The sequence below is a fragment of the Uloborus diversus genome, chromosome 7 (assembly GCF_026930045.1).
Source record: "Uloborus diversus isolate 005 chromosome 7, Udiv.v.3.1, whole genome shotgun sequence".
Classification (NCBI taxonomy): domain Eukaryota; kingdom Metazoa; phylum Arthropoda; class Arachnida; order Araneae; family Uloboridae; genus Uloborus; species Uloborus diversus.
The window spans coordinates 100,008,919-100,153,097 of record NC_072737.1 but is presented as its reverse complement, the minus strand read 5'-3'; the positions used below and the strand labels follow the sequence as shown (position 1 = coordinate 100,153,097).

Below are 144,179 nucleotides of genomic sequence, written 5' to 3'. Positions count from 1 at the left end.
TTCTACCTCACAATTTAAAGGGGCGGCTCTGTTTACATTTTACTCGGGGTTGCTTTAATGTATCAGGGTTACCATGCAGTTTAATAGAACGCGCTCGTTTTTATTTCTCATTTCGCCAATGTACTGCAATTGGTTTTGTTCGGCGATCCTAACCGGTCGACCACTGAGTAACCGGTTGCTAACCGCTGCGTTCTATCATCAACCGGTTTCCGTATTAATATGAAGCACGTGATCATTAGATGTCGCGTGATCGATTAACCGGTAGCTACCAGTTGAGCTCGGCGAACGCAAGCATTCCTCAGCGTTCTATGATCAACCGGTTACCATTCTAAGCAGTTGATTGGAGCACGTGATCATTAGCTGTCACGTGGTTAATTAACCGGTAGCTACCGTAACGTAAGCATTGAGAGCGTTTCAAAATTCGCCGCCGTGAACATTGGGCGCCGAGCATTTTAGGCCCCGGGAATACTGGGCACAATATGCTTGGCGCCCAAAGTTCCCGGCGCACAAAATGCTCGGCGCCCAAAAACTTCAGGGGCTCTCTTACATCAATTTTTCAAACTGATAGTCCCAAAATCACAATATTGGGCGATCTTCAAGGGAGCCCATATGGGGAGGGGGCTCAAGCCCTCTCCCTTTGAAATTAGAACATTCTTGCTTTTAGTGCTTTTTCCTTTGCAAAAATGTAAAAACATTTCTTCTCCAGTAATTAATGAATAAGTTATTAAAAATGTCAAATTTTAATTACTCTATTCAGTACTGAAATCGGTTTCTATGAGGAAAATATCTGAGTACCCCCCCCCCCCCTTAAAATTTTGCCTATGGAACTCTTAGCGATCTTCAAAAATATTATAGAAAGGGGAGGGGGCTGGCTCTCCCCGAAATTGAAGCTTTGAAGATTTTGAAATTGAAGTTTTAAAAACGAAATTGTACTCCATCTTTCACAACATTTATACGCTTTTTGAATGCATTATCGAAGGGATGGAGTTCAAGAACTCTCCTTTGGCAAATATTTCGAAATTGAAGCTCCAAAAACGCAATTTTAGATGAAGTTGGATGATGTTAGGGGTCAAAGCGTTCGGGGTTCCAAGTCATTAATTTTTTGCCGATTGTAAACCTTTTTATTGCAGCAATAAAATCGCTTGGGACATAAGATTTTCACTTTTGCAACATAAATCAGTTCTCATCGAAAAGTCTACCCAAGATAGCGCGAACAAACCAAAAAAGAAAGACAGGGTTCGTACTCAATTTCAAAAATTAAATGAAGGAGTTTTGAAGGAGTAAAATGAGGATTTGAAGGAGTGCGTACTAATGGGCTGTCCTTAAATGTTGTCGCATTTTTTTTCAACATCTTTGACCCCCTACCCTCTTTGTCACAAAGTGTCAAACTTTATCTTACTCCTCCTCTAGTCACATGTCATTTTTATAAACATATTGTTATAATAACAGTGTGATGTCACTTCTTGTCACCCTTTCTCTTCCCCTTGTCACAATTTCGTGAAAAAGTCTCTCCCTCAAGGCATGACATCACTTGTAGATGACCAATTTTACAATATTATAACTGCCATTTGCTAAACAATTAACACAATCACTTAATATAGTACATCTGCTTATGTATCTTTAAGTAATAATTAGAGAAATCGATTTTTGCAGCTGAGAGTGTGGTGGAAGGAAATGCAATAATCATAAAACTTGAAAAATAGTCAAGCCCCCATTTAAGCATGGTTTACTTCAATTATGAAATGTCTTAGTCATCAAATAATATTTTCACCCCTTCATCACCCTTATACCTTCGCCCTTGTGACAAAGTTAAGTTGTCGATCAAAGTATGTATTTTAAGTTACTGTCATAGAGGAAGACTATGTAGTCTTCAACTAAAAAAGAAGGAGTTTTGAAGGAGTTCAAATCAAAATGAAGGAGTTTGAAGGGCCCTTCAAAAAAATTTCCCAAATGAAGGAGCATTGGAGGAGTTTTGAAGGAGCGTACGAACCCTGAAAGAAAAGTGGGGGAAGGGTATGGGTGATTAATGAACTGGCACCATCTCCCCCAGTCTTCTCTTGTAAAAGAATTCTTTTATATGATCGCAGGTGGTAGAATTAGCAATAAAAAACAGCTTCAGTGAAGTACATATATTTTTTTAATTAGAAACACTATCCAATATTCATTAATTAAAAAAAGCAACAGGGGAACTGAATCCTCTCCCAAGGGAGGGCCCAAGAATCATGTCCCTCAAAAGGCACTCAAATACAGCCTAAAGTATCGTTTTAAATATTTCAGCATCGAAATATTTTCGAAAGAGAACTCTTAAAACCTCAGAAACGAAAATTTTTCGGGCTGGGCGGCGGAATACCTCTCTCTCTCTCTCTTTTGTGAAGCAGGCACACTAAAGGCAGTGTAAGTTTGTGTTTCAGATTTATTTTTCTATCGAAAGAGCAACATTCCCCACATCGCCAAAGACAACCCAAAAATTTTAAGACTTCAATTTCGAAAATGTTTCGAGAAAGACCCCTGAATTCCCTAACTCTTAACTCATTTAAAAATAGCCAAAATAGCATTTTAATACTTTAGCATAAAAATTTTTTGGGGAGAGAGAGTCCCCCCCCCCCGAATTCTTCCCCTTAAGTTCACTAAATTTGAATTAAATTTGTGGTTCTCCTTTTCATCACCGAAGTTTTTAGAATTTAATTTCTAAAATTTATCGAGAGGAAGCCTTCGAATTCCTTCTTCTTAAATCCCCTAAAGCAGAGTTCTGAATGCTTCATCTTTGAAAGGGGAGGAGACCCCGAACCCCACCCTCTATGCTCACTAAAGATGGTCTAAAGTTGCGCTTTCAAGACTCTAGTTTCGGAATTTCGCCTAAAGAGACCCCCCCCCCCCTCTTGACATTGCCAAAGACAGCCTAAAAGTTTTAAGACTTCAATTACAAACATTTTTCGGGAGAGGGTCCCAAATACCCTTTCGCTTAAGTCATTTTAGTGTAGCCTCAAATAGTTATTAATGCAGCTACAAAACATTTTTAGGTTGGAACACCGAAACCATCTCTCATCAATTCACTAAAGATTGCCCAGATTAGTGTTTTTAAGACTCCAGTTTCCGACTTCGTTTAAAACCTCACCCTCCTCACTTTTACATCATTAAAGACAGCCTAAACATTTTTGACCTTTTTTTTAGAGTTTCCAGAGTAGAAATCCCAAACCACTCCTAGCTTTAAAAATAGCTTAAAAATAAGTTTTTCGATTTTGTATTCTGGAGTCTTTGAGTAGCCCCCCCCCCCTCTTGAGTTCTCTAAAATATAAATGTATTAAGACTTCAGTATCGTGGGTAAATTTGCAGACTCACTCTTTGCAAGACAGCGTTTTTTCGCAAACTCGTGCTGCCGTTATTTTTCGTGTTTCCTTTCTCTCTCTCCCCCCCCATTTCCATTCTAGCGAGTGTTAGATTGAAAGTCATTGGAGTTCAATGATTCTTCAAGTCTAAGAATATTTTACCAGAAACTTGCCAAAGATGCAGGAACAGTTGCACATCGGTGTTTCAAACCAGCTTAGAATTTGCCTCCGATTCTTTCCAGAATTCCTATTTTCATTAAAAATCTTCAAAATCCCTGATAGTTCCCATTTTACGTGATATGGTGGACGCTCTTTGATGTGGCGTGAACATTTCATCCCGCCAGCAATCACACTCAACCGGTGATTCAGATTCAACTCTAAGACAATTTAAGAGCGCACATAATTTTCCATTTATGCGTAAATTTGCAAAAAAAAAAAAAAAAAAACGCTAATGAGAAAAAAAACGAAAGGATGATCGAAAATAGCAAGTAAAAATAAAAGACCATCAATTCGAGAGAATAGCGAACAATTCCGCGGTATGAATGCAGTGAGTTGGAAAAAAAAGAGCTACCTAAAAAAGTCAAACGGCGTGAGTCCAAAAGCACGTTGCAAACAAAACAAGCCCATGGTGGAAAATCGAGAGAATGTCGATGTAAATTCGTGGTTATGGAAAAGATCCAGTAATATTAAAGCATATTTTTCAAACACTCAATTTTTCTTTTTTTAGTAAAAACTGAAGGAAAGTCATGGAATTTCTTTCCGTCCCTACCTCTGTCTCGGAAATTTTGTTCAAGACGGAAATCCTTCCTGAGACGGAAGGTCTTGCACCCATGCACAAAACTGAATTGATAACTCTTTTATGTTTTTAAAAACAGAGTAAGTATGTTTAAGTTGCCTTAAAATTAAAAAAAATATATGAAGTTTTTTTTTTTCACTTTGTGACACTTAAAACGTAAAGTTACACGTAACATCTTCATGACGTTATGTGAAAGTAACTTATATTTTTAAAACAATAATTCCATCAAAAAATTTTAAAAATGAACTAAGTAAATGTTGAAACAAAAGTTAAATCTGAGAAGTTAAATTTTGATTTTCTTGAATTTACTAGATGTTGTTATGTTTTAAGATGTTCTCTTGTCTGGTTGTGCCATGCAATGTAGTTTTTGAGTTAGCAAATTATAAAAAGATTATTGGTAAAAGCAACTTCACAGATTCAAAATGTAACTTAACTGTTCCTCTGAGGAGACTATTTTTTAAATTTCAGGCTATTAAAGCAGCTACAGTAGACCCTCGTTTTACGCGGTTTCGATTAAACGCGGTTTAAGATTTGAAACATCTGTATTTTATTTTATGCGGGTGAGTTTCGGTTTTACGCGGATGTAGTAATGCAAACAGATAAAATTCTAACCTCTTTCAAAGTCGAAACTCGTAAAGATTGCAGATTACGCATAATCAATTGCATTTTGGCTTGCTAATTGAGCTTGGGCCACCACTGGAAACATTTTATGCGATTGGTTCCTGAGCTCTTTCCAGAGGTTAAGTTATTAAACTCACACAGTTCAGAACTCACTGGAAGAATAGCTTTTATGAGTGACAAAGGAAGCCAAAACCAACGTCGGTGACGCACAACCAAAATCGTTCACATTGAAAATTTTGAGCCATTCCTAGACATTAGAAATGATTTTTCTTATTTGTTAGTGAAGGACGATTCTATCATGGAAATGACGCAAGTGATCATGGATGCGTTAATGCTCTGCAAAGAATTACAGAGAAAAATTTTTAATGACTTCCAAAAGACTATCATAGCCAGCTGCCAGCTCCTCTTTATAAAGAGACCACGAAATTAATTTATGTTTTCTTTATACATGTTGTACATAAAAGTCGATATATGTATACACATTAAATTTATTACACAATTAGTCTTCACTAGAATGAAGTATTTTGTTATCTACGGAACCAAACCCATGGGCGGAGTTAGGGGGGGGGACTAAGCCCCCTCCTGACAGCTTATTAGCCCCCCTAAATGAAGAAAAGTACAAACGAGGTTTAAAGGCTTTCTACACTTTTTTTCCCAAAAAATAATACTCTCCTAGCAATTTTAAAGAGAGTAAGATGACTAAAAATTACTTTTGTTAGCATCACCAAAGAGAAAATAACATATGTTATTAGGATTAGTGCTTTTAGAGCTTCAGAATCTGCCACGCCTTTCCTTAGCATAACCAAAAATAGCTTTAGAATTGCGTTTTTTATAGCCTAAAATTTCAAAAAATTCTGAGGAGAGCTCCTGAACTCTCCTAATCTGTGTTCACATGATCCAGCATTCCTTAAAAATAAAGATCTAGTCTAGGAATTCTGAATAGGGGTAGGCTACCTGAGTTATAAAAAATGTTAGCCACTTTTGGCTTAAGTAGCATTTTTTCTTCTTTATATATAAACCTTAAGAGAGGTTTCTTCGAATTACGTTGACAGGGTGGAGTCCACTAACATGCCGAACGTCTCAGCCCCCCTGTGCTCGGCTAGTGGAGTTGAGACGGTCAGTGGAGAAATCAGATTTTTTCTAAAATATAATTTTTTATTATACTATTACATACCATATCAGATTCAATTCTACTATACATAAGAGCAATGAAACAAGCAATTTTAGAATCATTTGTGGATTTTTTTTTTTTTTTTTTTCTGAATTTCTAATGACAAATAGCATGGTTAACAGCATAACATATGCGCAGTTATAAATTTTTTTAAATTTATGAAATAATATAGTAGTTTCATTCTTAATCACAAAATCGTCAGGGGAGGGGAGGGGGGTACTTTCTCAAAAGTGGGATTGCTTGTTAAACAATCTTAAACTTCAGTTTTTCTCTCAATATTTTCAAGACAAGATTATCAACATATTGTATTTTTAATGCAGAACTTAAAAACATATCTTGTATCAAACTTGATAGCTTTTATTTTCGGATAAAATTTGACAGAACTTACCTACCCTTCGCGTTCCGGAATTCGTTCACCTCAAATCAATTTCTCTGACGAACAAAGTGTACCGAAAAGTACCAACAGAGAAATTGGTGAATTTAAATATGACACCAAGTCCTCCTGCTGCTACCGTTCGGGTTGATTCTTCTGTTCTTACCCTTTTCCAGTTCATCACAAATATAAATTTTTAATCAAAATAGGTTACTGATTTTATTTTTCTAATGTGCACAAAATTGATTATTTATTTTATTTATTAAAACAATGAATTCTATTGCATGATTATTCCATTTCATATATACGAGAATCCCCCCCACACACCATAAGAGTGATGGTGCACCCATAAAATGCTATAAAGCGCCCCCCCCCCCTTAAAAAAAGCAACCCCTGAAAATGTCAATGGCAGTCTGCGTTGTGAACGCCCCTCGTATTCTATCTATATGTACATTGTATATTAATAACATAGTATTTAAAAAATGATCACTTTTAAAACAATGACATGAAATAATATTACTTTTATTTCGACATGTAAATGCAACTGTTCTATGTATTTTTGCTATCGTCTCATTCCTCCTGACTGTCCTACATTAAACTAGTATATCCACGAAGAAAATGTTATTTACGGAAAAACTAATGTCAAGGAATTTGTTATTGTCAACCACATTTAACAAAATGAATAAGCACATGAATTAATTGCATAACTATGTTGCTTACTAATAGATAACTGGGTCATTTTCTAATGGTATAAATATTTTTTAATGAATGAATAAATTATAATAAATAAAGATAAATAATACTGGCACATTTTTTGTGAAGCATATTCAATACTAGAAAACATTTGTATTACCATATTTTTAATGAATTAAACAATTGATTTTTTTAAAACCAATGTATGTATATCCAAGTATTTTGAAATAACTTTTCTGTGGTTGTTTTTCAGATATAAATCTTATTTTTTTTACGTAATTAATCAGTTTCAATTGGTTACAACAAATAGTGCACTGCGCACATAGGTATGTAGGATAACTTTCAATTAATTCGACAAACCCAAAAACAGTAACAATTGGAGCCTCATCAAATGCAAATCAACAAAAATATAAATGTATATAACAACATGTTTTAAAATATTGATTAATACTTACAAGTGAACATGAGCGGAAGAAAATCTAAGTACCTCCATTACAACTGGATAAGTAATCCAAATGGTTTCGTTTCATTAAGCATAAACACGGGTGTTGAAACTATTCACGCTTGAACACACAATATATATCTAATCATGGTCGCGATGGAAATTGTAAAGAAGCAAATCGTTATTAACTAACTTAATAGCTGCGTACATCGTCTAAAAAGGGCAGCCCAAAATGCAAAGGCGTAAAATTAGTTTCGACACTATTTACTACTCTCTAGACATGAAATAACAAGCAATCCAATGCTAAACAGTTGCTGACTTCAGCAACTATAGATAAGGAAAAAATAAGTTCTCGTTATTTCCGACTCACTGGCGCCCATTAAGGATAAAATACGTTTCGAAGCATTGCGTCAGCACTCCGCTTCTAGATTTTTTGAAATAACAAAAAGCTTTCTGAATAATGAGGAGATCGCTATTGGATGAAGGATTCTTACTATTTCGGAAACGTTTCCGATATATCCAGAAACATTTCCGAAATTTGTTACAGTGTACTGCCTTGGAGTACACTGTAGTTGAGAGATGGCTTTCTCTATCCCCGTGCAAGTGCTAATGTACTGTTATTAACGACAGGCGCTTGCATCCCCTTGAAAGAATATATAATGTAGCCAACAAATCAAGGCATTTGATTTACGCGACGACACTTCTTTTTCTTAAAATTTAGTTAAATTTTATTTAAGTTTTTGAAATTGAAAAAGTCGTAGATCGATATTTGCGCAGCCAAAGTTAAATGTGTTTATTTTTCAATAGTTACTTGGAACAATAGAAGCTTATTATGGGAAATAAATTCAAATCAATTAATTTCATTTTTATTACAGATTAAAGATTCATCGAATATCATATTTTGCCGAATACCGAATATTCAGTTAAAATTCAAACTGAATATTCGTGTGAATACCGAAAACATGTTTAATATGTTTTTAAATTAATATTAATTAATAATTAACTAGTTTTTCCCAAATGTACAATAGAAAATATTTATTTATTTTAAGAAATATGAATACATTTTTTATTTAACATCATAATTTTACATATATTACGTATAGTTATTATAATAAAACCAAATTTATCCAAAAGCAAAAGTTAATTAATATAGTAAATATAATAACTTGGTTTATGTTTGTCTGAAAATCTGCATAAATAGATAATAGATGAATAATTTCTTTCCTAAGAGATGATTTGATAACTGATAATCATGGTTAAAACATGCTACAAAGCTATATCATTGGTGAAGAACTTTGCATTTACCCTCCATACAAACCAAACCTTCGAATGTACAAGTTGTTCGAAATATTTGTACAAGTTATTTAAATGGTTTTCTGTTATGTTAATCTCTTCGGTAACTGATAAATATTTGTATCATCATTTTAAAAATAAGGAATGAAATTCAAGCATTGCAAAGGATTTTTAAAATTTGATCACAATGATTAATTTTATTTAGGTTGTTTTTAAACAGAAGTTAATACTTCTTAAAACTTAAAGAAAAAAGTGTAAAACTTAAGAAATTAAAGTCATGCAAAATTTAATATTCAAGTGTTTTACTTTTTTCTTAGTTGTGTATTTTATATGAAAAAAAGAGCAGTTAATATTAAGTTAACTTTATATATTTTGTACTACTGAACATCATGAGGTTTTTATTTTTCTGTTTTTCTGATTACTGTGTCATGTTTAAATGAGTTCGTAATATTAAGTCAAATGTGATGTGTCATACGATCTGAGAGAAATGCGAAAGTAACAAATTTTAAAATTAACATCTGAGAGTTTTTTTACATAAAAATTACTTTTAATGAAATAAAAACAATGAGTAACAGTTTGAATTAACTTTGTGCTGTGTACGCTATTGTAACTTTCATACAACGTTTAAAACAAATTGTTTGATTACCAATTATCGAACAATTAAATGTGTTTTCTATTCGGCCCGACTGAATATTCAGTTTTATTGCCGAATATTCGGTGCATCTCTATTACACTTATTTTCAATTAAGTTAACAAAAAGAAAACAAACAGACGAAACTTACCCTCATCCACTAAATGCTCTTTTTACATCCTTTTTTCGCATTTAGTGTGAAGGGTAATGCAGGGGCGGATAAAGAAATAACTTTTAGAGGGGGCCTGGAAATTAAACAGTCCCACCCACCATCCATATACAATGTTTCATACCAAAGATTTCATGATTTTATTTTTATTTATTTATTTATTTATTTATTTTTTTTTTTTTTTTTTGAATCTCTTAATACCGATTAATCTAGTACATAAATATCATGCTTTGAATGTGGACGCAAAATATCTTTAACATTTCAAGGGAATTAAATGCGAAAACCCAATATAATATCACCGATATACTAAAAGATTGAAGGTTTTAATTTGGAACAGTGTCATAACGATTATAACACGAGGGTAAGGTTATTAAGTAAACCCCTAACTCATTTGAGTTTTTATGAATTAATTTATATTTTAATTATGAAATCGAATGTAATTAAGAAAATCATAGTTTGATAGCACATAAGTTTTATTAAAGAATTCAGAAACTACTTTTGTGAATTTCTACTTTTTGCGAATTTTATAAGCTGAAAAAGAAATCTATTATTTCGAATATAGTTCCTGGATCAAAATGCCTCTTTTAGGCACGTCAACGCATTTTTTTTTTAAACTGTGAATTATTGTTTTCTTTAAAGAAGAATAAATGGACAAATCGCGATATTATGTTCCCTTAAATTTGAAACCAGTGAGTTAAATGAATTTCGCAGCTCTGAGTCCGATTCCATTCCTTAGCAAGCAAAAATGCTTTCATTCAAAATATGGTTTGTATGTATTGTGTTCTGTGAAAAGACTTGATTTTTTGATAGCCATTGTCAATGAACTGGCCTTTTTAGGTTTTCGATCCCGAAAAATTTCCAAAAGAGAGTACTGCTGTGGTCTCTCAAAAAAACTCATTTCTCGAGAGTACTGCTGTTGGAATTAAGCGCAGTGTCTGGAGAAATGAGTTTTTTAGTGATTTAAAGAAACGCGTTTTGTATTCCACAACAGTAACAATAGGGGAATGTTTGACGCTTTTTTTCGTACTTTATTTTCAGAGGAATCCAAATGAACGAGTTTATACAATGAAGCAGAAGTGCAACAGTCAACAAAAATGCAAAATAAAATATTTGCAGATACTGCTATTTACCTTCTTGCAGCAGAGCGCCCATTTACTTCCCTAGCGTCTCAAAATATAGACTAAAGTTCCTTTTTGAATTTTCATTATCTAAAAAAGAAATAAGTAAAACAATAAAATAAAAAATATCTGCCCTGAGACCCCTTCTCCAAATATTGTACAGCACAAAATCGATTTTTTGGACTTCTGCTTAAAAACTTAAAGAGGAAGGTCCTCGAATCAGTCTTTACCTAATGTTTTAGTACTAAAGATTACCTCAGTCTTTAAGATTTCAATTTCGAACATTTTACGAAGCTGGTCTCCCACTAGAGATGCAACGGATATTGGGCTTTGGCCCAATAGTACATAGTTTACTATTCACCCTCGGTTGAATACTGTATAAAAAATGGATTTCATTGTCACACACCGAGAAATAAATGTATTTTTATTTATTTTTATCATGTTTAATGGCCAATTTGAATTTAAATGAAATCTTGTTATATTATTCTGCACTGCAGTATTAAGGGTATTCACACATGAATGACTGCCAAACATGTCTGCATTAGAAATATACAAAATTTTCGGTTAAAGTCGGATTTTGTTTTTCCTTTTTTTTCTGACATATTAAAAAAGGTGCTAAAATAATTCTAATTCATCAAGAATTTCAGTAAACCAAAATCATACCATAAGGCAAAGGTTAGTTTTTTGTCTCTCTGACAGTAAAATGTGTATAAAAAATTAATATTATGATAGAAATGTTTTTTTCTTATCCAATCTTTATTTTTTTAAAAATTAAATATGACAATTTAGAACACAAAAATTATCATTAACATTTTGGCTACATGGCATTTTCAAAACTATTCTATGCAATGCTAACAGTTATGTCGCTCATAGAGCAAAGTTTGTTTTGTACAAGCACAGTTTATGACGCAGGGGGAAAAAATTTTGAGCATTTTTGGTAGAAAAGTCTTTTTCTCTCTTTTCTTCCTCTAAAAAAATACTAGATTTTGAGAATGAGTGTTCACTACATCTGATGCACGGAGTGGAAACTTTGTTCTGAAAGGTACTTTCTGTACTCCAATCTGGAGAAGAGTCCGCTCTTGGACATGATACATTTTTAGGAACTACGTCATATGAAAAAATTCTAACTTATGCAGTCACAAAGATGCCTCTTGCTTATACTCAAGGTTTAATTTGAGTAGGATATCACGCAACGTAAATCCTACATTTTTTATCTGTTTTATGGGATTTTTTTACATATTAAACGGAATTCAGACTAAAATAACGCATAGAGAGATATACTTTCAAGACTCAGAAGATTCCCGCACTTGTTTTTTTAGATATTTATAATCATGTACAGAGGCGGATCAAGCGAAGTAGGGGCCATAAGCGGTAAAAATTTTGTAACCCCCCTAACTTAAGTAAAAAAATAGAAGTATAAATAAAAATTAAAAGCATTATTGCGAAAAAATAATTTAAATTTGAGTATCTTATATGATTTTTCGTCATGTTTTATTGGAGACAAAATCTTCAATTATTTTTTTAGTGTCGATGCGGTTTAACACCTCTTGCTCTATACATTAAGAGGACTCATCAGACAGAAAATTTCTAGCTTTCGGAAGAACGTTCGGTTAGAGAGAGAGAGAAAGCTGTAGCGTTTTCCTTCCCCTCTACGTGGAGCGGCTGACAGGTTAGGTTTTGGGGGACGTCTTCCCCTCTATGCTGTCACCGCTCAAAATTTATTGGCAGGGGAAGAGGGTCCGTGTATAGTATTGGATGACCACATACAATTTTTGCGTTGACTCTTTTAGCGCATTTTAGTTTCGACCGAAATCTTCTACACAATCGGTGTTTTGTGCCTAAATTTCCTTTCCTTATGCACTGAAACTTGAAATTTTGTTAATTTTATATTCGTTATTTGTTTTCTAAATTTGATTTATTAAAATGCTTTCACATGCTACTTTTTATGCACAAGAAGGATATGCAGTAGGATCATTAACATTTCGTTTTCCTTCGAAATGCAGCATTATCAATCTGCAAATCAAAAGCCTTTGCAGGATTGATAAAACAAATTATGGATCACGTTGCGATTCGAATTTGCCGCTCTTGTTCATCAAATATTACCGCATCATTACCGCCAGCACCAGGCAAATAGGCGCGAAATTCCTGCAGTCTGACTGAACTCACCAAAATGAAACAATTATTCAAAATTTGAGGAATGTGCCAAAACAAGGCCCCCACCCCCCTCCCAATTTTAAAGAAACGACTTAGACTTGAAATGATATTTTCGAATAAAAGCAAAACTGTTACTTTTGAAAACAAATATATATTCCAGTACTAGCTCTTACCCGCGGCTTCGCTCACGTTGATGTAGTTTTTTTCAATTGATTTAAGTTAATGGTCATTACAGGCAGAGGTCAAATAGTTACCAAAAAATTCTTTGTCTCTAGTTTCGTCGACATTTCAAACTGTCTGTCCCCTTAAATGTATCAAAAGGTGTGATTAAAACTGAAAATTAGGGGGAAGGGGAGTAAATGAAATGTCGGCAAAACTGAGAAGACACCCAAAAATCACAAAAAATAAATCACGAAAACGTTCAGGAGTTGTAAAGAAGTCATGGGTAATTCCCAAAAAAAACCTATTCGAGTGAGGTCAACTATTCTTAAATAAAGTGAAACAGTTCCCTAATAATCCCGATCTCCATCAAATGCATAATATCCAGCGCTACACCGGCAATCTAAATTATTGTATAATGTATAACTTCTTACCGTAGAAATCGTCCCAAAAATGGGATCAACAATGATGCTACCCGAAATGTTTCCAATAAACAGTAAAAATTTGGCAATTGTATGAAATTGTGTGCAAAGACAAAGTAATGGAAGTTTTTGCGCTGTTTATGAATTTGCGAATTAGTTGGCGAATTATTTTACGTGTTAACAAATTTAAAGAAATATTAAAGAAATGGCGATATTTGGTTACATGGTGAAAACCGAGAAACACAGTACTGTGTAGTCTTTAGCTTCAAAAACAGCGACAGTTGAAAAAAATGCCAAATGCCTTAGCTATTGAAATGATTCCACAAAAAAAGTTTGGCTAGATTCCAGCTGATCGATTAAATATACCCAGTCAATACAAATAAATAAAAAAAAAACCACTAATTGCCTCAAAGTTGCATTAAAATGGAAAAAAAAAACAGCCGAATCCATGTATTATTTGCCAATCTTGTGCAAAAATCTTACTTCAAGATTTGACTTGAGAAAAGCCTTGAACAGTCACGAAAAGCAAAGATAGTCAACAATGCAATAGTAGCTATCGACAAGGAGTTGAGATGATACACTAAATATTGTATTGAGTTAAGGAAAGCCTTCGAACATGGAACTAAAAAGCTCATAACTCGTTTTTTATTCTACTTAGAAATTTCGAACAGGTGCCATCTTCAGCAGAAAAATCAGAGCTTTCGATGGACATATAATGTTAGTATGTGCAAGTATTTTTTCATCCCCATATTAGAGAATTTATACTAAAATTGTGTTTTATTGCCCCCCAAAGGGGGTTTTGCCCCCCATAATGGGACGAAAACTACCCTATGTGTTATTCTGATGCATAAGCTATATTATTGTGAAGTTTCATCAAAATCCATTTAGTAGTTTTTGCGTGAAAGAGTAACAAACATCCATACATCCATACAGACAAACTTTCGCATATATAATAGTAGTAAGATTATTTTAATCTTTTGCAATCTATATTCTGTAGCATTTGATCTATTTCAGCCTCTGCTTCACATTTTAAAAGTCGATTATGAAAATTACGTTTAAGAACTTCATTGGTCGCTGCGACACCATCATTAACTTTCTAACCAGAAGTCAGTAAATTTAATAATCAATTAAATTTATCCTGATTTAATTAAACACACTGGTATGATAAATTATAAATTCATTTGTAGAAACGTGAATCGAAATAAAAGTAACGGAAAAAGAATGATTATGAAAATTTTTCCGCATTAATTTCCATATTTGTCAAGCTGTATGGGAATGACAGAATCCTTAACCCCCTCCCACGCCACCTATCGAATTATCAGGGAACGTATTTTTCAGACTAGTTTTAATTCATATGGTAAATTTTAGAATTAGTAAAGCGTTCGAAAAAGAAAATCAAATTTGTTTCTGAAGTTTTTTAATCAAAGATTGCAGTCTTAAATCATTACTTACCTTTTTTTTTTTTTCAATGTCCTTTTTTTCTCTTTTCGAATTTGTGCGTAGTAGTTGATTTATGTATGTTTTTAAAAGCAAGAGTTTTGAAAAAATTTCAGGTTTTCTTTTCAGATTTTTTGTTTACGCTAAATGTTTCACGAAAAGAATACTGTAACGGATTCGGCGCGACTTCCACTTTCTTGAAATGAAGACACAGTTCTTGATAAAACACAGGAAATTTATTTACACTATGTACAGGAAAGATCGTCAACAACTGCTAAATTATTCATCAGCAATTAAGCAATTATCACACAACACCGTAAACTCAACGTTTACACACGTATTTACTTCCAAATACGAAAACAACACAGCGAAATGCCTCGCAATAAACAGAGCAAATACGCTCTCAGTTCGAAATCTCAATCGAAACTAAACTCTTTATCCAGCGTAACCGTTTATGTACACACCGAAAAGAGAGCTCTCAAAGATTCCAGAAAATGCTACAACGTTCTACAACTACACTTTCATTGATAAAATCAGTGAATGAAATAAGAAAAAAAAAGAATAGGGGGTTGTATACTTTAGCCATATGTTAAGGGGTTGTATATTCATTACGGGAAACTATTTACAGGTTACGTTACTACAATAATTACTATTTACAGGATTTGTAACAATACTAATGAATCGGAACAGTGTAAAAGTTATACCATAAGAACAGTGGCACCCAACCTGCGGCTCGAGGGGCACATACGATCTGTGAAGTTGATACGTGTGGCCCGTAGTCTTCTTTAAACTCAACAAATCGAAAAGCACGTTTAATGAGAACGTCAAAAATTGAGCTAAATATTCAGAATTGGTTTCTGATAAACTGATGCAATTAAAAAAAGATGCATCAAGTAATGATTACATCAATTATTGGTTTTTAGTTTTCATTCTTTTTTCCTCGTTTTCACATGTTATTTAAAAAAATGTTGAACATTTTCAAATTTTAGTTATATTCTGAACCGCGAGAACCATTTTAATATGAGATGCGGTCTCAAGTAGAAAAAGGTTTGGCACCACTGCCATAAGAGATTAAAAAATCATCAAAAATATTTTTTATTACAGTATGAAGTATGAGTTTAATAATTTTATTTCTGGAAACACTTCAGAAAACATACGCAAAAAAAATGTCCCCTGTGGCCCAAGCTCGCTTATTATAACCCTAGTTTATTACGTTTTATCTGCATCTTAGAAGTTTGGATTTTGAAAGATTGGAAAGTTTTGTGTATTTGCCATGAAATGAAATTACATACCTTTAATAGCATCCGTTTTATTTCTACCTACATTCGTAGCATAGGATGGAAAAACGCAGAACTTCGAGGCTGTTAAGCTACCTCTCTCTAAATGTTAAAATTATGAGCTCAAACTTCACAATAATTATTTTTTACATAGGTGAAACCAAATGGGAGAGTAAAACCAATAAAATAAAAAATAATAAAAAGGCCTATTTTGGACCACGCTAATTTACCATGCTGTTTCGTATAAGCTGAAAACGGACAGGATACAGAAAAATCTTTTGGAGGAGGCACGGAAAATTGAGCCCCCCCCCCCGCCTATTCGATGTTTAACAACAGAGTTTTAATGACTTTATTTTTAAATGGTTTTGCGGTCAATGAATCTACTTCTAAATATAGGAATATTATGCACTAATATATTTTGAATGTGGACGGAAAACATCTTCAACGTCTCAAGCCAATTAAATACTAAACCCAATTTAATGTCACCGAGATGCTATACAATGAGCGGTTTTAAATAGGAACATTGAGGGCAATGTTATTAAATAAACCCATCCCTCATTTGAGATTTTATATATTAATTTATATTTTAACTACAAAATATTATTTGAGTAAGAAAATCATAACTTCATAAAACATAAGTTTTATTGAAGAATTCAGAAACTATTTCTGCGTGAATTTCAAAGCAGTTGCTGATTTGTTTTTAAAGTCATGACACAGTTGAGATAACATATTGATACTACATGCCGTTTCCATTAATAATCATGATTTTTCCAAGAAACTACCATCACGTGATTTCTATCATTTTGCATTTTTTATGAGCTGAAAAAGAAATCTATTTGGCAAATAGCTGCCTGGATCAAAATGACTTTTTTAGGTGAACCTACACATTTTTTTAGAAATGTTAATTATTGATTCCATAAAAGAAGAATTAGTAGACGAATGGCGATAATACGTTCCCTAGAATTCGAAACCAAATGTATTCTGCCACTCTGTGCCTCTGACTCCAGTATTACTTCTTTAGCAAACAAGAATGCTTTTATTCGAAATATGCTGTGTGTGTTTTGTGTTAATAACCTATATAAAAAATGCAAAAAACAATTCAATTAAAAATAATTAATAAAATAGTTAAATTAATCTATCCCTTTGGGGGGGGGGGCTGCCTCACCCCTAAAATCCGCTACTGATCATAAACTTATGATTTGCTTTCTGACCCGCCATAACTCTTCTAGGTAAGCACATACATATGTATTTTTTTTATGTTAATTACTAATTCAATGAAAAAAGAAGTAATAGACAAATCGCGATAATATATACCCTTGGGTTTAAAACCATTGAGTTACATATCTTTTTTCGCACTGTCCTTCAATTCCAATAATACTCGAAAAGCAAACAAAAGTGATAAGGGGAAGTTCAAATTTTCTTCTAGGTATATTCAAATATTCTTTCCTTTTTATATGATGTAATAATTAAATATATATATATATATAGTTACATTGTGACAAATTTAATTAAAAATTATTTAATGGGTGAGTTCAATTTATTTTATCCCGTCGAGAGAAGCACGTAAACTCTCAATCCCCCCCCCCCCCCCCCCCCCAAAGATTTGCAACTGCATGTAAATCGTGATTTAAATACTTTTAAAGCTTAAATTTTGTGTTTATATACATAATTTTACAAAAAAAAAACGCAATTACTTGTTAAAAATTACTTAAATTAAAATTATTTAAGAGCGTCATTTTTGCCAGGTTTTTTCCTCGCAATTCTCAAGCGAAGAAAAGAACGCTTTCCAGACAGCTATTTCTGTGGACAGCAGGTGGAGAAGAAACCCGCCCACAAGTGGGGTGCTGACCGTTTCCCCGAAAAGGCCATAAATCACTTGCGTAGAGGCGACTCTCGTACCTTCGTAAAGGGGGATGGAAATTTTTAGTTTGTGAATTGGAATAGGCTCACCATTTATTTGATTACTGTTGTTCAATTAAAGCTATCGAAAATATTTTAACATCTTTAGAAAGCTGAGATTAAACGCTATGCTTCTATTTTTTTAAAAATCCGAATACTCCTCCTGGTTCGTCAAAAATTCACCTTTTCTCAAAGTTCAACTTCAAGTTTGTATAAAAAAATTTTGAATTATTTTAATGAAAAACCGCAAAAATAGAAGCACTCTATAGTCGTCACAGATTAAGTCAAAAAAAGAAAAGTTTGAAAATCTCAATTTCCCAATGAGCTATCGTAAGAATGAGAAGACATTCTGCCCCGTAGGTTAACATAGGGATGCGAAAACCGGGAATCTGTCTGATGCGGCCTCTTAAATAGATAAGTTATTAAGTCTCTCTTTTCCCAATTTCTTCCGTAAATGTTTTTTTTTTTTTTTTTTTTTTTTTTTTTTTTGCTATTTTCAAAACTGAAAAGGATCGTTCGCCAGATGTATTCAACAAAGGAATTGATTTAAAAAAATTTCAACTATGTTTCCATGTTCGAAAAAATGTGTGCACGACATTCCTTATTTAGCTGCTTGATAAATGTGATAACGAGAGAATCCTAATGTGTCTGGATTTTATGGTGTTTTAAAGGTATCCTTCTTGGAGAAACATAAAATAAAATGAACAAATTCATCTTTCAAAGTGCAAATATCAATATTATTTCTGTGGGAGAGGGTGGGGCACAGTGTGACGCGAGATACAGTGAGAAAAAGCCATTTTTTGGATTTTTTAGTTATAATCTGGAAATGATGCAAGGTACCCATGAATGTCTCTGCAGCAATGGGGTTGTTTCCTTCAGTCAAACGTATGACTTTTTGTCACCGAAATTGATTGAATAAGCAAAAAAAAAAAAAAAAATACTATGAACCCAGAAAATACTTTCATTTTCCCAACAGTTATTTTTTAATTATTTTTTTTAAATGTCCAATTTTTGAAACAAGGCGTGGCCTTGATGACGTCACAAATGATGCACTTTGCCGCATCTTTCTACCGCGATTCCACGTTATGATAATCAAGAAGCGATTTAAAATGGGGGTGTTTCCTTCAATCAAAAGTAGTATTTTTAGTCACTGATAGAATAAGCCTAAAAAATAACATGGACCTAGAAAATTCTTTCATTTTCCCAAGAGTTATTTTTTAATTGATTTTTAAAAATGTCCGATTTTTCAAACAAGGCGTGGTCTTGATGACCACGCCTTGTTTGAAACCAGAGAAAAGATTTGTTTCAACATGTCAGAGTTTAACTTAACAATTTAATCGTAATATAGTCTGCAAATAAGTCTCAGATAGCCTTTTTTTAAATTTTATTATTGATTAACTGATGCACACATGCTTTACACAATTGGCATTGAGAAAGAGCAAATTTGTACAAAAATGAGGATATTTTCTTAGCATGTAATAACTAACAAGTACTATAATCAACCATGCATGTGTTTGGTTTAAAAAAATATTTAAATATCGCAAGACATTACTATCTTTTACATTATTTCGAAATACTTATGTTATCACGTCACATGTATATTAGTCATTAACAGTTTTTTCTTTTTCTTTTTTTTGGCAATCAGAACAAATGCTCGTAGATTTATTTCCGCAAAGTCAATGTCACACTATGTTAATCTTTTTCCTGAGATGTATTTATGTGCAGCAAAATTGATTAGTGAGGTGTCTTGGAGAAATAAGAGTTCTGTTTTTTTAAATTTCCCCTTTTTTTTCGGCTTCGGATCCTTTTTCTTTCACTGAGTTTTATATTTTGAGCATCAGTTTTTTATTAGCGAGGTTTCTTCTGATTCTAACTCAGAAGAACAATCCTTTTCTGAAAATCTAGGCTTCGAAAAATATTCGCAATAATCTCATGAAAGCATCACCGCTAGAAATATATCTCTTCAGATAAGTCAGACTTCATTTGAACCATAATCTGTTTCAGATAAATCTGCAACAGTTTCAGGTATTAATGCTCCTATAAGTTTTGCTTGTCAACGGTTCTTCTCGGCATCATGAAGATAATTATGTGACTGAGCACTTCATTATCATCGAAGAAAATAAACGTCAATGCTTCAAGCAAAGCACATGTTTTGGTACACAAAAGAATTCCAGCAAATATTTTTGGAATTTACCTGTTTATATTTACTCTTTTTAGACCCAAAATAATTTCACGTGTCCAGTCACATGCTTTTCAAATTTACCTTTCTCAACTTTGCCAATTGTGCAGATAGCAGAAAACTGAAACCATGCAACCAACAGGTGTTTCGCATTTTCCTAACAGTTCAAAGAATTAAACCTGACCAGCAGGTACTACTCAAGCTCAAAAGAAGATTACTCACCCTGACAACTAACAATAGTCCATAGTACACATAACTGATAAGAGAAAAAAAACGGATGCATAAAGAAAGGTTCACTTAGCGGTCAAAATGACCGTAGTCCGTCTTTCTAGGTATAAACATGTATAGCGACTATAATAATACTCCTAAAGAAAAAAAAATACTGTTGTAGGATCTTAATAAATAGTTAGGAAAAGTCAATGAAGGAAAAGGAGTTTGAAAATTAAACGCAGCGAATATGAGCATTTGAAAATCGTTTGCGGTCAAAATGACCGCTTCCGTCTTTCTAGTGTTAAGCATATTATAAATGGCGAGGAAGTTTTGATTCCTCGGGGAAAACCTTTTTTGAAAGGCAATTCCGACAATGATGAGGCAATTCCGACAATTTTCCCAAATCTGTCAACATACTTTACTAAAAAATTACCAAAGAAAAGGTCCATCAGGAATTATGCAGTTAAAAAAAATGTTCCCTGTCTGAAAAAAATAAAACTTGATCCTTCCGCAGATGAAACTGAAATAACCACGTCGCTTTATATTATTAGTAGAGAAATAAGAGACGCGTAGTTATTGAATACTTAGGGGCCATTCATTAATTACGTAAGGATGATTTTGGCAATTTTTGATCCCCCTCCCCCCCATGTAAGGGTACGTAAGATTTTTCACCCCCCCCCCCAATCTTCCGTAAGATTTCATTTCGTTTTTCAAAATGATAAAATAACAAATCTTGGAATCGTTACATCACTGGAATCGTTATTAAATTCACATTATTAAATTTAACTTTTTGCGTAAAGAAATAGTTACTGAAAAGTTAGAATCTAAACTGAATGTTTTTTCGACTTTTTTTTATTTTTTGATGTAATATTAATTAAAAATAAAACATTCCATACATAATGCGACTCTTATTATATTTTACACTATTCATTCTTTGTAAAACAAATAAAAAAACATCTTATCCTAACACGTTTCTTACCTTCCATACGCAAATGGAACATAATCTCTGCCAAATCTCTTGTTGACCGCGCAATTTCTAATGTGAAATACCGACTTGGAAAATATTGCATAAGAATGAGTTTGACCCCGCCCCCGCCCCCCCCCCCCCCGAAGGTACGTAGAGGCTTTTCCAACCCCCCTCCCCTCGGGACCCTTACGTATTTAATGAATGACCCCTTATAGTCTACTATTTTCATTGAAGATAAATTAGCATAAGGTAATTTTATATTCTTCAAAAAAGAAATGAACACCCATGTAACAAATAGCACTTTTTACAGAATTTGTCTTTTGCGCAGAAATAAGTTCAATCCGAAAAACGGGGCTTTTAAACTGCGAAATGAGCATGCAATCGCTGATTTAAAACGAGTCTGATTGAGGAGCATAACGTACACCTCGAGCGCAGCGCCATCTGGTTTTTCCGCAGATCTGACCTCACTTTTTCCCCGTCGATCGGCACACTACTCTTTCTAGGCACTATAGTGATGTCAGCGGACAGAAGCATAAACATTGAAAGCGCGCCGATTTAAGTAATTTGTTAAAAACATTAAACTTAAACAAATTATTTAAAAAATGGTCAGATCCTATGTTTTTAAGCATGCTCTTTCAGAAAAAAATACTTTTAAAATTTTGGAAGCGACTCCATTAACAGGGTGGGTCAGAGCCGTGTCCAAGGGGAGGGTTTTAGGGGTTAAACCCCTCCCATTGGGGAAAAAAATCTATTGTCAAATGAAGAAAATTATTGACTTAAATTAACTTTAATGAGAAAGTCTGCGTTTAGCGTTTCCCCCCCCCCCCTTTTTCTGTGAAGTTTTTCTGTAATTTAACTCAGTAATTCTGTAATTTTTTTTCTCTAATTCAACTTAGTTGGACCTAAACGCTTGCATTTCTTTCTCCTTTTTTAACTTAAAAAGTTTTACATAACATTCAAACGTTATGTAATTTACAATTGTTAAAACTTTACAGACTGAAAAAATAGTTAAAAAAAACTGTAGTGGTAGAACCGCTGAATGATCTACCAATACAAAGCGTTAATATTGCTTTACGGAGGTAATGATAAATTTGGCATCTGTTGCAGCTATGAACATGCATTAGTAATTGTGTTTAGTAATGTAATTTGCATCTACAATAAGCTCGTTCTTATTTAGTTTACGACGAATTAAATATTATCTCTTATATAATTAAAAACTGAGCGTATGTACCTATGTATCTACGTATGTCCAAGCTTCTTCTCTCGAACGACAGTGAACTGGCATCGAACCAGGTATCGATGGATTCGTAATCTTCCCGTCTTCATGTTTGGATGTTTAACATAATCCTCCAATAATAATTAGCGGAGATATCAATTAAAAACTATTCATTATGACACTTAGATTTCGACATAAAATCCCTATTTTTCGAAGGTTTTCCTCCATTCAAATTATTATTCAGTGCTTCATCTCAACTTTCCGCAACAATGCTTTTATTAAAATGTATAGCGTAAAGAAAATCATTGAGATGAAAGATCTGTTGCCATTTTTTTTTCTCGAATATGAACAGGTAAAATTCTTGTTTTTGTTTTGAGGCTTTTCCTGTAATCAGGGGATTTAAAATTTTTACTTTTTGCGTTTTCTTCCGCACTCAAAATTTCACGGACCTTTTTTTTTTAATTATTATTTTGGTTCAAGCCTGAGTGTTGAACTCGCGTCATTTGACATAATATTTTTTTTCGAGGTGGACCGTGCAAAGCCGGGCGACGCAGCTAGTTTCAGAACATAAAATCTGATAAACAGTCTATACATTATAAAAGAATTTGTGGAGAGTTTTTAATACTTGTAGCAATAAACCGCATAGTAAACAGATTTAATAAAAAGAACAAACAAGGTTTGAAAAAGTGAACCTGTGAAATGAAGGAATACTTTGGTCACTTGTGCAGCCAGAATTATCCTACTAGGGGAAGAGGGGGAGGGGTGCAGCAGGACTTACAGGTGTATAAACGCCATACTGGGATCGACAATTTGTCGTAAAGCTAAAGGTTGTGTGAGGTTGGAATCCCCCCCCCCTCACAGGTAAAATTAAGACCCCTCCCTTTATGAAAATCTGGACACGCTCCTGGGGTGGGTTTTGCGACATGAAGTTGTTGCTTGTGTTTGTAATTAAATGATCGTTATTTTTCTGATTTCAGACAAGCAATGTTTCTTTTTCGACTCTCGCATAAATGGATTCATAACATTTTATTTTATGAATAAAAAGTTGCAATTTGGTCAATTTCATTATTCTACTTTTCTAGGTAACTAGTGGTACCCGCACGGCTTTGCCCGTAATAGAAAATTAAAAGATCTTTTGGTTCGCCTGTATATTTACAAATAATGTATGGTGAATTTTCTCGCCAATTGGCTTGTGCCTATGTTACGGTTCCACGTTATAATAATTTCGTAACTTACTCGTCCATCTTATGATAATTTTGGTCAAAGTACGTTGCAAAGATCAGTGCAGTGGAAGATTTTTATCTTCGATGGAAAGAACAAAGTAAGCAATATATGAAGATCATCCAAGTACGCAAGGAAAGATATCAAGGGAGACAAATGCTCAGCCAGAGAGCGGGATTTAAAAGTCTTCGTTCAAAAGATCGGACCGCTAATCGGTCGGAGTTCGCTTCGTTTTATGATCGGCTGGATTACAGTAACGTGGTGGCTTGGCGACTTTGGTCATAAACAATAGAGTTACGTGATTATTTTTTTTACATTTTAAAACTAATGTTAATGCAATGTATTGTATTTTTGTTTTATTTGGCGAAATATTTTTTAATGCAAAGAATTGTTTTTGGTTTTTATAGAGTGTTTAGTCTTTTAGTTGAAGAATGTTTATTTCATACCTGGAGGGGGGGGGGATTTTCGCTAATTCAAGAAACTGTTTTTACTTTTATCATTTTTTAAGTGATATCCTTTCGATTGTTTTATTCGTTTTCATATGGTTGACGTTGCAGCGGGATTTCCCGTTTGTTCTAGATGGGTAATTAGTTTTTTACACTTAATATTTGAGGACGATTTTTATCCTTTAAGTATGGCTGAAGGAACAGATCATACAATCTATGAAGATCTTTCAAGTACGCGAGAAAAAATCTATACTAATATTATAAAGAGAGAGGGCGGATTTTTGTGTGTTTATATGTTCAAGGTAATCTCCGGAACCACTGCACCTATTTGAAAAATTCTTTCACTATATGAAAGGTGATTTCTTACGGACTGACATAGGTTATAATTCGAAAAAATTCAATGAATAGTTCTTTTTTTTAATTCCAATTTAGGCCCAAATTTCACTTAAATTCCCGAATATGGGAGTGAAAATTGAAAAATAACTTGCACATATTAATATTATACATCGTTGAAAAGGCTAGAATTTTCCGCGTTCTAAACAATTTGTTTCAATTCTCTAACTTAATTACGGCGGGAGTAATTTGCGTTTTTAGCTCGAACTTTTTTAGGCTTAGCTGAAATTTAGGCACTACTTTCTTCATTAAATCTATCAATAAAAAGTGAAGGAATTGTTCCACAGTTTTCTTTTTGACACCATTGGAAAAGCGACATTTTTTACTCCAGATCTCTCTCGACCTATGGTCAAAAAACTTAATTTCTATCTTCAAAGGAAAAAAGTTACAAGTAAAGTTTTTTGATGAAGTGCGAAAAATGTCATTTTGATTCAGGTTCTCAACCATTTTATTTTCGCGTTTCCACGGTTACGCTTTTTGAACCCATTGTTTCTTTCCTTATTTTGCATTTAATTTTTTAAACTTATTTTATTTCGTGTTTCCGTGGTTACGCTTTTAAAATCCATCTCTCGCATTTTAATTTCTTAAAAGTATTTTGACATCTGTCGTCATTGTCTGGAAGGGTTTGCATGGCGTTTTTTTTTTCTTTTCTTTTCTTTTATTTAAGCCTGATTGTTGAATATATGTCACTTGAACAATTTTTATGCTCAATGTAGACCAGGTAAAGCCGGGCAACACAGCTCTTAATATATAAAGATTTGAAAGCTACTGTTAATTTGATTTTATACTTTTTTCTTTGTTTGGCGAAACATTTATTATTGCCAAAGAAAAAACATCCGCTTCACTCGCAAAAGGGCTGGGTTCCGGTAGCGTAGTCGCTTGGCACGTTAGGCGCTGAGCAGTTCAATCTAGGATTATTGTGTTTAAGCAACCGTAAATGTAATTAATTCATTGTTTTGGTGATTAGTTTTGAAAGAAAAGAAACTTTTGATTTGTTTTCATCCGAGTGAAATGTACGACATTTTCTTCTCTTTTTCTGAGGATGATTTTTGAATGTTCCACGGGATATTTTTTTTTTCATTAGACGGATGGATTATGATAGCGTGGTTGCTGGGCAAGTTTGGCGATAAACAATAGAGTTGCAGAATTATTTTTACATTTGAAAGATATTATTTGATGTCTCTTTTTGTTTATTTTGCGAAATATTTTAAATTGCAGTAAAAACCGCTTCACTCGCTAAATAAAGTTTTAAAGCAACTGTAAATCTAATTTAATGATTTGACGAAAAGTTTTAAATTCCAAAGAAACTTTAATAGTTTTTTTTTTTTTTTTTTTGAAAAGATGTGTACGCATTTTATATAAAGAAAAATGATCATTTCTCATCAAAAGGGGAGGGGGCGTCAATTTTTTAAAGTCAACATTAAATTTTTAACACGGGCATCGTGTGCCTTATAAATGCGAAATTTTAGATAATCTTTTGTGATATTAAGGGTAGAGGCGGTTCGGGGACCTTCAGAATTTTCCCAAATTGAAGCCCAAAAAAACGGAATTTTAGACGATCTTCAAGGATAGGGTGGGGATCTTTTCGAGGGTTTGAGCAGGGATGCACTCTAGAAGCTTTTTGAAATCGAAGTCCCCTAAATATGTAATTCTAGGAAATTTTTGATGAAGACAGGGGAAACTAGTATGTTGTGGCTGCCATGGCCTAAATGGCATAATTTAATGCTGATTGCTGAATTATGTCAAAAAACTGAACTACTCAACTGTTTTCAAATTTATAATATTTAAAAGCCAATACATCAACAATAAAGAGTTATTAAATTTTGTATCTATACATGAATACACATTAAAAACATTATTCACATTATAATAATCAAGACATAATCATGTTGTATCAACAAACATTATACACCTTGATGAAGTATCTGAAATCTGATGGCAAAATCAAAATATGAGGCAGAATGGGAATACCAGCATTTAACTCATACCGAAGATAGTTGATATTCACTTCATCATTTGGAGGATACAATGGGTAAAAGCTGAAAAAACAAAATTAAAAGTATATTGTAACATTTTCTGCACAAATATTCTCTTTTTTTAAGAACAGTGTTTGTATTATGTTAACTAAGTAATGCGTGATCACATACTTTCTTTGAGTTAATATGTGACTGCACAATCTTCCTAATCTGTCAGGCATCTGTTGACTAAAAGAAAGAAAAAATAATAATCTCAAATAAAGAAATTCTATTTAGTTTAAATAATGGCTTGAATTTTATAATGTATTAGACATTGCTGAAACATAATGCTTAAAACTATTGCAGTGTAATTTCATTACAAGGAGTTTGTTGTTTTACTTCCATGAAAGTTTGTTCATGTGTGGGTCATTGCATATCAAGTCACAAAGATGTGGATGTTCGTCCCTTTTCAATTTTCTACAAATCTCAGGAACATTTTTATAAAGGACGATGCGGTTTAGGCTCTAGGGCCTGTTTTGTGAAAAGTGTTGTACACTGTTGAAAAATAAATTAGTAAAATTTTCACATTTTGTTCTGCATCAAAGGTACTTCACATATCCAAATTTGTTTTTCTAGATCATATTTTTACAAGTAATTTAAAAATAGCATTATAATGAATGAAAATTAAAGGGATTTAAAAAATATTTTTGCTCTAAGTGTCGCATAAATTCTATGAAAAAAAAATGTAAGGCCTACTAAGGCAATCCCTTATTAAATGGCAAAGCCTTTTTATACATTCTTATTTCGCCCATGTGTATACATTTTGGCTAAAGTGGTACGCCAGAGTGCTAATGGCAAAGCTTATTTTTGTAGCCTCTGAGATAATGGTACGGAAAATTGCCTAAAAAGCTCAAAATACTGAATCTGTGCAAATTTTGAGGCAAATATCTTCACATAGGTCATATTTAATTTCAACCACCATTAGAAAACAGTTTTTTCTCCATTAGAATATTACATATTTAGATTGTCGAGATTTTATTTGGATTTTTAACCCCAGATTTGAACCTACTTGTTCTGTCTGTTCTGCGACATGTGTCAGAAATTCAGTGATGCTCTGCTTTCGGAAAAAAAATTTATCAGTTCCTTAAAAAAAAAACACCTAATTAAAAAAAATAAATGAATAACAACTTATAACACCTGCTAATATTTTAAATTTACACTTACATAATATATCTATATCTATATATCTATCTATCTATATATATATATATAAATTTATATATATATATAAGGTAAATGCACCAGTAGTGGCCACTGCTCCAGTAGTGGCCACTTTACGGTTTACATTTGAAAAATAAGGATTCCACGTCTCCCAATGGATTCAAATTTGCAGGAGGTAAAGTTCAGGATATATTGTAGTGAGTAGTTCAAGGAGGGGTAGGTAGAGCATCATGGAAAACTGTTATAAATTATTTAATACGGTCGTCTGGATTGTCCATGTTTTTTCAGCTGTCTTCTAACGCTTCTCCATAACGAGGTATAAAACATTGTGTTGTGTTATGTATAGAACAATGCTCAAAAATAATATTTTTAGAGCTGTAACCATGTTATGAAATGTGAAAGATCATGTTTGGAACGTTTTCAACTCCAAATAGTTGTTTTCTCGGCTGACAGTTTATGTGGCCACTACTGGTACCAAAAATATTAGGAAATTCAAAAGTGGCCATCGAGTGGCCACTACTGAATCAGGAAGGTTTTTCATAAATCATCTCGATTTTCCTTTTAATAGGTTGTAATATCTTAACATAATAACCTGCCTCATTTCTAATGTAAAATTATTGTGTGATCTAGTAGTGGATACCCGGTGACCACTTCTAAACAACAATATATGGATCAAATTTCAGGTTTGGGAAAAAATTGATATGCTGGCATTTAAAAAAATAGGACAATTGAGGAAAAATAGGGCTATAATATGCTCATTGAGTTTCAAATATGGTAATTAATACTGTAGCCTCACAGTTTAATGAAGCCACAAAATATGCTTCACTGTGTCAACTGCTAGGTGCGTTTACCTCTTGTATGAACAGGCCAGGATTACTCATTACGCCATCCCCTAGGCCCCAGCCTAGGGGGCGTATATCACAGAGAAAAAAATTATTAAATAGCTTGTTGGTAAAAAAAAAAAAAAGAAACAGGAGTTTGGCGCGCTAGTATATATAGAGGAGAAAAATTCAACTAGAACCAATTGCAAAACTTGCCTGCTGAGCAGGTAAAAAAATGCAGGGGGAAGGACCTAATATTTGATCAAGGTAATCCCTTTTCTAATCAAAGCGGATAACTTTTAATTTTTTAGATTTAAGAAACCATTTCTTGAAAATAAAGATTTTCTTATTAGAAGTAAGTCACACACCGTAAAATTAGTAAAAGCCATGATATATAAAATTTTCAGTTATGAAGCTTGTTTACGGAACCATTTTTCTCTTGGAAGTCTTTAAATCATGTTAGGAAGCATGTGTTTTGCAATTAATAATCTATTGATTCATATTTATTAATGACTGCTAACAGTCAGGAGCACCCGAAATTCAAAATTTTTGGGAAGGGGGACGAACCGAATATCGAATAACAAAATGCGAGCATTGTGCTACTAATAGTTTTCTAAAAAATCTGTGACTAGCAATAATTTAGTGCTTACTAAAATTATGTTTACAATAAATAACATAAATAATCAGAAAAAAAAAATAAAATATTAAATCAAAGTCCTTAAAAATTAATTTACCAGACAATACCAGATATTTACCGCCAAAGTATTAAGATAGGTTTACAAATATTGTAAAACTTCCGAATATGTGAAACATATAACATTTACGGACTTTTTAAAAAAATTACCTTTGAAAATTCTCTGATTTCTGTATTTTATCGATGTCCAAAACGTCCATAATTAATTCTTCAAACCGATTTTGTTTTTTAAAATCTTCATTAACTCAAGACACAGCTGAGAATTAATGATAATTTTTATGAGTCTCTTGAATCAAAACGGATGAATTAACATTTTCTCATTGAATGCGATCGGCAAAAACTAGAAGTCTAAAAGTCCTCAACTACACAATGAGACATATAAGGAGGGTTAAAAATAATGCTAAATACATAATTATAAATGTCCAAATGGTAAAATCTCGTGAAAAAAAAAACGAGCAATATCAGAAAAGGCAATCGGATTTCGAAATGTGTGAAAAATTGGGATTGACGAGTAACAGCGTAAAAAATAGCTAAGATGTGTATGTTTAATCTAATGTGTAGAGTTCGATAAATGTTCAAAATGTTCTTGAACTCAAAATCCATTACCAATAGACAATTTCCATGATTTTTGAGCACTTTTTCCGAAAATCATGGCTTTCCATGAACATTTTCGATCATAGCCGAATTCCATGACTTTCCAGGTGCGCGGACACCCTGCCTTTAGTAGTATTGAAAACTTATGCTACCAATATCCATTGATATACCTTCGTAAGATGTAGGAAACAAATTGTTCTAGAATTACATTGAATAGTGTGCTTACCTTATTATTAATTATGAATGATTTTGAAGTGATGGTAATTATTCAGTTCATACTTACCAAAGTTTATATGTATAATACTTATATATACATACATTTTCTTTTAATTCATAAGTACATACATTTTCTTTTAATTTATTTTTTAAATTAGCGTACAAAATTACAAATGCAAATTTTCTATTAAAACCTTTTTCTTTTATCCCAAGTACTTATGTACTTTGAACAGAAATGTAGTATAAAAATGTGATTAGTACAGTGAAATCCCGTTATAACGAGCTTCAAGGAACCGCAAAATTTGTTCGTTGTAAAGGGAATTTCGTTGTAATGGAATTCCTGTAGCGCAATAGAAATGAAGTCGGGACTGAAAAGTTCTTTCGCTGAAACGAATATTTCGTTGTGTTGGTATTCGTTGTAATGGGATTTCCCTGTACATTGGTACTTAATGTAACTATCATATTGAATCAATTTTATTCATCAGTTATTTGGATTTAAAGTAAGTAATGTAAATTCTAAGGAAAGGATGTCAGATGGCCACTACACTAAAAAAAATCCGGAAACGTTTTTGAGTATATCGTGCAGCTGCGGTTCATGAAATTTTCAAAAACGTTTCTGAGTATTTCGGAATCCTCTTTCTGTACTATCCAGAAACGTGTCTGAGTATTTCGGAATCCTCTTTCTGTAATTTCCAGAAATGTTTCTGAGTATTTTGGAATACTCTTTCTGTAATTTTCAGAAACGTTTCTGAGTATTTCGGAATCCTCTCTCCGTAATTTCCAGAAATGTTTCTGAGTATTCTGTGCAGCTGTGGTTCATGAAAGTTTCGAAAACGTTTCCGAGTATTTCGGAATTCTCCAAATAATTTTCAAAAACGTTTCCGAGAATTTCGGAATTCTTTTTCCGTGATTTTTTCTAAAATATAATTTTTTATTATACTATTGCATACCATATCAGTTTCAATTCTTCTATACATAAGAGCAATGAAACAAGCAATTTTAGAATCATTCGTGGATTTTTTTTTTTTTTTTTCTGAATTTCTAATGACAAATAGCATGGTTAACAGCATAACATATGCGCAGTTATAAATTTTTTTAAATTTATGAAATAATATAGTAGTTTCATTCTTAATCACAAAATCGTCAGGGGAGGGGAGGGGGGTACTTTCTGAAAAGAGGGATTGTTTGTTAAACAATCTTAAACTTCAGTTTTTCTCTCAATATTTTCAAGACAACATTATCAACATACTGTATTTTTAATGCAGAACTTAAAAACATATCTTGTATCAAACTTGATAGCTTTTATTTTCATATAAAATTTGACAGAACTTACCTACCCTTCGCGTTCCGGAATTCGTTCACCTCAAATCAATTTCCCTGACGAACCAAGTGTACCGAAAAGTACCAACAGAGAAATTGGTGAATTTAAATATGACACCAAGTCCTCCTGCTGCTACCATTCGGGTTGATTCTTCTGTTCTTGCCCTTTTCCAGTTCATCACAAATATAAATTTTTAATCAAAATAGGTTACTGATTTTATTTTTCTAATGTGCGCAAAATGCAATATATATTTTATTTATTAAAACAATGAATTCTATTGCATGATTATTCCATTTCACATATACGAGAATCCCCCCACACACCATAAGAGTGATGGTGCACCCATAAAATGCTATAAAGCGCCCCCCCCCCTTAAAAAAAGCAACCCCTGAAAATGTCAATGGCAGTCTGCGTTGTGAACGCCCCTCGTATTCTATCTATATGTACATTTTTCAGAAACGTTTCTGAGTATTTCGGAATTCTCTTTCTATAATGTCCAGAAACATGTCTGAGTATTTTGGAATACTCTTTCTGTAATTTTCAGAAACGTTTCTGAGTATTTCGGAATCCTCTCTCCGTAATTTCCAGAAATGTTTCTGAGTATTCTGTGCAGCTGTGGTTCATGAAAGTTTCGAAAACGTTTCCGAGTATTTCGGAATTCTCCAAATAATTTTCAAAAACGTTTCCGAGAATTTCGGAACCCTTTTTCCGTGATTTTTTTCTAAAATATCATTCTTTACTATACTATTGCATACTATATCAGTTTCAATTCTTTCATATATAAGAGCAATGAAACAAGCAATTTTAGAATCATTCGTGGATTTTTTTTTTTTTTTTTTCTGAATTTCTAATGACAAATAGCATGGTTAACAGCATAACATATGCGCAGTTATAAATTTTTGAGAATTTATGAAATAATATAGTAGTTTCATTCTTAATCACAAAATCGTCAGCGGAGGGGAGGGGGGTACTTTCTCAAAAGAGGGATTGTTTGTTAAACAATCTTAAACTTCAGTTTTTCTCTCAATATTTTCAAGACAAAATTATCAACATACTGTATTTTTAATGCAGAGCTTAAAAACATATCTTGCATCAAACTTGATAGCTTTTATTTTCTTATAAAATTTGACAGAACTTACCTACCCTTCGCGTTCCGGAATTCGTTCACCTCAACTCAATTTCTCTGGCGAACCAAGTGTACCGAAAAGCACCAACAGAGAAATTGATGAATTTAAATATGACACCAAGTCCTCCTGCTGGAACCATTCGGGTTGATTCTTCTGTTCTTACCCTTTTCCAGTTCATCACAAATATAAATACTTAATCAAAATAGGTTACTGATTTAATTTTTACAATGTGCGCAAAATGCATTATATATTTCATTTATTAAAACATTGAAATCTGTTGTATGATTATATCATTTCATATATACGAGAATCTCCCTCCACACCATAAGAGTGATGGTGCACACATAAAATGCTATAAAGCGCCACCCCCCCCCCCCCCCACTTAAAAAAAACAATCCCTGAAAATGTCAATGGCAGTCTGCGTGGTGAACGCCCCTCGTCTTCTCCCCATATGTACATTGTATATTAATAACATAGTATTTAAAAAATGATCACTTTTAAAACAATGACATGAAATAATATTACTTTTTATTTCGGCATAAATGCAGCTGTTCCATTTTTGCCACTGACTCATTCCTCCTGACTGTCCTACATTAAACTAGTATATCCACGAAGGAAATGTTATTTACCGAACAACTAATGTCAAGGAATTTTTTATTGTCAACCACATTTAACAAAATGAATAAGCACATGAATTAATTGCATAACTATGTTGCTTACTAATAGATAACTGGGTCATTTTCTAATGGTATAAATATTTTTTAAATGAATGAATAAATTATAATAAAAAAAGATAAATAATACTGGCACATTTTTTGTGAAGCATATTACAATACTAGAAAACATTTGCATTACCATATTTTTAATGAATTAAACAATTGATATTTTTTTCTTTTTGAACCAAAATGTATGTACATCCAAGTATTTCGAAATAACTTTTCTGTGATTGATTCTCAAATATAAATCTTATTTCTTTTGCGCAATTAATCAGTTTCAGTTGGTTACAACAAATAGTACACCGCGCACATAGGTATGTAGGATAACTTTAAATTAATTCGATAAACCCAAAAACAGTTACAATTGGAGCCTCATCAAATGCAAATCAACAAAAATATAAATGTATATAACAACATGTTTTAAAATATTCATTAATACTTACAAGTGAACTTGAGCGGAAGAAAATCTTAGTACCTCCATTACAACTGAATAAGTAATCCAAAGGGTTTCGTTTCATTAAGTATAAACACGGGTGTTGAAACTATTCACGCTTGAACACACGATATATATCTAATTATAGTCGCACTGGAAATTGTAAAGAAGCAAATGGTTATTAACTAACTTAATAGCTGCGTACATCGTCTAAAAAATCAAGGGCAGTCCAAAATGCAAAGACGAAAAATTAGTTTCGACACATTTTACTACTCTCTAGACATGAAATAACAAGAAATCCAATGCTAAACAGTTGCTGACTGCAGCAACCATAGAAAAGAAAAAAATAAGTGCTGTTATTTCCGACTCATTGGCGCCCGTGTTGGAAGGATGAAATGTGTTTCGAAGCGTTGCGTCATCACTTCCGCTTCTAGATTTCTTGAAATAACAAAAAGCTTTCTGAATAATGCGGAGTTCGCTATTGGATGAAGGATTCCTACTATTTCGGAAACGTTTCCGATATATCAAGAAACGTTTCTGAAATTTGTTACAGTGTACTGACTCATGCATGTGGACACTACTGAAAATCTCAAATTTAGGAGTGGCCACTAATGGATCAAATTCGAGGTTCAGGAAAAAATTAATAAAAAATTGAACAAATTGAAATTCTGGCATTTTTGTAAAATGGGACGATTAAGGGAGAGTTGGGCTATAATACGCCCATTGAGTTTTGAAATTAGTATTGATATTGCAGATCCACAGTTTAAAAAATATCTTTAACTGTGGCCACTACTGGTGCGTTACCTTATATATATATATATTTTTTTTCCCTTTTCTTTTTCCCCCCAATAAATAAATAAATAAAAAAGGAATAAGTTTAAAACATTTTTCTTACTATGAAATTTCTTCTTTTCCAAGATGGAACAAGATATCAGTAGAAGTTACAGCCACTATAACCCCTTCAATGTCCAGAATACATGGATTTGAAGCAAAGTATAATCTCTAAAATATACAGGAAACCATATTAATATAAACACATGCACATTTACTGCAAGAAAATTTGGAAAATTAGATGATTACTTTGAGGAACAATTGAATTTCAGTACCACACATTTTTGATCATAGGTTGTTCTAGAATAGACTGTTTTACTGAAAGGAAAAAAGTTTTTAAACAAAATTTAAGCGAAGTTAAATATATTATCATATACAGGGGTAATTGTGAGTTTGTTAAAAGTACCTGAAAGTTTTAAACAAAAAATTGGGGGAGGGGAACTCATTTTTTGAACTTAGACCCCTAAAACTTAAGTATACATAATTTTTATACATAGTACATAAATCAATTGCTTTTGATAATCATACAAGACCATTCTTAAATTCAAATAGTTTCCTCAGCTGTGCGGGTACTGCTAGTTATTAGTAAATATTATCATTAACAACGTATAGGATAGGATAGACTCAAGGGCGGATTTACAGTCTATTCAAGGGGATGGTGGTTGAAAACCTTAAGAGTCATCCCCCCCTCCAAACCCGTCATATAAGGGGACAGGGAGTCAATTGCCTCCCCCCTATTCTGTCTTTTAAATACTAATCGCCTCCTATCGCCCCTCACGAACTTATCGCCCCCGTGAAGTGTCAAATCTCCCCTTTGGGACTATCTCCTCCAGGGTTGGAAACCACTGTTCTAAGTCAAAGCAATGTATTATCATACCAGTATAGCGCAGTCCATGGAAGAAAAATTTTGGAAGACAAATATAGAAATACTAAAACTATTAAAGTTAAAAAAAGGGGGGGGGGAGGGGCAAGCTTACGTTCAAACAAAAAAAGGGTAACACTGTCCAACCTCGACTACACTAACTGTCTAAACTTAATTTTAAGTAAATTTGTGGAATGTACTTGATTGAAATTAGCAGCGATTGCTAGTTATTTCTTCAATTCTATATTATTGGTTTTAGAAAATGACGGTCACGGAGGGGGCGGTCGCCCCCTTAGTAAATCCGTCACTGGATAGACTTGAAACGAACTCCTTAAAATATTGAGTTAGAAGAAAAGGGCGGATACAGTGAGACAGTCGTAGTATATGGGCAGAGTGTGACAGTCTCCAAATGCATACAGCAGACAATTTAACTATGACGACGAAAATTAGTCTCTCTGAAGTAATATCAAAATATCAAAAGCACCGAGCTAGATTTATTCTCGCCGTGCTACGGGTTATCTGAAAAATCTAAGAAAATTTAAGGCCGACTATCAGTGAAAGCAATTAGCAATCCTGATTTCCGGATTTCCCCAATAAATAGAAGGGAAGAAAAAGAAGCACCAAAAGTTTTCGCATTTATGATTGCAGTATGAACGAGCCACAGTCGCAGACGATTTTTTCAATTAACATTTTTTTGCAAACAATTTATTTGCCATGTTTGCAGACGATATTTTAATACAAAACCTGAGCAGCGCGAAAATATTTTCCTAGGAGAAACTTTTCAACTTTCAGTTTCTAACTAATCTGGTTTGAATGATGGAAAATCATTACGTTCGTTTCCAGGAAAAACTTTGGCTAGTTGTGAATCGTTGCAAAACCGGCTCTGTTCGGTGGAATGACAAAGGTAATTCTATAGTTTTTAAATTCGAGCAGTTCAAACGTGAATACCTCGATCGAAAAAATGATTTTTCAAAAAGTGATAAAATTACAAGTTTTGTACGACAACTAAATTTGTATGGGTTTAAGAAAATAATAGATCCAAAAGATAAAAGAACCAAAAAAGATCGCCATGAATTTCAAAACTCAAATTTCGTAAGAGACAGAGAAGATTTGTTAATAAATATTTCAAGAAATTCTTCTATGCAATTTGTGGGAGTAAGTATGTTTTCATAATATCGGAGCTTTTCTTTCTCTTGAAATTCTAAAAATGTGATGTAAACCAAGCACTATACTGCTGTGCTAAGCACAAAAGTGGTATCTACACTTTTGTCAAAATTGAGTTATTGTCACGAGGTGGTTCTTTATAACATGTTTTATCCCTATGCAATGTTTTATTGTCATTTGTGAATTGGAACTATTTTTTAAAAAAATCTAAAAAAGTGAAATCTGGATCAAATACACGGAGGCGTAGAACTTTAAATAGCAGTTTTTCGGCTTGACCTCAGCTGCAGATACGACTTTTGCGTTTAGCACGGCAGTATATAGCGCTACCGGATTTTCTCCGGGAGGAGGGGGAGGGTAGTAGGGGTGGCCCTCAAGAGCAGGGGCGCACCCCCCTTGAAATATCGTAAAGCCCCCCCCTCCCAAAAGCAAGAGTCCCCCAAAATACCCTTCAAAACAATCCTTCCTAAAAATTTCAATGGTGCAGTCTGCGCCATAACTCCCTCTTGGTGGGCACCCCGGGGGGAGAGGAGACCATGTTAGCCTAGTCGGAAACTAGAAACTCGGCTCAGAGAATAGAAGCAGTATAAGTTTCGTAAAATTTTTGAATGGCGACTAAATTGACAAGTGCCTTGGGAGAAGGGGTGTTGGTTCATAATAGTCGTTACTTGTAGTGAAAAAGCAAAAATAAAAACTTTTGAGAGAGATGTGATTAAATTTCGGAGGGATCTATGGGTATTGTTAGTCATCTTCTATGGTCAGATAGGAACATTTCTGAGTTTCGAAAGGAGATATAGCGTCAAATCAATCCCCCTTGGATAAGCCAGTGCTTGTATATAATTATGTATTACCACACTTGGATTGGCAGTGGAGTTAAAACCATTGTGGCTCTGAGGCAGGCTCTCCCCCCCCTTTTTTTTCATAGCTCTTCAATGCTGTCATAAAAAAAAGGAAAGAAAGCATAGAAATAAAAACAAAGTTAGGAAATTGTAACGCCTCGTCCACATTCTCCCTCGAGAGCAGGAGAAGTTTATTTTATAAGTGTGAGTAAAAACTGTTTTTACTTCTCTTTCTCTTTTTCATTTTACCTAAATTGAAGTCTAGCGCGAAGAATACAAAAAACTAGCCCTCCTTTTTATGAAATTACTTGAAGAAAGAAGAGTAGATGAAACTTCTATTCTCTGCACTTGCTCCAGTCATTTTCTGTTGTTTAAGAAGCAGTTCGAAAGAATTAAATATTTAGGGTGACCTGGAGCAGCGAGGGGTCTGTTAAGGGTCAATTAAGGCGCTGGACTTGTAATGGGAAGGTCAAAGGTTCGATGCCACATGCCAGCCGGTCAATAATTGCCCGCGTTCGCTCATGGTGACTCGCCAGGGTCGATCCAGACCAGAATTGGGTCCGCTTTGCTGCCCCTTCACAAAAATCGGCACCGGAATAGTGGCCACTTTACAAAATTCCGCATCGTAAAAGCGGCTCATTTACAAAATTTCACGTTATACAATAAATACATAACATAGGGTCAGTCGAGGAAGGTCGTTTTTTTATTTTTTACGGAAAAGCTTTTTAAATACTTCAACATTTCAGCTACGTGTGAAACAAAGTCGTCATACTTGGTCATTTACAAGCTGTAATCGGACAAGATGATTTAGTGCCTAAAGTTTATTAGAGCAAAGCAGAATGAGGTTGTTTCCTTCAGTCAAAAGTACTACTTTTAGTCACTGAAGTTGTTAGAATGAGCAAATAATATTAATAACATGGACCCAGAAAATACTTTCATTTTCCCAGCATTTAATTTTTAATTATTTTTTTTAAAGTGTCCCATTTTTACAACAAGGCGTGGTCTTTATGACGTCACAAATGATGTACTTCGGCGCATAATCCACTGGCGCCTGAATGTTTAAGCTTGCTGTCTACCGCGTTTCCAGGTTATTATAATTCAGAAGCGAATTAAATATTGCGCTCTATGCTTGCTATCAACCATATCGTTAACATTGCATAACAGTATACAGTATATTATTCAGTATATTTACTGAATATACCTGCCTTGCCTTCAGTATTCGAGTTGAACCGAACCAATGCTTCGGTCACTCGTCTGGCCAGTACTAATTCTTGTATTAGCTACCAGTTTGTTTGGCACTCCTGGCTTGCTCTTAAGAAGTTTTCCACCTCCAACTCAGCCACTCCTATGCCGGGCTGATGAGTGCTAATTAATAAGTAACGCGTGCGTGCTCGTATTTTGTCATTCGGTGAGATTTGAAGTTTTATTCGGTTAATTGATAATTTTCTCTCTCCCAAAAATTTTAACTTTGCGCGCCCCCAATGATTATCAGAAGTAGACAAGTATGATTTAATAAATTATTAATTGCAAAGCACATATTTAGTACTGACGTAATTTAAAGACATCAAGAGAAAAATAGTTTCAGTAACAAGTTTTATAACTGAACCTTTTCTAGGTCATGGTTTTACTAGTTTTCCTGTGTGTGTGACTTACTTCCAATAAGTTTTTCCACCTTTGCATTTGGGCAAAGCCCGGGGCGCCCTCCAGTTACAAGCCCATCGGCCTTCGAACCTATGAACTTTCGTTTTTTTTTTTTTTTTTTTTTTTTTTTTTGCGTCTTTGAACCTGTGCCCCCTTCGGGAGTCAAGGTTGACGCACTCTTGGAGGACCCAGTTCGCTCCTGAGAAAGCTACATTTTTAACAATTATTGTTCAAATCAAAGATATTGAAAATTATCTTTTTGACTAAAAAAGGAACTCGAATCGATCATTACGCCCCTTCCATATCCTCCAATTGTTTTTTTTTTTTTTTTTTTTTCTGTCTAAGGGCTGGTTGCGATCTATTCTAGTTTAATTTTGCTTCTTCATACTATATATTAACGTGCCACATTTTTTTTTCCAATAGCAGGTTTTTTTTTTTTCTCCGTGATGTGCGCCCTTTTCGGCTTACGCACCTAGACCAGGGCCTAGGTAGGGTGACCTATTGAGTAATCCGGGCCTGGCGATCCGGGGGGTTCTACCTGGGAATTTTTCGAGTTTGTAGTCATAAAAATGCATTTTTGACAATTTTTGGTAATATTGTGGGGAGAAGAGGTGCTGCCCCGCATATTTTTCGGAATTAAAATTTAGAAAACGCAGTTGTTTTACCTTGATTTTGAAAAGAAATGGGGAAGGGGGTGAGGGTAGAATTTTTGCAATATTGCAGTGTTAAAAGTAGTTTTTGACGACTTTTGGTGATGTTACACGACTGAAAGATTCGGAAGACGACCCCTCGACATTTTTCTAATTTGTGTGATCTTAAAAATGCATTATAGAAAACTTTTGCTGATGTTAGGGAGAAGAGAGGTTCGGGGGCGCTTCGCCGCTCATTTTTCGAAAATGAAACTTAAAAAACGCCATGGTTACATTTTTTTTTTTTGTAATTATGATGAAGAGGGGGAAGGGAGAGCCTCCCCGAATTTTTTTCGAAACGTAATTTCAGACGATCTTTGGAGATTTTACGAAAGGAGAGGTTCGGGGACCACTCCCGGAATTATTTCGAAAATTAAGAATCTAAAATGCGCAATTGTTGGCAATTTTTCGAAATTGAATCTCCAAAACCAATTTTATTCAACTTTCAGTAATGCTACTGGGGGGGGGGGGGAAGCTCTGCCCCAACAATTATTTGAAATTCAAGATCAAAACGAAATTTAAGACTACTTTCAATGATTGAATCAATGAAAGGGTGTGGAGGACCTCCCACTGGCCATGTGCAAGGTCCTGCGGTTCACGACGGCGCCAGAGTCAAAAAGGCGCTGAGCTCTACCAATCAAAAATGCTTCAAATGGGAGAAAAAAATCTTTTAACAAAAAAATAAAATTGAACTTTTCATTATGCGGTCGAGTCCCGACTTACGCGTGGGAAAAATATGTGTATACGAATTTTTTAGAAGCATACCAAATTCTTTTAGACACTTATGAACACTCTCAAACTGCTTTAAAGCATTCCTCAACTATACACTACAGTTTCTTGCATAAAATCCGAACTTTTACTGTATTTAAAAAATAAAAAGCTGTTTTATTCAAGATGAAATACTAAGATGCACAAAATGAATGATCAACGGAAGGGGAAGACATAAATTAAAACAACACGGGTATACACAGTATGTAGCAATAATGAAATGTTGCACTATAAGAGTACTGTATATTATACAGTAACATATATATAACATTTCATCAACTTTAATATTTCCAATGAAAAAAATTAAATAAATGAATGATGCTGAGTGACTAACAACGCGATGCGTAGACTAGTTTGATGTGGAAACTTTCGCTGTAGGTGATGCATAAAGGGATGTAATAGTATTCACGAAATCAATATTTTGTGGCTAATAACGAAGCCGATACTTCCTTCTAAAAAATTCGTATTACAGACGAAAAATTCGCGTTAGCTATAAAATTCGTGACTCGTGAAAAATTCGCGTTATAGCCATTTCGCGTAAGTCGAATCGCGTTGTAGCGGGAGTCGACTGTATCTATAATGGTGGCGATGAAATTATACTACTCATTGAAACAAGCAATTCGTCTCCCTGTCTACCTAAAAGGAAAATGTATTGCCCTTACTGTGTCTAAAACATACTATATTCAAAAGCGCAAAACACTGAAAGCAAAAGCAATGCATGCATCAGCATTTTTCTTCCTAATATGGAGCCGTAAATGCTATTGCAGTAGTATATGATAATGAGCATAGGAGGCAAATTTCTTGAATTTGCTGTTCCCCATTTCGGATCTTGCGGTGAATATGTTGTATTAGAATTTGTGCAAAATGTAGGTCTTTTTGTGATTTTAAACTATTGTTCGTGGAAATTCGACTGCTTCATGTTACTATACATAAAAAAAAAATCAAAAACGGTAAAAGCCTTTGTATATTATTTACTTGTGAGTTCAAATCTTTCAAGGGGTGACCTTGACTTCAGACCTGCTCTCCTCATTAAAAATCGTCTAAAATTTCGTTTTTAAAAACTAAGTTTTGAAATTTTTCCCGCAAAGCGAACCTCAGTCCTCCTCCAACATTATTAAAATAATCTAAAATTTTGTTTTTAGGACTTCAACTTGGAAACATTTACGGAAGAGAGTAACCGAATCCCATCTCTTTTCCTAATGTCATCAAAGATGGTTTCCAATTGTATACATAGATATTCAACTCGAAAAATTTTCTGGGGGAGAATGATTAAAATCATCCATTTCCCTAACGTGATAAAAGGTGTCCAATAGTTTTTTAGACTTCAATTCCGAAAAAACTTCCACGCTACAGTCACTGACCCCCCTCCCCCCAACAAAAAATGATACTCTGAAGTTGCGCTTTAGGACTACAAATTTCGAAAAATTTGCGGTAGAGGGCGATCGATTTTTATTAAAGACATTCAAAAATTTCGTTTTTAAGACTTGAATTTCGAGCGGGGCCTGAGAATCCCTGAACACATCCTTTCCTTTAACATCATCAAAAATTACCTCCGGTCCTGTTCAGGACCACAATTACTGGATCCCCCCCTTTTTCTTTAACTATTTGTGTATTAAATTAAAAAAAGCCCCCTTTTAACTATTCTACATTTTAGAATCATTAGATTCAGATTTTATGGTGGAATATCCTCTACATTATTATACTTCAGTATACATCCGTCAATTAGAGATTAGAGAAATATTTTTGTGAGGCGTTTAATTTTGATATTTAAAATATTTCCTTTTTCCTAAAACTCATTAGCAAATCAGGAAGCAATTGAACTCGAAATAACTTCGAAACATGAAGAAATAACGTACACCGTATTCCAAAATTAAATGTTTTGCACATTGCTTTTTAAAAATTAAATTAAATAATTAATTTTTCCTTTTTTTTGTCTGCAAAACTTCACTCCAGGTGTTAACTATATTTCAATCAAACGTCACTGCATAAAGGCGCTCAAAAAGCATTTACAAGACGGCGCCGATCAGGCTTGGCGCCCCCCCCCCCCCCCCTCAAGCCTTTTAAAGTTAATCGTTTAAACTCAGTTTTAGGCGATCTTTGGTAGTGTTACTGTGCAAAGATTTTCGGGGGTCCATCTTCGGCAATTTTCTGATAATGAAATTTCAGAAACGCAATTTTATATGTTGAAGGATGTTATCAGGGGTCTTTACAGAAATTTTTTTCAGAATTCAGTCAAAAAACTTTAAACACTTTGAACTGATATAATACTTTTCAGAGATACCTTAGTTTTTTTTTCACTTTCTTTGTTTTAAATATCATGTCTTCTGAATATCGTGATGAAAGTTCTGTTTACTTTCGTTTTTTTACATTTAAACACTTTTAGAAAGAATTTTATAATTAATCGACAAGTTTTGAATTTCAAATTTGTTTCTGTTTTTTAAGTTTTAAAAGTAATTGTTTTTGATTCCCTCAGATTCCAATTTAAACGAGCTGATGTGTGCATCACATGACTTCCTTTTACGCCAATTTAATGATAATAGTAGTGCCTTGAAGTAAGCAAAGAAACACTTGAAATATTTTTACCCCAAGTTTGTGCGAACTGAAGCAAAAATACGTTTTATACAGATTAATTTTCCCAATATTGGACAAATTAATGTGATTCAACGGTTAATTCTCAAAATATCGCCAATAGTGGTCAAAATAAAACCAAATTTCCAAAAAAAAAACCGCCAAATTTTTCGCCAAGTTGGTGAAAAAACTTGGCGATATATCGCCAAGTGTTTGCCAAATTGAAACACCACTTGAGTTTGCATTGATATTAACAATGATTTCCCCCAAAAAAGGTGTAAAAGACCGCCTTAGAAACATCCGAGTGCAACCAAAAAGGGAGGTGCACAAATAGACCCCACTAGGAGTCTACGTACCAAATTTCAACTTTCTAGGACATACCGTTCTTGAGTTATGCAAGATACATACGTACATACAGACGTCACGAAAAAATTCGGTGGTCGGGTTGAAAAATAAACTCAACATTCATTCAGGGATGAGAAAATGGAAATTAATGTATATTTTTGGGTGAAATTTTTTCGCGAATACAATACTTCCTTTACTTTGTAAAAGGAAGTAAAAAGAAAATAGTTTCATAAAAAATGTACTTCCGTTTTTGAAAAGAACGTCAATGATCTTAGTTAAGTATAACAGTTCATTTTGTAAAAGAATGGGGGGAAAAACGCAAAAAAAAATTAATTTTATATATTAATTTATTATTATTGTTTGCTTGAAGAAACGTGTAAAAGGAAAGGAAAATGAGAGTTGTGTGTTAAGAGCGATCGACAGTTACTTATGTTCATAGGCGGATTTAGGACTGAGTTCCTGGGGGGGGGGGGGGCAGGACTTTTTTTGGAGCAACATTTTTAATTGCCCCCCCCCCCCCTCTCCCACGTTTCTGTCTGTTTTCTGTGATGCATAAGGCCATTCTTTACTTTTTTATGCGTCATTTTCATTACTGTGTGTAATCATGCTGTCCTTTTTGAATTGACCTCAAAAGAGCTGGTATTAAGAGAGTGACGCAGGGCTCCCTTTTAAGTGGGATATAGAATATCTCCAATTTTCGGGGGCCCGTGGGTTACTCCCCCGGAGGAAATTATATAAAATGGATATAAAATTCTGCATTTTGATGTCTTATAAGGGTTAATTGGAAATAATAGGCAAATATATTTTTTTTTTTAAGTTTTATGCTTTAAAAGTGCTTTGTGATGCAAGTTAATACTTTAAAAGAAATGAGATTTAGAGAATAGGTATCAAGAGAGTAACATACTACCCATTTGAACAATTCTTAATTTATACACTTGATAAGAAATAAAATTGAAGCACACTTTGCTTAGGAGTTTCAAAGACTTGTCTAATTATTTTCAAGGTTTGGTTGGTTAGATTGGGTTTCTGGTTCAAGGGCCCTGGTAGGCTATAATGTGCCAAATCTTTTCAGGGATTTTAGAACCTATCAATAATTTGCACTTTCCAGTCTCTGAAATTGAGTAGTAGATTATACAGTTGTACAGTAATGTTCTTTGTATAGGGCTATTTTAAATTTAAAAGAAAAAATTAATTTTTTTTAAATTTCTCATCATAACTTTTTTTTAATTATAAGTAGTACAGAAAACGAAAAGGAATAGGGGTAATGTATCAAAAGGATTTCCAAAATTCTGCATTCAGGATTAAATAAACAGCAAGATATGAAGCATGTGAGTCACAAAAATTTATTTCAAGTAATATGTTACAAACGCGAGAACCATGATTTTTACATTTTTGATGCAGGATGTAGCAAGGAGCTGAATTTGACACATTTTGGCATTCCTCCCCCTACAATTTGTTAGAAATTTTAAAATTTAAGGTTTGTAGCCACACGTTTCCAAATATTCAAGGTTTTCAAGTACTTGAAAATGAAATTAGTTTTTCAAGCACTTTCCATTTTTTTAAGGAACGAATCCCAATTTTTTGGGAGTTAGGGGCCCACTTCAAAGCAGGGGCCCTAAGTTATAGCTTGTTTATCTTATAGGCAAATCCAGCCCTGCATGTAATTTACTCTTACCTGCAGATTTTTGTTTGATTTTTTGTAACTGTAACGAAAATTCGTCAGTTTTTACAGTTAAAGGATTTTTACGATGTTACCAATCTGTGTAAGGTTTTTATCGCTTTTTATCAAATTTCAGCAAATTTTTCCAAAACTTTTGATGACTGAATTACTCAGCTTTCAATAATGACAATAACTGTCTAATTTAGACTTAAATGATTATGACTTACCTTATTTTTTAAACAGTATTTAGAAAGTAAGGAAAATGGTACTTTCCCTCTAAGTAAAAAGATTCAATTAATCAGAACGTTCAGATAACTGAAGTTTATTCAGTTTGCGATAGTACTTATTTTTCTTTCTCAAAAAAAAAAAAAAAAAAAAGACAAGCCGAAAATTTTCCAAGCGCATGAAGTACAGTTCTAACTATTAGTTTCATATATACAAATTTTTTTCTTTAAAAAGATAAAGAAAACACATTTATAAAAACATTTCATCAGGTAATAATGCGATCTTACAAGAGTTGTGCTATGGTGTTAACTCTTACTTTTGATAGTATTTTGCTGTACAAAAACCTTTTAGCTATGTACTTCTTTTGCAATAGCATACATTTCAAATCAGCCAATTTCATTTGAACGTGTGAATCCAGAAGGTTCTTCAAAATCTTTCGTCTGTAACAACTCAAAACATCTAGTTTTTGAAATCACGCAAATTGAAAATAAACATTCTGAAAAGAGAGAAAACAAATCGTAACGAGTAGATTGTTCTGTTAGCTCAAATTGGGGAGGGGGGAGGGAGGATCCCAAATGTCAATTATAATAAGTGTTGCAGCTGAATGCATAGCTCGTTTAGCCTATATTTTCATTCATACTTGCCCAAATGGTTTTTAGTCCGAAATAGTGAATTTAGACCAATTTTCAGTACCCCAGTGACAGCTGTATTACTTGTATTTAACGTTCGGTTTTTAGCCTACTTTCCCAGTAAAAGACAGAAAAAGAAGAAGAAAGCATGACAGAAGGCTTAATGCATCTTAAAAATATCGCAAAAAAATAAAAAAAGTCAAAAATAAATAAAATAATTGAATAAATATTGAAAAATTAAAAATTGGAAAGTAGGGTATTGAGATGGGGAAAAATGTCTGTCGGTCTGTCTGTCTGTCCCCCCCTAATAACTTTTGAATGAATAGTCCGATTCGAACAAACTTTTTTTTGTTCGAAAGATCTCGGCAAGGACATCTCATTCCCATACTTTGTTTTGAACTATTTTTTGTTCAATTTTTAACAGTTCAAAAAACTTAACATTAACGCCTACGGGGAAATTCAAGGCAATTCCGAAGTGTGAGGCGAATTTGCTTCAAACAAACTTTGTAGGAAAAAGCGTTTGATGAAAAACTTGTATATAAAATATCTTTTTGATTTGAACAATTTTCCGTTCAATTTTGAACAGTTCAAATCCCTTAACATTAGCGCCTATGGGGAAACTGAAAGTCAATGTAGATTCCGTACTTGAAGGCGGATTTACTTCAAACAAATTTTGTTGGAAATAGCTCTTGACGCCAAACTCCAGACTTCGACTCCGAGAATTTAGGGGCACTTGACTCCGACTCCTGTACCGACAATTAATCGGACTCCGACTCCTCCGACTTCGTAGCTTTTGCAAAAATTTATACACGGAGGACAAATGACTGACTCCGATTCTTAGATATTCGACTCCGACTCCTTTACCCCAAAATGAGATTGACTCCGACTCCGACTCCGCAGCTATGGTTTTGACTGTGAAATAATTATTGTGGATCTGACTTGATTTTATTTTTACGCTAAAGTTTTAATTTAGGTATTCAGTTTTCAGTGAATAAACTCGAAGTCATTTATGTTTCTACACAAAGATATGCGCAGACGATTTTTTTTTTTTTTTGACATTAAAAAATTATTTCTTTAAGTTGACATTTTATTGTTTTTATTTATTTTGGTAAGCGCATTAATTCATTTAAAAATTGTTTTTGGCAACAGGGGGAAAAGGAACGATTTTTTTTTTTTTGATATGATGAATTTATTTTAATGAGCTTATTAATTTTAATTATTATTTTTTCGTTTTGAAAGCTGTTAAAGATTTTTTTAATGTAAAAAAGTGTATTAGCTGCTTTGTTTAAAAGTTGCTGCTTTTTTTTTAATTTTTTTACGCATCTAATTTTTTTAGATAATGAGGAATATTTTATTCCTAGAAATCAGCTTAAATTATTTTAAAAATATATTTGAAAAAATTTGCGATTTTAGCTATTTTTGAGAGTATTGATCAGGTAATAGAAAGTAGTATGGGTATACGGGAAAGTAGGCTCGTCTAGTTCTAGACAGAACTTCTTGTTTCTTTTTCTTTTCTCCCTTCAGAAAACGACATTCGCTATTCTCTTCATTTTAATTGAACTATTCAAAAAAAGAAAAAAAACATGATTTGTTTTGTTATAATATTTTGGAAGTATAAGTTGTTACTATATAAAACTCCTACCAAAAACTGGAGGGCATTGCCCCCCCCCCCCGCCTATAAATCCACCCATGCTCTTCTGAACTATTCAAAAACAAAAAAAGAATGATTTTTTTTTTAATTTTTGGAAGATGTGTTGTTACTACATAAAGTCCTTCCAAAACTGGGGGGGGGGGGAACATTGCCCCCCTCTGAGCCCCCATAAATCCGCCCATGCTTATGTCTCATAGGGCAAAAAGTTAAGATCATCAAAAAGGAGCGTGAATGAGAAACATTTGGGCTCTTTTTACTGTACCAAAAATGCATTCAATTAATAATGAAGGAATAAAAATGAATGAAATAATGAATGTTAAATCTGGGTTATGTATATTGTTCAATACATTTATTAGATTGGGTACAGAACGCGAGGCTAAGGATTCGGAGGGGGGGGGGGGGGGTGGGAGGGGGGATTGGAGAATCTTCAAAACAATAACCCTCTGATTTCCCGTACCTATCGTTTATCCTGGCTATGCTCATGCCTATATTTAATTTACATGACCACAAATGTGTTAATGTATGTGTCATTTTATTCAGAAAAGAAGATCAAGCACAAGAAAACGCTGGAGTAGGTCTCAAGATTGTTTAGCTTCAAATGAAAAGACCGTAAAAAAAGCGAGGAAGAAAGGTAATTTCTCTTTAATTCTCGATTTTCAGATAAGAAAAATGCGTTTGATACAATTATAACAATTTATTGAATTGTTTAAAACTGATTTTTACTTTCTGGTAAGAAGTAGCAGAGGTGGAAAATCAAAATTTCATTTCCGTATCAGCTTTGTATGAGCAAAAATGTCAATTTTGTATCAGAACAAACGGTTTTGTATCAGTAAAAACACCGTTTCGTATCAGAATGATCAGTTTTGTATCAGGTGAACTCACGGTTTGGTAACAGAATCTTTAATTTTGTACAAGATCACTACACAGTTTGAAGCAACTACAAAACATTTGAAGCAAAAGTACATAAATAATTTTTAAAACCCAATTTGGAAGCAATATTGTCACTTAAAAAAAAGAGTGTAAAAACTAATTTTGGTAAATGAATGATTAATCATAGTACATACCTAACTAGAATCTTAATTTAGTTGTTTCATAGCATTTGTTGCGAACATTTATATCATTACATGACACAGACTATAGCATTTAAATTTAAAAAATGCCCTTGGTACATTAAATTATTACATTCAAAGCTAAAGAGAGAGAGAGAGAAAAAAAACATTTAAACACATATTTATAAGCAGCTTCTAATAATTACCAAAAAAAAAAAAAAAAACAATGAGGAGAGGGGGGGGGGGGTTAAGAGTTCATTTTTATGAACTCTTAAAACACCTTTTCTGCACATATATTACCAAATTATAAGTGCATCTAAATTTTATTCAAAACATGAAATAATTATTTAAATAAGAAATAAAATAAGCAATTTTAAAGCAACATATAGGTTAAAATAACTTCCATTTTTCAAAATGATTGAAAATTTTATAGGATGCAAAAAGATTGCAACTTAAAGTAGAGTACGCAATTTTCGGCAAATATAAAGAATTCCTTATACCCCTCTTTTACTGATTTTCTCCTTTTCAGTTCAATAACAAAAGATGAATGCAACTGCTTTTTTTTTTCTTGTTGTAAATGTTTTTGGATAATAAAATCACATTTTTGGCGCAAAAATCGCGAATTTGTCCGTTCTGTATCAGAAATTGAAAATTGGCGCAGATTTTCCACCCCTGAAGTATTGTAATCACACAGCTGGGTGGGACACGATGGATACCTTTTCAGAGCAACTAAAATGCAGTTTTGTAGGAGGAAAAGTGGTTTTGGAGCAAGCAGGAGAAAGGCAGTCTTGCATAATGTAGACCAGGGGTTCCCAGCTTGTGGGTCACGAAGCATTTCTTAGGGGGGTCGCGACATTATTCCTAAACTAAAAAATATATCATTGCATAGTTTAAATATTAAAATACACAGGAAAAAAATATATTCTTATTTTGGAATAACTTCAATACTTGAGCGCTGTGGCGAATCAAGGAGAGGAACTATAGGGCTGCCCCCCCCCCCCCCCTGTATACGCCAAAGTCCTCTAAGATTAGCTTAAATTTTGTGGTTTAGGGTCTTCAATATCTACAAATTTCCGCGAAAGAGTACCGAATTTTCTCCCTCCAACATCATCTAAAATCGTCGAAAATTTCGTTTTTGGAACTTCAATTCCAATTTGTTTCTTTGTGAAATTTTCTTCACCCCACCCTTTATCTTGAAAAATGTCCTGTAATTGGGGATTTAGGACTTGATTTTGGAAATATTCCCAAACCCCATCCTGTAACCTCTAACTTCATCACAAATAGCCAAGAAATGGGTTTCTAGGATTTTGATTTTGAAAGGCCAGGGAGTGCCTACTGTCCCTCTTCACATAATTCAACATCGTATAAAATTTCGCTTTTAGGTCTTAAATTTCAAAAAAAAAAAAAAAAATCCGATTGAGGGTCTTCGAACATTTTTTTTTTGTTGTCAAAGATAACCTACAACGTATTCTTAATTAATTTGACTTAAATTTCGAAAAATTTCCGCGGGAGTAACCCCAATCCTGTGAAAAAAATAATGGATTTACAGTGTTCTTCAGTTGGTGAAAAATAAGCACAAACTTTATGTGATTGTAAAACAAAATTGAATGATTTAAAGCACTTTTTTTTTTTGTATCTTTCATATTTGAATGTAAATTTAATTCTTTATTCAAAAGTAAGTAAGGTAAAATAATTATTTGCAGAAAATTTTCCAGATAGGATTTGTGTTCGCAGAAAGCTTTTCATTTTATCTAAGTCTGGAGAAAGGAAAACACCACTTTGGAGCATTCTGAAGCAGGAAAATTACCATTTTGGCACAGGATGAAGTAAAATAAAAAATCAATTTGGAGCAAAACACATCACTCAACTGGCAGAAAACAAAATAATTACGAGAATGGAACAAAACAATTTAAACCAGGGTTGGTCAGTTTTTTGGCAGAAAAGTGTATCTTAATTCAAAAAGTGGTAAAAATGATAGGAACCAAAATTTGCCGAGAATCATAACTGTAAATAAAATTATGTTTTCTTAACGCCCCCTCTTTTTTTCGAAGTCACGATGCTCTTTCAGCATGGCTGAAAGAATGTAAATAATGAACATGTTTCACCTCTATACCATAAAGTAATACACGAAATGATCAGTCCACTTTCCTAGAAACTTATAAACGAAATCATAATTCTGTACGATGGCGAATTTACAAGATTAAAGGCCCCGGCCCCCTTTACCAACTCAAAACACCTACCTGCGCTTTTGGATTCTCTTTGGGGCCTTTATGTCATGGAGGCCCCTTGCAGATGCGACATTTGCCACATGGTATATCCGCCAATGAACTTGTACATAAAAAAATATCAAATAAACATTTGCAGGAAATGGAACAAAACATTTTTGCCTGCATATTTTTTGCAACAAATAAAAGACCCCATGAAGTGATTTAAACCAGTCCCAACAGCATTAGATAGCCTGCCGCCTTGTTTAACAACAACAGTGGCTTGCTATTTGTCGTGAAATTTGCCGAGAGATAATTTGAAATACCACTTGGTAAAAGTTAAAAACTTGCAATATTCTTTACACATCTTGCTTATTTATTACACCCCAAAATATGAGTATGAGCAACCTTTGTTATGAACAAAAAGAGTTTTGGTAGCGCTCCAGTATTGCATACTGCAATGAAAAGAATTTTTTTCTAAATTCTGTATTCCCACTTTAAAGTTCAAAATATAGTCATAAGAAGTAAGGTAAAAACACCAGTGGGCAGTGCTTCAGTAGTGGCCACTTCAAGGTTTACATCTGAAAAAAAAAAAAAGGATTCCAGGTTTCCCAATGTATTCAGAAGTGCATCAAACGTGCAGAAGGTGGTATTACCTCTTGCTTGTTTGAATCCATTGGGAAACCTGGAATCCTATTTTTTCAAATATTAAACCTTGAAGGGGCAACTACTGAAACATTATTAAGCACTGGTCACTACAGGTGTGTGGATGCATTATTTTATTCATATTCCCAATGAATTCAAAAGGGTAGGACATAATACATCCTGCAAGTTTGATGCACTTCTGAATTTGAATCCATTGGAAGACTTGTGTGTGTGGAACCCTATATCTTCAAATATAAACCTTTAAGTGGCCTCTACTGAAGCACTGGCCACAATTGGTCTGTTTACCTTATAGCTTGGTTAAAGCAGAAACTGATAATCAGGGTTTGGATAACTGGGACTCTATTGCAACCCTCAAAATAAATACAATTGCTTGAAATATCTTTAAACAACTATGTTCAAACAAAATTTTAAAGTTAAAACTTTTAAGAGATGAATACTCTCTCTTAAATGTATATAAAGGGTGTCCCAAAATTAACGCAAGATTTGAATTTGCCACAATTTTTGCTGTTAATTGTTGGCAGCCACGGAAAAAAGAACAATTTGACAGCTGGGAGTTTAGGGTTAGTAAAAATGGAGTGTTATGCTATTATACAGCCAGCGAAACAATTCAATCACTGCATGAGGAATTTCCTGTTCGTGTACTCTCTCGTTTTGGTGATATGAATTGTACCCTAGATCGTGTGATTTTACATCATTAGACTTCTCCCTATGGGGTTATTTGAAGTCAAACGTCTATGTCAGCAATCCCACAACCACCTGCGCATTACCTAATTGCGATATCGAGCGCCAATAACAGTAAACTGCTTGACCCGCCCAAACTTTCATTATTTTTCAAATAATTGTTCGATAATGAAAACGCATTATAGAATCGAAAATGCTCCATTTGTAATAACCCTAGACCCTCAGCTGCCAAATTGTCCTTTTTTCACAATTTATTGCAAAAATGGCGGCAAATTCAAATCTTGCGTTAATTTTGGGACATCCTTTATATATACTTTCATCCAGATAGGCGTTATGGATGAAGGTTAGGTTATCATGTCATACGTTTTATTGACACATTGTATGTGAAAATGATTTTTCACATAAATTCAGTTGCTAATGGTAAAAGTGCCCACACCAATGCCTTTTGTAACAAATAAAGTATAACATTTAGAATACCAATAACGGCATTTATTTAACTTTCTGATGCAAGAATGAATCAACAATAAATGAGTTTTTGATCCACAATTCATTTTGATATCTTGTCTGAAAGACTGATCAAAAACTTCTCTCAAAGCATATTTTATTGATTTTTTTAAGTGACTAATTTGAATTCAATGAACAAATACATGTCTCCCAGAGCTCTTGAATGATCTCCTTGGAGTGCAGGAGTTCCGCCGAACGCAATTTAAGAATCTCCGATCTAAGTATTTGTATCAGTTAAGCAAAATGATTTTTCACACCATACTTGCTTCATAAAATGTGTTACTAATCAAGTGCAAGTGGACTCAAGTAAAATTTTCTGAACACTGAAATTATAGGAAGCTCGACCCCCTCCCCCGTAAAATATGCAAACAAAAGTCATTGAAAAAAAAAAACCTTTAAAAGTATTTTTTCTTCTTAATATAGTTTTTCAGCTTTAAAATGTTGCCAGACCAAAATTTTTGGAAACGGCAACCCAAAATTTTCGGAAATGCGGAGATCTTGTATCACAAACACCCCTGTACTAATCCATACTCGCCGATTTTTGGAAATGAGTATCAGAAAAACTTCTGCGAGAGTACCTCTCATCCTATTCAAATTTTCCTTAAATAGAATTAAGATTGCACAAAATTAAGAATCATCTATTAATACTAGTGTTAAAGGTTAGTAAGGGTAAAATATTTAACAATTAAACTTACTGATAGGATTGGCAAAATTTTAAGAAAGACTAAAAATAATGAAAAAAAAAAAAAAAAAAAACTACTGAATTTGAGTAACTCACACCATTTCCTGATTTTTTTAAATTACCGAATTCCCTATTTACGATAAGCTATCACCTTAAATGTCTTCAATTAATTTTCAAATTGATTTATATATCATCATAAAAAGCCCAAGATAAACACTGGTAAAAGTTAAATAAAATTTTAATTGAATGGCTTGAATCAATTCAAATGCAACTGGATTGAAATATTTGAGTAGGTGTGGCAAAATAAAAAACAAAGGACCTCTACTACAAAATACCAAATATATGAGTAAGAATAATGGTAAACACAAAATTAGTGAGTCTAAGCATTGAATCATAGCATACAAAACTTAGCGAGTTCAGGGCTCATAGCAAGTGGGAAAAAATATATAGGAGTTTAAAAGGAAAAATATAGGAGTTTGATAGCAAAATATATAGGAGTTTAAAAGGAAAAATATAGGAGTTTTGTAGAAAAATATATAGGTATTTTGAAAAAGTATAGCATCTAATATGTTTGGAACACTATAAAAAAAGAGAGCGCCAGTATCAATATGATTCTATTTTGCACGAGTCACAGATGTGAGAGCAAATGAATTTTTGTACCTACCGTTGCTAAAATGAATCATGTTTGTTTAAGACAATTTTAATTCAATTAAGAAAAATTGTGCGTGTGTGCGTGTTTTTCTTTTTCTTTTAAACATGGAATTCTGCATACAATTTCAGAGAACTTAATTAAATTTTTGGTCAAACAACAAATCATTAGAAGTATACCTCGCACCCAAAATATCCATTCTCTGATTATTTTAAGAATTTAATCACAAAACAGTATGAAAAAGCAATTACAAAATTTAGATTTTAACTCACATGCTTCGAAAAATGCATCTCTTATTGATTGCTAAAACTAGGTAATAATTAATGTAGACATTCTTTTTTCAATGTCATCAATCTACCCATAGTCCTCGGTATTGGTACCTCATCATTTCAATGCTAACACTAACGATGAAAAGTCCCGTCGACTCCATGTCTGGAGACAATCGTTACAAAAAGGGTGCAACATTCTGCCTCCCATTTGTTTCACTATTTAAAAAAAACTTATTTTACTTAACAAAATCAAAGAAAAAAGACTGTTCTAATGCATCACGTTCGTCGGAGAGAGAGAAAAATGGTCAGTCTCATAAGCTTGATTCATTTAAGCGGTATGTTTGATTCAAATATTCTGCAATTTTTTAATGTTAAAACAGGATTTCGTTTCTTTTTGAGGAATTGATTAATTAAAGTGGCCGATTCAATTACCCGTCGCTCACTCTAATGATATTATCCATATCTTACAGTTAATGTGTGTATCTATATGTATATACAGATGTATCAAGTTTGAATTTGACCTAATCTGCCAAACGAAAGGGGTGTTAGAAGAGCCCAAGTGGAGCATAGAACTATCCATTATCCTCTGCAATTTGTAACCGTAACAGAGTAGATGGAAAAAAATGAGCCAAAAAAAAAAAATTTCTGAGATGAGGACCGATTTCTGAAATTTTTGGAAAATCTACACACAAAATGCAAAAATATAGGAATGTTTCTCTATGGTTAGATTTGAAAAAAGCAGACGAAATCCTACAAAATGACACTTATTTCATCGAGATAGTTACATTTTTCAGTGAGCTACAAGCTTTGAAACATTTGAAGTACTCAAAGTTGAATTGGTACCAAAATGTGTACACGGCATTTTAAAAAAACAATCGTTTGAGCTACAATCGGTCATTTTGAACTACATGTAAGATTATATGTGACAAAATCAAAAGCTTTCAAAATCTTTACAGCAGCACACTTAAAGTTAACACGTTATACTATTAAACTTACAAAGTTAACTCATTAAAAAAAAAAGAAATAATTGAAAACAAGTTAAAAGTGTCAAGTGAAGCCATCTATATTTTGTATGTATCATAAAAATAATCAAATAGAAGTGTAAAACATATGCCAACCTTAAAGATGTAAGGGTGCAAAGTGCAGAGGAGAAAGAAGAAAAAAAAATAGATTAAAGGTTTCTGCATTTTTGGGTAGCATTTAACATCCAACAAAGAAAATATAGGAGTTAGTGAGAAAATATAGGAAATATAGGAGAATATCAGACAAATTGTGAAAATATAGGAAATATAGGAGGACTATGAGCCCTGCGAGTTTTACAGAGATAGATTAAATCGGATTTTAAAATGCATTAGAAATCAGGAATGATGTGTAAAATTCACGCTTAATCCGTAAAAGTTGGCAAATATGCTAAAGGGGCCATTCATTAATTACCTAAGGATGATTTTGCCAATTTTGATCCCCCTTCCCCCCATGTAAGAGTACGTAAGATTATTCAAACCTCCTCCTCCCTATTACGTAAGATTCCATTTTGCTTTTCAAAATAATAAAATAACGAATCTTACATCACTGGAATCATTATTAAATTCACTACTACTAAATTAAACCTTTTTCGTGTAAAGAAATATTTACTAAACAGTTGGAATCGACATTTTTTGTATATGATGCAATACTAATTAAAAATTAAACATGCTATACATAGTGTGATTCTTTTATTATATTTTACACTATTCATTCTTTGTAAAACAAACAAAAAACAGCTCCTATTAGGTTTTTTACTTTCCAGATGAAAATGAAATATGATCCCTGCCAAACCACTTGATTGCGCAATTTCTGACATAAAACATCGACTTCGAAAATATTACGTAAGATTGGGGTTTGACTCCCCTCCCCAAAGTAAGGGAATGTAGAGATTTTTTAATCTCCCCCTCCCCTTTAGGACCCTTACATAATTAATGAATGGCCCCTTATCTGAAAGATTTGTTTAAAAAAAAAATCACTATTGACAGAAAGTAAATGTATTTTAAAATTTCATTCATTGTCATAATTTAATTCATCATAGATTTGTTAACAATGTTCACAAATCTAATAAGTTTTGGACAAGACTAAATCAAGATTGGAATTTAATTACTATTATTGTTTTTTTAACAGAAAAAGTCGCAAAGTGTAAGGCTGCCTTCAAAACGAAGCAAATCAGATGAAATAGATCACAGCTATGGAAAACCAAAACCTCAAAATAACACTCAAAGATCTGCATTGCAGCAAAAGAAGATAGTAGATTCAGCGACACATTCATCAGTGAATGAGTTAGGAGATAAAACAGAGAAAATAGCTCAAAAAATAAAAAGCAGGGAGAAAACAACTTTCATCAGTGGAAGGAGGGTTACACCATTACCAAAGAAGTTCACAGAGTCACATGAAAATATTAACACAGAAAGAGAAACAAGTTCTCAACAAGACATTCTACTCGGAATTTGCACTTCCAGTGAAAATTCTGAATTTCCAGAAAAGTCATCTTCAGTCGAATGTAACCTTTCTTCAGAAAACCGTTCAACAACCAAAAATAATTGTAAAACTGATGAAGATAAAGTTGAAAATAACGTAGAAGAAAGAAACCAAAATTTTATTTTTTCTACAACTGATAACACTTTGGAGATTAGAACTCAAGATCAATGTTTTGTAAAAGAAAATGTGAAAGATTTTACTGCATCTGCTGAGGAGCAAATAGTCCCATCTGTAACCGGTAATGAATCTCTCATGGGAACTGACGATGACAAGTATCAAGAAATGCCATCTAATGATGAAAATATACCTGTAGCGGAAGATGCATACACTGATTCTCATTATTTCTTTGAGCCAAAAAAGCGTACATATTTCCGCACATTAGACGAATATCCAGAAGCAACCATGGAGTGGACCACATCATATGAGGGGACAGATTGTGAAATGACACAAGAATACTTGGAACTTGCAGACTATTTAAATTAAAAACATTAATTTAAGATATATCCAAGAAACAGCTTGATGTTGGAAATTTTTTTTCCTTTAATAAGCAGTTATTTCTATTTTAACTGCTTTTCATAACAATTTTGCATTTTTAAATTAAAATATATGTAGTACAAGCTTGTATGTTGTTATTCATGTCATTTTCTAAAAACATTATTTTAAAATTATAAAATTTCCTAACGCACTGATAAGAAGTGTATATGTGATTTTAATATCAAGGGCATTGCAGAAACTACTGAATTTAAGATATAAATACAAACAGAGACTTAAATTATTACTAATAGCACATTTAATAAAAGTATCTTAATACACAATTCTTTCAATATTTATATTAAAAAAAATAATTTTATTTATTTCTGCTATGAACTCAAAATACATATATACATAATGATACAAATGGAATTAGCAAAATTTTTAAACAGATCTCAGATTTTAAGAATTTCACTCTGCAAAGAGTTGATGATGGATCCAGTATATGTTTTCCCATCAATTGGTTTTATTTTTATTCTAGCAAAGGTACCACCTGTGGTTCTCTTGGTAAGTCTTTCTGGATTAATGCAGCAGCATCCATTGATGTCCTATAAAATAATAGAACAAATGTTCAATTACAAAATTATAGCAAGTCATAAGTCCTTCCCCCCTCCCCCCAAAAAGGGAGGAATGCTTTAGGTAACAGTATCATTTTGTGGCAGCATTGGTAGTCTTGACTCTGTTGAATGACCATGAAAAATTGCAGTGCAGAAACTTGACATGCCTTACATTTTTCTCACAGGGGATTGTTTACAATTAGAAAATATTGTTTGAACTGCCTGACTTCTGTGCTACTGTGAGTGTTGTCTGAAAAATATTGTGCAATTAACTTAGAGAGTTTTTACAAGAGGCGTAGCTAGACCCGACTTTCGGGGGGGGGGGGGGGGGGTACTTCTTTTATTTTATATATATATATATATATATATATATATATATATATATATATATATATATGTGTGTGTGTGTGTGTGCGTGTGTGTGTGAACTTTTACATGCTTTGGAATGGGGTGCCCCAAGTTCGATACTTGTGTCAAACAAAACAAAATCAAAGAATTTTTTTTTTTATTTATTTTTTGTACTGTTTTGGAAAATTTAACTTTTTTCCCCTTTTTCTCCATTTAATTTAAAGTGAAACTTTCTAGCAACAGGTCTAGTCAAAACCAGTCTATCCAAATCAGGGGGGAAAATCAAATATCTGATGAGCGTGTTCCGTTCATTTCACTGTGACTGCTTAATTTAGAGGCCAACACACATCTACAAAAGCTGGCATCCCTGAAAGCTAATAGATGGATCCATTTCCGCCTGTGAACTGGATGTTTGACTTTCAATCTCATCGGTGGTCAGACTATTTTTACTAACTTGGTTCGCACTAAAAGCATGAAATAAAATAAAAAAAGACTTCTTGATTATAACCTGCAAAAAATGAAATGACTTTTCATATCGTTATATTTATATGTTGCTTTTTATATGTATTTACATTTATGCTAGTTCTAAAGCAGTTAATAAAATTTGAATTAAAAAAGAGGGAAGAAATATAGGCGGTAGAAAGCAGTGGCGTAGCTAGACCCGACTTTCGGGGGGGGGGGGGGGTTACTTCTTATATATATATATATATATATATATATAAGAAGAATATGTATATATATATATATATATATAAAGAATATATATATATATATATATATATATATATATATATATATATATATATATATATATATATATATATATATATATATATATATATATATATATATATATATATATATAATCGCTTGGAATTTTTCCCTTTTCTTCTTTTTTTTTTCTTTCTCTTCTCTCTTCTTTTTCTCTTTTTTTTGAGACTAACTTTTTTTTTGGGGGGGGGGGGGTTGTCCCCAAAACCCCCCCTGGTAGAAAGTTATTTGCACAAAGCTGCATACCATCTGTTTTCCTTTCAAGTTTTTATTTTTAATTTTATTACCTGCTTTAGAATTTACATAAATATCTATTTGAGAGAGCAACAGCAATTTTCGAGTGTTATAAACAGAAGTCTTGTTTATTTTCTACTTTTTAATGCGACCCAAGCTAACAGAAATAGTACAGAACAGTCTAGATTCATTTCGTTTTTAAACATTTTATTCCTGTAATGCTATGCAGTTTTTCTTTTAAATTAAAATAAAATTTCCTTCAGAAGGGTTCGATGGAATTAATGCTGCTTCAGCAGACCGTACTTCGTTTTCTTCAGAGGACGTTAACTTTCTCTTTTTAGAGCAACCATTTTCGTCATTTACATTTTTTTGGGGGGGGGGGGGGGTTAAAAAGCTTGTTATCGGTTTTGCTCGCTTCATTATACAACAACATTCACTTAGAATATACTATTCTAAATAGTTCAGACTGCACGTTTTGAAAAGAATATGCAGGAAATATTGACTGACATTTTCGACAAATCGATGTGATTGCGGTGGATTTTCTGCTTAGCAAAGGCCGTTTTGACTATGACAGAACAACGCCAACAAAAACCTTATGTTTCGAATTCCGGCTATGCTATCATTTTCGGATTCGAAGCCCAATGATCTTCAAAGCAGCAAGCAAAAGCATTTTCTTCAACTCGAAACAGAAAGGGCTGAGGGGGCAAAAAAGGAGAAATGCATTCCACGAATAGGTTTTCTATGAAGATTAACGAAAGGACAGTCGTTTCGAGCACTTTCTTGGAAGAAGAGTAAAGGGGTGAAATTCACAGGTTGAGTATTAGTTGCATTATGGATGAGTATTTCAAGTTCATGGTTAAAGGTCATTCAAGTTAAAAGCCATTTTGCTCTGTTATCTGGTTTAGTACTGTTCTGTGATCGCTCTCTTTCTTAAAATTATGATTCCTTAAAGAAAACCAAGATGATAGTAGGAAAAAGAAAGTTAAAGATTTTTTCAAATAAAGAGAAAAGGAAAATCCTAGAACATTGGCCAGGTTAGATTTTCAGCAATTGCTAACCTCAAGAGATAAATAATTAATCAAAAAAACAAGAAAAAGAAAAAATCAGGCACCAAAAAGCAATAAAAGACGTTTTCTTCAAAAAGATATGCTCAAAGTTTCTTTTACTGTCAAAATGTTTCCTTAAACTGGCAATAAAGCACTTAATAATGTAATAATAGAATAAAGACCTAACAAAACTAATGCAGTGGAATTTTGATCAAGAGCCCATGTTGTCTATAGTATCGATTTCAAATTTTCACCATCATATTCCAAATTTCTATAAAGTTTCTTAAAGCCTCCGTATCTTAAAACCTCTTTATCTCGATTTTTTTCCTTCCTGTGAAATTCGAAACATACAGATTCAACTGTATTTAATATTCCCACTGCGCCGCTCATAAAATTAAACATACTTAACAATTTTCAGAATCTATGACAAAAAAAGGCTACATATACGTATAGATTTAACAAATCAATCTCATTTCTAAAGCGAAGTGTGAAATTTCACTCAATTATCAAAAAAAATGTTGTAGCACAGTGAGGAGTGAGGCGTCTTTACGCTTGAGGGTCACTCATTGAGCTGATTTTCAATGGCACTGGGGGGGGGGGGGGGAGCGAAGTGAATTTTTGGCCACTGTTATTCAGAAATTTTTTTTTGATTTTTTTTCTTTTCTTTTTCTTTACTCTTCTCTCTCTTCTCTTTCTTTCTCTCTCTCTCTCTCCTTTTTTTTGGGGACAAACATTTCGGGGGGGGGGGGGGGGGTTTGTCCCCAAACCCCCCCCTTAGCTATGCCCCTGGTTTTTACTAATTATGGTTGTTGCTAAGGGCATCTAGAACTGAAATTTTTTAGGACAGAAGAAATTCTCAATTTATCAAATAAAACACAGAATTTTTTTCAAATAATAAAATACAAGCGTCACATTGCCTACATAACAAGAGTATGCAGTCAAACCTTGATATCTCGTAACCCTTGATTTCAAAACCCCCCAGCTTTTCCATTTTTGCTTGAAAACTGGCAGAAATTCGACTCCCTGTCCTAAAAGTGAAGGGCCATGGTTGCCTGATTGGTAAGGCATCGAACTTGTGATGATAAAAAACTCCTATGTATTTTCCATAGTTATCTTGAAATTTATTTTTCCAAACCCTTGATATGTCGAAATTTTAGTACAGAAGCAAGTTTCTAATGTAATTTTTCTTTGGCAATTTTTGTAGTAAAACCAGTTCCAGAGACAATGGCTTGAACTTTTTCATCCCCTATATTAGAAATTTTGTGAATAGGTGATTGGGGCAAGATAATAGGGGAGGGTGGGGGGTATGAGGGGGGGGGTGTTGTAGTTCTCTTTATCTCAGTGTTTTCGCCAGAGTTTAGAATCTGTGAATTTTTTCAAACATGTTGTCCACATTGAGGAAATTTTTTTTTCATTCCAGGGTCCCCTGTACCTACCACTGTTTGTGGTTTAACCAGTTGGATGGGACCCTGAAGACAGCTCTGATTTTTTGATCCAGATCAGGAGCCGAGTGATCCCTGGTCCAGCACCCCCAGAGGTATCGTTTCACTTGGAGGACTTTGTGACCACGATCATATTTAATGTCCCCCCCCGGTCGCCATTAAAGAAGACGGTGGATCTTCGACCGGCTAGGGTCGAACCCGGAACCCTCCAGTCACAAGTCCGATGTCTTACCAATCAGGCAACCACGGCCCTTCACTTTTAGGACAGGGAGTCGAATTTCCGCCAGTTTTCAAGCAAAAATGGAAAATGCGTTCCTCATTTTCATCATTCTGCTTTTTTAACTAATAAAAAAGGGCTGCAGAAAAGTTTTTGAATGCAGGGAGCTACTGGTTGAAGATAAAACTAGAATTTTTAAATTTTTAGATGAAAAAAAACGAAGTTGAAATTGTTGTTAGTTTCAAAATCTCATTCTTTACACTTTTGACAGTTATAAAATTTCAAACCTAGTAAAATATTGACGACTAACTTAATAATCGTAATTCAAAGTGGTCCCATAGAGCATATATAAATGCGTATGTGTGTGTCATTGTGAGAGTTACTAGTAGGGCTGTGAAGTCTGAGTCCAACTGATTTTGGGATAAAGGAGTCTGAGTCGTTTGAAAATATGCCAACTCCGGGTTTCTTTTTTTTCTTTAATTTTCACTGACTCTCCTTGCATTTTTAAAAAAACTGACTATCAATAAATTTGATTACATGCAGGGGAAGGTTGCCGTCAATAAACCAGTTCCATGACTAGACCGCAAAGATATTTCTCCTACCAGAGTTTGTGCAGACTCCTAATCAGTTTAGTACCTTCTTTTGCCTGAAGACAGTCTACTGCAGAGTCGTCAAGTAGCTAAAATTATTTAATCATATTGTTAAACAGTCAGAAAAGATTTCTAGCATTATCTTACTAATTATTGAGATTTTCATTTAGTTATAACAGGCTTTGAATATCACTGATCATCTAAACGTGATATTCTTATAACGTGACTTGACTTAAAAGAGTGCCTTTTCAAGTACAATTTCCCATACTTCATGTTTCATCATGATTCGTCACAGCAGTAACACCTATAAGAATATTCAAAATGATGCAGTTGCTATCATTGGACCACTAGGTGTTTCCATGAATGGACCACCTGACAAAGTGTTTCATTCATGGAAAATCTCAAATATTACCGTAACTTCAGTTCAATTACATTTAAAAGTTGCTCAGTTATTTTAAAATAAATATGACAATGAAAAAAATAATCTCAGCAATTCATGAAAACTCTTATGCCTTATTATAATTTCAAGGCAAATTTTTTTATAAAATTGATCAAAAATTTAGAACATAATAATACAGTTTCAAATACTTTTGCTGTTCCAAAAAAATGTGAAAAATAGTAAAATATGGCCAGTGGACAAGTGAGAGCATGTAACGTGCTACAGTAGCTTACAGAAATTTTGGCATGGACTTTAACGAAGTCTGCGGACAATATAGTCCTGAAAACAAGTTTAAACAGTCGCATGGAAGATAAAAATCGGTTTGTTGTTACCTTTGTCACTTATTAAAAATTTAGGAGATAAGCCCTCCGAAATAGGAACATGATTAGTGAATCATATTTTGCAACAAGAGAAGTTCTTGGAATTACTTCCGAAAAATCAGTGGAATTTGCCTTTCAAGAGGCTGAGAAAAATAACATGTCCCACAGATTTAATTAAGACGAAAAGTCTGTTAGTACTATAGTCTATGGTAGTTTGAGACTAAACTTCTGGTTTCAGTAATAAAATGGTCAAAAATGTTCTCTGACATTTTAGAGAGCAAGTAGTCAAACCCAAAATTTTTAAAATCGATTTAACAAAATTCTCAACAGTTCAAAAGAGGTTGGAAAGATATTAGCTAAGAACAGTGTTGCACAGGTTGGGAAAATATCAAGAGGTGAATGAGATGTGATGACAATAACTGTGTGTTGTGTGAGTGCTGGTTTTTTTTTTTATGTTCCTTTTATCCGAAAATAAAGCATTTTAGAAAATAAATCTGTTTTTCTATAACTTATAGTCTATACTTTTTACTTTCTATACTTTATAGTGTTTATTGATCAAACTGTTATAAATATTTGCAAGTTACGAAATTGATTTTTTTAATTGAGAATGTAGTCCATCAATGGAAACTCGGTGGTCCACCCATACAGGGTTCATACTCAATTCGGATGAAAAAATTCCATGACTTTTCCAAGACTTTTTCATGACTTCATAAAAATTTTCGTGACCTTGCTACACGAAGAGAATAGTACTAATTAATGTCAAACTTGCCAATTTTTCGGAAATGGGTATTAGAAAAACTTTTACATGAGTGCCATTACCTCATTAGAGCACTTACTTGTGACGGAAAAATATCAGTGCATATTACTGAAAGTAATAAATTATTCTTACTTCTCTTCATCACATAAATTCAAGTAAAATAAAAATATAATGAATGCGATACACTGATGTTTAAATGTCTAATAATTATTTATTAAATAGGGCAGAATAGTAATGAATGGGATAAAAATCAAATAAGTTTAAAATAATAAATTTACTTCATAAAAACATTGACCTTTGATGTCAATGGTGCATCTAATCACTTATATAACTGGACAGCATACTCGTTCATTAAAGCGAAGCTACTTTTTACAGTAAATTCATTTTTCCAAACCAGATATTTCAGCTGGCTAAAAGGATGAGTTTTTGCGAGCTATATATTGGGCACTACTGTTTTAGAGTATTAGAATTTCCCCTATTTTTGTGTTCTATTGCCTGACTAAAGTCTTCATTTTAAAACCTTCAACATATAAAGATAAATTCTGATAAATTTAATAATGAACTTTTTACAAGTGGTTGAAACCAACTCGGATGCAATTGAATTACACTTCTTGAGGGGGCATGGCAAAATCAAGAAAGTGCGAGTCCACTACTACAGAATATAAAATATAAGAAGTACTGAAAATAATGGTGGGTTCAAAATTAGTAATGCCCCAGTAGTAAAATCACATAACAAAAAAAGGTGAGGGGCTGTTACAGAAGCGGATGAAATTGGATTCCGAAACTCGGATTTGTTTTTGAGATCGTTCAATTTATATGCAATATTACTAAATCACTCAATATTTCTAGCGCTCTTTTAGCAATTGTTGCTTTCTTACTACCCAAGACATTTTTCCATGACTTGAAATAAATTTCCATGACTTTTATGAAAATATTAATTTTCCATGACTTTTCCAGGTCTGAAATTTGTTTATATTTTTTCCATGACTTTCCAGGATTTCCATGACCCGTACGAACCCTGCCCATAGCAACTGGCAGCCATGAATGAACCACATGCTAAAATATTTATTTTTAATTTTCATTCTTTATTGCGTATATATTTATCATGAAAGTGAATATTATTATTAAAAGAGAAACTGTTTCTATAATTAACGTGATATTTGAGTTGGATTTCCTTTCTAAAAAAAATCGAAAACTGCTATGTGGATCATTGACAGCAACCTTCCCCTATAAAGGCCTACTAATAAGAAAATAACTGTCATTGTGACTACCAGCTGGCTTCATTGTTTATCGAAATTTCCATAACAGCTACCTATGGCGCCTCCTAGTTTGCTTATTTTCTAACTTTATTTATAACTGATAGCAACTGTCGGCAAACAGTTTTGTTACCTAATCACTTTTTAATAAAAATAATAATATATTTTTTACCTTGATATCAGTTATAAAATAGTAAAATTGCGCTTGAGCTAGTCGAGAAACTTCTGAGGGTGCTTAGTAAATTCAAATAAGTGTTGGCACATAAGCGAGAATCCAAAAGATCCAATAAAACATGAATTTTTTTTTTTTTTTTTTTTTTTAATCTAAAGACTTTATCTAAGAAATCTTGGTTATCAATGAAAAGTACAAAATAAAATAAGTACATTATTTACTGGTCAGAACACTCAATAATTGTAATTAATCCTAAAATCTTCCTATTAAAGTTAATTCTGAAGCTGTCAATAAAATTAAAATTAAAAATTGAGCCAAGAAATGTAGGCATAGTAAAAGCTATTCGTACAAAGCTGTATACCGCGGCATTTTGTGTAAAATTTACTCCAGAGGTACATGTACCTAACCCCTCTCTCCACAATATAGTGCAATATTTTTGTTAAAAATTTTAAGATGAAACTTAAGATTTATTATTGGGGAAGTTTTTCAGAATTAAATTATTTCAATTTTTATAAATTCTGAATTAAGTTGAGGTGCCACACACCAGATGAGCTTCACACGGGAAGGGGGGCGCCCCTTCTCAAGAAATTTTTTTTGACTTAGCAAAAAAATTTTTTTTTTCTTCTCAAAACTCTTTTTCCCACTCTTCTCTGTGCTTTCAAAAATTGAAAGCACAGGATTTGATCAACATCTATTTGTTAAACATTAGAGGGGATCAAATTAATCCGTTGCAATTTTTTTAAAAATGGGATTTTTAAGTAATCTCACTTTAGAAATCGCAACTTTTGGACAATTTGACTTTTAAATTAAATTTCTAATATTGTATGCATCTTAGGATTACAATAAAATACAACGCGAAAATTTCATAAAAAGGAACTAATACTTCAATCTCTGTTTTAGGGGGTTTTCCTCCTTCCCATGAGGGGGTTGGGTTGATTTGAAAAAAAAAAAAAAATTAAAAAAAAAGCCGGAGTAAGAAGTTTCAAAATCCTGGAGTCACAGTCGGCAAGTTTTTTTCCGACTCCGAAGCCCTGTTTACTAGGGTAATTTCCTCAAAACTTTGATAACTTGAAAACTCGATATCTCGATTTTTTTTCCCGTCCAGTGAGATTCAAGATTGTACTGTATATTGAAAAAAGGACGTGTAAAGTATTTTTGAAACAAATCCTGGAAAGGAACATTTTTGGGAGGTCACAGTGACTTTCCATTGCTTCAGGGCATACTGGTTGTTACATACCATTGTGTATATTTTTTGAAATACAATTGGAATTTTTTAAAATAATATGAAAGAATTTCTTACTACCAATCAACAAGTTGAAGAATGAATTCAATAAAAATTCATAGACTGCAAGATGCTGACTAAATTTACCTAATCTCTTAATTTATTATTTGGAGAGGATTTAAACATAATAAAATTTTAACTAATAAAAATATTTTAATGATTATTTGTAATTAACTATTGTCAAATCAACTTTCAGGCATTTGTAATGAAAGAAGTGTTCAAATTAATCAATTTTTTTTTTCAAATTATGCATTTAAATTAAATTTCTACTGACATTTTCCTGCAGCAATTTTTATGAATCTTAACACCTTATTAAAAATAAACTGGTTAATGATTTGTAATATAACATACTACATTTTAAAAGAACATTAGATTTCAAACACTGAATCAAATTTTGCACTGATTTATGGCAGCTAAATAACATGGCATAAATGTTATTTAGCTGCCATGGCCTAAATGGCATAATTTAATGCTGATTGCTGAATTATGTCAAAAAACTAAACTACTCAACTGTTTTCAAATTTATAATATTTAAAAGCCAATACATCACCAATAAAGAGTTATTAAATTTTGTATCTAAACATGAATACACATTAAAAACATTATTCACATTATAATAATCAAGACATAATCATGTTGTATCAACAAACATTACACACCTTGATGAAGTATCTGAAATCTGATGGCAAAATCAAAATATGAGGCAGAATGGGAATACCAGCATTTAACTCATACCGAAGATAGTTGATATTCACTTCATCATTTGGAGGATACAATGGGTAAAAGCTGAAAAAAACAAAATTAAAAGTATATTGTAACATTTTCTGCACAAATATTCTTTTTTTTAAAGAACAGTGTTTGTATTATGTTAACTAAGTAATGCGTGATCACATACTTTCTTTGAGTTAATATGTGACTGCACAATCTTCCTAATCTGTCAGGCATCTGTTGACTAAAAGAAAGAAAAAATAATAAAGAAATTCTATTTAGTTTAAATAATGGCTTGAATTTTATAATGTATTAGACATTGCTGAAACATAATGCTTAAAACTATTGCAGTGTAATTTCATTACAAGGAGTTTGTTGTTTTACTTCCATGAAAGTTTGTTCATGTGTGGGTCATTGCATATCAAGTCACAAAGATGTGGAAGTTTGTCCCTTTTCAATTTTCTACAAATCTCAGGAACATTTTTATAAAGGACGATGCGGGTTAGGCTCTAGGGCCTGTTTTGTGAAAGGTGTTGTTAGAGACGTACCGAGTACTCGGTAACTACTCGGTACTCGGCCAATTTGCCGAGTACTCGGTACTCGGCCTAATTCTGATCAGATACTCGGCCAATACAGAGAGGTTGCAAAAAATTGAATATTGTCCAAGGCAGATAATAAAATTTATAAAAAAAAAGAGCAAGCATTATATTCTGCAATCATTTACAATTAAAATTTATAAATCAAATTTAAAATTTGAGAATAATGAAGTTTGTAATGCTTCAATGGAATAAATCTTTATTTTAATTTCCCCAAAGTTAATAAAACTTATTTATTAAAAATTCTGCAAAAAAGGTAAGTATAGAAAATATGGAATTTTTACATTAAAAATGGATTTTTGCTACAAACAAAAATTAGTTATAAAAAATATAAAAATACCTTTGGTTAAAAATAAAAGGAAATAAAACAACGTTAAAAGCACAGTGCACACTGCAGACACCTGTTTTGGGGTTACAAGGAATTCCTTTTTCACTGCACAAAATGGGAGCTCGTGGATTTAAAGGCATCCGACAAAAGTTGGATTTTTTTGTCGAATGTCTTTACATTCCTTAGCTCACATGTTATGCACTGAAAAAGACGTTCCTTGTAATGGGGGTGAGGGGGGGGGGCAGAAACACGTGTCTGCAGTGTTCCTGCACATTTGTTGTATTAAAATTATTTATGTTTGGCGGACTAAAACTATAATTGATTGGTACACAGTGAAACCCCTCCTAACGGACACCCCTCAAAGGTGGACATTCCTCTTATGCGGACAATTTTTAATTCCCCAGTTCCAATCCAAATAACATTATTAAACCCCTATCCTGTGGACACCTCTCTATTGCAGACAAAAAAAATTGTCCTGTTAGTGTCCGCATTAGAGGGATTTTACTGTAATTTGTTTTAATTCAAACTTGATTAATCATACCTTTTATTTATTTATTTTTTATTTTAAAAATAATTTTTTTGTAAAATTTTTGACACAAACAAAATTGTTTATATAATGCGTAATTGAATTTCAGCAGGAATTTAGTTTTAAAAACTATTATATGGACAAGGAGGTCTATATTACTATTCCAATAAGTTCAAAATTCATCACATGTGTGTCAGTGGTTCTTCTTAAAACATAATTGGTACTTTGTAACTCGGCTGAGTAGTGAAAGGCCGAGTACTCGGTACTCGGCCAAAGTGCTACTCGGTACGTCTCTAGGTGTTGTACACTGTTGAAAAATAAATTAGTAAAATTTTCACATTTTGTTCTGCATCAAAGGTACTTCACATATCCAAATTTGTTTTTCTAGATCATATTTTTACAAGTAATTTAAAAATATTATTATAATGAATGAAAATTAAAGGGATTTAAAAAATATTTTTGCTCTAAGTGTCGCATATTCTATGAAAAAAAAATGTAAGGCCTACTACAGGGATGAGAGTGGTCAAAGAGCAAAAAGGAGGAAATCCAAAAAAATTTCGCAATACGCATGATATCCAAAACTGCATCAAAATAGAATCTAGACGCCATGATATTCAAAAATTCAATAAAAAATGGCTAATTTACCAGTTTTAAAGGTAATACGTATTTAATTAAGTGTAAGTAATAATTTTGAACAGCTACATTGTACCATTTCTTGTAAGAGTGTTTATTAATAAATAAATCAAAATTTAAAAAAAAAGCAACAATTTCTAACCCCTGAGTTACTGAACAAAGGGTTGGGGGAGTCAGAGGTCAATCTTGGCTGCATCACACAATAGTGTCAATTTTTCATATTTTTTAGAGAAAAATACATTTTTTTCATTAAAAACATTTGAGTTTATAGTGTTAAACAAGTGAGAACATAAATTTTAAAATTAGGTCTGTTTGTAAAGTAAAAATTTACAACGGAGAAAAAAATCTAAAATTTCTCTATGTGGTAGGACTAGAACATACTTTTCCTAGTAAGAATTGAAAATACATAAATTTATATGTATATAAATGATTGGTTATCTTTTCCTTGCATTGGAACCCAAAATTTGTCTCTAAAAACTTCCTAATACGATTTCGGAATCAAAAGAACAACTTGCAGCAGCCTCATTTAATCATGAAATCTCAAAACTTTTAACAGGCTGTGAAGCGTAAACGGCTTGAGATTCACCATAAATATTTTTAACTTTCTTAAATACACAAAAAAAATAACCATGCCAAGTTTCAATAAAATTCGAGACTGTGGGTGCTATGCCACATTTTTTACTTGACTTTTGCATGTTTTCCAAAATAAATTAAAGAAATAAAACTATCACTGAAATGATGAATAAAATAAGCAAATATAAGGTAGCATATAATGAAAAAATACCCAATATTAAAAATAATTGAAATACTTGCAGGATGCAAAAAGATTGAAATCTCAAATGAAGCATGCAAATTTCGGCGCAGCACGTGTTTGACATCGTTGGCATGATTCCAAAACATACGCTTTTGGCAGATATCGCGGAGGATGAAGATTCGAAGGAGGAAAATAGAAAAAACAAGAAATCAGAGACCGAAAATTTGAAAAAATCGTATTTTTTTTCCAATTTTTGAGAAAAATAAGGTCTGAAAGAGGCAAAAAAAGGAGGAAAAGGAGGAAAGATTCTATAAGTCAACAGAAAAAGCCGGGAAAATCTCATCCCTGCTACTAAGGCAATCCCTTATTAAATGGCAAAGCCTTTTTATACATTCTTATTTCGCCCATGTGTATACATTTTGGCTAAAGTGGTAAGCCAGAGTGCTAATGGCAAGGCTTATTTTTGTAGCCTCTGAGATAATGGTATGGAAATTTCCCCAAAAAGCTCAAAATACTGAATCTGTGCAAATTTTGAGGCAAATATCTTCACATAGGTCATATTTAATTTCAACCACCATTAGAAAACAGTTTTTTTTCCATTAGAATATTACATATTTAGATTGTCGAGATTTTATTTGGATTTTTAACCCCAGATTTCAACAGACTTGTTCTGTCTGTTCTGCGACATGTGTCAGAAATTCAGTGATGCTCAGCTTTCGGAAAAAACATTTATCAGTTCCTTAAAAAATAAACAACTAATTAAAAAAAATAAATGAATAACAACTTATAACACCTAATATTTTAAATTTACACTTACATAATATATATATATATATATATATATATATATATATATATATATATATATATTTTTTTTTTTTTTTTTTTTTCTTTTTTCCCCCAATAAATAAATAAATAAAAAAGGAATAAGTTTAAAACATTTTTCTTACTATGAAATTTCTTCTTTTCCAAGATGGAACAAGATATCAGTAGAAGTTACAGCCACTATAACCCCTTCAATGTCCAGAATACATGGATCTGAAGCCAAGTATAATCTCTAAAATATACAGGAAACCATATTAATATAAACACATGTACATTTACTGCAAGAAAATTTGGAAAATTAGATGATTACTTTGAGGAACAATTGAATTTCAGTACACCACACATTTTTGAACATAGGTTGTTCTAGAATAGACTGTTTTACTGAAAGGAAAAAGTTTTTAAACAAAATTTAAGCGAAGTTAAATATATTATCATATACAGGGGTAATTGTGAGTTTGTTAAAAATACTTGAAAGTTTTAAACAAAAAATTGGGAGGAGGGGAACCTATTTTTTGAACTTAGACCCCTAAAACTTAAGTATACATAATTTTTATACATACATAAATCAATTGCTTTTGATAATCATACAAGACCATTCTTAAATTCAAATAGTTTCCTCAGTCAAAATATTGTGCAATATGTTTCAAAAAATTGTCAATGAGTTATAAAGCTACAAATGAGCTGTCATTATACTAATTATCTCCTAAATGTTATTTTAAGGTAAAATTAAAAGGATTGCAACAGATTTTCAGTTTGTCTCTGGCAAATATTTTGAAAGTAATGAAATTACGCCTGCAAGTGAATGGATGGAAAATAATTTTAACTAGATACAAAACATAAATCTACTAATCAATTTCATACAAACTGGTTTAAAAATTCCACATACTTATTAGTACAGAAATAAAATATTAACCAGAGAATAAATATGTTAAAAAACTCAAGATAATAAACACGAAAATAAAATACAGCCAGCTATTCAGCATTTTGACACTCTTAAAGAACATGGAATTTTAACTGCTTAAATTTTAACAAGGCGTAGTAAGAATCAAAAATGCGAAAAATCCGATTCTGATAGTGGATGCAAAGCGATTTTTAGAAGGTTATTTCCAAATAAGGGGATGCAAAATATTCTAATATTTAAGTAAACTATTTTTTGGTGGTAAATTCTGTTGCAAGTATACGGTTTATAATGCAGAATTGTTTAGTATTTGCTAGAAAATCAAATTTTGAATCTGGAAATAATTTATTGTTCCATTTTTATATTCATTATCGTCATTTCTTAGTTGGCATCAAGGGTGTGAAGTCGAAGTCGGACTGATTTTGGGGTAAATGAGTCGGAGTTGTTGGAAAACATACTGACTCTGAGCTTCTTTTTTTTTTCCCTAATTTTCATTTACTTTCCTTGCATTTTTTAAGGAACAGATTATATATTGTTTTAATTTATGTAAAAAGATTTACTAATAAGAAAATAACTACATTTGGCAAACAGCTGGCTTCTTTATTTAACGAACTTTCACTTTCTGCTATAGCTACTTCCACCGACCCAGTAGTTTGCTTGTTTTTTAAACTTTTTTTAACTAATAACAACTGTCAGCAAACGATTTGGTTGCATAATATTTACAGAGATCACTTTCTAATAAAAATGTCAATATATTTTTTACTTCAATCTCAGGAAATAGTAAAGCATGTCGGGATCCGTAGCTCAGTAAGAAACTTCAGAAGGTGTTCAGTAAATTCAAATAAGTGTTGGTGCAAAAGCACAAATCTAAAAGATCCAATTGAATACATATATCTGTTTTCTTAAATCTAAGGACTATGTCTATAAGCTTGGTCTTAACTACAAAGTGCATGAAATAAAAAAAAAGTACATGATTTCTTAGTTACAACACTCCATAATTTCAGTTCATCTTAAAATCTTCATGTTAAGGTTAATTCTAAAGCAGCCAATAAAATTAAAATTTGAGTGAAGAAGAAATATAGGTATAGTAAAAGCTATTTGTACAAAGCTGTATACCGCCACATTTTGTGTAAAATTTGGTCAAGACGTACATGTACCTAGCCTCTCTTCGTAATATAATGCCCTATTTATGCGTAAATTTTATAGATGAAATATAATTTTTTATTTATTGGGGGATTTTTTATTTATTTATTGATTTATCGGGGAAATTTTTCTGCATTTATATTTTTTATGAACTCTGAAATTCTTGGAGTGTCATACACCAGATGGGTTTCACCCAGGGTTTACCCTTCCCTCTCAAGAAAGGTTTTTTGATTTTGCAAAAAAGTTTTCTTTTTCTCAAGTTACAGCTTTTAAAAATTGAAAGCACATGATTTGATCAATATCTATTTGTTAAACATTAAAGGGGAGCTCATTAATTCTTCTCATTTTTTTTAAAAGTAGAATTTTTAAGTAATCTCAGTCTATTGTAAAATTTTATTTTCAAATTGAATTTCTAACATTTTATGCATCTTAGGGTTACAATAAAATACAACGTGGAAACTTCATAAAAAGAATTTATTTCAACCTCTGTTTAGAGGTTTTTCTCTCTTCCGATGAGGGAGGGAAATTGAAAAAATAAAATAAAACTAATTAATTTAAAAGTCGGAGTCGGACGTTTCAAAATCCAGGAGTCGGAGCCGGTCATTTTCCTTCCGACTCCACGGCCCTGGTTTGCACATACATTTAAAGGTTACAAATAGACCACTTCATTCCATATATTAATATCAGCTAAATCTTCCCCAAATTTAATTTTTAGTTTTAAAGCATTGACAAATTGTTTTTTCAATAGTTCGAGAACTTGTCACATAAAATACAGATCAATGTAACTTTGTCTTGTTACGTTGAAATAATTTTTAAATATCTTCTAAAATACATCCTACACTTATAGACAATTTAAGGACAGATGTCAGGGGGGGTTTCAACTTTATTTTTTAAAATGTAAAGGTATCTGCAGGCCGAGGACTGCTGATGGCCTTTGAAAAAAGTGAGAAAGGTGACAAATTTGAAAACAAAGGTGACTAAAAGGTGATTAAAAAAGTAACTAAAAGGTGAACAAAAGCAATTTGTTAAGAACTCAAAAAACAGAAAAGTATTATCCCTTTTTACTGACTTTTACCAAAATAGCCTATATGCTTTTTGTAAAGATTTCTACAGTTTCACTTTCAATAGATGTTTTAATTTTTTCCATTTTCTTAGTTTCTTCTTCACAATCCTTTCTTTTTTGTTCTTCTTCTTGCTTCTGTTTCAATTCCAAATCCTTTTTCCTTTTACATTCCTCCATGTATGTTGTGTAATTTGCGTGTGCTTGTTGTGCACATTTAATCATTTCTGGACCAATTGATCTTCTCTTACAGCGTCTTTAACTATAAGTATGCTGTTTAAAAATCTTTCAGTTCTTGCTATCTTATTTTCACCAAAAAGGTGCTTTGAAATGGAAAATAGTCTTTTAATGTCAGCATTACCATGTGATAATGCAAGTGAATCTTTTATCACCTTAGAAACATTAGGAAACTTTAGATCATTGAAAGTTGAGTCCTTTTTTGAAATGTGCTGCTGCCAGTAGATATCAATGGTTTTGTTTTCGGATGCTTCATCATCTTTTTCCAGCTGCAAAAGTTTCCATTCATCTTGCAATCTATCGAGTGGAACATTAAAAGGCATAATTTTGGCAACCTTTATCAAATCCTTACAGCTTCTAGATTTACTTCTCTCTTTTGAATTCAAAAATTTAAAACTTTTCAGCAACCCGTTTGATATACAACTTTGTTTCTATTACATACTTGCATGCAGTCATACAATGCTTTTTAACAGCTCTTAAATACGTAACCTTTTCATTTTCTTTCAGTTTTGACAGTTCATCTGTCGCTTCTCCACTAACAACGAGATCTTCAAGAGGTAGTCTGTTTCCAACTGCAAACAGTTCATCTGTGTCTACGTTTGAAAAATCAACTTTCTTTATGACAGAGGCTTTTATAACCCGAGCCATAAAAGTCTGAACAATGGTCTGTATTTCTTGGTACAATTTATGTATCATAGGCACTTGGCATTGAAAGAGTTTCGTGAACTGCATAAACAAATCAGCAGATGAAAAGATAAAATGCAGCTCAGCTTTTATTGAAGGTCTTTTTAAAACATTTGCAACAGCTTTATATGACCTGCATTGCATAGCTGAATTCTTTTTTAAAGGCACATGTTTAAAAAATAATACTGAAGAGCATCCCACTGTTCCAGTAGTCTGTTTGCTGCAGGTCCAAGGGTAAGCCAATGGGTAGTTGTGTGTTTCAGAAACTTGTGATGAGGTGTATTTAGTTGAGCTCTTGCACTTCTTCGAAGTCCTCATAACGGGAAGGCCAACCATTTAAATAGCTATAAGTACTAAGAAGAAGTTCAGATGCTTCTTCACCTAAATACTGCAATGTTTTGACATACGCATTATGAATTGTATGAATACTGCAAGTACCAATATTTATAAGGCTTTTTTCTCGTGTCTCAAGGATAATAGTGTCAAACAACCTAAAAACCTTTTTATTAACATAAGGACCATCCAAAGGAAAGCATGAGGCATTTATTCATGGATAATTACTCTCGGTAAATGCTTCACATAGCTTCTCAATCGAAATTTCACCAACTGCCTTGCCCAAGAAGAAAGTTTTGAGATGCCTTCTTGTGATGCAGCATTGGCTTTCAGACCAGTATTTTATTAAAGTAAGAAAAACAACATTAAAAATAGCACAAATTTGCCAATTACAGCAGACACGTGTTTCAGCATTACAGGGAACGCCTTCTTCAATGCAAAAGGTAATGAGCTTATGGATGAAAAGACATCCGACTTTTGTCGGATGTCTTTTCATCCATAAGCTCATTATTTTTTTTCATCTATCTTTTTTTCATTCTAAATATGAAAGTTATGCAATATAATGGAACTGTATTTTTATCTAGAAATATATTCGAGTAATAATCTGATTGTACAGCATGAATCTCATCAGCATCTTCATTTTTTAAGGAATAAATATAGTTACTTGCACTGTACAGTAATATTACAGTTCAGTATTTTATTATTACTACATAATGTACGTACGGTACTCTTTTATTTCGTGTCTCTCTTTCTCTCATTGATAACTGATTATGCGTATCGTAAGTTTTTTTTAAGTTGAATGTTACAGCTTTTTAAAAACTACAGTAAGAATTCAGTTCTTTATGTAAGAAACTGTACTATGCAGTTAATGGTTTAAAACAGTTTAAGGGGTGTTTACAAATGTCAAAAATAATTGAGTGTGTTTATAAAAAAACTCATGCACAAACCCCCATAACGCAAAAGTTTGACTTACATGAGGGGTTTTGGAAAGCATCCCTCCCATAAGTTGAGACTCTACTGTATAAAAAGAAACGTAGGAAATATATAGTTCATCTTCAACCCTGTTTCTAGAATAATAACTGGTAAAGTAGTCAATGCTAGTTTTTTAAGTCAAACTCAACAATTTCATCTCCACAGAGAGGAAAAAGCATTTTAATGCCCTTAATTTTACACCCTGATAAATTTGATATGAAAGCTTTTTTTCTTTCTTTCTTTGTTTTTCTGTAGATGCCAGACAGTTTACTTTTTAAAGAGAAAATTAAGGTACAAATTGCCCTTTTTAACTAAATTTGAAAATGAATGAATGTGAGAAATTATTTTTGAGCTGAAACAAATATATTTAACTAAAAAAGAACATTTCACCTTTGATGAATTCTTCACTTTATATGGTGGAGTTGGATAGATGAAATCATGATGAACATCTCTAGTGGATGGGATCAAAATCACCTTTGTACTGATACTAAAAAGAAACTTGAATTAGCACAGCTATAAAAACATATTTATTTGGTGGCATAGCATTATATTACAATCTCTTCTTTCTAAAAGAATTTTAAGTGAAGGAATTATCAAACAATATTTTAGCTAATATTTACTGAAATAAACAAACTAAGGTAAAACACTGTTAGTGGCCATTTCAAGATTTAAAACGCACTAGTAGTGGCCACAGTGAACTATAGTTTCAAACTGTGGAGCTACAATATTAATTTTCCCTCTTAAAACTCAATGAGTGTTATTTGTATATATAACGGCAAATCAAATGACCTTTTAATTTTCTACTACGGGCAAAGCCGTGGGGGTACCCCGAGTTTAGAATGAAATATTGGGAACTTAAAGCTTCAGATTTCACAAACAGTTTTGAAATTCTTTGAAACAGATTCACTGATTAAATTTATTACTATGGTTTAGTGGCAGCTCGTGGCTTAATTTGGTGGGTGGGCCCACTGTTATTAGGGGCGCCCTGATGGAGGTTATTGTGGCCTCCCAAAAGTTTCTTTATTTGGAAAATTTGGAGTTCATATAGCTTTTCAGGCTTAATGTATCTTCTAATTATGTTTTAGTATGTGTGCATGCTTTATTGATAACATTCAGTAAAGTTCAGAGTTTCATTTTGTGAATTGAGAACTCAACCACTCTCTTCCCATCTCAAAAGGTCGGGTTGCCTCTGACTCTATAAAGTTTTGACAAGAAAAAGGAAAACAGATAAAATGAAGAGAACTAAGGTGGGCATGCCAAATAATAAGGCAATGAAGACTAATAATAGCACCCCCCCCCCCCTTTTTCTCATACAGAATAGCAAAAATTAGATTGTGACTGGGATCATGCAGCAGCATTAACTTTCACTTTAACATGTTTCATTATTATATGAGGTAGTGAGAAGCAAAAGGATGTAAGTGGACATATTCAAGTTTTGAGTAAAACGCGTTTGAAAATATTTTCATGCGTAGGCTTTCATAGATTTTTTTTCCTAAATCATGCTGTAGAGCAGCACCTACCAGTGCTACTAGTGCTATCTCTTGCCCTAAGACAGAGGAGAGGTTCACCTACCATTTGTACAGGTTATCTCCAAATTTTTACTTTTGCCACTTACATCCTTTTGCTTCTCACTGCCTCATATATATCAAATTACGAAACTGGTAAATATTTTTTCTACAAACAGTTTACTTAATTACCAATATATTCTGTTCTATAAGAACTTTAAATTACTTTTAATTTTCATTGTGTAATAATTTAGGTTTGCTGAGCGTTAGAATACGCTAGCGTAGAAAAGGCATGATAATAAGGTCAACACGATTAAGACCTATTACTTTAACAAAATATCATAGCTTAGAAGAAAATTGAAAAAATCTCACCCAATGAAGATTACTTTAGGCGCAGCTTTTAATTCAAAAATTTAAAGTCTTATTATATTAGCACGACACTGAAAACCAACTGAACTTAAATGTAAACTGAAACTTAAAAAATGGCAAACGCCTTTTCGAAAATAAAATGTCCATTCAGAAAGTTCGAGAATGCGCTCAAGTTCCATAAAGAAAAATAAATTAAAATGGACATCCCATGCAAAGAAATGAGTGGGAACCCAAAATATTATAAACCCCAGTACCTCATAGTAACAGCTGTTTAAGATTAAAGAAAAGGAAAAAAATGGATTAAATCAAAAGAGAGAGAGAGAAAGCGATGAGAGAACTTTTCCTTTCCCCGTGGGTTGGGCTCCGAAAATTCTGCCCATCGCCTCACTGAAACTTTGCATAAGCGACGCGAGACGAGACACATTTCTCCCATTGCTTCTACTATTGCTATTGGATGAAGATATTTTTCGAGGGGGCAGGAAGGGAACCGGCCCATGGCCCATACGCATCGTTCGGGGTGATGTCGCTTGCCGCTTTCGTTACTTTGATTTAATGCTCGCAGTTGGTAAAGTTGTGGGCCGCTGAAAATAGTCTAAAGAATCATTCTTAAAGCGTTGTCGCTATTTGATAGAAAAGGAACACTTTTTTTATTATATTAGCGATTAGCAGAGTGCTAGAAATTTAAAATCAGTTTCATGTCCTGATTTTATTTAAAACTGAAACACAAAAGACATTTTTAAACAATCTAATTATGCACTATTTTGTCGGGTGGGCCCGGCCCACCCAGCCCATAGTGACGAGCCGCCACTGTTATGGTTATCAAAAACAATAAGAAACTTTTATGAAAATATATTTAATTTTTCCAAAGGATTCATAAAATAAATCAGTTTTTTGAGACAAAGAAAATCATACTCCAACATTCACAAACTGAATAATGAGAAGTTACTCAGAGGAATTAACTTACGGCTCAATCTGAGTGATAATTTCAGCTATTAATTTTTCAAAAAGCTCTTCATGTGTTTCAGTCAAAGTGCCATTCTGAAATTAATAAATAAATAAATAAATAAGGAAAAAAAGAAGAAAGACCTTTTTTTTAAAAATTCAACTAAGATTATGATAACCAATTTATGAGTGTTCATAATTTTTTCTTGACCTCGATTTGTAAAGTTAGAAAATCAATGTAAGACTATTTGCCGTACATTATTTTGGGGGGATTTTTAAAGTTTGTATACAAAGTCCTGTTAAAATATCGTAAAAAAAATGAATGAAAAATTGAAAAAAATGCAACCACATGCATTTTGATGGCATTCAAAAATGTGAAATAATATTAGGCAAATCTCTACACATATGAGATATTGACACTAGAACTCCGTAACAATGAAAAATAAGTGCAAAATATAAATATAAATAACCAAATAAATAATAATCACAGTCAAACTCATTTAAAAAGAGTGCAAAGGGAGTGCAAGCTTTGCTTGTTATGACTGAGACTTGGTAAAAAACAGGTTTGTGAAAACACTCATAAAAAATCATTGATTTTGTGTATTCAACCCAAAATACTGCTAAGGGAATTTTGGGTTGAATAAAACAATTTAAAAAAACAAAAATTCATTTTTTTATGTAAGAAACAGTAATGTATAGCCGAGAAATGGTTTTTAACTGCTTGAGGTGGTGTTTACACGTGTCTATATTTATAAAAGTTTTTACACATACACTTTTCCACAACACGAAATTTCGACTTACGCGATTGATCTTGGAACGCACCCCTCGTGTAAGTCGGGATTCGACTGTAAAGCAATTTCATTTTAATGAGTGTCCTATTTATTTTGGTCTCTCACTTTATTAGAAAATAATTTACAATATATCTCCTAGTTTGTGCATTGCTTTTCGGTTTTCTTACAATTCTAAGCAAAAGACCTGCTATTTTGAAGTTGTTTAACAAAGTAGAATGACAGTTCATTCGCTTGTTGTGCCTCGCCAAACAATATTTGATGCAATATGCAACTTCAAGTGGCTTGGAAATTATGGTCGATGTCAAGAAAGTGTACAAAAACGAACAGTGAACATTTCAATTAATCATCAGGTCATCCAAAAGTGAGTTCAATGAAATCCTTGCAGAGATAGAAGTGACATTTGCCAACAAAAATATAGGAAAATATAGGAATTTTCTGAAAAAAATATAGGAACTCGATGGAAAATATAGGAGTTTTCTGAAAACAATATAGGAATTTTTCGAAATAATATAGGAACGTTTTGAAAAAAAATGATATACAGGAATTTTTATAACAAGGCTAGCCAGTATGACATTTTTTTTCTCAAAATGCAACATTACTATTTGATTAAAAACATGTAATAACACTCCTACCTAACATAAGTGCAATACATACGCATAAATATGTCAAAAAATACACACAAAATCAATTTTACAAAAAGAAAAAGAGCGTAAAACTTTAATTTGTACTAAACATATTAAGGCGTTCTTCTTTAAAAATAAAAAAAATTAGACGAAATTTTTTGTAGGTGTACACAAATCTTTCTTAAAATAATTGTATTACTAATCTAATTCTTGACTGTCTGTTGTGGCATCCATAATCAATCTCTAAACATAAGTTGCTCACTGAAGATTCTTTCTAGTTTTACAAGTTCAAAATAATTTTAAAAAAAACATAAATGAATGGTTTTTTTTTTTTTTTTGAAAACAGCAGCAACAGTAACAATTCTTAAAATATGCAATAAATTAAATTTCAACAAAAAGACTACTACAAATGCCTTCTACTTTCAAATACATTTATTATAAAATCAGTTAATTTGAATCCAAATTAAGAACCTTCATATAATCAAGTTTGGAATTTTAAAACATATTTTCACAAGCAAAACACATGTGACATTGAAGTTACAGCATTTTGCGCAATTAAATTTTTGCATTGCATTTTGTACATTGCTATTCCAGGGTTCCCACTCTCATTCAAGAAAAGAATTCAAATACTTATTTACTATGCTGAAAATCTTGTGACAGCTCTTGAGCAGTGTTCCCTGCTAAGCAGTTTATGATAGCAGTAGTTTCCGTCCGAGCACAACCGTACTTTCTTTGCTACCTACAAGCCCAGGAACATATTTTTAATGAAAGTTTTGCATGATCTGATATTGCGATGGGAAAGCTGTGCTCCAGAATGAAATTGGTGAATAAAAGTTCTGTTCTAATTATGTTATCACTTGACGATGAAGTAAAGCCGAACTTAAAAGTTTTATGAGTTGTTAAAACATGCACATTATCTTTCCATGTGCTATGCTGAAATCAAAGTCACATGTCACACAGTAATATCAGGGGTCAATCACGGTTTTATTTTTTGAGTCCCCATTTTGTGAAAAAGCAAAATATTTCTGAATTTTCTTTATTTTTGTGAAAAAGAAATTATTGTGAATTTCCTTTTCTTTTCCGGAAAAAAAGTTCTTAGGTAAAATTTAAAATCACTTGACGATTTGTAGGTTAAAATTTAAATGTATACGATTTTTTTTTCTCAAAAAAATCTGATATGATACTTTGAGCTTTTTTTTCTGAAAATCCTGACTTTTCAACACCAAATTCGATCATAGTTGAAATCCACGATTTCCCATGACTTTCAAGGGCACCCAGGAAAATATATATTTGATTTAGAAGTATTTGGTCACAGGGTTCAAATACCCTTTAGGGAGAAAAAAAATTCAAGCACTTTTCAAGGCAAAAAATTTTTTTTCAAGTCAATACCATAAATTTGTTCTAAAAATATTGCATGCAGGTTTCCCTTAATGCAAACATATAAATAGGTAATAATGTAAAAAATGTAAAGGAAAACAAAATATCCTTTTCTACAACAAGAGACCTTTGATAAGAAAAAGATATGTGTCGAAAGTTTTTCTGCAAATGTCTGAAAAGCTCGGTCATAAAGAAGAGCAGGTGCCATGAGGTTTAATTTTGCAATCTTCACATTCAAAGAAGTATAATTTATAAAATCTGCAAGCCAAAAATTAAAAAAAAAAATATTAACACTTTTAATGAATGCTTTTAACTTTTGTGGGAAGAAACCATAACACCTAAATTCAATGGAACAGCTAGACAGGAGATTATTTCCAATATTGATAGTGGTTTGTACACATATAAGGGCGGTTAGGATCAAACACAACACCCAGAAGGTAATTTCCGGTGGTACTATTAAGTTCAAAAGTACAAGACGTCCGTTAATTATTTATAAGTATTCAAAGTATAAATCAATTACTCCTATGCATGTATTAGTTGTTCAGGCGTTAAAGCATTTCAACTGTCCTCAAGTAACTTTAAAATTTTGTCAGAAAGAAAACATTTTATGAGTCTCCAATCCAGTATCCATACCTCAAAATTCGCGAAAGCTGCTTAAGAAGTGATAAATATTCTGAATGTAATCTTGAGCCTGCTTTTACTGAATAACCTGTAATAGTCAATAAATGTACAAGTTCAGATTCATAGAGCCATATTTCCTAACTGAAAAGAATCACAAGTTGATATACATAATGACAAAAGTAGTTTTTTTTGGGAACAAATGAATTATTCGTGAAATACACCGCCAGCTCAGTCATTTCCAGCTGAGGACTGCAGTTTCGTGCTTGTTAGCACTCATCAGCCCGGCATAGGAAAGTGACTGAGCTGGAGATGGAAAACCTATTAAGGAAGCCAAGAGTGCGAAACAAACTGGTAGCTAATATAGAATTAGCAGACCAGAAGAGTGACCGAAGCAATGGTTCGGTTCAACTCGAAGATTGAACGCGAGGCAAGGTATATCCAGTAATTTACCGCCCATTAGTCAGGGCTAAAGCAGAAATACAAGGAAATACACCACCAGCTCAGTCATTTCCAGCCAAGGACTGCAGTTTCGTGCTTGTTAGCACTCATCAGCCCGGCATAGGAAAGTGACTTAGCTGGAGATGGAAAACCACTTAAGGAAGCCAAGAGTGCGAAACAAACTGGTAGCTAATATAGAATTAGCAGACCAGACGAGTGACCGAAGCAATGGTTCAATTACTGAATTTACTGAATTTAATTTACTGAATATACCTTGCCTGCGTTCAATCTTCGAGTTGAACCGAACCACTTCCGGAAAAAATCATTTTTTCAATTTTTCAAAGAGAGAGTTTTTTTTTTTTGTTCAATAAACCCCTTCGGAAAAAAAAAACATTTTTTTCCGAAATTTTCTGTTTTTATCTCTAATCCCTACAAAACCACTTGATTGTGTGATTTCTAATATAAAATATCGACTTGGAAAAACATTATGTAAGAATGGGTTTGACTATCTCCCCCGAACTAAGGGTTTGTAGAGATTTTCCAACCCCCCTCTCCCTTGGGACCCTTACATAATTGATGAATGGTCCCTAAGTACTTATGGCTCAAGAAGCGTAGTCACTTCTGTCACTTGCACCCCTGGCTGCAAAAAAAAGTTTTGAATGTCAAAAGCCATTGATTGTGTTCCTTCTGCTTTAGCTTAAATTTGAGTTAAAAGTACAGTGAAGCACCGTTCATACGTTTCTCTTTTATACGTTTTTATCAATTATACGTTTTCAAAATTGTTCCCTGCAAAGTCTAATACACATTAACCTATACCTATGATACATTTTTTCGTTTGTGTTCTTTTTTCATACAGTCCCTTCAAAAATGTATAAACGGTGCTCACTGTATATAACATTTAAAGTAAAAGTATCCATTCTACAAATTTTAAAATAGGGGTCATCATCTCTTGTTCTCATGATTTCCGATTCATCAGCAGTAATTTTCAGCTGACTTAGCAGAGTTTAACAAAAAAAAAAAAAAGTAAGGATAAGCTGTACTGGTAGTCCATAGAAATTTTGTGTCCTGACTTTCCAAATTTTTGCGATAAAATCATAAATTTCTTTGCCTTTTCACTGATATTTCTTAACAATATCATTTTCACTGACTATTTCTAGTTTTTCTGCTTTTCAAGAGGCTTATAAACCTTGAGTATATACCCCCACCCCATAATAAAATAAATAAAACAATATTTATTACATCTGACCAATGGAAACATTTTGAATCTATTTATGAAACATTAAAAAATTTCATTCTACCTCTATTACTTCATTTTTTTCGTCCACAAAAGGTCCTATCTGAAATAATAATTATAAGAAAAACTTAAATACTAATTATTAATTGATCACAATGCTACACAAATACAAGAAAAAAATATTTAAAAATATTTTATGAAGTTGTAAAAAACTGAAAAGCTATAGTTATATAAGAATATGCCATTAGAAAAACTGGTTAGTTTCATGTACTCTGAAGTTGCTATAAATTTTAATATTTTTCAAATGCACTTGATTTTATAATCAATAAATACATTTGTATTTTTTAGCTATATTTCTTTAATGCTTAAATTAAGAAGAAAAAATTAATTTTATTTTTAAAAATAAATGACTCTCATGAACATAACAAGGTTTATTTCCTTGTCTTTTATAATGGGTGTTCCAGTTTAACCTGCAAGATCTTGATATTACAGTGGAGAAGAACTTTACAGAAATACCTGTTTTACTTTTAATTGAATTATAGTTCATTTAAAACGTAGCTCAAAAAGTAATATTTCTTAAATATTTCTAAATAAACTGCAACAAGATAAAAAAAATATTCTGAATTCTGTTATCTTAATTTCAGCCATATTATATTACAAAGAAAGCAAATATTTTTAATACTAAAAACATTAATAATTTGAATGATTAAAAAGTCATATACAAAGATATAATGTGAAATACAACTCACTAGAAGTGCAACATGAGGTTGATGGATTTTTATATATTTCATTAAATCTTGAAAAGGTTCATAAGATAGAGAATCACAAGTTGTATATGGTCCACAAGCAACAACAATGCTTAGAGAATCTGAAATATACAAATGCACATACAAAATTCTTTTTAAAAAACTGATAACTTCATTAACAAAAAATCATCCATAAACAACTCCATTAACAAAATTTTGCACATTTTTTAATTGTGCGTGTTATTATTTTAAGTTTATTAGAAAACAAAAAAGTCATCGAGAACTAAACGGGTCTACTTAGTCGGACATCAAGAGATATAATTAATTATCTTTAGACTTCAGCTGCAAACAATTTTCAAAATGATATACATTTTTACAAAAGGTGAAAATTGATACTTTTTTTTTTTTTTTTTTAAGTTTATGACACTAATTTCGTGATATCTAAATGTATTTTTTATTCTATATCACAGAAATCTTTTATCAGTTTTCATTTCATACTATCTATTGAGAATTTTCTCACATATGACTGACTATCTTGAATATTTACTACAAATTTTTCTGTAATATTGGAAACATTAAAAAAAGAAAATTACCGAAGCAATTGGCCAAATCAGGAACTTTCTCACATGGAGGAGGATAAATACCCTGAAATATGTTAAAAGACAAAACTTGAGTTAGATTTCTCTGCAGTTTCAAACTAAAGTTGAGTGCATTTCAAAAACCACTAATTTTTTTTTAAAGGCATTGCAACTTAAGGCAGAAAAACAAAAACACATTAGAACATTCAATATTGATTCACATTATGAAACATTGCATTTCTACATACAAATACTTGGGGGCTACTACTTTCTAGTGTTTATGTATATAGTAGACTCTTCAAAATAATAATAACAATAACAATAATACTATATAAATATAAGATATAAATAATAAAAAAATAAGATTTTTGGGTTGGAAAGAGAAAAAAGAATAGCAGTTTAAGTAAACTTAACAAGAGCTAATTTTTTCCTAAAAATCTTCCTCAAAATTCCCTGGATGTCTGAATTTGTCCGGATTTTAAGTTTAATCCACAGTGGAACATAGGAAGAAACAGAGCTAACAGAACTCTGTGTTTTATCAACATATCTATTAGAGAAAACTCTAAGGAGGTTCTCCCATCTTTACACCGAAATTGGGTGTAACCTGATTAAGGGTGTGCTGTTCAGTTTAAGGGTCACCTTAAAAAAAGATAACTTATTTGAAAGGCTCAGAGTTACTAGTTTAACAATTGAACTTTCCGATTTATGTAAAGATAGAAGGACTAAACGGCTTAAGATATATAGCCTCAAATAGAGGAGAGTCATAGAAGTTGTGATACAGAAAGCTAATAATCAGAAAAAACTATTGCTTTAATAGGTTGAAGGGTAACTCAAATAGTTTATTCGAGAGGGGGGGGGGGGGTAACTGTTACTTGCAATAGTAATAAGGAGGCTCCTGATTGTCATAGGGGATTGACTAGGACAAGCCTAGCTTGGCCCAGCATCTTTTGCTGTTTGGTACTTTTGTATTTGTAATAAAGAAAATGAATGAATTACCTCAAAAACATTATGCATGACAAATTTTTTCCCAAGGTTATTTATTCCTTTTCCAGCAATTATCTGTAAAAAAAAAAGAAATAGGATTAATTAAGATACATACATACAGAGATAGATAAATCTTATATTTTGCATTAGAAATTTCAATGCAAGCAAGATTTTTGTCTAAATAATAAGTTTGAAAAACAGGGGGAAAAATTGAAGCAAATTTAGCGGTGTCATTCTATTTATTTAAACTAAAATCCGAGCGTTATAAATTAAGTGTTACGTTTTTATGAATATTTATTCATTCATTCTTGATCAATGATATTTATTTCATTCTTAAGCAATGCTGTTCTTGTGATGTGTGGTTAAGCATTCTTTGGCAAGATTATTATTTTAGATTTATAGCCACTATCCTCCTTAACTGAATTTTTGAACTCGTCCATGAGTAAGGAAATTACTTGAACTCAATTATTCATAAAATAATCACAAATCAAACTAATCAATTGAACAGCATGAAATTTACATGTTATTGTGATTATGACATGCTCATAAACTTAAAAAAAAATTAAAAAATTAATTGTTAAAGGTATGCAGACTGTCAAGCTTGGAAGTTTATAAAAGTATGCATTTCATGTTCCACAAGGCACTCATATTCATTGATGTCCTTGTCTCAAAAAGTAAGACTTTTAAAAAGAGTAGAATCCCTCCTTTTCTAAAGCCATGTATTACTCAATATTAAAACAGGTTATATAAAGCATCACAAGCAAGTCTTTTTTTTTTTTAAATTATAGTAAACATACTTGGCCAGGGAAAAAAGAAAAACTTTGAAGTTGAGATACATCAAGGGGCACAGCATGACCTGAACTCATTTCTTGAGATCCTTCAAGTAACAAAGAAGACGCATTCAGCTTTGCAGCATTATCAGAACATATGCGACCAACAACTGGAACAGTTTCCTATAATAAAGCAGCATAGAATAGTTAATATTTTAAACAAATTAAAGATGAATGTTTTCATTTGTACAGACATTCGTTTTCCAAGAAAATCCATGGCAAATATTAATTGCTACTTGCATGAAAAGTTAGGTGTTCATAGTGATGTGGATCGGGTAAATACCCAGCGGGTAGGTAAATATTTTTTGGGTATTTACCCAAGGCAAACCAAAAAAAGAAATAATTGGTTAAACTGAAACATAATTACACAGTTTATAATATTTTTTATTGAAAGACTTGATGAAATTATGAAAGAAACATATCGTAAGCCAAAGAATCTTTCTTTTCAATGTCATAATTGGAGAAGTATAAACAATTCAATGATGAATTTCAGGATTTCAAAATCATAATCTAGGTTTGTCACATCCAAAATGAAAAAAAAAACAAAGCATGAGGAATGTTTTGAAGAATAAATTGAGAAGTTATTATGACACTATGATGTTATTTATTTAATTATTCATTTACTATTCTCAACCTTTATTTGTGGACTTTGTCATGTACAAAGAAGGGAAACACGATGCCTCATATTTGGCAGAGCAAATTAAAAAGGTAAAATGAAGGATCATGATGTTGAAAAGTTTTTTGTAGTAATAGGCGATAACGCTTAAAGTATGAGAGGGGCTTTTACTTATTGAAAAATAAAAAAAACATTGTTCCCATTAGGTTGTCTCTCCCACCTTTTACATTTATTATGCAACAATATTTTCCTATGTAAATCATTTCAAAATCTTCTATCGCATACAATTGAAATTGTGAAAACGATAAAACGAAGCAATGTGTTACAAGCAATGTTTGTCAAAATTCGAAACCAAGAGGTGGCGAAATCTGCTACTTCTTTAAAACTTTCAGTAAAAACCAGATGGGGCAATTATTTGTACTGTTTCCAAAGTTTAAAAGCTAACAAGTTTGCACTTCAAACTCTAGCAGTCAGTGAATCCCAGTTGACTAGTGAATCAAAGAGGCTCCTAGATGATGAAGTTTTTTGGCTTTGGAGGAAATTTCTGCAAAAGATATAGGTGAATAAAGAGTAATAATAAATTGAGCGACATTTCGTTACATTTTTGATGTCATACAGGGACATATTACTGGGTTATAAAAGACTAGGACCTTAAAAAAATTGATGTTTTTTTTTTTGTAACCAGTTAAGCTTTTTACTTTCTGTAGAATGGCTTTTTATATCTGAAGTTTGGCTATAAACATTGATTAGGGGTAATATCCAACACATTTAATATAAATATCAATATCATATTAGATTGCTAAGTTGTTTCACACAAAAATTCTTTAAATATGTGATCAAAATACAATTTTTGGGCAAAAAATTATTGATTTGTATATTGTTGGTTATATATATATATATATATATATATATATATATATATATATATATATATATATATATATATATATATATATATATATATATATATATATTAGGGTGTTCCAAAAAAATGCCTAAAATTTTTTTTTTTTAAATCTGCGGATCTTAACCCTAAATACTTGTACACATGACAAAAGAAGAACCCATATAAAATGTCAGCTCATTTGAAGTACATTTAGAGGTAGCTCAAAAGCTTTGAAGCTTGTGATTTTACATTTAATGTAAATAAATGACAAAAAATCATTGACGCTATGCCTTTATTTATATTCTTCATTGAAAAACTATGAATTGTCTATAATTTATACATATTTCTTATTTGTATCATAAAACACAAGGAAAAAAGCCAACACAAGGCTCTAGGTCTAAAGAGTAAGCATATCTGTAAATACTAATTAAAAAGTTATAAATTTTAAGGAAGTGTTGCTTTTTTAGTGTCCTTAAATTTTTTTCTGTGTGATTCTACAACTTGAAGTAAAAACTGTTTTTGCTCTTCATCTTTAGTGATTAGTTGGTTGTACTCTGAAATGAGAGCCACGCCCCTTTCTGCACAATCATTTACTGTCTTTAAGCATTTCACTTTCTTTTCACCATCGCAGTAAGAATCAAAATTCTTCCACTCCAAAGGTGACGAATGTAAAAAATCGTCTTGTATATGCAATGCTTTAAATATTAGCCAAGAGTTTTCGTTAACAAAATTATGCAATGATTTTTCATGAACTTCTCCAATATCTTTTTCACTTAATCTTTTTGAAGCATCTGTTACATCTTCTATGTTATGTTTATCTATTTTAAACAACTCGTTAACCATTAAAACCTTATCTTCTGTGCTTACATTGCAGCTGAAAAAGCTGAGCATTACTAAGTCACCGTTTAAGTACCACAAGTGCCTCTTCAACCTATTGCTTGCAGCTTTTGAGATTTCTTTGCATTCATTTTTCACCAAATTTAAATGTTTCAAAAATTCTAAGTCGATAAAAGGTGCATCAGCTGCGTTAGAGCAGCAAAACCAGGCTTTCATGTATAAGTGTCTGCTAAAATCATTAAATAGTTTCAACCCATTAGCTTCTTTTGGTGTGAGCTTGAACTGATCACGAAACATGTATATTTTTAAACAGTAAATAACTTTGGCCATCCACCGTGTAGTGCTGGACGATATATCGATATACCGCTGAACACCGGTTTCATAGCCATATCATAAAAACCGGTTTTTTCAAAACCGAACCCATGATATATCACGGCCGGCGGTATATCGTAAACGAAACCGGTGTCTTCGAATTTCGAATTCACCGACGCTGGAATCGGCTGCACGAAACCGGTTGAATTGCGATCTCTCCGACGGAGGTTCGACTTGCCTGAAGATCGGTGATTCCCCTCCGAGACCTGCTGATTCGAAGACTACGCTCCCCCCCCTCTCCACCGCACGATCGGTGCAGCTTCCCGTCGCATCGCGCGAACGGAGGAGTGTTACGTCATCGGTGCATCTGGCACCAGGCACGTAGCTAGAACTTTGTTAAGGGGGGGGTCCAAGGTTGCACGAACTTCAAAAGAGGAGGTATGCTAAAGCAGAATTAGTAGCTGATAATTACACAAGACTAAGATAAATCCTATTAAAACTGATCATTAAAATATGATAATTAATTAAAATTAATTAAATAATTGAAATTAATAGAGTCATTAGTTAAAATTAGTTAACAAAAAGTTTATGTTAAGTGGTAAATTAATTATTGTCAGTTTGTAAATTAACATTAAACTGAAGGTTATCACATACAAAGTTTCCAAATATGGGTGAACCTTTGTCCTCCTGAAAATAAGTGATATATTTTCTATTAATAAAAAGGGCACAATAAAAGAAAAACGGAAAACGAAAACTGTTCTAGAAATTACTTGGAAAATGCATGCGATAATTTAATAAAATATTAAAGCTTTGTAATATATTTCAACAAAATATGTACATTTGTACTTATGCCATTTTATTTGAAAACTAGAAAGTCACCCGTCAAGGCATGACGGGTGAAAATTGCTTCAACTCTTCTTCATTTGAACGAAGCAATTGCCTGTTTGGTGATATTTTGATAGTTGAAATTTTAACTCTAACACCAGTGCATTAACCCTAAACTCCAGTAGATAGCGTTCATTGTTTTCGTTTCTTCATTCCTCTGATATGACACAGTCTTACCAGTAAAACTGTTCAAGTTACCGGATCGAGTTCAGCCTTGTCACAATAAAGCCTTTCCTTGCATGTTAAACATTACCAAAACATATTATCGAATTACATATCATGCCGTGGTGCGAATTCATTGTTGAAACACGCGGGTTACTCGATCATCGGCATTATTTGTATGAGGATAAATAAATCTATATCTATGGAGTTGAATGTATAACTATATGAATGTTACATAACGTAACCCTGTCCGATTTGAACAACATTTCAGGCAAAATCCCACAACTCTCTCAACGAAAATATTAACAAGGTTTCATTTAAAAAGCTTGAATTGGTTTTTATTTATTTACATTTATAATATTCTTTTGATAACACGAAATAGAATGATATTTCCAATCTTATCCGTTTTCTAATTATCATTCCTAATCATCAATTAAAAGTTTGAACAAACTATTAACTCTTTGAGGGACGGAGGCTTCCTTTGTTGCAACCATTTTTTATATATATATATTTTCTTTCTTCAGCCAACTGACACAGTGATTTCAGTTAGCTGGAAAAAAAAAAAAGAGAAGCAAGAAATAAATGGTGTTCTCAAGTGAAGTCGCTATTCCTAAAAAGGGTGAAAGCTGTTCGAAAAAAATTTAAATATCAGAAAAGGCGTATTTTATCATTATTTTTTTCTTTCTAACGGGGCTGTGTTAGAGGCTTTAGCCTTTTGCGGAACAAGTGCGAACCAACGATATGGCATCCAGTCATTCATATGCCACCCTTAAGGCGCGGATGTGAATGTCACAGGAAAATTTGATGCCCAGTTTCCACCAGATGGAAACACCTGAGCTCTCATCGATGCGAAACTGCAAAAGGAATTTAATTTTGTCAAGAGTATTCACAGTCAAACGACCTAAGGGATCTTTTACATGACGATTAATGAAATGTATACCTAATGAATTAAATTAAGCATCTGTGTAATTTTATTTTAACAACATGTTGTTAATTTTAACAACAGTACATATCATATTTTAGGACGCAGGTAATGATTTTTTTTCTTCAATATGATGTTAGCAAAACACTCTATTGCAAGAAATAGTAAATATCTTTAGCTTGAAGAAAATAAGTGTTTAAAAAAAGGCAATATATAAAAGAAAAGCTCAAAAACATTTACCTCGTATTCACCTTTTTTGTTTCTTTGCTTGTAACGCAGTAAATAGCGGTAATTTTCACCTAGTAATTTATAGTTAAATGCACATGCCTGTTTTTTGTTACGTTTAATGCTACCTTCACAATTTACTAAAGATGGATGCATAGATGCTAATAATTAAATAACTCCTTAGTACAAAGTCAGTGAATAACAATCAGAAAATGTGTTCCAATGATGCAAATACAAATATGTTTTATGGAACAACATCGAATAAGATTTTTTTTCGTCAATTAAAAACTAACTTTTTCTTTTGGGATCATAGAATCACAATTCAGTAAGATTTAAAAGTAATAATTTCTAATAAATTACTTATTACATGCCTTAATATGGCCGAACTTGTAATTTCATAAACTGATCACAGTAAAATATTCAAGTAATTTTCAATTTAATTTTTCTATACAATTTTTATGCCGTAAAAAGTTTGCTACATCAACTTCAAGTTTTATTTATTCATTTATTTTATTTATTTTACCTTCAAACACGATTTTTTTTCTTTTTTTTTGGGCATTTAATATGTTCCATGATCATGTTTAAATATTGGGGGGAAAACATCAGTAAAAAATCTACGTAATTTGTTACTCAGAAAGGAGAGAGATGTTAAAAGTAATCTAAAAGTTCAAATAAAATTTTTATCAAAAAATAAAATGAATCTGAAATGAACCATGCCAAAAATATAAGAGTTGAAATGAAAAAAAAAAAAATCAATAATTATTTTTCTCATCCTCAAACACACGAAATGTGTAGAATTTCTCTTTTCGCTGCTGGCTTAGAATCTAAAATTAGTTTTTAAATGGAAAAACACATTAACACGTAAAATTGCTCGTATTATCAAGAAAACTTTAAAAGGGAGCACTAGGACTTACCTAGTTTGGGTAAACTTAATTTTCTTTTGCATACAATTTTTTGTTCAAGATATGTTTCCTATAAGTATGACGTAGATAAAAACTGCGTGTTAAAACAGAAAAGAATCGGAATTCAATTACTGATTCACCAGGAACGCACCTCACTCTGACTGTCTTTCGTACAACATGCGTCTACGAAATCCACGAAAATCCAAAAAGAAAAGAGAAAGAAATAAAGAAAACCACGCCAATGAGAATGTGGGATACGGCGGAAGTGGCAATAAATGCTTGTTTTTACTTTGCCAATGGCAATTTGATGGACCAAGGAGAGGGGCTGAATTTCAAGGTCACAGGACCCAGCTGGTTTGAAAGTCGAAGCGGACATTTCCCCGTTTCGGACGGAGTAGGTGACACAGCAAAAAACGGACGAAAATTGGGAACCTGCAGTTGTTGCACGAGGTTCTCGTGTTCTGAATTGACTCAAGCGCTGAGAAAATTGCCGATTACTGGGAATATTTAAGGGGAGAATGCTGCCTTTTATAAAATTATTGTCTTTCGGAAAATTTTTGTTGATGCGAGATGCAACAACTGAGAAAAAAGGAGAGGAGTCTTTCGGGAAGGGGGGGGGGTCCGGACCCCATGGACCCACCCCTTGGCTACGTCCTTGCGGACCACACGTGCGCTGCTTCGAGGGTGGATGGAGGGTGGGAAGGGGACACGCCTAACGATACCGGTATTTGGTAGCAAGCTTCGTCGTTTCGAATTTCGGAGGATATTCGAAGACTCGAATTTCTCGAAGCTGCTGAAACCGGTTTTTTCACCTTTGCGAGCTTCACCGAATTTATCACTAAGCTTTTATCTGGAACCGTTCATTTGGTTTTCTGGCGCTTTATTAATTTTCTTTTCTCTGTTCTCCTTACTTCGTTGTTATCGTTATTGTTACATATTTTAAAATAATTATCGTTGTTCTTTTTTTAACTTTCTTCTTAGTTTATGCTTTTAGACCATTTGATGCAATTTATATCACTATAAGTTATATATAGTTAAAACTTATTCTGACAGGGGTACTCACTGGGAGGGGAGGGGGGAGTGTATAGCACTATTTGCGCCATCAAAAAAAAAAATTTTTTTTTGGACCGGGGGGGGGGGGATAATTTTTTTATTTATTTAATTTTTTGATTTATTTTTAATTTAAATTATTTATTTTGTTCTGTTTATATTTCATTTCATTTATTTATTTAATTTGTGGGTGTGTGTCATTGGTGTAGCACACAGAACTTTTTTAATAAAAAAATAATAATAAATCAATAATATATATAAAAATATTTAAAAAAATAAATGAAATAAAAAGGAGATCTAAAAAATAAAAAAGGGAGAGGGTTGAGAAAAAGGGGGGGGGGAGCGATTGGCACCCCTGTATTCTGATGTGATTGGCTGATTGGTATCTGAATAGTATTTTATAAATTTTAGAAATTGTCTATATAATGTCAAAATCTTTGATGGAAATGATCCCAAGGTGTGTGTTGTAACGCTCTTGTACTGTACCTATAAAGGTTGGGAAATTCTTCAAAACTCTCGTTTCGAATTGAAAAAAGTAATTATTAGTATGATCCTGTAAAAAATGAGAGCTTGATTTTGATATGTATTTCATAAAGGTGTGGAGAAGGGATGCCATGATAAGTCCCTCTCTATATGTATACAGCTGATTATACCGATATATCGATATATCATGATGTTTACTTTCTGATATATTGCGATATGCAAATCCAGATATCGTCCAGCCCTACCACCGTGCATGACGGAATGCTCCTGATGCTGCAAATTTTACTCCACGTGGACCTCACCAAGATAAATCAAAGTCAGTTCTAAAAATTCCCTGTAGTCATTTCTTGCCAATGTTTTTGTTTCAAATGTAAGAAAATGTTTGGCAAATTTAATAGCATTTTCCTTTAGTACTTTCCAATTTTCTGAAGGTACTATTATTTCTTCTTCTGGACATTTGAAAGAAGATTTATCTATAAAATTCCAATGGCTTTGGAATCTCTTAAACATGAGCACACAAGGTCCACTAGAATGTCCAAATACAACAGAAAACACATCACCAATAATGATTTCATAAATATGGTGCCTGCAAGCCAAACTGGGGGGTTGTTTTCCAATCTTCTGTTCTAATAATTTACATGCTCCTGCATGAATACCAGTGTTACAAGATGTAGTGTCAAAGCACATGCCTTGAATTTTATCTATGATCTCCCAATCATTAAGTGTATCAAATACTGCATTTGCAATTGCCTTGCCTGTACCAACTGGTAGTTTTGGCACACCAAGTAATTTCTCCACATCATTTCCTGAGACAAGAATAGAAATGCGGTCGGCTTTCTCTTTTTCTCCAGAGAAACTGGAGATAAGTTTCCCATCCCAGTGGACGACAAGCGGACCGTCAGGTTTGAAGTTATGCTTTAAATCCTTTGCTAACTGGGCTCGGAATTTTTCTCGGTGCCTGTGAAGAGTACTACGTGAAAGCGTGCTTTCTCTAACATTTATGCCAACTGTTTGGGCTGTTGCTGCGATTACAAATGTAGCACTTCGATCTGAGATTTTTGTCCAATCCAATGCAGACATCAAATTAAGTGAAAGAAGCTTAATTTTTTTCCTCTCTGCTGTCTTTTCTGTAGTACTGGGATATTGAAAAGTGTCATCATCAGTGTCACTTTCTACGGATGTGATAATTGAGCCACAGTCTTCTTCAATTTCAGCACTTGATGAAAGATACATTCATTTTTGTTTTTATCTGTGTCCCCACTATTCGATTGTAGTGTCTCATATCTCCTTCTTTTACATGAGCGTTTCTCTTTGTTTTCAAGTTTTCTGTCGACTGATAACATACAGCCTTCAAGTCCTTCTCGCTGTTTAAGCAGAAACTTTCTTATCTTCTTCAATTTTTATCATCTGTAAAGCATCTTCATGAGCGATATCCCACAACATCTTGCACTCTCTGATAAACTTCTGTTCATTAGCTTCTTGAATGTTTGCAGGGGTCTGGCCAGAGGATATTTGGGTCCGTTAACGGACCCTTCACAAAAATCCGATCAACCAAAACGGACCTTTCACAAAATCCCGATCAAACAAAACGGACCTTTCACAAAATCCCGATCAAACAAAACGGACCTTTCACAAAATCCCGATCAAACAAAACGGACCTTTCACAAAATTCTGATAAACAAGATCGGATGTCAAATTGTTTATTGAAAGAGCAAATCTGAAAGCAAAATAACGCATAATTCTGTGTATAAACCGATAATTTTTGGAACCTTTTTTTAAGTCAAATTAGAAGGATCAGCTTATACAAAATTGGCTAATTTTGAAAAAAAAAAAAAAAAAAATCGGCACTCTTGGGATGCTCCTGCAAGCGATAAATAATTGCTACTGCCAAATAAATATAATGGTTGTTTGTTTTATTACAGCTAATTAGCAGCGGTGTTTTTGTTAACTTTTCTGAAAAGGCATTGGTAAGCACTTTTCTCCGCTCATGATTTAATAAACAATAATAATATATATCTGCGAAATGAACTTAGAACTGCAAAGGGATAGTAAAGGTGAGGAAAAAATATGATCGCTTCAGATAGTGTTACCAACTTCAAAATTATCACCACTTAGCGTCTGGCGTTGAACCTTTATAATGACTTGATTAGAAAATATTCTCATCATTTTGCCAGCTTGTTAATATTTGTGTTTTTACGGTGCGGTGCGATGTTTAATTATTATTTTGGGAGAAAATTATATGGGTTTTGATTTTTCTATGCTAACACAAGGATGATTAACTTTAAGTAAACTCTTTTAATTACCTTTTTTTTTTCTTTAGATGTCTACATTTTGAAAAATGCAATCTTTTAACATCCGATATGAGAATCATATTTTGTTCTTTTTTCAAGTTAACTTAGCTTTATTAGGATTCAAATAAATGAAAAGTCTCTTTATTTCTGTTAGAACTCTCATTTCAAGTTTTTAAAGCAAAATTCCATTTTCTGTTATGAGTCAATAATTAAAATGCTAAGTAGATGGTTTATTTAATTTTATTTTTTGGGTCAACTGTGTCCACAGATATTAATGATATGTTTATCATAGGACTCTAAAATGCAATTTTAAAATAATTTTATCAAAAATATTTCTTTTACAAGCCGTTTTTATACTTTTGATGCCTTCACTTTGAGAATTGCGATCTCTTTGCATCCGCTATGGGAATCCGATTTTTCGAATTTTTAATGATTATTACGCTTTGTTAAGAGGTAAACAATTGAAATATCTTTTTATTTTTGTTTAAATCACGGAATTTATAAGTTTTAAATGAAATTCTGCGCTTTTTAAGAGTGTCTTGGGTCAAAAAGTTGAATGCTGAACCCTATTCTGAATTTTATTTTATTTATTTATATTTTTGTTACAATTATTTTAAGTACTGTACAGAACTATATCTAGTATAATTTAACATAATGTAGAATGGTAGATAAATATTGATACTTGAAAGAGCGATGCCCCCCCCCCCCCCCCCCCGCCAAATATTAGTAAAAAAAAATCCATAATGATTTTCTCGACGTAGAAGAGGAAAACACTCAACTTTAAGTTTAATTGATGCAGTTTGTGCCGTCTCTAAATTCTAAAATTTCGTTTTAACAAAAAGAAAAAAAAAATTTTTTTTTTTTTTTGCAAAATTTTTTGATTTTTCACAAAATTAATTCACTTTTCACAAAATTATTTGATTTTTCAGAAAAAACGGACCCTGTGAAAAATCCTGGACAGACCCCTGGTTTGTACGCCGATTTCTGTTCTTTTTTAGTTTTTGGTACCGCTCGACTAATTTTTCCAACCTTTTTACGGCATTCTGCTTTTCTGTTGTGGGAATTCTAGCCTTATTCCAGAAGGTCAACACACTATCAACAGTTTGTCTTGCACTTTCATGTATTGTTTCTGTCTCATGGTGAAAGAAGAAGTTTCTTAGTACTGCATTGATGGAAGGTAATTTACAACCTTTTATTTCACTTATGGGAAAACCAAGTAACCAAATTTCAGAGTCTTTACGAATTCTGATTCTGTTTGTAGACATTGTTTAGTTTTCACAAGTTTCTAAACTCTTTATTTACATTAAAGAGAAAGCAATTTTAGCATGATTTCAAATGAAAACTCACCAGGTCACACATGTAAACAAACAATATGCTGTTGTCAAATGTAATCAAAGTAATTTGGTGTTGCCAAAATGAGAAGCAAAATGTTAACTGTATGATAGTTATGTTTATAATTATTATATTTTATTATAATATAACCATTGTTTGTAAAAATAAGTAAATAAATAATAAATAGTGACAATATACGGAAATAATTTTTTTCAGATGTCAAAGAGAAAACTTCAAAGCCTTTGAGCTACCTTTCAATGCATTTCAAATGAGCTGAAATTTTTCATGGAGGCTTCTTTAGTTATGTGTACAAGTATTTAAGGATAAGATCATCAAATTTAAAAAGTTTTTTTTTTTTTTTTTTTGGACCATCCTAATATATATATATATATATATTTAGAGTGGAATACATACAGAAAAGTATTTTAGTTGAAAATAAATTTTTGAAATAAATACCAGGATAAATACCCATTTTGGGTTTTTACCCCTAAAAATAAATACCTGGGTATTTTACATCAATAGGTGTTCATTAAGTAAGTACAGTGGAGCACGACAAATCCAACGACATGAAATCCGTGTCGATTTTTTCAAATGTTCAAAACGGGTCAGCAGCAGTGTAAAAATATCGGCCCTGTTGGATTTATTGCATACATGTTTTACAGTAAAAATGTCCCGCTGAATCAAATCACGCCCCCCCAATATAAAGCCATAACCCAATAGCTTCAGTAGACTGTTCCAATGAATGACACAAGGATTGCTCTGTGTTTGATTTAAGATGTTGACCGCATAACAAATGTCCGGTCTTGTTCTGCTCGCAATGATAGAAAGACGGCCTAATAAATTACGATAAAGAATCTTTGACACTTCCACTGACTAGTTTTTATTTTCAAAACTAGGACAATTGTATTTCGAAAAAAAGTACCTTTACAAGTCGGCAATGATGAAACCGGAAAATTAAAATGTTTGAACTTTTCAAAAACTTCAATAATGCATTTAGTTTGAAGAAAAAAGTTTAAACCAATTTTAGTTCTTTTAAATTCAACACCTAACGTATTTTTGTTTTTTCAAGAACTTTGAAATCAAAATCTTTCTCTCGCGCCACGTGCTATGGTTTTACTTTCAGTCTTACTTTATTTCGGTCAACAGAATTTGTATTTCTGCTTAATGTGCTTTATATTGTGTACTACTGAAGAAATAAAAAGAAATATCGTCTCTAAAAGGAAAGCCGAAAGCAGATGCTGAAAGAATGCTGCAGAGTTACAACAAAACACCAATATTTTGCTTGACATACGACATCAAAGAAACACAAAAATAAAACAAAAATACAAAATGATACAAATGAAAAGCCAAATGTCAATGATTTTGACCCTTTTTATTGAAAACGAATGACTTAACTATTGAAAATAAATGCCAAGTATTTTCAAACTGGAGCCAATTATTGGTTTTTGTTTCTTTATGATGGTGGTTACTCCAAGAGCAATTATTACTTTTGGATTTAAAAGTTTTTTAAGTAACAGCAGAAAAAATTAGTAAGCAAAAATTTTTTTTAATGATTGTAAACTATTTAATTGTCCTACGAAGTAATTCATAAATATTTTGAAGTGTTTACTGTTGTTTTTATTTCTTCAATTGTAAAGTATCACTTATAGTTAGTTATTTTATGGCCTGAAATCCACAAAATCCTAAAATCTGCAAAGCCACCTTTCCCAAGTTGCACGGATTTTTGACCCTCCACTGTATTATCATTTGGCAATATTAATTGAACTATCCTCGGCCTCCCCTCCTCCTAAATAGAAAAAAAATAAATAAATAAATGACATGAACTATTCATCATCTACTGGTGTAAAATTACAAGGACTATCCACATGGCATGGCCCCTGGTAATATGAATGAGATTACTCAATGATATATTGTGCATTAGAGAGTTACATTTTACAAAACTTTAAAAAAGAACTTTTTACTATGGACAGCCATATGAGCATCAGCTAATATAGAATTAGCACAGACCAGACGAGTGACTGAAGCAATAATTCGGTTCAACTCGGAGATTGAAGGCAAGGCATGGTATATTCAGTAAATTACCGCCCATTAGCCAGGGCTAAAGCAGAAATACGTGAAATAAACTGCCAGCTCAGTCACTTTCCTATGCCGGGCTGACGAGTGCTAATAAGCACGCAACTGCAGTCCTTGGCTGGAAATGACTGAGCTGGCGGTGTATTTCATGTATCATAACAAGTTGTTCAACATTTTACTAGATTTGAAATTTATTTGTCCGTTTTGAGGTAGCAATTTCTAATATCCATTTTTTGATTGGAGATTATCAACGATCGACTGGTCGATCTCAAACACATTTTCAGTCAATCGCGGCAACATTTTAGACCATGCCTTTTTGTCAAAAATATTATTCATAAACAGTATTTTCTAGAGAAAATAGATTAAATTTCTAAAGCTAAAGTTACATTGAAATTTTTCCACTTTTTTTTATAATGGCCACAATTGTAGGTACCACAATTTTCAATTTAAAAAAAAACTTCAAGTCTTTTGTTCCTGAAAAAAAAAATAGTTCATAAAATTCAAATAAACCTTGATATAAAAGTTAAAAAAAAAAACACATTGTTTTGGAGAAGATATTTAACATGTTATTTTATTATTTTGATGCCAAAAACAAGATGAAATCCAAAACTTATTCTTCTTAGAAAAATCACAATTTACAGCAGAACTTTCAATAATAAGCACTGAAAAATTATTATTTTTTCGCCACAGTAGTGTTAGCCACTGGAAGAAAACCGTTTTTACAAGTCTTCCTCTCTTTCATCATTTGTATAAGATCGCATAATTTGCACTTGGCTAAGCACATACCTTTAAGGCGTTTTCATTTTACATTTAAAGAGTCTACTTCTAGCACTAAATATATTTTATGACATTGTGCTTGGTCTACTTCTAATGCAAAAATATTTCATAACTTACAACAGATGGTACTTGGATATGGCCCCACTCTTCAATTTCACATTTCTTTTGAAAGTTTTCTGCAGCCTCTTGTATCATGTCGTTTAAAATTGAGCCACAATCTCTCAGCTTTTCACACATGAAATTGTAAGACTCTTTCAAAACAGTTTTGTTGCTGTAAGCTTTTACAGAGCATGAATATTCGTCAGAGTGTTTCCACTCAACACCCTGTACATCACCAAAAGTAGCTACAGCCTCACCAGAACCTGTTCTTGAGTTATATTTTCTGGACGGAGTGAAGCTAAAAATAAAAATTCACATCAGGGATGATGCTAGCAATGCATTAAAAACTTATGGTTACATTGAGCTCAATTATGAGAACACGAGGCCTGAGACAAACTCTTCATTGGGGGCCCCCTTATGTATTAAATGATAATCAGAAAAAAATAAAATGCAAGTATCACAAAATTAAATTATGAAAATGCTTTGCGAACATCTGAGCAAATACATGCCTGTATACTAAAGAGTAGTAAAACAACCCAGTTTCCTGCCAATGACTAGAAAATAAATTTCTCCTTTATCTAGTCCAACACTCCAAAAAAAAGGTATCTTGGTATAAATGGTAAAACTAAATATCTTTCAGTTTTTAATTACTAATTAGGGTTATCATTTTTTTAAAACAAATTTAGGGCCCCCTTCTGACAGGGGCCCTTTTGCTACAAAATAAAAACTTTGATAAATCATCTGTGTGGTTACATATAAAAACTTCCATAAATCAGCAGAATAATAGATTAAAAGCTGTTTCTCGGTAATAGATATTGAAATGAAACCATATAATTCATAATAATCATTATGTATAATAAAGTTGTGCAATAAAGTCTCTTTTCATAACAGTTGCTCTTTGTTCTTCAGTAATATTGAATGAAATAGGCATTTATAAGGCCCAAAAATTCAAATATGTTATGCTAAATTTTTTTTAAAAAGTATCAGAAAAAAAAATCATTAAAAAATATTTAATGCATATGCTAAAGACGTGTTGAACCAATTTTCTTAGTCACTAATTTTTATCCAGAAAGTCAGCAAATTTGTTTTCTTTTTTGAAAGAAAATGTGGTTTTAGAACAGCTCAATACGTTACTGGTTGAACTATTGTACTGGTATAATTGTAATGGTATATTGTTGTGGATTGAATAATAGAACACATTAACATTTTTTTCTATTTCATATTTTATTGAAAATACTTCTTCACAATATTACTTTTATGAGTGAATAAATTTAAAGAATATTTTAAATATGGAGCAGTTTTCTGTAACTTTCTGAAAGATCCTCTTCTTTTTACAATTTAAAGTTGCTTTTCTGTCAACAAAAGATTAATTCTGATGGTTATCCAAAAAAAAAAAAAGTAAGGGTTTGAAATGCATCTTTAGAAAACTATTCCGAACCAATAAACAGTTTGAATTGCTATTACTGTTTCAAGAAACTATTTAACTTAAAATCACTCATATCTAACAGGCACCAGTGAAGGGGAGGCTGGGAAAAGAATATATGTCCCTCTGGATTTGTATTACCCTAAACAACAAAAAATTAGAAATTACTAAGTTATAAAAAATGTTATTAAAAAAAATCCTTTAACAATTATGCTTGCTCATTATAAAAGTTTTTCAAGCAAATAAAAAAAAGGAGAAAAAAAAATCTCACCTTGCTGGGGACATAGATGTTGGAGAAAATAAATTAGAAGTTCTGCTTACGAATGACTGAGCTTTGCTTCCTGGCTAAAGAAAAACACGTTATTAGAAACTTATATTGATTTCAAAGTTAAATATAAAACTATTTATATTTTATTTTTCAGTTCATTAAAAAAAATTATCAAATCTAAAAGCTATGACATGGAGTTCTGCGCAGTAGTGGAGAATGACTATGAGCTATGAGTCTAAGAAAAGCAACCTTTAATGTCTTTTCAAATGTAATGACCAGATAAAGATTATTAAAAGCCAGAGCCTATTTCTGGTCATTACATTTATATTTGTAGTTAGTATCCAGTATGTGCAGTGGTGTACAGAAGTGAGAGGTACAGGCAGTCCGGAAGCCCCGCCTCTCTAATCACTTGAAAAAAATTCTGATTAATTATGATCCTAGTACGTAAAATATTTCCAAACTTAAGTAACCTTATTATTAGTTCTAATAAATAAAAGACTTAAATTTCTTTAATATTTTTCTTCCACTTCTAAACTGAACTATATGTGAACATAAAACACCTTTTTATTCTCAGAATCTATTAATTTGCTTCCTATGTTACTCTATAATGTATTTTTTAGGGAACTGATTATCTTTCCCCTATTTTGTTAACGCTAGACCAAAAGTGAACTCACTTTTAAATGTGGAGCTGAAATTTTGGAATTAAAACGATTCCTCGCCATCCAAATTTGAATATTATTTTTCCTGCAATGATGAACATTGTCCTCATATTAAAATTTTTTAAATACTGTGTATTCTTCTTATAATGAGTTGTACAAGCGAGAGATCTTACTCGAATTAGAGAAGGCAATAAAAGCATATTTAAGAAGCATAATGCATTATGAACGTTCAAACGCTCTTACACGGCTGAATTCAATCAGTGTCACCGTAACACCAGGGGAAGTTATAAATGAGAACTCAAAAAAGTAAACCTCAAGAAAAGTAAAGTTGTGGCAAAGCTTTGCTTCAACTATAGATTTTAATCTGTGACTATTTATAGGCATATAGAAGCAGACTGGTGACTATATATGAAAAGACTGTGACCATCAACATCATGCTTTTAGGTTTTTTTTTATTTAATTAAATATGTGATCCTTTTGTACATATTTAACAATGTTAAATTTAACAAATCATGGGATCACGTATGTTAAAATTTACAAACAACCCACATGGGTAAACATTCACTTATGTTTTTTAGTTTTGTAATTAGATTAAAATGAGATATTTTTTCTTCTATGACTCAATGCTTCTATAATGATAAATTCGCTTACGTAAATTTTTGTGCTGCCTGGTACTTTTATGAAGTATTTGTCATTAATAATTTGCTATTAATTATTTACTTAAATAATAATTCATTTTATAGAATCAAAAGAAAACATTTAGTGGCTTATTGGGGAATGATTAGAGACCCTTGACCATCCCCTTGAAAACCCTATGTGTGCCACTGAATAAGTGCAATAAAAAAATTTATAAGACATTTACCTCTTCAAATGTATCATTTGATCTGATAACGTAGTTAAGAAAATGCAAACACAACTTGAAAAAAAAAAAAAATAACTCTAGTACATACACATTAAAGCAAAGTATGTACAGTGAAACCTTGGTTAAGCAAACTCAAAGGTACCTTTAGATCAAATTCGTCATAGGTGTAGTTCTTTTTGTCCAAAAAATAATAAATAGCATTATATGTAAATACAATAGAACAAGGAACACAAATGTAGTTCATCTTAGGTTTTCTTTTAGCGGTTAGTTTCTTTTAAACACGTTCAAAATTAACAAGGTTTGACAGCATACACAGCATATACAATATACATATACATGTAAATGCATAAATCAGAGTTGGGAATTGGTAAGATTCTTTTGGAGCAGTAAATTTAATTTTGGAGCATAAATGCAGAAAACTGTAACAGCAAAACCTGGAGTAGAAATGCAATGTATCATAGCAGAAAACTTGAAGACATAGAAGATTAAACAACAGTTGTTGGGGTTTTCAAACTGTTTGAACTGGAATAGTAGCCAGAATTCACAAGTGTTTTTCATGAATAGTTGTAATAATACCTAGCGGAAAGTCAGGGGAATAGAAGGATGCTGCAGTTAAACTGAAACAAAATGTTGGGAAATTATCTCTTGCTCATCCAGTAGATATAATAACAATAATCTAAAGTTACTGTAGCTAGTGGACAAGCTAGCAATAATATTCCACATTTTATTTTGGTATAAATACCGCACTGTCCTATTCCTCCTGATTCTTCCTAAGTACCACCTTCGTTCAACAAGTTTTTGAAAATCCAAAAATGAGACTATATTATTTTTTCTATTGCAGGAAAGTTGCTAAATGAGTGCTTTTAAAAGGATACACAAGATCAATCGTTGTAGCATCATAAACTGGTGTGGTTGGAGCATATGATTTTCGTTGTTTTAAAGACTTGGATGCTGTTTTCTTCAACTCCTGCAAATAAAAATCAAATAAACGTTAGTAAAACCATTGTTTTTCTAAAACAATGGTTTCATTCATACTAATTTATTACAACTCCTACTTTAATAAACTAATTTTGGATATTTAATACTCATTTAAGTGATAAAGCCAAAGATAGCCTAGAGTTAGAGTTTCAGGGACTTATTTTTCAGAAAATTTGCTCCAGACCATCCGTATATGCCCAAAAAAGATTTACTTATGACCCCCCCCCCCCTTTCGGGAAATAACAACTCCAAAGCCAAATACTGGATTTGCCTTTGGTAAAACTACATGTATTTATCATTATCAAAATACTCTCACAATAATAATTGCATTTTTAATTTAAAAGCTTTGAATTGAGACAAAAAGATGAAATACTATTTTAAATTTACTAAAAGACGCTTTTAATTTTCTATTGCAAATTATAAGGATTTTTTAGTTCTGATTTGATTATTTTTAATGTTTACTTTTGATCAGATGTTTCTTGATTTTAAATTTGAAAAACTTCTAGCTCAAACTAGTAGGAGATTAGACATTTCTTTCAATGTTTCCTTCAACAAATACAATCAACAAGCAATAAGAATTTATAAATTAAAAGTTTCGCTAACCCATTAGAATTCACGTTGCCAGTATTGACCATGTAGATATTATTTTGCCCAACTTGAATAATTTTTTTATCCAAAAAGAAACCATTTTAGCAAAAACAAAATCTTTACTATTTTACAGTTAATAAATCATTCTCAAGTCCATATCATTAATTCATTTTCAAGATTACAACACTATACTTTAGCTCAAACCTGTTTTGCAGCTTATCATGAAATGTTGAGATACATACATCTTTTTCCATTTGATCAAGAAGTGGAAGAGTTGGCTGTATGTCAAATTTCTTCTGGCATGAATAGGCAACCCACTGGGTAACCATGTCTTCTGCTGAAAGCTGATGGATATAGCACAAATCTCTCACTGAAAATAAATAAATAAGTAAGGTGAAAGGGTACTTGAATCAACCAGGGGCATGCAGAGAAATTTTGAGGCCTGTCACAAATGACTTTAACGGTCCCCTCTCCATATTGTTTACTCCCACGTCCCTGCAATAATTCACCCCTTATTTTTAAAATCTTGGGCTCCATTCAGGCTTGGGTCAACAATCCCCCCCCCCCCCCGTGCACGCTCCTGGCATCAACCAGGGCTGTTTTTCTATGTGCACACAAGCAGATGAATAAACAAAGAAAACAAAATAATATTTTGGTTTATATTGAAATAAAATATGATTAAATAATTCTATTTCCAAAAAGAGTCCTCTTTTGCCAAGCCTCCTCTTAATTTTTTTAGTATCCTAATATGCAGAGAAAGTAACGTTGCTTATAAAAAAAAAGCTCGCAATTTGCACATGTGAATCCACAACACTTGAAATATCAGCTTACGGTTGCAAAAGCAGAGGAGAAACACAAGGGGAAAAGAACCACTGTATAATGTTCCAAATGGAAAAATTCAAGGCTCGCTTGAGGAAGGGAGGTTTGCGCTAATTGGCTACTTATCAAAATGTTTTGATATTTGGCATTAATAATATGCACTGCACGATTTATGCATCGTAAATGAATTAGGTTGATACACCAAGCAATTTAGTAGGCATATATTGCCTCATTTTTCACTTATTTTAATTTTCATAAATGAAAATCACTAATACACTTTTTTTAGAAGCACCATTAAAGAAGTGAACATCGACTAAGCACTCTAACCATGCCCTAGATTGAAAAGAGCATGACAAAAGATATACTCAATCAAGTACACAAAATACAATAAAATCTAAAATTAATTTAAAAAAAAAAAACTTGTGCATTGAATTTAGAAAGTTATTTTTTGACATTTAAATGGCCCACAAGCTGCCACTAGAATCAACTGTTAAATCAGTTTCAATGTGCTGTGATACAACCTAAGGTGTTATGAGTTATGCTGCTAAGAGGTAGAGTAAGGTAGAGAAAAGTATCAATCAGCAGTTCATTTATTTCAAATAGCTTTTCCTTAGGAAGAAGAAAAAAAAAAAATTACAATACATTTTTATTTTGTATTTGCAGGGTAAGAAGCTCTCAACTACAAACCAATTAGTGTAAAATAAGTTTTAATATGGGTGGAATGTAGTGTAATTTAAAATGCAAATTAAGTGTATCAAATTAGTGCAAAATATAAGCACGTTAAATGAGAGAAATTAGCGAATATCTCTGTAAACCTCTAAGTTTTGTAAGGAACCAAGAAATACTCAAGCAAAAGCATTATAAAAAAACTAGGAAGAATCACGAATTATTTTTTTTTACAAACGTGATGAAAGAAATAAAACTTCATATTTTAAAAAGTAATGCAAATTCTATAAACTAAATTAGGGCTTTCGATTATTTCTTAACGTTAGTCATATTAAAAGGAAAACAATACATAAGCTATTTCTGAAGGAGGTTTCTATGAAAAATGAGAGAATTGATTATTATGGGAAAAGAATTTTCATTTAACACTAGCGGGACTCAAATGACATTTTAAAAAAAAGCTTTCAAAACGACGGTATCTCTTTTAAAAAAATCTAATCCGCCAGAATCTACGATTTATGTTTTAACAAATTGCTGATCTAAACCCCCCCCCCCCCCTTGTAAAGAAAAGACAACAAATACAAATATAAAAATGATCAATTTTTTAGGAGTTGAAGAATAACATTGTAGTCAAGGAAAATATCTTCCTGATCTCGACTTCAAGTACGTCAACAACAAAAAAAAGTATTTAATATAATGTGTTTCATGCTCACTTTTTTCAATAATTTTGTTGTCAGCAGATAAAGAAAATTCTTCTAGTTGGAATTTAAGATCTTCGTCCGAAACATTCATTTTATAATAATTTTAGCTGAAAAATTGTTAATATACTTGTGATGTTTCAGCTAAATACTGTATGTAAACAAACTTCAAAAGCGCGGGAAAACATGTTGTCGTTGCCATTTTCTACACACTACTTAAAATAAACTTTTCTAGAGACAGTTAAGGGTATGTTTGCATAGAGCTACCGGTTACACCTGTTGATTAAAAAGAGCGGGAGTGTCTGTAGTTCATCGGTTATTTTCATTTGCTTTCCGGTAACTACGGTTAACCGATTCCTCTATTCGAACATACCTTAATGTTAAATTTTAGAACATTGTCAATAAATACTACTACTTTATCTTTTTGTTGAAACTTTTTGCTTTTGATTTGACGGAAACCATCTCCTTAAAGTAAGCACGTACAGTATTTTAAGAAACTACAAATCATGATTGTTCTTTATTTATGTCAAATTTAGCTTTGGAAAGGGTCTACTTGAATTGTTACTTTTTATTGTGCAAAGGGAAAATCGATACAGAGTCAAGTACGAAATCTGCCGAATAAATAAATTGGGCCAACAATGGTTTTTGTTGACCCAACAAAAACCATTAACGTTCTGTTGAAATTTTCAATAATCTGACAAGTAAATAAAGTTTAAAATTTTATTCGAGCATAAAATAGTCCGCTAGCTTAATTAAATGATGTTAAAACCTAGAGACGTACCGAGTATTCGGTAACTACTCGGTGCTCGGCCTACTCGGCCAATTTGCCGAGTACTCGGTACTCGGCCAAATTCTGATCAGATACTCGGCCAATACCGAGTAGTTGCAAAAAATTGAATATTGTCCAAGACAGATACTAAAATGTATAAAAAAAGAGCAAGCATTATATTTTGCAATCATTTACAATTAAAATTTATAAGTCAAATTTAAATTTTGAGAATAATGAAGTTTGTTATGCTTCAATGGAATAAATCTTTATTTTAATGTCCCCAAAGTTAATAAAACTTATTTATTAAAAATTACGCAAAAAATGTAAGTATAGAAAATATGGAATTTTTATATTAAAAATGGATTTTTGCTCCAAACAAAAATTAGTTATGAAAAATGTAAAAATACCTTTGCTTAAAAAATAAAACAACCTTAAAAGCACAGTGCAGGAACTTTGCAGACACGTGTTTTGGCATTACAAGGAATTCCTTTTTCAATGCACAAAATGGGGGCTCGTAGATTTAAAGGCATCAGACAAAAGTCGTATTTTTTTGTTGAATGTCTTTACATCCTTTAGCTCACATGTTATGCACTGAAAAAGACGTTCCTTGTAGGGGGGGGGGGGGCAGAAACACGTGTCTAGAGTGTTCCTGCACATTTGTTTTATCTGCTTTTAAAAATTATTTATGTTTGGCAGATTAGAACTATAATTGATTGGTATACAGTGAAACCCCTCCTAACGGACACCCCTCAAAGGCGGACACCCTTCTTATGCGGACAATTTTTAATTCCCCAATTCCAATGCAAATAACATTATTAAACCCCTGTCCTGCGGACACCTCTATATTGCAGAAAAAAATTTGTCCTGTTAGTGTCCGCATTAGAGGGATTTTACTGTAATTTGTTTTAATTCCAACTTGATTAATCATACCTTTTATTTATTTATTTTTAATTTAAAAAATTATTTTTTTGTAAAATTTTTGACACAAACAAAATTGCATATATATAATGCGTAATTAAATTTCAGCAGGAATTTAGTTTTAAAAACTATTATATGGACAAGGAGGTTTATACTACTATTCCAATAAGTTCAAAATTCATTACAAGTGTGTCGGTGGTTCTTCTTAAAACATAATTAGTACTTGGAACTCGGCCGAGTAGTGAAAGGCCGAGTACTCGGCTACTCGGCCAAAGTGCTACTCGGTACGTCTCTATTAAAACCCCTCCAAGCGAACTCTTACAGAAAATTTTATTTATTGTTAGGGTACCCAGATACTTTTAATCAAACAACAGAACAGTTGTTTAACAAGAAATAGCATTATTCAAGATAATGTTTATGATTTGAAAAAAAACCTACCTATTAGCTACAGGCAATATAACAGCAGCCTGGTTATTCTATGCAGAGACTGCAGTTTCGTGCTTGTTGTTGACTCATAAGTTTAGAATAGTAAGGGTGAACCATTGAAATTTTTTTAAGGTGGGCTAGTTTGATCGGTACTTTCTCTTTTTAGGGTGCGTCTTCCCGATATATGGGGGGGAGGGCATGCCTGGGAATCGAGCTGGAGGCAGATGTCATATGACTTAGCCCTGGCTTAGGTCGCTGTAATTCACTGTTTTCTATCTACACTGACGGGGGAAAAATCCCAACACCAAGAAAAAATTTTGTAGGGTAATGAAATTTGGACAATGCATTTGTCTAGTTAACATGTTTAATTGATTAAACCTTCAAGATCATAGGTTAATTTAAGCTGAAGAAAATGCATTTCAAATGTGAAATTAATTTATAGGGACTAACACCGGCTATTAATGTATATAATTATATACATTAATAGCCGGTGTAACCTCCATAATTTTGAATGTTTGAATGCAAATCTACAAGCATGCATACATTGTGTCATACAAGTACCAAATGTCACTTTTGATATGGAGTTCCATGCTTGTTGCACTTGGTATGTCAATATTGGGAGAGTGAGTGATGGATGGTGGATGAGGATGCTTTAGTTGTCGCCCAATCATATCCCATACGTGCTCAATTCAAGACAGATCCAGGGTGGCGACAGATCAGGGAAAAGTCAAGGAATTTCTTCACTCAGGGAAAAACCAGGAAATTTTGAAAAAATAACAAAAATTCAGGGAAAATTGATCGAATGAAGAAAAAAGAAATTTTTTCCTTGCAAAATGAAGTACTTTGATTCCGTACGAATTTTCCATCAATTATTTGTTTAAAAAAAGTAAAATTAATGAGATGTGATTATAGAGTGCCGCATATTTGTGCATCTTTTTTCCTCAAGGTCAAAGTATTCAATCTTAGGCTGAACTTCCCAAGATTGTTTCTGTGTCTGTAAAGTTGTTTATTTTACCTAGGTTGAATTTTCCTTCCAAGTATTCTAAGCTACATAAAATAAACAACCATACAGGCAAAGAGGAAGCATTCATTAATGACTTTGCTCCCTTGCCTTTACTTATTGTCTTGAAGTAATTAGCATATTGTTATCACAATTTCAAGAAAAAATCTTTGTTTTTTAAATTAATGTTGAAAAAATCTTAAAAGTTATCACTTGGTGTTTTTAATTTAATTGCTAAAATTAAATTTTGACTGAAAATCATTTTTTTTTTTTTTTTTGCCATGGTTATTATTTGCTGTCACTTCAGATTACACAAAAGGCTTTTTTTTTTTCAGACTTTAAAACTCTAATTTTAAAACATACACATTTTGAAATTAATAATTGTTTTTGAGTTTCAATGTTGTTTGTTACTAAAAAGTAATCTAAGGTTTTTTTTTTGACATCTAATGAAATCATTTGAAATTGAGTTGTGTACATAAGTAAATATTTTTATTTATTTTTTAATAGTTAAAATGCTGAATTCATTCATTAAAACCTAAGTTCTTGATTAGAGAATAGCTCAATATGACTGGTTGTTGAAAGGTTTCAATTTGTTTTACATAAATATGTCTATTCTGCCGTTTGCAAGTAAAGGGCAGAAACTGCATTTATTTTTATTATTATTATTATTATTTTTTTTTGCATTTTTGTCATCTATTGTACGTTATCTTAATTGTTCATACTCGCTTATTGGTTTCGCTGAAAAAGGGGCCCAAAAAAAACATCTAATTCCAACATTTTTCCATTGTTAGTATTGAGTCCACCACACATTTCTTCAAATATCTCGAAAACTAATTTCTGCAGATACTGCCGTTTACATGCGCACGGCAGTATTATTTTGGTAAGTAAAACTACATTACTTCTATACTTTATAACTATCACTTGTTATTCTTGCAGCAACAATTATACTGCTTGAAAATTCAGTTCAAGATTATTTCCATTTAGATGATGTAGTTTTATCATGATTAGATATTTCTTTAAGAGTGGTTTTAATAATTTCTTAGAATTCTTATGTTAACTGGTTCCTGGAAGTATAACGTATTTGTTTTAGATTTCCTACAATATTTCTCTGCTAATAATTTTTAATACACTATTTTTACCAAAATATATATATATATATTAAATTAACAGCTTAAACCGTTCTAAACACTGCATTTTATTTAATATGGGACGCTTTTCATGTAGGACAAAGAAAGGAAACCATTATCATTGATAACATAAATCAAGGAAATTTGGTGAACTTAATCAGGGAAAAGTCGGGGAACTTTTTTTTCCAGCTCCTGTCACCACCCTGCAGATCTGGTGATCATGCAGGCCAATGTAACATGTCAACACTCTATAGAGCATGTTACGTTGCAACAGCAGTGTGAGAGTGAGTGTTATCCTGTTAAAGAACTCCCGCTTGAGTGTGTCCCTGAATGGCAATACTACAAGTTGAAATATTACTGACGTACAAATTTGTAATTAGTGAAATGACCAAAAAAGTGCTCTCGCAGTCATATAATACTGCTGCTTTGCATTTTTAAACTAAAGGTCTTTAAAATGTATTTTAGCTTTTTGTTGTTGGTTGTTTATCATAGTATAAATATACATACTTATATATATATATATATATATATATATATATATATATATATATATATATATATATATATATATATATATATATATTAAAGACGTACCGAGTATCACTTTGGCCGAGTACCGAGTTACCAAGTACCAATTATGTTTTAAGAGGAACCAGAAGAACCGCCGACACACATGTGATGAATTTTGAACTTATTGGAATAGTTATATAGACCTCCTTGTCCATATAATAGTTTTTAAAACTAAATTCCTGCTGAAATTTAATTACGCATTATTTAAAAAATTTTGTTTATGTCAAAAATTTTACAAAAAAAATCATTTTTAAAATTAAAAATAAATAAATAAAAGGTATGATTAATCAAGTTGGAATTAAATTCCATATTTTCTACACTTACTTTTTTTGCACAATTTTTAATAAATAAGTTTTATTAACTTTGGGGACATTAAAATAAAGATTAATTCCATTGAAGCATTACAAACTTCATTATTCTCAAAATTTAAATTTGACTTGTAAATGATTGCAGAAAGTTATATATGCTTGCGCTTTCTTATAAATTTTAATATCTGTCTTGGACAATATTCAATTTTTTGCAACTACTCGGTATTGGTCGAGTATCTGATCAAAATTGGGCCGAATACCGAGTACTCGGCAAATTGGCCGAGTACCGAGTAGTTACCGAGTACTCGGTACGTCTCTAATATATATATATATATATATATATATATATATATATATATATATATATATATATATATATATATATATATATGTATGTATATATCAGTGTTGGGCATTAATCAACTAAATCCTCTATCGACTAAAGTAATCTGACTCCCATTTAGTTCAGACTAATATTTTAAAAATTTAATTCAATTGCAGACGAAGATTAACGTTAGTTTAAACTAACTCGTTAGTTGACTAAAAAAACTAATTTAGTTCAGATTGATTTAGTTCAGATTAAAGTAATCAGATTGAATTTAATCAAACTAATTTAATCAGATTGATTTAGTCAACTAAAGTAATCAGATTAAATTTCGTCAGATTAAAATTTATACTAAATCTAATCAGATTGAAATAAATCTACACTGTTAAAACTACAGATTGCGTTTGGATTCTTTAAGGAGTTCCTTTCTCTTCTCCCCCCCCCCAATAAATATTAGAAAGCTCCTAATGTGTTACAGGGGGACATTGGGGGTTGGGGGCTGCCCCCCTTACCGATTTAAGACCTTAAAAAATCAATAATTTTTAAAAACACCCCCTTTGGACTGATGCAGTTTGCGACATGACCCACACTACCCCCCCCCCCCCAATTGGTACACAATACTGCTTTTGGTCTTCCTTATCTTTTATCTTCTTTATCTTTACTAATAATAAAGCTGAAAGTCCCTCTGTCGGGAGGATGTCTGGATCTCTGTGACGCGCATAGCGCCTAGACCGTTCGACCGATTTTCATGAAATTTGGCACGAAGTTAGTTTGTAGCATGGGGGTGTGCACCTCGAAGCGATTTTTCGAAAATTCGATTTTACGAATTTTCTATTAAAATTTTAAGCCCTTTACACATAATCTTTACTAATAATAAAGCTGAAATTCTCTCTGTCCGGAGGATGTCTGGATGTCTGTAGGATGTTTGGATGTCTGGATCTCTGTGACGCGCATAGCGCCTAGACCGTTCGGCCGATTTTCATGAAATTTGGCGCAAAGTTAGTTTGTTGCATAGTGGTGTGCACCTCAAAGCGATTTTTCGAAAATTCGACTTTGTTCTTTTTCTATTCCAATTTTAAGCCCATTTTTCACAGAAATTTAATAAAATGGGAAAGAATTTGTTCTGAAAATTATCTTTCTTTATCTTTCTTTTCTTTTACTTCTTTATCTTTCTCCTTTTCCTTTCTTTTTAAACAACAAACCTGAAAGTCTCTCTGTATGGATGTCTGGATCTCTGTGACGCGCATAGCGCCTAGACCGTTCGGCCGATTTTCATGAAATTTTGCACAAAGTTATTTTGTAGCATGGGGGTGTGCACCTCGAAGCGATTTTTCGAAAATTCGATTTTATGAATATTCTATTAAAATTTTAATCCCTTTACACATAATCTTTATTAATAATAAAGCTGAAATTCTCTCTGTCCGGAGGATGTCTGGATGTCTGTAGGGTGTCTGGATGTCTGGATCTCTGTGACGCGCATAGCGCCTAGACCGTCCGGCCGATTTTCATGAAATTTGGCGCAAAGTTAGTTTGTTGCATAGTGGTGTGCACCTCGAAGCGATTTTTCGAAAATTCGATTTTGTTCTTTTTCTATTCCAATTTTAAGCCCATTTTTCACAGAAATTTAATGAAATGGGAAAGAATTTGTTCTGAAAATTATCTTTCTTTATCTTTCTTTTCTTTACTTCTTTATCTTTCTTTTCTTTACTTCTTTATCTTTCTCCTTTTCCTTTCTTTTTAAACAACAAACCTGAAAGTCTCTCTGTATGGATGTTTGGATCTCTGTGACGCGCATAGCGCCTAGACCGTTCAGCCGATTTTCATGAAATTTGACACACAATTACTTTGAAGCATGGGGGTGTGCACCTCGAAGCGATTTTTCGAAAATTCGGTTTTATTAATTTTCTATTAAAATTTTAAGCCCTTTTTCACATGATCTTTACTAATAATAAAGCTGAAAGTCTCTTTGTCTGGAGGATGTCTGGATGTCTCAATCTCTGTGACGCGCATAGCGCTTAGACTGTTCGGCCGATTTTCATGAAATTTGGCAAAGTTAGTTTGTATCATGGGGGTGTGCACCTCGAAGCGATTTTTCGAAAATTCGATGTGGATCTTTTTCTATTCCGATTTTAGGAACAAAATTATCATAAGATGGACGAGATTACCATAATGTGGAACCATAACATGGGCATAAGCCAACTGGCGATAAAATTCACCATACATTATTTGTAAATATACAGGCCGACCAAAAGACCTTTTACTGGCAAAGCCGTGCGGGTACCACTAGTACTGGAATAAAGGCTTGATTTTTTTCATATCCAGATAGCCGATGCCTATTCCCTATTGCAGTTACTTATATGAGGGGATGCCCCCCTCTCAAAAAGAAATTCACTCCACTCAAATTATGGGGGCTGGTTAAAAACGCGAAAATTTTCCAAAAACAAACCTTAAAATTTTGAAGTCTGCGCCACCCGCCCCACTACCCCCCCCCCGCCCCCCCTTGAGGGCAAACCGCTTCTGATCTTATTCGAATAAAATGCTTGAATTTTTTTATCCAGATGGCCGATGCTTGTTCTGTTTCAAAGTAACTCATTTAAGGGGATACCCCCCTTAGATTGAACTCCCCTCAAATTACGGGGGAAGGGTCTCCCCCAAAAAAACATAAGTACAATTTTTTTTCAAAAACAAGCGCTAAAAATTTTAAGTTTGAACCAACCTCTCCACTGACCACGCCCCCCCCCCCCCTCCCATAGACCACACTGCTTCTGATCTTATTGGAATAAAGTGCTTGAATTTTTTTTATCCAGACGGCTTATGCATGTTCTCTTTCAGAGTAACTTGCGTAAGGGGATACACCCTTTTAAATAGAAACCCCCGCAAATTACGGGGGGGTTCCCCCACCCCCAAAAAACTCATTAAAACACGAAAATTTTTAAAAAACAAACCTTAAAAATTCGAAGTTTGCGCATCCCGCCTCACTACCCCCCCCCCCCCCCGGAGGTCACACTGCTTCTGATCTTATTAGAATAAAATGTTTGAATTTTTTTTTATCCAGATGGCCAATGCCTGTTCTGTTTCAGAGTAACTTAAGGGGTCTAAAGTCTCTTAACCTTCAAAATTTTCAATTTTCTGGAAAAAATATATGTTATGCATAATTTAATTCTGAACTATTTGATACCTTATTTATAACCATACGCAAAAAACTTTTAAAGTTATCGTGAAAATGCGTAAACTTTCCCCATTGTGATTTATGTTTACAGCAGTTGTTTAAGCCTCTTTTTCTCAAGTGCCGGTTTCTCGTTTTGCGCGCATGATATCTTCGAAAGTTTCTTATGTATTTCCGTAAAACTTTTCATGCGTGTTTGTCTGGCTTATTTTTGTGATCTGAACCTAAATTTTAACTAAAAATAAAAGTTAATATTAAAAAATAATAAATATTTTCCCCCAAAATTTTGGAAAATTTTGACATTAACTTATAAAATTTCAAAAAAGATTTAAATCATTTTAAAAAAACCAAATAAATTTAGGTTCAGATCATAAAAATAAACCAGAAAAGCATGCACAAAAAGTTTTACGGAAATATATAAGAAATTTTTTGAGATATCATGCGCGCAAAATGAGAAACCCGAGAAAACGCAACCCGAGAAAAAGAGGCTTAAACAGCTGCTGTTAACATAAATCTCTATGGGGAAAGTATACGCATTTTCACGATAACTTGAAAAGTGTTTTGCGTATGGTAATCAATAAGGTATCAAATTGTTCAGAATCAAATTATGCATAACATATATTTTTTCCAGAAAACTGAAAATTTTGAAGGTTAAGAGACCTTAGACCCCTTAAGTAAGGAGATACCTCCCTTAAATAGAAACTGCCCTCAAGTTATGGGGGGTGGGGGATTCTCCCCCCCCCCCAAAACATTGTAAACGCTAAAATTTTTCAAAAACAAGCCCTAAATATTTTACGCCACCCGCTATACTGACCCCCCCCCCCCCGTAGACCACACTGCTTCTGGTTTTATTGGAATAAAATGCTTGATTTTTTAAAATCCAGATGGCTGATTCATGGTCTGTTTCTGAGTAACTTACGTAAGGGGATACCCCTTCTTAAATAAGAAAGTCCCTCATATTCTGGGGGGCTCCCCCACCTTCAAAAACCTATTAAAAACACGAAAATTTTTCAAAAACAAACCTTTCAAATTTGAAGTCGGCGCCACGGACCCCATTAGTCTGGATCACCGGATAATCCGGCTCGATCGACTTGACCGATTTCCCTTTACATTTAAAGAGCGATCGTCAAAATTCCATAATAATTATTTATTTAACGCTCTCACGGGCAAGACCGTGTTATGTCGTTGATTGAGTTCCCTTTTCTTCGCAATGCAACTTTGAATCAATTTGTTTTACTCGATAGGGAAAAAATTGAACTGTCACAGGAGAAGATTACAGACTTTGTAGACATGTTTACTGTTTATTTGTAATTCTATGTGTTTCCTTTTAAGGTGATTTTCAGTGAGTATGTTTTATTTTGTTTTGTTTTTTTCATTCTCCGGATTTTCGATATTCCGGAATGGGTCGGATTCCATTTAATTCGAATTGTCGAGGTTCTACTGTAATGCTCCCCCCCCCCCCCCTCAAAAAAAAAAAATTCAAAAAGATTATTACATTTTCTCATGGTTTCGATACTTTTTTTTGTATTTTTCAAGCAAACGTTCAAAATATTCCCCGCGGTGTGGGGGGGGGGGGGAGCGGGTCCTGACCTTCATGACCGCTCTTTATATCTGCAATTGACATACACTTGGACATAAAAATATACATCTGTACACCCATATACTCGGGGTAACAAGTTACACTTATATACTCGTATATAAACGTATTTACTTGTGTTTGCACGTACTTTGATGTACATACACGTGGCAAATACAAAATTAGTGTGTAAACGTATATACTCCGATTAACACATTTACACACATACTCGTATATACAAGTACTTACTCGTATATACACGCATTAACTCGTGTATGCATCATAAATATGTATTTTAACTTACAAATACAAATGTATGTCTGTACACGAGTATACTCGGGTTAAACATGTATCTACACGCATATTCTCGTCTGTACACGTACATATTCGAAAATACAAGTATTTTTTCTTATATGCACGCAAGAACATATATATACACGTTTAAAAGCTAATTTACCTCTGTACACGAGTACACTTGGGGTAACACGTATCTATACGCATATTCTCGTGTGTACAAGTACACACTCGTATATACACGTATTTACTCGTGCAAAAATGCATAAATATGCATATACGCGTAGAAATACAAATGTACCATTGAACACGAGTATACTCAGATTAAACACGTATCTATACGTCTTTTCTCGTGTGGAATCGCACTTACTCGTTTGTACACGTATTTTCTCGTATATGCATGCATAAATATGTATATAAACGTTTAAATACAAATTTACCTTTGTACGCGAGTTTAGTCGGGTTAACACGTATCCATACACAAATTCTAGTATGTACACGAACATACTCGTATATACAAGTATTTACTCGTGTTTGCACACATAAATAAGTATACAGGATGTATCAGTACAGCGTTTACATACTTTCAGGGCAGATACAGTGCACCTAGACGCGATAGTGACGACACAAAGCGTAAGACAGGGCACGATTAAGAGGAGAAAACATGTTTATTATTTTTAATACAGCAAAAATACTGGTAAGATTTGTCTGGTGCTTACAACAGATGTTGCTACGTAAACCGAAGCATCAGATGACGGTGCATGCGCACACGTGGTTTTTGTTCCACCAGGAAGTCCGGGACCCGCCCGGTATTTTTGCTAAATTTCGATATTACGGGCGGGGTCGTAATTTCGAACACCTTCTTTGATGATGATCGTTGGCCCCTTAATGTTCTTTTTCCTTAGTTTATTGCTGTACTAAAGATTCTGAACATGTTCTCTTCTCTTATTCGTGTTTTGTCTTTTTGGTGATTGGTGTTGTCACTACCGCGCCAGGAAAGTGTTTCCGACCATGCATTGCTATGTGTTTCCCCTCGTCTAGGTGTACTCTATCTGCCCTGAAAGTCTGTAAACGCTGTACTGATAAACATTGTGTACACTTAGAAGTTTGAATATAAATCCGGGCACTAATAGACTCGGGAAATACGTATTTATACGTAAAATTTCGTGTTTACACTTACGAACTCGTATATACACGTATTTACTTCTGTTTGCACGTAGAGATACAAAATTACTGTAGACGCGAATATACTCAGGTTAACACGTACAGCACCGTATATACACGTACACACTCGTATATACACGTACTTACTCGTATATACACGTACTTACTCGTATATACACGTACTTACTCGTATATACACGTACTAACTCGTGTATGCACGCATAAATATGTGTTTTAACCAAAAATACAAATGTACCTCTTTACTCGAGTATACTCGGGTTAAACACGTATCTATACGCATATTCTTGTGTGTGCACGTACATACTCGTATATACTTGTATTTTCTCATGTATGCATGCATAAAAATGTATATGCAATCTTAAATACAAATGTACCTCTACACACGAGTATACTCGGTGTAACATTTATCTATACGCATATACTCGTGTGAATACTTACATACTCGTATTCTCTTATATGCACGCATAAATATGTATATACAAAGCAAATTTCTCTGTACACGAGTATATTCGGGGTAACAAGTATCTATACACATATTCTCTCGTGTGTTCACGTACATACTCGTTTATACACGCATTTATTTATGTATAAACGCACAAATATGCATATACACATAGAAATACAAATGTACCATTGTACACGAGTATACTCGGGCTAAAAAAAAACCTAGACATCTATTCTTGCTTGTACACGAACCTACTCGAATATACACGTATTTTCTCGTATATGCATGCATAAATATGTATATATACGTTTAAATACAAATTTACCTCTGTTCACGAGTATACTCGGATTAACACGTATCCATACGTATATTCCTTCGTGTACACGTATATACTCGTGTATACATGTATTTACTCGTGTATGCACAAATAAATTTGTACATACACTTAGAAATTAAACATATCTCCGTGCACGAATATACTCGGGATAACACGTATTTATACGTATAAACTCGTGTTTACAAATATGTATCGTATATACACATATTTACTTGTGTTCACACGTACTTGTAGGTATATACACGTAGAAATACAAAATTACATGTATACACGAATATCGTCGAGTCAACACGTATATACACGTATATGCACAAAAATACTCGTATATACACGTACTTACTCGTATATACACGTATAACTCGTGTATGCACGCATAAATATGTATTTTAACGTACAAGTACAAATTTACCTCTGTACACGAGTATACTCGGGTTAAACACGTATCTATACGCATATTCTCGTGCGTACATGAACTTACTCGTATATACTTGTCTTTTCTCGTATATGCACGCATAAAAGTGCATGTACTAGATTAAATACGAATTCACCTCTGTGCACGAGTATACTCGGGTTAACACGTATCTATATGCATATTCTCGTGTGTACTCGAACATACTTGTATATACACGTACTTTCTCGTATATGCACGCTTAAATATGTATATAAACGTAGAAATACAAATGTACCTCTTTACACGAGTATACTCGGGATAACACATATCTATACGCATATTCTCATGTATACACGTATCTTCGCTTGTGTGCACGCATAAATATGTATATACACAATTAAAAGCAAATTTACCTCTGTACACGAGTATACTCGGGGTAACACGTATCTCTACGCATAATCGTGTGTACACGTACATACTCGTATATACACAAATTTACTCGTTTATAAACGCATAAATATGCACATACACGTAGAAATACAAATGTGCCATGTTACACGAGTATACTCGGGTTAAACACGTATCTATAAGCCTATTATCATGTGTGCACGTACTTACTCGTATATACACGTATTTTCTCGTATATGCCTGCATAAATATGTATATACACGTTTAAATAGAAATTTACCTCTGTACACGAGTATACTCGGGTTAACACGTATCTATATGCATATTCTCGTGTGTACTCGAACATACTTGTATATACACGTACTTTCTCGTATATGCACGCTTAAATATGTATATAAACGTAGAAATACAAATGTACCTCTTTACACGAGTATACTCGGGGTAACACATATCTATACGCATATTCTCATGTATACACGTATATACACGTATCTTCGCTTGTGTGCACGCATAAATATGTATATACACAATTAAAAGCAAATTTACCTCTGTACACGAGTATACTCGGGGTAACACGTATCTCTACGCATAATCGTGTGTACACGTACATACTCGTATATACACAAATTTACTCGTTTATAAACGCATAAATATGCACATACACGTAGAAATACAAATGTGCCATGTTACACGAGTATACTCGGGTTAAACACGTATCTATAAGCCTATTATCATGTGTGCACGTACTTACTCGTATATACATGTATTTTCTCGTATATGCCTGCATAAATATGTATGTACACGTTTAAATAGAAATTTACCTCTGTACACGAGTATACTCGGGTTAACAGGTATCTATATGCATATTCTCGTGTGTACTCGAACATACTCGTATATACACGTACTTTCTCGTATATGCACGCTTAAATATGTATATAAACGTAGAAATACAAATGTACCTCTTTACACGAGTATACTCGGGGTAACACATATCTGTACGTATATTCTCATGTGTACACGTATATACACGTATCTTCGCTTGTGTGCACGCATAAATATGTATATACACAATTAAAAGCAAATTTACCTCTGTACACGAGTATACTCGGGGTAACACGTATCTATACGCATAATCGTGTGTACACGTACATACTCGTATATACACGTATTTACTCGCTTATAAACGCATAAATATGCATACACGTAGAAATACAAATGTGCCATCTAACACGAGTATACTCGGGTTAAACACGTATCTATAAGCCTATTGTCGTGTGTGCACGTACTTACTCGTATATACGCGTATTTTCTCGTATATGCCTGCATAAATATGTATATACACGTTTAAATAGAAATGTACCTCTTTACACGAGTAAATTCGGGGTAACACATATCTATAAGCATATTCTCGTGTGTGCACGAACATACATGTATATACACGTACTTTCTCGTATACGCACACTGGAATATGACGTAGAAATACAAATGTACCATTTTACATGAGTATACTCGGGGTAACACGTATCTAGACGCATATTCTTATGTGTACACGTACATACTCTTATATACACGTACATACTCGTATATACACGTATTTACTGGTGTATGCACACATAAATATGTATATTTACTTAAAATTTCAAATATACCTCCGAACACGAACATACACGAACATACGCGGGATAACACGTTTATATACGTATATACCCGCACGTAGTCGTATGTACACGCATTAACTCGTGTATGCTTGCATAAATATATATATACACGTAGAAATACAAAAGTGCCTCTGTTCATGTGATATTTATATTTTACGAATGTAATCTGAATTAAAAAAGTAATCAAATCAATTTGATTACTTTTAATCTGATTACTTTTAGTCTGACTAAATTCAATCTGATTAATTTAATCTGAACTAAATCAATCTGAACTAAATTAGTTTTTTTAGTCAACTAACGAGTTAGTTTAAACTAACGTTAATCTTCGTCTGCAATTGAATTAAATTTTTAAAATATTAGTCTGAACTAAATGGGAGTCAGATTACTTTAGTCAACTAATTAATCAATTACAAATTTAGTTGATTTTTTTAGTTGATGCCCAACACTGGTATATATTTATATATATATATGTGTGTGTTGTTTTTAGCCATGGCACTGTACAAGGGTGCAGCTAGTGAAGCTGGTAGAGCATTGCAGTTGAAGAAAAAACGAGAGAAGGCTTTGGAAGAATTAGAGCACAGGAAAAGAAAAATTGAAGAAGAAATGAAGTTGTCAGACATTGAAAATAAGTTTGCTGCACACTATGATGCAGTAGAGCAGCAACTCAAGTCAAGTACGATAGGATTGGTTACTTTGGATGAAATGAAGGTAAAACATATATCAGTTTTCAAGAGTATATACAGGGTATAATTTGGGAACTCGGAATGCCCTTTCACAAAAATCATGTTTTCAAAAACAATTCTTTTATATGATTATCAGCAATACTTAGAATTTCATATTGCTCAATACCTTTTTTTATCAGTTTATACAATCTTACATTTGTATTTAATTAAGTCATCTTTTATTATTTTCAAATATGTGAAATATAACATACTCATAAGCTTTTCTGCGTCAGCAATTTTTTTTTCCAATGGGTTTGTGTAAGGCCATTTGGCTTTTACCAGACCTCGTGCACTTCCCGGCAAGGCATGAGTCTTTGATGTGCCACCATTAAGGCGCTGATGCATGACATAAGTAGTTTTGACACCCAGTTTACACCAGAAGGAGGCATATGGGATATCTTCGATTCAAAATTGCACTAGGACTTAAATTTTGCTGAAGAAACTCAAAGCCAAACATTTTAAAGCCTTTTACATGCTGCATAATCATACAACATGGGCGCTGATGATTTTCTGCATCTCGAAAATCCACCTACTGACCACCTCAGGTCAGAACCCGGGTTCAAGGCGTAGAAGACCAGTGCCTTATCCCCAGGCCACCAGCTGGTTATGTATGTCAACAATTAGTTAGCTTTATCCTTACACTTAGACACACACACACTGTACAGTTTTAAAAAGTTCCCTTCAGTTTTTATGCTACTTTGCGAATCATTTTCTCCATTTTTAACTACCTGATGCCTATTTTAATGGGATAGTTGCACTTATTGGCATTAAACAAAAGAAAAACTCCTAAAGTATTGTGTAGTTATGCAAAATTAAGAAATAATAATTATTATAACCAGTCAAAATCAATGTTAACCTGGCTCAAAGTTAGCCTGATTCTCAGGGTAACTTTTAACCATGTGAAAGTATATTATTTAAAATAGTTTGTTATGCCATGAAAAGTTTACTGAATTAAATTGTACACTTAAGGTATACAGCTGTACTAAACAATATATTCAAATATTTACTAAAAGAGCTTTCATTTTTCAATTGTAGTTTTAAATTTTTCCTTTTTTCAAATCTCACTTTAGACCTTCACCTCAAAAGCTGTTTGGACTATCCAGAATTTTGGATCTTTGGGGTTTGGATTTCTGAAGCTCCACTATAGTTTCTTCTGGCAAAAACAATAGACATTGCACAAAAAAAGGCAACCTTAATAAAAAAAGATGCTAGATTCTTTTCTAGTGTTATTGAAATAAAGATTGTAGTATCTATATTGAGACATTAAGTAATAAAGGAATTACTTTTTTTTAGCAATTTCCTAAAAGTTTTTAAACCTATATTCAAAAACCTGTAGTATTATTTTTCTATATTACATTTTAATTTTAGTTTTAAGCATCCCAAAATACGTATCTTTGTAAAAATTAGTGTAATGAACATATTATTAAAACTTTGCATTTGAAGTACAGTGTAACTTCAATTTAACGATGTCGGATTTAACGATTTCCTCAATTTAATGATCCATTTCACTGGTCCGGATTTGACTACATTCAAAGTTTATACTTTTCGACTTAACGTCCTAGGATTTAACGATAACATTTTCTAGTCACTTGACAATCATTAAATCGGGACTATACTCAGGACCGGCTCTAGTAGTTTTGCCACCCTAGGCGAGGTTGATAAGTGCCACCCCCTCCCCCCCCCCTCCATTGCTCTTTCTAAAGTAAGTTATTCAAATACAAATCGGTAATAAACAAAGAAATAAAATCCTGACTTATATCCCAGCCGTAACACTGCTTTCCGGTATCAAATACTCCAGATAGACTGGTAGATTAAAAGTTATCTTGTAACATAGCTTTTCTCCCAATCGTAATTTAAAACTAAATAAATAAGAACCTACCATTTTTTAAAACAATGTTGGGAGGGGTTTGGAATCTCTAATAATTGGGAATTATTAGATTGGAAATTAGATTGGGAATTATTATTTACTCTCTTTGGAATCTCTTCTCGCCAATGAGTCGATAACTTTTTAAGCATGGTATCCCTGGCTAAACTAACCTGTGTTTGGCAACCCGAAGGCAATCTTATATCTGTTCAAACTTGTTTACTTGTTTGCGGTCACCGTTGGATAGATCTTCGTTTTTTCGTGCAATATACCTTATAGGAGAGCTTATTTTGTGTTGGTTTAGATTCAGTAGTTGTGTTTTGATGAATACATATTAGAAAATGCCAGTTTCTTTAAACTTGACCGTTAATTAAGAGTAAAACCCAACTTTGGGCGTGTCTTGATAAGGCGCATTGTTTCATATGTTGTGTTTCAGACTTAGGGTGAGGATTTATACAACAAAAACGTAAGTTTTTAATTTAGAATTTAAAAAACAAAAACTCACACTTCCGAAATTCTTTGTTTTTACAAAATCTTGAGGGTTTCTTGTAGTTTTTAACTTTATATTTACTGCATATAAATTTATTTTACAAAAAGAGTACACTTATTTTATTCTAAAAGTTAATTCTTATCGATGCCAAGAACTATTCAAGCATATTCTGTAAGCGTGCCTCCTTTAGGTACCAAATTTCTGAAAATAAGTTGAATCTACGATTTTATAAAAATATGAAGGTGTTATTTTATGTAAAATATAGTAGATATTTTTAGTAGGTATTTTGAAAGCATTTTTGGATAGCAAATAAATGTATGGTATTTTTGTATTGTTTATGTTTGGGATGGTCTGTCGAGACATTTTTACTTTTCATACATCAAAATTTGAATAACTAAGCATTTTTTTGACTGAAATAGTTATATTTTGGGGATGTTTTCTGCTTTAAACATCGCATATTGAATCGCTTTGCTTTTTTTTAGTAGAGTATGCGAATTGTTTTTGTTTGAGGAAATGCATGTTGGAAAATAGCTTTTGTTTCTATTGGTACATATTTCTTTGGTGAGCTGTGATAATAATTTGTTAATTTAAGCGTTTTAAATACCTACTTGTAATTTCTCTTTGTGTTCAAAAACTTTCTAGTTTCTGGTGTTTTTGAATATTTGCGATGTTATTTTGCTGTGGTTTTATGTTTTTGTATATATTGTCTTCTGAAGTGCTTTGATCATGTTCTTTTATCTGAATTTTTCTTGTTGGCGCTAAAAAAGCATCACTAAGAACGATGTATGACATATGTCGTCATACATTGTTTTCTTGGCGCCAACAGTAAAAAGTCGCCAAGGGTGGGGTACATGACATTAGTTCCTCCAACTCTCTTTACATAGGTCTCATTCAAAAGCCCCCGAAAAATATCCCTCAAATTGATTTACTTCCTTCCAATTTCAAAAAAAAAAAAAAAAAAAGAACAAAGCTGTATATCACAAGGGAAAGAGTTATAAGCGTTTTTAAGCCTAATGGAACATCCATATCAAGTCAGAAATTTTTTGTTTGCCAACGAGCTCAGTTTGATTTAACGTGAATAAAATCATTTTGGATCTGCTGCCATTTTTTTCTCGAATGTGAACAAACGAAATTCTTGCTTTTGTTTTGTGGTAAAAATTCTCCCTTTTGCATATTTTGGGCTCTTTTTTTTTTTGTACTGCCAGCATAAAATAATCAAGGATTTTAGTTGTATTATTGTAGGGTTGTGTTTAATTTATTCAGAACTTAAAGATTAACCGTTAACAAAATTTAAGAATGATTTTTTTACTGGAAATTTTACAGTATATTTTTTCTTCTATTATTTAAGCCCAGTTGTTGAACATGCCTCACTTGACATAATTTTTATTTTCGAGGTAAACCGTGCAAAGCTGCTGAACAAATAGCTGATAAACAAATCAAGTAATTTGCCGCCCTTAAAATTAAAATAAGTTTCTAGTTAAATTCCAAACTAATTTTTGCATATCCAAAGTCCAAACATTGGTACTCATTTTTTGGCACTGAAACATGTATTAATGTTTTCCAAAGCCTTTTAAATCGCATAATTTGCTGTCTCTCAAATTAAACTGAATTTCTAGTTGAATTCCAAACTATGTTTTGCATATTCAAACACTGGTACAAACTCTAAATTATTATTTTTTTAAACATTGAAGCTACATATCTCATGGCACTGAAACGTATATTAGAACTTTTTTTTAAAAGTTTCAATTTTGAAATTTGCCGCCCCTAAAATCTGCCACGCTAGGCGGTCGCTTACCCCAGGAGCCAGGCCTGAATATACTGCATTTCACTTGATATAGATGAGTTTATGTTGTGCCTGTCAGGCAAGTAACAGTTTAAAGTATATTGTAACTTTAGAAAATGTTTATTGATGTATTTATTTGCTTAGTTTAACTTGTTAATGATTTATTATAGGCCAAGCAAGAAGATGTGGTTAAAGAAAGAGAAAGGCAGCTGGCCCAAAAGCAACATGAGAAGGAATTACAAAGGCAGAAAGAGATAAGAGAGAAACAGGAGGCAAAAGAAAGGCAAAAACGGCAGGTGGCTTAGCAGTTCTGTACTCTTTTTGATTTAGCAACGCTGTTTGCTACAATAGTACCTTTATTTTTATTGTGATTTGAAGAATTTAAATCAGGTCTTGTAGAGTGCTCAAAATCAGGGGCCGATTAACCTCTGAAATTAGGAAATTAGGGGAAGCTGGGCCTCAAAATGAAGCCCCTTTTTGTTTGGGGAAATTTTTCTAAACATTCTATGCACATTGATACGACACTAACTAATGCTAAGAGGCCCAGCAGAATTCAGAGTTATGTTTATTCCACTTTATCGACTGACAGAAATTTTGTTTATTACATATGTTGCACTTGAATGCTCAGCAAATTTGGGTTGTAACATTTTGAATCATATATAACACTTCACAAAGGAAATTAAATGTCTTAAAAGTACATTGTAACAGAGTTGAATCAAATCCCACATTTGAAGATCTAGTTTGTAGATACATTTTATCAAATGTGTCCTCACTTTCAATAATTTCAGGGCTCCCAAATGGTCCGCTTTTCCCGCCAAAGTCCGTTTTTTAGGTTAAAGTCCGCTTTAGACCGCTTTTTAACATTTTGGTCCGTTTAGTCCGTTTTTATATTATTTTTATTTAAAAATCAGATTTTAAAAATTTTCATTATATTAAAAGATACTGTGTGCTGACGTTTGTTACGCCCTATTTCTATTGAACCTGACTTTCTGGTATTATTTCGCTTCAGATTGACGTCATTACTCCTCCTTCAATTGCTGTAACATGTAAATCTAGCAAATGGAGAGGTTTGGGGGAGGAGTTATGGCGTCAAATCAAAGCATTTTGCTACCGAAATTTCTCACAAGTTCGTACGCCCTTGAAAAACCTTGAAAAAAATCTAGAATGTTTCATCGGTGCAATTTTCTGAACTTGTGTTCGATATGTAGCATCGCCAAAAATTACTTCCTGCGTTTGCAAGTTCAATCTTTTTGCATCTTGTTAATATTTTGATGTTTTTAAAATCAGAAGTTATTTTAACATTAACTTAGATTAGCTTATTTTATGTTTAATTCCGATAGATAATAAACTACTTTTTTTTTCGGAACCATGGTAACATCAAACTTTCTTGGATTTCGCCGAAAATTGATTGCTGGGTTTTGAGATTTCAATCTTTTTGCATCTTGTAAATATTTTGATATTTTTGGCAATCGGAAGTTATTTTGACATAACACCTCCTTAGATTAGCTTATTTTTTGGTTAATTTTAATAGACAATTAACTTTTTTATTTTTGGAACCATAGTAACATTGAACTTTCTCGCACTTCGCGGAAAGTGCTTGTCGTGTTTGAGATTTCAATCTTTTTGCATCTTGTACATATTTTGATATTTTTGGCAATCGGAAGTTATTTTGACACACTCCACCATAGATTAGCTTATTTTTTGTTTAATTTTAATAGATAATAAACTACTTTTTTTTCGAAACCATGGCGACATTGAACTTACTCGCACTTCGCGGAAAATTGTTTGTCGTGTTTGAGATTTCAATCCTTTTGCATCTTGTTAATGTTTTGATATTTTTGGCAATCGGAAGTTATTTTGACACACTCCACCATAGATTAGCTTATTTTTTGTTTAATTTTAATAAATAATAAACTACTTTTTTTTCGAAACCATGGCAACATTTAACTAACTTGCACTTTGCCGAAAATTGCTTCTTGTGTTTGAGATTTCAATCTTTTTGCATCTTGTACATATTTTGACATTTTTGGCATTCGGAAGTTATTTTGACACACTCCACCATAGATTAGCTTTTTTTTGTTTAATTTTAATAGATAATAAACTACTTTTTTTTCGAAACCATGGCGACATTGAACTTACTCGCACTTCGCGGAAAATTGCTTGTCGTGTTTGAGATTTCAATCCTTTTGCATCTTGTTTATGTTTTGATATTTTTGGCAATCGGAAGTTATTTTGACATCCCTACCACAGATTAGCTTATTTTTTGTTTAATTTTAATAGATTAGACTTACTCCAACTTCGCGAAGAATTGCTTCTTGTGCTTGAGATTTCAATCTTTTTGCATCTTGTACATATTTTGATATTTTGCGCAATCGAATGTTATTTTCACATATTCTATCTCAGACTAGTATTTTATGTTCAATTTTAATCCTGTTTAATTTTAGAGAATTTTTTTTTTTTTTTTTTTGGAAATTATACCAACAGTGAACATACTTTGCGAAAATTTGATTCTCGTGTTCAAGATTTCAATCCTTTTTATTCTTGTAATTATTTTTATATTTTTGAAAATTGGAAGCTGTTTTGAAATGTGCTACCTCAAATTATATTATTTAATTTTATTTTTAAAAACTAAAACTTGGTATCCTTATTTTTTATAAAATATTCATAATGAGTATTTTCAAATTGAAAATATAGCCCTATGAATTTGAAATTACACATTTATTTATTACATTAATTTATCCAGTAAAAGCAGGCTCAAATTTACATTCAGTGTATTTATCGCTTGAGCAGCATTTGTATATTTTTGGGTGTAGTGATATTAATAAAAAATTTTCTTTCTCACTAATTTTTATATATACATGAAGACAGTTACAATATTTTTTGGTGCGCGAACGACTAATACATACATATGAAGAAATGATTTGGACGCTTAGCATACTAATAAATGATTTGCAATCCTCTAATATTTTTGAGCTTAATCAGTCAGTAGTGTAGCCAGAAATTACCTCCTGCTTTGGTGTTTGGTCATAAACTCTCATATATATATAAACTTACCATATATTTAGGCTGGAAATATGTGTAAAAACCAAGGGCTGTGGAGGGGGAGGGGACCTCCTTGCCTCTAAACTATATTTTCTTGTTTTGCGGTACCTTATATCAAAATGAATTCTCTTTAAACTGGTTATGTGAAAAATTTTGTAAACTACTGTCTGCTAAGGTGTTTACTAATAACTGTATCTAAAAAGTCTTTATTAGGTATATGCACTAATTCATCGGTCACTTAGGTGATTATTTTTAATTAGCCAGTTTTTACCTGTTAATTAGTAGAAAATTTATTTTACAATTAATTTATTGCTGTACCTTATATCAAAATGAATGGGGTCATTTCCAAAATTTTAAAAGTATTTTTTTTTCTGAAAGAGCATGCTTAAAAACATAGGATCTGACCATTTTTTAAATAATTTCTTTAAGCTTAATATTTTTAAAAAATTACTTAAATCGGTGCGCTTTCATTGTTTACACTTCTGTCGCGTGAAATCAAATGATGAAATGCCATTCAGTGTTGCCATTCACAGTACAAAACATTTAATTCGCATCTTTACTCACGTGCATTGGCAACGATATGGTTGATAGCAAACGTAGAGCGCAATTTTAATTCGCTGCTTGATTATCATAACGTGGAAACGCGGTAGAAAGATAAGCCAAAGTGCATCATTTGTGACGTCATAAAGGCCACGCCTTGTTTGAAAAATCGGACATTTAAAAAAATTAATTAAAAAAAAAACTGTTGGAAAAATGAAAGTATTTTCTGGGTCCATGTTATTTTTTTCCTCATTCTATCCATTTCAATGACTAAAAGTAGTAGTTTGAATGAATTAAATCACCCCATTCCCTTTAAACTGGTTATGTGAAAAATTTTGTAAACTACTATGTGCTAAGGTGTTTACTGTAATAACTGTATCTAAAAGGTCTTTATTAGGTATGCACTGATTCATCGGTCACTTAGGTGATTATTTTTAATTAGTCAATTTTTACCTGTTAATTAGTAGAAAATTTATTTTACAATTAAAGTTACTCTGTAAGATAGTTAGTTACATGCTTGCTTATACCCCCCCCCCCCATCCAAATGTTTGTAAATAATATACTTCAATGTATAAAAAAGTCAGTTGTGCAGAAGGTGATAAGGATTTATCATTAAAAATCATTATTATGATTAATTAACGAAGTATCTTCACGTATTTGGTGCCAGGCAGCTAATTTGCCTTTAGTTCTTCCCTGGGTTTAATTATGAGCGGTCCTCCCAAGGTCCTCTTTTTAATCCTAACTGGTCCTCTTTGGACCCCTTTTTGATTCAAATTGGTCCTCTTTTACCCTTTTCTATGGCTAAAATGTGTTGGGAGCCCTGTAATTTAATTATTTCAAACATTTTCGTTTAGCAAGTTCATATGTTTGCTATATCTTTAAGAAACACAGTCAAAAGCAGAAACTGGACTTGTTAAACCCAGTTTTAGAGTGAAATTTAGGCTCCCTAAAGTTCTGAGAGGAAGCTCAAGCTTCTTTTCAATACTCAGACCCTGCTCAAAATTGCTTAATTTTTGCTTTTAGATTTCAAAGACTTTCAAAGATGCTTAATATTTCCTAAAGGAGTATAACACTGCTGATTTCTTTTTATCATGCCTTTTAGATATCCAGATGAATCATAATTCATTCAGATGAACGGTGGGAGGCTTAAGAATTTGGAGCTGTTCTCATTAACTCCCAAAATAAATGGGAAAATCTCCTAAATTCTCTCAACTTTCCTAAAAGATCTTGAAAAGTTTTTCTCTCTAAAAAAAATCTAAAGTTAAAAACCGAGATAATTTGTAAATAATAATTAAAACCAAAAATTGAAATTTGTTTTTTATACTGTAAAATCACTTATTTTTGCAAAAATGAAGATATTGGTGATTTTTTGAGGTGCAAATATCGCCAATTTTACATGTTCAGTGTGGAAGTTGGTAGATTATATAAATAAAGTAGAAATATTTTGCGAGGCTTAATTTTTTGCAACTATGACGGGCTCATGAAAACCACAAAAAATAATGCCTTGCAAAAAAGAGTGCTTTTTCAGTACAATTATATTCATATAAATTTAAATGGAATTGCAAACATATTAACATTTTTGTTAGCATTTAAAATTATTAATATTTCGATTTATAGATTTGTCAAACGATGCAGTAAACCAATTTAATCACTGTTAGAAAAGGTCGATTTAAAGTAATGAACCATAAATATTGTAAATGGCTGCAGAACACACCTTAATAAAAATCTTAATTTCAAAAATGACTCACTCAAAAATTATCAGCATTCATTTTTATAAAGAAAAGATAGTCTTAAGTTACTTAATTTATTTTTTATTGTATTTATTTATTTATTTTTCAGAAATTAAATTCATGCTATGCCAACAGTATTAATTAATGCCCCCATATGTTCCCATTTTTTAAAATTATTTTTTCATAAGAAAGTAACTTAATAGATAATCAGTTTAATTTTAAAAACTAATTATAATTTCACAAAAAATGAATTGGAAACTTAAAGTACAAGTATTGGGGAAAAAGACAGGCCTCTGCTAAAAAAAACTGTAGATATTAATACAGTGTTACACTCTTACTAATTAAATAAAATATTTAATCAGTATTATTAAAGTGCCAATATCTGCTAGATTGCAGCGTTGTCATTCCGGTTTGATGATGAGGAGGAAGAAGAGGAAGAACAAGACAAGGAGTTGGAAGATAAGGAGGACCATGACCATTTTACAAATGATGACCAAGACAGTAGAGACTCGGAAACAGATTCTAATCAACCTGTTGTAAAGAAAAAGAAAATTTCTAAGAATCCTGATGTCGACACAAGCTTCTTGCCTGACAGAGAAAGGGAGGAGGAGGAAAGAAGATTACGAGAAGAATTACGTCAAGTAAAATCTTTTACATAAATTGTACAAACTGAAAATGTTATTGTTTACTGCGAAAATTTCTTTTTAATTTTTTATATCATTTACTATTAATTTTGTAAAAAAAAAAGAATCTTGTCCTTGCAGTACAAATGTTGTTTAGTTTACATTAGTTTGTTGTTAAAATGTAGGGAGCAGTCTTCTAATTGGTCTCTCTTTTTTTTTTTTTTTTTTTTTTTTTTTTTTTTTTTTAAACACACCTGTGTTTAAAAAAAAATGTATATCTTAGCTCCTTGAAAGCTTCTTTTTCAAATAAAGGTCCGTTTTGTCCCTTTTTCTGTGAAAAAAGGTTTGCAAGATGTTTTTCAACTGTGATCATAAGTTAGGGGTGCTCACCTGGGGGGGGGGGGGCGTCTTACTTTTGGGGGTGTTTTGGTATTTGGGAGTGCCCTTGCTCTTGGGGGGGGGGCACCCCTGCATAAGTGGTGCAAAAAAGTCTTGCATTTTGTCTGAACAACAGGTTTCTTTCTTTGGTTTCACTGCTAGTATTATTGGAAGATTTGACTCTGGTTTCTTTTCATGCATTTGCATTTCCCATGAGTACTTTAATGGCATACTTGTTCCTATAAGGTCCATAGAACATATATTAAATCAAAAATGAGCAAATATTCGTGCTGCAATGAGATTAAAGTGAAAAACCAACACAAATAAAGCAAAAATTCTCACGAAAAGGCAACATATAGCCATTCCAATAGCTGTGTGCAGGGGCTGTCACAAATGACTTTTCCGGGCAGTCCTCCATATTGTTTACCCCTATATTTTACTCCTAATGTTAAAAATATTGGGGAACCTTCAGGCTCGAGCCCGAGCCAACAGATATTTCTTCTCCCCCCCCCCCCTGTGCACGCCCCTGGCTATATGCTGTATTTTCATGATAACTTGTGCTTTATTTACATTGGTTTTTCACTTGGGAGGGAGCATATGTATCCCTTAAGTTCAAAATTTATTTTATAAATTATTGATCACAAATAGTTTATTAGTTATATTTTTTCTATGTTATTGAGACATCATAATCTCCATATATTAGCAAAAGAAGTATGCTTATAATTTTATTTTGAAAACTTCTCAAATGAAATACATCAGTTGAAAGCATCACATTTGTACTGTCATGCTTCTACTTTTAGTCAAGATTACTTTTTAATTGAAGATTAAATATAATGTTTGTAGTTTGGCTCCTGTTATGGATCACATAGGCGCATATGTCCCATCATTTTGCACGAAAATCTACTAAACCATTTGTCACAAAACTTGACATTCATGTTATTCATGTCACCATTTAATAATTTTATTTATATACCCACACTCTGCTTCAAAGCTTATTTACTTTTATGTTCTACGATAAAGTGGTTTTTTTTCTTCCAGTAATTAATAAATTTGTCTCATTTTCAAAATATTTTATGTCATTTAAAAATCAGTACAGATGACGACTACGCTAAAAAGAAAAAATCCTACTGTATGTGCATATTTACTTATTTAACTTGCATTTCATGATGAAGAAATTAAGGATTAAAAATTTAATATTATAAGTAAGTAATAAATATATAGCAGAAATAATTCCTGGAAAGTACATTGGGGAGTAAAAATCTTTTTTAATTTATACCTTTTTTTGGTGTATGTGTAATAACACTTTTCCAAAAATAGGAACATTTTTTTGCGGGGAGTTTGTGAAAAACAAGTTTTTTTCATGCTGTATTATCTTGCGTTATCTTCATTGATATATTAACATGGAAGCCCGTATAGGGGGTTAAGTGGGGGCTCAAGCCCCCCCCCCCCTAGAAATTAGAATTTCCTTGCCTTTAGTACTTTTTTCTTTTTGAAAATGTAAAAACATTTCTTCTCCAGTCATTAATGAATAAGTTATTAAAAATTTCAAATTTTAACGACTAATCTGTCCTGAGATCGGTTTCCACAGGGAAAATACCGAGCTAAACCATGGGGAAAATATCTGAGTCCCCCCTTACAATTTTGCATATGGGCGCCCTTGAATATTAACCCAACTCGACACTCTTTACTTTCTTTTTCAATAAGCTCCCAAAGAATAGCTAAACACTTTCAAAATCAGACAAAGTCATTGTAAGAGCCAAACTCATCAATAAATTTAGAAATTGAAGCAACTGTGAGTTACTCATTTTTTTCTGTTTAAATTTTAAATATTTTTACTTCCTTTTACAAAAAAGGAAGTATTGTATTCGCAAAAAATATTTCACTCAAAAATCGACCTAAATTTCCATTTTACTCGCCCACGAATGAATGTTAAATTTTGTTTTTCGACTCGACCACACGTGGAAAAGTGCCTAAGAACGTATAGACACGTGAAATATCCATTTTGACAATTTCCGAGTTAGTTACAATGAGCTTTCTCATAATGTCTTTATGTGCGGTTGTGCGAATGTATGTCGCATAACTCAAGAACCCAACCTAGAAAGTTGATTATCCTAGAAAGTTGAAATTTGGTACGTCGACTCCTAGTGGGGTCTAGTTGTGCACCTCCCCTTTTGGTTGCATTCGGGTGTTTCTAAGGTGGTCTTTTGCCCCTTTTGGGGGAAATCATTGTTAATTTCGATGTAAACTCAAGTGGTGTTACAATTTGGCGGACACGTGGCGATCTATCGGCAGTTGATCGCCAACTTGGCGACAAATTTGGCGATTTTTTTTTCTTTTTTAAAAATCTGGTTTCAATTTTGGTGATATTTAGAGAGTAAAAAACTTTTGAATCACATTAAAATTGCCAATAATGGGAAAATGACATTAAATTGGAGAAAAAGGAAGTCATGTGAGGTATACATCAGCTCATCTTGTTTATAAGGAAGGCAGTTGCCTTCCGTTGCCCCCTTCTGGATATATCCATGTTTGTGCTTACTTGATGTTTTTTTTTCTTGTACTCATGTCACTACTTATTATACTTTTTAAATTAAGAGATTGATTTTAAGATACTTATAATTTATCTTTTTCTTATCCATTCTAGGAATGGGTTCAGAAACAAGAGAAGTTAAAGAATGAAGAAATTGAAATAACATTCAGTTATTGGGATGGATCTGGACATCGACGCAGTGTCAAAATGAAAAAAGGAAATAGTATCTATCAGTTTCTACAAGTATGTTTTATTTTAAAATAAATAATCATTAGCATAAGAGATTATCAAAAAAGCAAATATAAAGTTAAAAAGAAGAATTTTTTTTACTCCCCCCATTCTGAGTTTTCTCTTTCTTTCTCTCTCTCTCTCTTTTTTTTTTAATTTTGAAAAATGACGTGATTGATTTTTCCTGAATAACTGAAAAGCATAGGCGTCATCTGGGGGAATCGGGGGGGGGGCGTCAAAGGGGGCAAGTGCCCCCTACATTGTTGAGCCATGGGTGGAGTTTTTATTTTGTTCCCCTAGTTTTCAAGCAACAGATTTTTTAAAATTGTTTGTCAAATGATCTATTCCTTATTTTCAAAAATGTAATTCGTATATTGCTAATGCAATTGTTATGAATATGCAAAAATTGTATACCGTATACAGTGGCATACCTAGCATGGGTGACACCCAGGGTGGTATTTGTGGTTTTTAATTAAATTGTTTTTGGGAAATTGTGGAGTTAAATTTTTTGTCAAATGATCTGTTCCTTATTTTCAAATGATAATAAAATGTAGTTTGTATATTGCCAATGCAATTATTATGAATATGCAAAATACCATATACAGTGGCATACCTAGCATGGATGACACCCAGGGTGGTAATTTGTGGTGTCCCCCCCCCCCCTCCCCCAATCTATAGATGCAAAAGAAAAAAAATACGGAAACATAAAATCATGATATTCATGCAATTTTCAGAAACAACTACATTTGTGTTGTAACGAAGTTTTTAGTGGGCTAATGTACAAAAAACAAAAGTGCGGAGTCGGGGGTTACACCCCCGGAAAATTTTCTAATTTCTAGTCTTAAAAATGCATTTTAGGACCACCCCTCCCCCCGTAGTGACACCACTGCTGTATATACTTGCATATAAGTCGAGAAATTTATTACAAAAAATGAGGCTTAAAGTTAGGTGGTCGACTTATACGCTGGGGAGAATTTCCGAAAATGCTCCTCGATTTTTTTGTAGTAAAAAAAACTTGAAAACATGAACATTTTCCCTACCAATCCTTTTAAGTAGATGCTAAGAAAGTAAATACTTAAACATTCTGCTATGATTTTTCATGGTCTGACTACTGACTGTGAAAGAAAGAATAAATAATTACAGTAAACCGCCGACTATGCGAAAAGTGCGGGGATCGCTGTATTCGCGAGTTTTCCCAATAGTTGCAAAATAATGCTCATTTTTTTAAAAAATGTAATATAGCTGCAGCATAAAATTTTATTGATATACTAAAATTAAAACAAAAGCAACAAGTAAAAAAATCGTATTGGCAAAATCCAACCCTTTACAAAAATTGTGATCGCAAAAGTCAACCCTTTTGGTACAAAAAAATAAAAGAAAGACTTTTCTTAACATAAATATGCTCATTACATAACATAAATATGTTTCATTTTCCTCCTTTTTATGACGTTTAAATTCAAAATTAGCGGCGAAACGATCCCTTTTTTTTTTTCCAAAAGTAGAGACTCGACTTATACCCGGGGTTTTGTTTTTTTCGCCTGAAAGTAGGGGCGTTGACTTATACGCTAGTATATACGGTACTTGTATTCAGCCATGAATTAGTAATTTCATTCAAAGCTTTTAAACTGCACTATAGTGATGCTGTCAGAAGCCCAGAAGAGGCCCGTGAACCGGATCACAAAGTGATAATGAAAGTGATTATAGTTTTTGCATGTTCATGAATGTATTTTCATCTTTATTCAGTATTCACATTTATTTCATATCAGCTAAGTTTTTCATCACATATGACAGCCCTAGAACTTTGAAAGACTCTTACACACTATTTAATGCACCTTCTTTTCATACCATTGCTATGCAGGGATATAAGTTCTATAATTTTTTTTCACAGTAAGAAATGGATTTTTATTCCATCTGTTTCTCATTTCAAACATTAATTTAAGTACTGATGTTTTACAGAAATGTCTGGAGATTTTGCGGAAAGAGTTCCATGAGTTGAGAGCCGTCACTGGGGATCAGCTGATGTACGTGAAAGAAGATCTGATCATCCCACATCACTACACATTTTATGACTTCATTGTAACCAAAGCAAGAGGGAAAAGCGGTCCTCTCTTTAGCTTTGATGTTCATGATGATGTTCGTCTTGTGAGCGATGCCACTGTTGAGAAAGATGAGTCTCATGCAGGCAAAGTTCTCTTGCGCAGTTGGTATGAGAGAAACAAGCATATTTTCCCTGCTTCTAGATGGGAGCCGTATGATCCTACCAAGAACTATGACAAGTACACAATATCAGATAGGAAAAAGTGACTTTTGTTTCCTGAAATTAAGAGATATTTGGAATATTTATTAAAACCACTTTTATATTTTTGAGTAGTTGAAAAAGGTTTTTATATTGTGTTTATTACAATGTGGTGATTCAAAGATTCCCAGCCATCGGACACTTACAGAGCCCTTTTGACGATGTTCAAGTTTCTAAAAACTCTTGTGTCCATGTTTGTACTAATACTTTTTTTTTCAAAATAAATTTGCTTTAGAATCAATATGATAATTAAGAACGACCTATTTTGTATGAAATAGTATATAGATAGTTTTATGATGACAAAATTCAGAAAAATCAGAATTTCATTCTTTTTTATAATATTGAAGGATTTCACTTTATAAAAGACTGCTACAATTTCAGAATGTCATAGTTCACATCTATTCAAGTATGCAAAGAAAAAATTCTTATCTTCATAATATCTGAAATTTTTTAATTTGACCTATGGAGGGAGGGGTTAAATTTTTTAAAAAAAAAGTAACTTACAGGCATATTTTTTCCCCTAAAAAAATTCCTAGCCCTCCCGCGAAAGATGGCAACTTAGACGCCATTCCTCACTTGGGAATTTTAACAAAATTTTAAAACTGCTTTATCTTTGAAATAAGGCACCATAATTTTTTTTTTTTTTTTTTTTCAAGATAATTATTTTTTTTTTCAAACAATATTCATCATTTGGAAATAGGGGTTCAATTTTCGTTACTACTAACTTTTAAAAATAAAACTTAAAATCATTGTTTAATTTTTTTTCAAATTGCCTATTTTAGAATAAGGTAAAACCTCCCAATAGCAGACACCGTCAGGACCAAAGTTTTTGTCCGTTAATGGGCAGTGTCCACTATTGGAGAGTCTGAATTTACGATGGCATTTTAATTTTGTATTTTAAACCTACACATACAGTGTATAGTTCTAAATTTAATTAATGAGTATTGCTTATATAAATGAACTTAACTAAAAAGTAAATAATCTGCTGAATCTTTGGGGAAAATAAAATAGGAAGGCATTTGTGTAAATTGTTTCCTCTAGCTGAACAAAACCAGTCAAGCACAATGGAATCAATGTCCTTGATTTTCAGCATCTTTTTTGTTCTAGATTGTAGCAAAATGTAGCTCAATCGGCTATTTTTCACTTAATCCGGCAATACAGTGCCGATTCCTCATCAGCGTCTGGTGGGAAAGGACGCGGAGCTGACACTACTCTCCTAAAATCTAGTAGGAAGGAAGGAGGGGGGGGGGATGCCCTTAAGTTCACAAGAGTATTTTTTTCTCTCCCGTGCAAACTGATAAAGCAAGGTACTGTGTGGGAGAAAGATTTTTTTCTTTTGCTTTCTGCTGGAATTTCGTGCATGAAATGAAAACAAAACTTTCATAAGCTTCGACTAAAACATTCGACTTGAATAGCTCCTGTTTTCATAGAAAAAGGGGTGTTAACCCTTTTATCGGTACTGGTTAGCCCCAGAACACCGTAAAGGAATAGAAAAAATGCTTGCCACAAAAGCAGTGCTAAGCAAAAGCACCAGACACAGAAAAATAAAATGAAACTGATTTATTGTCTGCTAACAAGGAGTGAAATACATTATACACCCATCTCGAGGGTCTGGGGATTCAGAAACTGTCCGCTAACGGGGAGTGTCTGCTATCTGGGAGTGTCCGTTAAGGGAGGTTTGACTGTATTTTATCTTTATCACTGTTGATCAGTGTCACTCAGTACTATATTCCCTGAAAATTCAAAGTAGCTTTGAAAGTATTATTCAGAGACACGTAGGTACCAAGCAATAAATAATAAATTGATGGTCTCACTCTATATTACACAACATTAATCATTATAAATTCATTCATTTATTTAATTTATACCCACTACTATTTTTGTCATCCATATATTTCATTCCCATTCTTCAATAAAATTCAAAATGAAATAATTTAGGCTGTCTAAAATTTATGAATCACTAATGAAAACAAGCATTAACTATAAATACTAACAAAGCAACCTCCGTTAGAACAAAATGTAGTCTTTTTAAAAAGAGAAGGATCTTCACAAACATTCTTTGTGTGCAAAAATAAAAAAGATAAATGAATGCAGATCAAAAAATATAATGTTAAGCAGGCCAAACTTTTCCCTCTCTTTTTTTTTTTTTTTTAAGTTTTTCAGAAATGATATTATTTTTAGTTTTCAGAAATGATATTATATATGTAAAGACTTTGTTCAAATTGTGAGAACATTGTATTTTTAAGTAACTAATAAAAATCAAGGAATATTATTACGTATAATTCTTGTTGTATAGCTTATATTTACAGGTGCCTGATTCTTTTACCAAATGTTTAGTCAATATATAATATAGACCTCTAAAGAAATAATTTTAATTTTATGTTTCAAATTAGAATTTCTTTTTTTAGAAAATACAACTACAATGTTCAAACAGCTCAGGGGCAGGTCCAGCTTCTTGTTATGGAGTGGGTCATAGACAGCTGGTGCACCAAAAAAGTGGGGGATCAATATAAGTGTGGGGGTTAGGGGGTATGGCCTTAGAAGCAGTTTTTTTAAGACTTTTTCTTAGCTTACATTATCTTATATAATTAAAAACTGAGCGAATGTATCTATGTCCGAGTTACTTCTCCCGAACGCCAGTGAACTGACCATCGAACGAGGTATTGATAACTTCTTAATTTTCCCATCTTTATGTTTGGCTATTCAACATATTCCTCTGATAATAATTAATGGAGATTTCAATTAAAAATTACTAATTATGATACTTAGATTTCGACATGAAATCCCTATTTTTTAAGGCTTTCCTCCATTTAAATTATTATTCAGTGCTTCATCTCAACTTTCCGCAACATTGCCTTTATTAAAATTTGTAGCGTGAAGAAAATCATTGAGAAGAAAGAACTGTTACCAGTTTTTTTTCTCAAATATGAACAAATAAAATTCTGGCTTTTGATTTGAGGCTTTTCCTGTAATTGGGAATTTTAAATGTTTCTTTTTTGGTTACTATTTTGCAATCTGCCGCAAAACTTTACTGGATTTTTTTTGTACAAGCCTGATTGTTGAACACGCGTCACTTGACATAACTTTTATTTTCGAGGTGGACTGTGCAAAGCCGGGCGATGCAGCTAGCCTGTCATAATCCCCGTGTTTTGGTTCCGGTTTTTAATTGTTGCCAGAAACAATGAAAGACAATACTTTAGTGTGCAGGTAAGTATCCTGCAGTATCTGCAGAAATGAGTTTTCGAGATATTTGAAGAAAAGCGTTTTGGATTCATTACTAACAATAGGGAAATGTTGGAATTAGAAGTCTTTTTCGCGCCTATTTTTCAGCAGAAAATAAATAAGCGAGCTTTTACAATAAAGATAACGGACCCTATTGCAGTTACTACCCTTTACATGCACACAACAGAATAGTAATTATAAAGTTAAAACACTTTTGCTTTTGAATTGTGGCCAAAAACAATGAAAAAATGAAGCAATGAATTGTTAGTTAATTTAACAAAGTAATTTCAAGGCTGAACTTAAGCAAGACTATATTTGTAGCCATTTTTAAAAGATTTTATTTATTATTATTATTTTTTTGTCACTATACTATTCTGACTTGCTTTTAAATTCTGACATGCAAGCCATCAATAGTGGGAAAAAAATAATGGCAAACATAAGCTTTTCTCTTTTTATGCGCAATACATTTATACTAGTGTTCGCTCAGTGGTCGAAATTCAACCATATTCATAAATGAATATTTGAGAAAACTTGTATGAATTTAACTATTTCCAACATTTTTATTTCTACTATTACTTATGTTTACTGCATACCTGGGAACGTACAATTTTTATGTGTAAACATAACAAACAGTAGTAATTTATTCCAATTTTGCATTTTGTCTTTTAATCTCAAAACGAATGGATGAAAGGGTATATTTCGGTAAAGGGGTTGTTTCCGAAATTTTAAAAGTATTTTTTCCTGAAAGAGCATGCTTAAAAACATAGGTTTTAACCATTTCTTACACAATATGAAAAAATTTAATACTTTTTAACAATTATTTAATCGGTGCGCAGATTAAAATTCATTTTTTTATGCTTCTGCACATGGCATCAAAAGCTATGAAATGCCATTCATTGATGCCATTAGCGATTATCATAACCCGGAAACGCGGTTGACTGCAAAGTGCGGTTTGACATTTAGGGCGGTAATGGAGTTGCACGCCAAAGTACATCACTTGCAACGTCATAAAGACCACGCTTGTGCAATCTCATTTTGCACCATTTTTTCTGCTCTTTCTTTTGATGTGCAATACTATATATAAGTTGTGATATTTAAGTGTCCACATATTTTATATCTTGAGAAATTTGGGCTGAAACTTCCAAGGGTTCTAGCAAGTTAATCATATTTCAATTAAGAAAAAAAAAAAATTTATGAGACTTCGCTCTTAGTAACTGTTTTAAACATAGGCGGCTGGGTGCACCAAAAAAAAAGTGATGGGTCAAAAGAAGTGTAGGAGCTTTAGGGAGCTTGGCCCCTTCTAATTATGTGGATATATATGGCATCAAAAATCGGGACAGATGGCCACCAAAGACGTCCTCTTCCATTTTAAAGTTTCATTCTCATTTAAAAAAAGTGAGGGGCAAGACCCTTCACTTTTTGAAGTAGGGGGGAGGGGCAGTTGCTCGCCCCCCGTACCAGTCGCTTATGGTTTTTAAATACAGGGTCCGAAAGATATTGTTGGACCCTCAGCGAAACACTTTGCAAAACCCTCT

The 144,179-nt window shown here is 32.7% G+C and overlaps 3 protein-coding genes across 3 annotated transcripts; 1 reads left to right on the top strand and 2 right to left on the bottom strand.

Moving 5' to 3' along the window:
• Nucleotides 1-26,507: 26,507 nt before the first annotated feature.
• LOC129226812 (DNA polymerase alpha subunit B-like) lies at nt 26,508-34,824 on the bottom strand. Its single transcript, XM_054861440.1, has 4 exons — nt 34,792-34,824; nt 34,607-34,713; nt 26,761-26,817; nt 26,508-26,652 (listed from the first exon to the last, which is right to left on the bottom strand). The coding sequence occupies exons 1-4, from the start codon at nt 34,822-34,824 to the stop codon at nt 26,508-26,510; spliced, it is 342 nt and encodes a 113-aa protein (XP_054717415.1).
• Nucleotides 34,825-57,658: 22,834 nt separating this feature from the next.
• On the bottom strand, nt 57,659-108,470 carry LOC129225998 (DNA polymerase alpha subunit B-like). Its single transcript, XM_054860572.1, has 17 exons — nt 108,312-108,470; nt 106,359-106,486; nt 105,426-105,517; nt 104,551-104,572; nt 103,033-103,106; nt 101,357-101,636; nt 87,454-87,609; nt 86,669-86,731; nt 85,688-85,739; nt 85,098-85,216; nt 84,413-84,451; nt 79,287-79,360; nt 76,839-76,935; nt 71,247-71,353; nt 67,647-67,703; nt 67,411-67,537; nt 57,659-57,868 (listed from the first exon to the last, which is right to left on the bottom strand). The coding sequence occupies exons 1-17, from the start codon at nt 108,388-108,390 to the stop codon at nt 57,716-57,718; spliced, it is 1,719 nt and encodes a 572-aa protein (XP_054716547.1). The 5' UTR covers nt 108,391-108,470; the 3' UTR covers nt 57,659-57,715.
• Nucleotides 108,471-108,729: 259 nt separating this feature from the next.
• Nucleotides 108,730-141,672, top strand: LOC129225822 (protein FAM50 homolog). The gene is made up of 6 exons (XM_054860336.1): nt 108,730-108,767; nt 123,687-123,907; nt 128,229-128,354; nt 133,760-134,011; nt 137,013-137,141; nt 139,083-141,672. The coding sequence occupies exons 2-6, from the start codon at nt 123,689-123,691 to the stop codon at nt 139,428-139,430; spliced, it is 1,074 nt and encodes a 357-aa protein (XP_054716311.1). The 5' UTR covers nt 108,730-108,767; nt 123,687-123,688; the 3' UTR covers nt 139,431-141,672.
• Nucleotides 141,673-144,179: the final 2,507 nt, after the last annotated feature.

Bases quoted from the DNA above. Each gene is read 5' to 3' on its own strand.
- LOC129226812 (XM_054861440.1), bottom strand. From the start codon at position 34,824: ATGTGTGGTACTGAAATTCAATTGTTCCTCAAA. The intron at 34,714-34,791 runs GTAATCATCTAA...TGTATATTTTAG, and splicing joins AAATTCAATTGTTCCTCAAA to AGATTATACTTTGCTTCAAA. The intron at 26,818-34,606 runs GTAAGAAAAATG...TCTTTCTTTTAG, and splicing joins GGAAAAGAAGAAATTTCATA to TCAACAGATGCCTGACAGAT.
- LOC129225998 (XM_054860572.1), bottom strand. From the start codon at position 108,390: ATGAATGTTTCGGACGAAGATCTTAAATTCCAACTAGAAGAATTTTCT. The intron at 84,452-85,097 runs GTGAGTTGTATT...TTATTATTTCAG, and splicing joins AACCTCATGTTGCACTTCTA to ATAGGACCTTTTGTGGACGA. The intron at 57,869-67,410 runs GTGTGTAATGTT...ATTATTTTATAG, and splicing joins ATTTCAGATACTTCATCAAG to GACATCAATGGATGCTGCTG.
- LOC129225822 (XM_054860336.1), top strand. From the start codon at position 123,689: ATGGCACTGTACAAGGGTGCAGCTAGTGAAGCTGGTAGAGCATTGCAG. The intron at 123,908-128,228 runs GTAAAACATATA...GATTTATTATAG, and splicing joins TTACTTTGGATGAAATGAAG to GCCAAGCAAGAAGATGTGGT. The intron at 137,142-139,082 runs GTATGTTTTATT...GATGTTTTACAG, and splicing joins GTATCTATCAGTTTCTACAA to AAATGTCTGGAGATTTTGCG.